The sequence below is a fragment of the Setaria viridis genome, chromosome 9 (genome assembly GCF_005286985.2).
Source record: "Setaria viridis chromosome 9, Setaria_viridis_v4.0, whole genome shotgun sequence".
NCBI lineage: Eukaryota > Viridiplantae > Streptophyta > Magnoliopsida > Poales > Poaceae > Setaria > Setaria viridis.
Genome location: NC_048271.2, coordinates 11384958 through 11525168, shown reverse-complemented (window position 1 = coordinate 11525168; position 140211 = coordinate 11384958). Strand labels below are relative to the sequence as shown.

Here is a 140211-nt window from a genome sequence, read left to right as displayed (position 1 = left end):
AGCTCCTCGCTAGCCCCATACCCCAGTCGACTTGTGTTTCCTTTCCTCCAATGGTTTCCCCTTCACCCCTCCTTTCTCTGCCGCCGCAATCTGGATGATTGGAAAAACGTTTTGTTAGGCATCCCATTAATCGGTTGTTCAAGGTGTGAGATTAGGGGTTAAATTGGAATGCAATAGATGGAAATTGTGAATTGTGATATGCAGCTATATCATGCTTATTATGCCTTCCGTGATTGTTTTTTTCTCAACACACAGGAAGTCTGGAATAGACGTTTTACATTAATGGTCTGTGCGAAACTCATGACTACCAGCATCCTTCAGGAGAATTTGTTGTCATTTTAGGGGGAAAACCCACATCAGTAGCATTAACTGATTGATCGAAAGCTCTCATGGTTAGGTTCCAGCAACCAACAATCTAACATACTAGTGTGTGTTGTATTACTTGAAGTGGCAGAATTACTTAAAGTTTAAACTTTCTCGTTGTTTGTCTATCTTTAAACTAACTAAAAGTGATAGCATTTTGGGAGTCGAAAGCTGCAATCCTTTTTATTGTTATTTTCCATTTCTGTACAGCTTTAGTCCTTATGATACTTTAAATGGATGTTTAATGTTACTATGCACGCAATGTACGTTGATAGTCCTTATTTTTCACATCTGAATGTTCTCTCTTCAAAATATTCAGAACAAACAATACTATGCAGGAAAAAGGTGGCTGAGATTTTTCCAAAGCATGTTCCTATGTTCCTATTGGGACTCATTTTTGTTATATTTTTATTATTTAGCATAAATAAAATGCTAAATGATGTACTCTATGGATCGGATCGCTGGGTGTCATTTGTGTTGCCGCAATTGAAAAAGCTTTATCCTGCATCATTTGTGTTCCTGTGAAATTGACAAGGACGCATGGATTCTCGTGTGAAGCTGCTCACACTTATCATGGTAGCAGACAAGCTTGCATTTTCCTGAAAGCTTGCAAGTAGAGCGGTGTTGTCGTGCCTTTTTATTTTGATTCAAATCGACAATGCAGGCAAAAGTGATTAACTAGATGAGTAGCAGTACATGCGCGCGCGGAGCAAGAAACTAGGCGCGGAGCTTGGGTGGTGGGCGTGCGAGGTTCGGCTCTGCAGCTTGGCTAGCGCGGGGGTGGCCGCGTGCGAGGCACGTCACTGCAACCCGGCTTGTGCGAGGGAAGGGCGCAAGCTAGTGCGGCGTTCGGAACGGCTCGACTGGATGGTATGCAGTTCACATCAAATATGCAAATCCGCTTAGACTGGTCAAAACCATGCCATCGTGGGTAAAACTGGGTAGAAATCCTATTTATGAGGTAAATTAGACCGGTATTAATAGGAGGAGGGAGTGTTAGAGGGTGGGATGGACAAATTGATCGTATCCCATCCAAACTTACTATAAAAATAATCGAACGTGGTCTAATTAGACTTAATAGATTCGTCTCGCCGTTTAGCCTCCACTTATGTAATGGGTTTTGTAAATAGTCTACGTTTAATACTCCTAATTAGTATCTAAACATTCGATGTGTTTTATGCCTTCACGAGCTGATACATCTCTATTTTATTATTCACGAGATGGTGTGGTTATCTACCTTCTCATATATGTTGATGACATTGTGGTAGTAAGCTCAAGTGAGCATGCAACAAAGGCCTTGTTGTGCGATCTTCAAACTGAGTTTGCATTAAAAGATCCAGGGGCTTTGCACTATTTTCTTGGTATTCAGGTTGTGCCCCATAAAGATGGTCTCCATTTATCCCGACAAAGTATGCTTCGGACCTTTTAGTCAAGGCTGGTATGAAGGGATGTAAACCAATGACCACACCTTTACCTATCTCGGTAAACATGTCAATGCAAGATGGTGTACTATTAGGTTCAGAAGAAGCTACGAAATATAGAAGCATAGTGGGAGCCCCACAATATTTGACTTTAACAAGGCCTGATCTTGCATTTGCAGTTAATAAAGCTTGTCAGTTCTTGCACTCGCCAACCACTATTCATTGGGCAGCAGTAAAACGAATATTGAGATATATTAGTGGTACTCTTGATATTGGACTTGTGGTTTCACCGTCACAGTCTTCGACTATTAGTGCCTTTTCGGATGCCGATTGGGCAGGCAATCCAGACGATAGGAGATCCACAGGAGGTTTTGCAGTATTTTATGGAAGTAATCTGATATCATGGAGTGCTCGAAAGCAAGCAACAGTTTCAAGGTCTAGTACTGAAGCTGAATATAAATCATTAGCCAATGCAACTGCAGAAGTGATTTGGGTGCAAACCTTGCTGAAGGAGTTGAATATTCTACAGCCAAGAGCCGCTATACTTTGGTGTGATAATATAGGAGCTACATATTTATCATCTAATCCTATTTTCCATGCTCAAACTAAACATATTGAAGTCGATTATCATTTTGTTCGAGAACGAGTTGCTGACAAGACATTGGATATTCGGCTCATATCATCATCTGACCGGGTAGCAGACGGCTTCACAAAAGTACTGGCCATTCGACAGTTCAGGAAGTTCAGAAGCGATCTAAACTTACAGAGTTTAGATCAAGGGGGAGTGTTAGAACGTGGCTAGAACTACAATTGTATTAGGATAGGACTTATCCTGTAAACGAAATTCCTATGCTGTGATCTATTAGGTCTTGATCTTATAATCGTGTATCACACGGTCTGGTGTATGAGCTGAATATATAATGAAAGGTGCGGCCCTGGAGGGTTAACGCTTCCAAATATTACTTTCAGTGACACATGCTAAAAATAAGCAAAGGAACCAAACGCCCCTAAAACAACAGCCAGCTAGTGCAGGAAATTGTTTGTTTAATTACTTTACCTGCTGCTGCTGCACAGCTGCAGCTCTGCAGGTGGTAAAACTGAGTTATCGTTTAGCACGAACGGACTTCCTCCTCGAGACCCTTTTGCCCTATTTCGGCAGTTGTTTAATCCGAATACCAGCAGAGAGACCATCACCAAGCTTGGGCCTCATTTCGGCAGTTTCGAATTACAGCCCACGTGAAATGGGCTGGCTGGGTTCTGAGGTTGCCGAACAGGCCGGCCCTAACTTGTGTACTCTACTTACCTCTCTTCCTCTCCTCCTCCGTGAACTGGAAACTGGAAATAGTACCAGCCAGTACTGATCAATCATCAATCTAGGAAGAAAACATCTTGGGTGTATAACCACCCTTGACCCGGGCATCCAATCGATACGTCCGTCGTACCTCCTTTTCGTCAACCAGCAGGTACCACCTGAAAGCCTAACTAGCTAGCAAGTTGGAGCCGTAGTGCCTGCCGTATCTAAGTACGTGCTCCTCAATCCACTGAACGCAGAAGATCGTCGAGCATCAGGACAGGACCATTTCATTTCATCGAAACGTCCGTGCCAGGTCGGGGTGCACACGGAAACTTTAGGTTAGATTAGCCGCTCATTCCTAGTCCAGCTCAAGAGACAACGTAGTTATTCACATGTCCTCAACCAAGTTGATGGCGAGCCGAATTATTATAGCTTCCAACCGTCTTGTCAAAGAAAAGATCAAAGGTTGAGGACCACCATTTCTGGGAATGAAACAACCTAAATGCATAGTACTAGCGGAGGTTTCGTATCGATCGAGAAATAAATCTTATGACATGGCAAGATAATTATAAATTAAGAATTACGATGGAACTAGTATATACTATTGTTTCCAAAAGAGTAAAATGTATGAATGGCTATTATACATGTTAGCTCATTTCAATTTACGATGGAACTATATGTCATTGTTTCATTTGCAAAGTCCATTGCGGGTAAACGAACATGTATTTTTAAAAAAACTCAATTAGGTCAACGTTGGATGTCACGTCATCCGAATACATATCACTAGAGAGCCGGCACCGTGTCGAGTCGAGCAATTCTAATGGCTATGATTTACACTTTTCTAGATACGGTGGCCAAATTAAAGCAAACTAACAAGTATAATGATCATTCATGCATTTTACTCTTTTCAAAACTATGAAACATTTTGAAATTGTCATTAGGGGGTTAAAGAGTTCAATTCCATTTGACCATGTACAATCCTGTATATCGCAATTAAATTATGAAACCGTGTTTCCGGTCAAGAAAAAATATGAAACCGTGAAGTGAAATTTGCACCGAAGATTCTTGAAAATAGCCAGCTTTTAACCTACCACCCTTGAACTATAATCCAACTTATATAATTTAGGAGGAAAACAAACAGGCCTAATGCTCGAGCATTCTTCATCCACACGTATAATAATGCGATGCGAGTCCACATATGCCAAAATTAAATGAAACCCAGTTAGTTGCCAGCACGCACGTAATATAAGTACGTACCCGAATTAACGTTGGGTAGCTACTAGCTAGGGTGGCGCGGTGTTGATGAATCTGGTGGCCGGTGGAGGATCGCTTACCAGCCTGCAGCCTGCGCGCGCGTACGGTGCGTGCGTGCGTTCTACAACAACGGCAAAAGGCAGTGCATGCATGCATGATTTCCGTACGTGCTTCACTTTGCAGCGACCAGCAGTTTGTACACGTACAGTCACCTAGTAGCTTGACCACCTGTCCACCTCATCAGCTAGCCTTCACACGCGCGTACGTGTCGACGATGGATCTTTCTGTACCAGTATACTGGCCTAGTCATGTGAGACTGCCCGGAGTCATGCACCCGTGTGGGTGAGGAAGCTCGTGAACCTTTTTTACCCTGATGTTTTTATATATGCACCTCTACATATCTGCCTTTTAATTTCTTTATGCAAAACAAAACAAAAATGGGCGTGCATATACTTTATACTAATAGACACACACACACACACAACAGATAGGCTCGCCTGTGTGTCATTTCCAAACATATCTCTTCTTTTGCTGAATAAAACAAAAGTATGCAGAGATTAAAATATATGTATGAGAAATTGAAAATTGAGCATAAAGCCTCAGAACTAAGCGCTAGGAGTTAAAGGCGCGGGGCCAGACGGAACAGGTCCCTCTCACGGGTGTTTGTATCTTTGCAGCTGTGGATCAGATCATCAGAACATTAGATCATCGCGTGTACATTCTCAGTCATATAGATATATATATATATAGTATCATATTGCCTTGCTGTCACTGTCTGGCTGGCTGTACATATAGCCTGTTTTGGGCACACATGTGACCTATCCCATCCACGTAAGCATCATCATCGTCGTCATCATCATCAAGCAGCGAAGCACAGAGGCACACAGATGCGAAAGATTCTTCGCCAATCGCACAGCTTGTCGTCGGCTCGATCGGCTTGGTCTGCAATCTCACCACTAGGTAAAGCGCCTTCATTACCGCATACAAACCTCCCTTTAGTATTGGTTGGAAACCTCAATAGGTACTAAAGGGGATCACGGGGGACTCCTGGGAAACTAGCGTTAGACCTGGTACTAATGCTTACATTAGCACCGAGTTAAAAACAAACCGGTACTAAGTGTCGGGATGTCTTCCGAGTTTTCCTGTAGTGTCTGATTAATCGATCGATAGCATCATAGCAGGGGCTCTAAATTAATAATCACGCCGTGGCCATCCCTGCCACGTACGGATACCTGCTGGCTTGCGTCTGAAGAATGCGACGGCGCGCGCTGGGCCGGGGGCACCGGACAACCAACCAACGGCCGGCGTCCACGGTTAGACTCCCACGAGACGATCCATCCAAAGCGGCGGCGCTCTCGACGTCTCACCTACCGGTGGCCGATATGGCCGCGCCATGTGCTGTGTTTGTACGCCCGGTCTCGCCTTTTCGGTTCGTTGCTGCACCTGCATGCAGGTGACAAATAATGCATGATAGCGGTAGGCTAATCACGCTTGTGCAAATCGATCTGCAACGAACTCATCACAGGGGCCAGCCAGTGGCTTCGTCGATGCGAGGACGGGCGATTGATCTGCTAGCTTTAGCGTTTCTCCAGCTAGCCGTCGCATCGTCCATATGGCATCATCATCATCATATAATTAGACCAAGGCCATCATTGCGATCGACAGGAAATTGCTTGCAATCATGGCTTTCGCCGAGTCATCCAAGTAGTGCTATGTAAGCCGGTTGGCCGATACTGCTAGCTGCTACTGCTTTGCATTGCCTCTTGATGATGATTACAGCAGAAGGAAGAATATATGTAATCCCTGTGAAGAATGCATGCATGAAATCGGTCGAGATTCCCTTACATACTTTGCAAGTCCACCTGCAGGTTAGTAGCTATAGCAAGGTGGCTGCTGCAATGCCAAAGCCTTCCTAGTATTTGTTTTTTTTATTGGGAGTATCTGTCAGCACTTCATACACTTGAGCTTCATGTGCATCGACTCTCACCGGCATAGGGATGTTTACTTCGTTCTGCTGTAACAATCCCGCCAAGATATTTCAGGCAACGCAATTGACTAGTGTGAGTTTGCACCCAAGCTCAAGCTTTGCTGACAGCTGACCGAATACTACTGATGATACACGCAATGCAAGCTGGGATGCATGCATGCATGGCCCGGAATGTCATGTACTAGAATTGTAGATGTAGCTTGCACGACAAGTGACAAACATGCATGGGGTCATGGGGAAGTCGTACGTCGAGGGCGGCGGCTGCATGCATATGCACCCAGCTGTGGCAGTGGCAGTGGCGTTGCCAGCAATGCAAGCTTGGACGGAGATCGCGTCGTCGGCTCGGTCCGATCCGTCCAAGAGTTCCCGCGAACTCTCGGCCCCCCGCGCGCTCTCGTGCACAGTAGCACAGTACAGGCAGTAGCTCCACGCACATGGATGGAAGAGAAGACGGAGGAAGAAATGTTAGTTGCATGGCTGGACAGGACAGGAGCATCTGGTCGATCAGCTTATTAGCCAGCCGCGACGCCCCCGCCCGAGCATGCAGCCCCACACTTGGTTGGAAGTATTAGCTAGCTGCTCCGGGCTTGGAGCTTTGCGGCGACACATCGCTCAGGCAGTGGCCCGTGATGTGGCCGCCCGGGTTGGATGATCGAACCAAGCTCCAGAACACTTGCCATAATGCACATGCCTCCATCGACCACGGTGTGTCAACTAACAGTACGGCTCTTCCTTGTCTGCAACTTGCTCGCTCCCACAAGTGACCACTGCATGCATGCAAGAGCATGCACACAAACAAGAGTGTGCGAGAGCTAGCTAGCTCCACGGATTTCCTTTCTATCCCTGTCCGTTTCATGACCTGGCTACCTGCCTGCAGCCTGCCCTTCTTCTTCCTTCTCCACGTAGCGGCGGTCACACAACACAACCCCAGTACCCGTACTGCAGTTGCTGCTATAGTTGTCCATTCGGGCCGCCCAGCCCAGTCCAGCACAGGCCCAGCAAGACCCATTATTTTTCGTGCTGGACCTGGCCCGTCACGACTCACGACGGCCACGTTGTGCCGTGCCAGCCCACAGGCCGCACCGGCAGCCAAGCACGGGCCCGCAAGGCCTTTTTGTGCCGGGCCAGCCCGTAAAGCGCGGCTGCTTCGGGCCACCGCGAGGCACGGCGGGCCCTCACGGCCTGCTCCCTGTGTTGTGCCTGTGCGCCGCTACATGCTGCAATTGAGCCGCCGCCGCCTCCTGCACGCCGCCACCGTCGCCCCCCCCTGCGCCGCCGCTCGAGCTTTGCGCCGCCAGCAGCCAGCCATGCGCCGTCGTGGCCAGCTCCTCGCACTACTGCTTTAGCTCCATGTGGCCGAGCCCCCGCACCGCCACCGCCACTGCTGCCCACGGCCGAACCTCCACACCACCGCTCCCGCTCCCCGTCCTGCCGCCGCCGCTCCCCGACCAGCCCCACGCCGCCGCCGCTCCGGGTCTTACCACCTAGATCTCATGGGGGAGCCGGAGACAAGAGCCTAGGTCTCCGGAGGAGACTGGAGCCTAGGGAGGGAGTGGCGACGACAGCTGGCAGGAGGCGACGAGGCCGCAGGGAGGGGGAGGCACCGTGTGGAGTGCGGTGGGGGTAGCGGTGGGGGTAGGGGCGGTGGGGCACCAGATGCGAGAGCCGAGAGGGAGGCGGCGATGGGGGTTTGGGGGACTGAGGGGGAGGGAGGGCTGGAGGGGTTGTGGCCTGTGGGCTGGATGGCTACCGAGCCGTCACCGTGCTGCTGGTAAGTTTCGTGCCGAGCCGTGCCGCCCGTTGGGCTGAGGCGCCAGCCCACGCCCGGCACGAGACATCATGCCGGGCCAGCCCGAGCCCGAAGAGTTACGAGCCGGGCTGGGCTTGGGACGGGGTAAAAAGTTGGGCTGCAGACTGCATGGACATCCATAGTGCCGCCCATGATAGAGGATTTCCAGGACCACACTTTTTGAGAACTCGGGAGCTGCATGCCCCAGTCGTAAGTCGTAACAGTCGATTCTTGCGCGCCGTGCTTCCCCAATAATCGATCGATCATGTCGCTGCAGCGGCTTCCTTTTTTCTCTAGTACTGCCGGGGCCTCTGCTAACTCCAACGACTCGCAAGCGCGACGTCCCCATCACCCGCTTTTCCTCTTTCTTCCTCGTGTGACTGTGTTGCCTGCACGGTACACACCCGTACAAACAAAACCAGCTAACACTAATGAGAGCTAGCATCGCTGGTAAGTCCTCTTTGACGAGCCGGCTTCTTTATACAAAACGGCTTCGGCTCATTTAGTGTTTCACGCGTTGAGCTGTTTTTAGCATTCCTATTTAGTAGGACTCCAACAGGAGAAGTCGAAGCTTTGCCAAAAGGACTATGAATTTCGCTGGACAAGCCGTAGCTAATTCTCATGCCTCTCGATCCTTTGCAGGAGTAGTATATGCTTAGCGTAGCAGTCAGTGAAAAAGCAGAGACTCTATATGCACCCGGCCGGCAAGGGAAAGGAGTCCAGCTCGATCAGGGTCGTGGCCATTAGATGTGTGTTGTGACGAGCAAGCTGGACGTCTTGTCAAAATTTTCTAATAACCCTGATGAGATTCCGTGTGGTGATTGTTGCCTGTTAGATTCTTCTTCCTCCTCCATCATCCTCTTTATCATCATTCTCTCGCTGTCGGATTTGCTATCAGCAGCTACGGGCTATGGCCAGCAGTGGCCACCTCTAGGTCCACAGGTTGGTGGCTCCTTAATTAATTATTGATTTGCGTGTTGCAAGTTGGGGAGATGGATTGAGTGCGTGCCCTAATGGCTCGCCTTTGTGTATTACACTTTATCGTAATCGATCTCACGCTCTCAAGTTATTGGTCGTCCTCAAGCAAATCCAATCGCGTCACGCTGGTACGAGTACGACGCGTGTGATGTTATTGAGGATTTGTAAGCCTTCGGATCGGGGTCGGATGGCCTTTATTTGCACCCGTATAGTACTTAGCATGGGAGGCAACACAAACAGCTGAGTCGTCCGTCGCCGAGATCCGGCCGCCAAATAAAGCCCCAAAGCTTGCCAAGAAAAACAAATCCATGTGACCCATCGACCGACCACCTCTTTCGTCCCCTTCCCTTTCCTAGCTAGTGCACACACTCATCGTCGGCATCATCTTTAAACAAATACTCCTTTGTGAATTGACTCATCTCATTGCTTGCTCACCCCTAAGCAATCGCTTAACCACACAAAACCTTCACCTCTTTCCTCAACCTCCATCCACCTCCTCCTCCTCCTCCTCCTCCTCTCCTAGGCAAAGGCTTTTTCCAGTCCTGCGCGCCCCACCAACCGCTCATCTTTTGCTCACACTCTTCCACTCCCCTTCTTCCTTCTCTCTCAGCTTGCTCACAGCGTATATATGCGCGCGTGTTTGTATATATATATATATATATATATCCACACGCTCTTGTAGCGGCGAAGCTAGCTCCACCGTAACATAAGCCACCAATCCCTCTGCCTACCTGCACACAAGATGGGTAACCCCGTCATGCTGCGGGCGTTGGTCCTGGCGGCGCTCGCGGTGGCCGCCGCCGCCGCCGCCGCCGCGACCGAGAAGCGGAAGACGTACATCGTCCACATGGCCAAGTCGGCGATGCCGGCGGAGTACGCCGATGACCACCGCGAGTGGTACGGCGCCTCGCTGCGCTCCGTGTCCGCGGCCAGCAACATGCTCTACGCCTACGACACCGTCCTGCACGGCTTCTCGGCGCGCCTCACGGCCCAGGAGGCCGCCGACCTGGCGTGCCTGGGCGGCGTCCTCGCCGTCAACCCGGAGGCGCGGTACGAGCTCCACACCACGCGGACGCCCGAGTTCCTGGGCATCGCCGACGGCGGCGCCGACCAGGGCGGCCTCTTCCCGCAGTCCGGCACGGCGGCCGACGTCGTCGTCGGGGTGCTCGACACGGGCGTGTGGCCCGAGAGCCGGAGCTACGACGACGCGGGCCTCGGCGAGGTCCCCTCGTTCTGGAAGGGACGGTGCGTCGAGGGCGCCGGGTTCAACGCCTCCGCCTGCAACCGGAAGCTCGTCGGCGCGCGGTTCTTCAACCGCGGCTACGAGGCCGCCATGGGGCCCATGGACACCGACCGGGAGTCCCGCTCCCCGCGCGACGACGACGGCCACGGCACGCACACGTCCTCCACGGCCGCAGGCGCCGCCGTGCCCGGCGCCAGCCTCTTCGGGTTCGCGTCTGGGACGGCGCGCGGCATGGCGCCCAGGGCGCGCGTCGCGGTTTACAAGGTGTGCTGGCTCGGGGGATGCTTCAGCTCCGACATCCTCGCCGGCATGGACGCCGCCGTCGCCGACGGCTGCGGCGTGCTCTCGCTCTCGCTCGGCGGCGGCGCCGCCGACTACTCGCGCGACAGCGTCGCCATCGGCGCGTTCTCCGCCATGGAGCAGAACGTCCTCGTCTCCTGCTCGGCGGGGAACGCCGGGCCCGGCAGCTCCACGCTCTCCAACGTGGCGCCCTGGATCACCACCGTCGGCGCCGGCACCCTCGACCGCGACTTCCCGGCGTACGTCGCGCTCGGCAACGGCAAGAACTACACGGGAGTCTCCCTCTACTCCGGCAAGGCCCTCCCGAGCACCCCGCTCCCCATCATCTACGCGGCCAACGCCTCCAACTCCACCGCCGGGAACCTCTGCATGCCGGGGACCCTCACGCCGGAGAAGGTGGCCGGGAAGATCGTCGTCTGTGACCGGGGCGTGAGCGCGCGCGTCCAGAAGGGCTTCGTCGTCCGCGACGCCGGCGGCGCCGGCATGGTGCTCTCCAACACGGCCGCCAACGGCCAGGAGCTCGTCGCCGACGCGCACCTCCTCCCCGCCACGGGCGTCGGCGAGAGGGAAGGCGTGGCGATCAAGTCCTACGTGGCATCCGACCCGAGCCCCACGGCGACGATCGTGGTCGCCGGGACGCAGGTGGGCGTGCACCCCTCGCCGGTGGTGGCGGCGTTCTCCTCCCGCGGGCCCAACATGGTGACGCCGGAGATCCTCAAGCCGGACATCATCGCCCCCGGCGTCAACATCCTGGCGGCGTGGACGGGCAAGGCCGGGCCGACGGGACTCGCCGCCGACACCCGCCGCGTGGGCTTCAACATCATCTCCGGCACGTCCATGTCGTGCCCGCACGTCAGCGGCCTGGCGGCGCTGCTCCGGAGCGCGCACCCGGACTGGAGCCCCGCCGCCGTGCGCTCCGCGCTCATGACCACCGCCTACGCCACCTACTCCGGCGGGTCGTCGCCGCTGCTGGACGCGGCGACGGGCGCCACCGCCACGCCGTTCGACTACGGCGCCGGCCACGTGGACCCGTCGCGGGCGGTGGACCCGGGGCTCGTGTACGACCTGGGCACCCGCGACTACGTGGACTTCCTGTGCGCGCTCAAGTACAGCCCCGCCATGATCGCCACCGTGGCGCGGAGCCGTGACTTCTCCTGCGCCGAGAACAGGACCTACTCCGTGGGCGGCCTCAACTACCCGTCCTTCTCCGTGGCCTTCTCCACGGCGAACGGCGAGGGCGGGGAGTCCTCGGCGGCGGCCACCGTGACGCACACGCGCACGCTCACCAACGTCGGCGGCGCCGGCACGTACAAGGTGTCGACGTCGGTGGCCGGCGCCGCCGCCCAAGGCGTCACCGTGGCCGTGGAGCCGACGGAGCTGGCGTTCACGTCGGCGGGTGAGAAGAAGAGCTACACGGTGAGGTTCACGTCGAGGTCGCAGCCGTCGGGCACCTCCGGCTTCGGGCGGCTCGTGTGGTCGGATGGCAAGCACAGCGTGGCAAGCCCGATAGCGTTTACGTGGACCTGATGGGGGCACGGCGGGTTTTTGGCACCTGACGAAACGGTGTGCGTACGTGTATGGCCCAGTGATGGCCCTGCCTCGGTCGGACGAAGGGCTGGAAGTGTAAAATTGGAAGGTTTGGAGGGGGTGAAAGACAGGAAAAAAGGGGGGGAAATTGGAGGGTTTCCTTGTTATTGTGCTACAAATAAGGCCATTAATCTTGGCAAGATTCTAGATAGATTGTGATTTTGGAGTGTGAAATATTGGTGGCGATGGGTGGACGAGGATGCGGGGTGGTGCTCGATTGGAATGGAATTATTTGGAGGGCATGGTCGGACCTGGACCTGATCGCGACGCTGCAAGTGCAAGGGCAGCTTCACAAGGACTGATCTGGACCTCTCCCTCTCTCTCTCGTGGCGTGCATCCCCTGGATCGTGGAAATGGTTGTGTTCCATGATGTTGATTGTTACTAACATCATTATCGACAAAGAATGTGATAACCCAGCACTGCCACTATGAAGTTGGAATGTATACCCTTTTTTTATTTTATGAAACTGGAATGCATACCCTTACCGTCATTACTTTTGTAGGAGGAAACTACGTGTACCGATACCAAACATTCACACGTCAAAGTAGCATAACAGAGGCGTGTATTTGTGGGCACTTTGAGGTTGTAATATAGTGGCGACGTAATATAGGTTTCCAAATGAACAGTTCCACCTTATGTGAATCATAATGGCTTGAGAATAAAAGGGGGAAAATGGAGAAGAGACAGCAGAAACAAAGGCATGGTGCACTAGCAGTGTAGCACTACCAAAAAGGTCTCTGCACTCTGAGCTTGTGTCGTCCATTTCAATGGCCCAATAATCTCCTGAAAAACCATTCACCGCCGTCTCAAAGCTCTAGCTCCTCCCCATCCGGCTTTGAATCTACAAATCAAATTCTTTTGGTTAAGTAATAAGCTAATAATGTTATCAATAAACAAATGCGTGTAAGGTAAAGGGAGGCAGGGGTGGAGCAGGACAGGGAGGGAGGCACGGAACAAAAGATAAGGGGAGGAGAAGAAAGGTGGCGAGTAAAAGCAGGGCCGCCGGCTGGTGAGCAAGAACAAAGGAAGATGGCCGAGCAACTTTCTCAAGCAGGGGCGTCCTCGTGACACCACATCTGCGATTGGATTGGAGCTTAAGGATAAGCAAATGGTAGCAGTACGTACAGAGATTGAAAGAGGAAAAGGGAAGAGATTAAAGAAAGAAAGAAGGGTAGGCTCAGGACAGGGCGAATAAAGCAGCGCGAAATGAAAAATGCTCTTGTGTCTCTCTCACGTTCTTGTGCTCGGCGGCATCGGTATGGGCCCGTGAGTTAGAAAAATATGGATCGGGCTTCTCTTTTCCGTCTTCCTCCAGCTGGCTGGCCTGGCCCAATTGCTGAGACACGCTTTCGCTTTCGCTTTGCCGTTCTACATAGACTGGCAAGCGCCTTTTTTTGTTTTCTTTTGTTTATTTTTACAGCGGTTTGTTTGGTGAGTAGGGGAAGTTGGGAGTTTACCGGCGAACACCTAAAGGAGAGGCTATTGTTTCTCCCTATTCCTTTTTCGTGGAAAGGGAATCAGGACCCGTTTATCATCAGGCGGCAGGCATACTCAAAATTCAGGAAGTACGATGCAGGAGCAACATTATCACCGGAGGAAAATTGACAACCCAGTGGATACCGTGATCTTCTTTGAGAATTGAGAGCAACGAACGTGCCGTGATCCTCATTTGCAGCCAGCACCGGAGCTACATGAAGAGGAAATAGAGAATACCCAAAAAGAAGCGACGAAGCAGATCCATCTGCAGATAGATAGTGGTAGCCAGCAAGATCTCGCCCAAAGAATGCTAGTAGCCTGCTGCCTTTACCAGTGATGTTAGGCTTGGTCACCTGCCTTGTCGATCGGCACCGGATGATGAGCCTGCAAGCACCATCGATGATCCACGTTCGTAATCTGGCTTGGGCGGTGAACACAAAGTAATGCCCTGAAAACCGGCTGGGTGGTGGGCGAGAAGAATCGGGTGCGGCTGGACTCCACAGCAACAACAAAACAGCAAAAGGTTCGCGCAATCCATCCATTCCGGCAGAATTTATTCGCCCGCGATCTGTTCTAGATTTTCGGATCATCATATCATATATTCGGTGCGTGCTGGCAGTTTTTCTCGACTTGTCGCAAGGCTTCTGTAACTTATTACGGAGAAAGGGCGTCTAGTGTTTTGACCATGCCAAGGAAACGGCCCATGAATTCGATACGCAACCCGATTGCAAACAAAGACCGTGTCGGCCGGTCTTATGCCAGCCTATTGGGCCAGCACCAGCCTTTCTTGCCCTTGGTCTTGGTTCTCACGGCCTTGGGCTGTCAGCAAAGGCCAGGTGCACGCGGGCTTCATGTTTGTCGCTTTTGGTACGTGGACATCTTTGGGCTCTCAATTCATCTTCTGCGCGCCTGAGATTTTGATTCCCTCCCGTTTTAAGCCCGTGCATGGACAATTCAAATTTTGGTTTGGTCCGACTAATCTCGATGACAAGTAGGCCCTCAATGACTTTAGCCTTCGATCTGACTCCGACTCCGACTTTCCTGTCAGTGTCGGTCACGTGGGTACGCGTCCATAATCCGAAACGTAAAAACACATCAAAAGCATACGGAAGAGAAGAAGCAAACTGATTACAAAATCCCAACCAGCATCGTTTCCAAGAGGGGAGGAAGAGGGGCGCCAACACCAGGCCATGGAGCGAAGCAGTAGGTGGCGAATTGAGTAACCAAGGTGCAGAAACCTTTAAACCCTAGATCTCGTAGCTGCACCCCCTGGACCCTATCTCCTCTCCATCAACCCAAAAATGGGTTGCCCACATCCTCTGCTCCCCTCTGGTGCCGTAAGCACAGAAAACGGTGGTTCTATACCGGATTCCGGCGAAACTCCAGTGAGAAGTCACGGCGGAGCACCTATGGATTTTTTTTTTGAGGGTCAGCCCTTTTTCTATCTGACCATGTTAGCCCCATCGCCTCCTCCCTCTCTTGTAAGTAGGCTAAATGCTAAGGTAGAGGAGAGAGGAAAGGAGAGAGAGGAGAAGCAGGATGTAAACTTACAACCCGCTTAGACACAAGAACCAAGAAACTTTGTGAGAGAGACAAGTAGGCTTTATATTAATAATGAAGAGCTCACTAGTATATGGATGGGTTGAGAGGTAAGGTGCAAAGATACTTACAACCAGCAGCTGGTGTATTATTAGCCTTGCTCTTAGGACAAAGTACAACAACGAGACAACCCGTATGGAGCCACAGAAGCAAAGAAATCCGACGTGTACGGCTATTTAATGACGAGAGAGGAGGAGGTTTGTCGCCTCATGAGGTGACGGCACGGACTCGTGCTCCGAGAACAAATAGCCAGCGCAGTTGCTGTTGTACGACTTGTTGCCAGCCAACGATGACTCCTCCGGATCAGCTGCGGCGTGCGAGAAATCAATGAGGATGGTAGCAAAATCGATGCCGCGCATACCAAATGTCCTGCCCCACTCACCAGATGTTGCCGGAACACCATGGCTAGCGCCGGCGACGAGCATCGTATGATGTTGCTCTGCTGGCACCAGTTCTCCCCGGAGCACCCCGTGATGGTGGTGCTGCGCGTCCACCGCGCTAAGCTCGCGCCGCGCCCCTCCTTACTGGATCCCACCGAGAGCCATGAGAGAGAATGGGGGAGATGAGAGAAGGGAGGATGTGAGAGACGGGCGAGATGGAGGATGTGAGAGACGAGCGAGAGTCATGGCCTCCCAGGACATGGTGAAGAGATAAGATTTCGAGGGCACTATGATCTTTTCATTTAGTTTTCCATTTTATTTTTCCATTTTATTTGATCTCCTCCAAACTTCATATGTGTCGTATTCGTATAGTATGCAACTCTATATAATTGAAAAGCTTGTTTGATCTTCTTTTGAACACGTGTGCTCAAAGTACTATTTCAGAAATTCGGCACAAGGTTTGTATATAGTATGCACTGCTGGTGGTATATAGTATGCTCTCGTTCAAGCACTAAAATAGCTACAAAGATCAAATGTATACCTGATTACCAACTCTATGAACAGATTAAATAGCTTACAGATAGCTAAACAGACGACTCACTGTACACGCTATCTTTTTAGCTATCTGTACACGCTATCTTTTTAGCTATCTGTATATAAGATGGTATGGTATATCTTTTTAGCTCCGTGTATAACATGGTATGGTGTAGTTCACATACAGCAGCTGTGTACGTGCCCTTAATGCTTACAGGGCCCAGCCAAATACCCCGTTAACTCGCCTCCGATGCAGCAGTGGGCTGGGCCCAACGATATAACAAGCATGCATGCAGGCGTGAGGTGAGAAGAACATGCACTGGATGGCCCATCAATCTTGCTTGAGCCTTTAAGGACTAAGCCCACACGTGCATAAGAAACAACACGGGAACAGAGAGCACCGAGTCTTCGTGCTCCCCTGGCTTCGCCCGCCATGGTCGAGCTACCGAGCTTGAACCAACGGCGCGAGGGAGTAGGGATGGTGGCTAGAGAGCAATGGATTCGGGTCCTCATGCCCTTTCGAATCCGTTCTGCTTGGTTGGAAGGTCAGAGAGGGAGGGTAGACGGTTGATAGCCTGCTGCCATTGGCGGCTCTCGAGCTCGTGATTGGCTCGATACCGGTAAGGGTAAAGAGGGTCGCGGTTTGGGAAAGGTACATGATGGTGTGGAGATGCTTTCCCTTATATTAATCGAATCGGGGTGGTCTGTACTCTGTAGGAGGTGATCGAAGGGTGGTCTGTTCTCCAAAGGGAAGAACCGAGAAACCGGAAATTGGAGAGAGGGAGCTCGAGCGGAGTTTCCGCGAGCTGGTGGTGACGACAATGTACTGGGTCGACCTCAACCGCGGCCTACATGCAACAGGCAAGAGGAAGAAGACAAGGAGAGGGAGGTTTTTGTATTTAGATTTTGAATTTATGTGATTTTTTGGATTCCAATTTTCGGGATGTTATATAGTATGTAAGAGGACGATTAGAGTTGTATATATATCGATAATAATATTGAATATTTTTTTGACCCGTACGCAAATTTGCTAGTGCAAATAAATTTTCAGATCGGTCCGCCGCTTTGGCACTTTCCAAATTTCACTCCATACCCCTTTCGGCCTTTCCCTCGTCTCGAAGCGACCCAAATCCCTAGATCTCCTCACTTGCCGATGCGCGGCGGCCCGCCGCCGGTCGTCGGCCACCGGTCGGGGGCGCTATTCGAACCCCCCCCCCCCCCCCCCCCCCCCCCCCCGGATCAAGGCATCGGGAGAAGATGACCCCGCCACCACCGCGGCGGCCACCTCCACCACGGGCAACAGCCTCGAGATCCGTCTCGCTGCCTGCCTCGCCTCTCCCCCGGCGATGTCCTATGTGCGCATGCGCACCGACGAGCGGCTGGTCCAGGTCCCCAACATCGTGGCGGCCCCGCTGGCATCGTTTCCCTCGGCGACGAGTTCATCGTCGCGGAACTGCAGCTAATTCGTACTCATGAGGGCATCGATAGGGCAGCGCTCGCTCAAGGCCATTCCGTGGACGTCACGGGCCTCCGCAAGCTGGAGCCGCCCTACCTCTTCCGCTACTCATCCGCCAATGACGTGTGCGAGCACAAGCCGCTCGCCATGCCTTACGATGGCGACGCTCTCAAACCCTTCCAGTGGTGCACGGACAAAGTGCTAGGTGCTGGCCGATCGACAATGTACTGGGTCGACCTCCACCGCGGCCTACTGTGTTGCGACGTGGCTGCCGACAGCCCCGAGCTCTGCTTCATCCGTTTGCCGGAGATCGAAATCTGGAAGGACATCGTGGATCAACGACGCACGATCCCGGAGGTAAACCGCACGGTTGGCGTATGCAAGGGCCTCGTCAAGCTTGTTGACGTCAACAATGGCCGCTTTGAAACCCGAAGACAGAAGACCAGGTTCACAGTCACAACCTGGGTTCTCAATAAGATTAAGACGCCGGCGGAGTGGGCCAAGGTTGCTGTGCTGCGGTGAATGATGAGCTCTGGACACTCCCCAACCTCCGGGACTCGCCGCTGCCGCGGTCGGCACCCCTGTGCCCGATGGTGAGCGCCAAGGATGTCCGTCTTTTCCACTTCATACTGCAGGACGATGAGTACTATCGTTGCGAGGACTGGATCATCACGTTCAACATGCATCAGAAGGTGCTGCTGTCTTACGAGTGCCGGTACAATCCTTCAGTTGGTCATGGTGATCTGTCTCAGGTCCCCGCTTATCCCTCATCAGCAAGTAACATCAAGCCATTTTTCGGTGCATAGCGTCAGTCGGACAAGATCCGCCGGAAAGCCAACACTCGTTGCAAGCAAAGGTAGTTCCTCACATATGGTAATAAAATTGATTTACTGCTGATGCACATTTGAGCCAATTTCAGATAGTTTCACCACTACTATTAGCTTGTCCCAGTTTCTCTAATGATTTGCCAAACCAATAATTTCGTCCTGTTTCAGTGATATAGTCTCCTAGGTTTTAGCAAGGTCTGCGAATGCCTCAACATATGCAAGTCTAGATAATTTTCATTTTATTTAACATCTTTTGTGATATCTTTGGTTTAAGTCTTTAAGATGCTTGCTCAATGGGTGAATGTTTGGGTTCCAAGTTGTATTTTAGAAATAGGCCGTGTGTGAATCTTCCATGGTTATAATAGCTGTCTTGATGTATAGTTGCTAAATTAAGCATGCATGGGCCTATTGTGCACACACCACATACCTCTGTTTGTCCACACACTCAACTTTCTTTGAGAACTGCTATTAGGAATTTAGCATTTGCTCAGTTGTCTGTCATACAGCTCATTTTACATTCCATGTGAGCCTCGTGTAGTTTCTGATGCAACATTTTTGTCATAGTATTGGTGATGTCGGATGGCAATCTTTTGTAATCCTAGCATTAGCTGCGACATACATGTGATCCAATATAGGAACTAGAAAGGTTCTGCGTATGAAGATCCAGGTTTGCACCCAAACTGCTTAGTATGTAGCATATGGTTTTTGTGACTAGATAAACCTTATCACCAGAGATTTTAAGATTGCCATGTTGGTATCGATATTTTTAAAAAAATTCGATCCTGTTAGGGAAATATATTGCTAACGATGATTTGAGTGTACAATAGGTGGAGGATATAGCTTAAGCAATGGTTTCCGAAGAAAAAGCAAGTGAGCCTAGCTCAATTGGTTAGGGTGAGAGGTGTGCTTGTGTACTCTAACCACCCAGATTCGAGTCAATTTATCTAACTCCTCCTAGGTTGATTTCGAAGAAAAAAAAAGATGTTGGGCTCTCTCCTCTCCCAAAGGAAAAAAAGAGATGTTGGGCTCTCTGAATAACCAAGTGAGATGTTGGGCTTGTAATTTCCTCACAGGCCCGAGTGAGATTACAAGTGCCTCTTTCATTTCCTTTCCTTCTTCTATGTCACCCTTCTCGAGACCGGTGCAGTAATGGGCCCCCCGTACCTGCCGGTGGCTGGAAAGACGACCTGCAGACTGCAGTAGCCAGCAGATGCCTCTACTGTCAGTGCCAGTCAACGCGTGCAGTCCACTATCAACACCCAACAAAACGATTAACTTGAATAATCCCTTGGTGTCAGGAGCCCCCCAAGCTGCCTCTTCATTAGGTGCCGGCCGGTGCAGAGGGAGGCTCCCCGCTAATTACTCACTCCCGCGGCGCTCGTACGTGAGCCCGTCATTTTGCCGCAGCTGCAGGCTTTACCAGGCCGCTGCAGCTGCAGCTCCGTCAGTTAACTGCTACCTCCGTTTTCAAAAAAAAAAGGCAAGCTTCTAGAAAAATCAAACAATTTCAAATTTGATCAAATTTATAAAAAAAATACTAACATTTACATCTTCAAATAGATTTAGTATGAAAATATATTACATGACTAATCTATTAATATTTATTTTGCACTATAAATGTTAATACTATTTTATATAAATTTATTTAAATTTAAAATTAGTTAATTTCTCGGAAGTGAGAGTTTTTTTTTTTTGCCTGACGGCACGCGGCGACAGCGCTGCCAAACGCACGTACGGCTCGGGAGAACCAACGGCCCCGACTGCAAGAACAGCGTACAGCTCTTGCTGCGCCGGCTGGCCTGCCACTGTCTCTGCTTGGCAGACAAGGCTCCGCGCAAGTCAGCAGCTGCTTCCCTCCCTCCCAATCTCTCACAGTCACTCCTGCGCAGGCTTAGCTTTTGCTCCGTCAAGGAATCACCCTTCTTCCTTCCTCCTTGACTTGAGAACTCCTTGGCTTCGACTCCAATCCTAGGGGCGTGCCAAGATTTCTCTTTTCAGCACCATCATCCATTGCAGGCTTGAGCCTGCACTTGTTCACTTCTTCTTTTCCGGAAACGGAAAAGTACGCTGGTTCTCTTCCCCTGTACAATTGGCGCCAACATGACATGACGGCAAAATTAAACACACGCACCCATGCACCATGATTGTTCGTTAGCTCCGCTTTCTGTTTTTTTAAAAAAAGGATTCAGATTGCAAGTAGCCTGCGTCTGCATTATCAGGTGTCAAGTGTGGTCCAAAGCCTGATCATCAGAATTCAGAAAGCTGCAGGATGCTGCTGGGGCATATATACAATGACATACAGTAGAGTAGGGTCATCAGCAAACGCTGCTTCTGTTCTGTGCAGGCTGACAGTATTTTTCTTCTTATTTTGCTTCCGGCATTTCTGGTACTGTAGGTCCGGTTTGAGGCCGTGCGGGGGCGTACAAGGAACAGCAATGATTTGGTCGATCTACCCTGCTTTCCTGGTCGCAGATAGGAGCATGGCCACTAGGGGCTTCAGGCTTTGCTTTGCTGCATTGCATAGATTTCTTGTGGTCAGGCTTTGCTTTGCTGCATTGCTTTGCTTTGCTTCAGGCTTCAGGCCACTAGGGGCTTAATGGACACCGCCAACCCTTGCTTTCTTGTGGTTAAGGCTCAGGCCGCATTGCATTGCATTGCGTTGTCAGGCAGGCCGGTGGTAGCTGCGGTAGCACTGCATGAGGGTCATGTCGCCTTTGTTCCATCCCTTTCCACACTGAATATCAGGGAACGGTTGGTTCATTGATCTGATCTGATGAGCTCTCGTTCGTGTAGTTTCAGGTCGATTTAGATCCTGTTTGGTTTCTTTAGGACAACCTCCACGCGCCGTGTTGTGCCACCCGGATGACCTCTGCGCGCTGCAAGCTTCCTCCTCCTCACTGGGAACCTCATGGGCGCCGGCGGCGCTGGCCTCTACGCCGCGTCGTCCCCGTCCCCCCCCCCCCCCCCCCCCCCCCCCCGCGCCGTGTGCTGCGCCTGGGACGACGTGTCCTGCGATGTCAGCGGCCGCGTCACGTCCCTACACCTCCCTGCATGTGGCCTCGCGGGGCCCCTCCCGGCGGCCAGGAGTGGTGGCGGACGGGTGGCCAGGGGCGGCAGGGGCCGGTGGCGGGGTAGGTGCCCAGGGAGGGTGGGGGCCGGCGGGGCGGGTGGCGTGGGGTGGAGGAAGGGAGGCAGGGGGATACATCTGTTCAAGGTCTCTTTTAGTCCCTATAAGCAACTCACTGGGGACTAAAAGGCTAAACTTTAAGGACTAAAATTTAACAACTTTTAGTCACTTTGTTTAGCAATTTAGGGATTAATTAGGCTTGCCTAATCTCGAAAGCCTCAAATCGAGCACTGGAATAAGTTCATACGGCCTCTTCTGAACTGCAGCCACATAGCATAGTCAAACATAGTGCCAGCTGAAATTGACCTGGAACACCTTCACAATGCAATGCGATACACTCACTGCTCATGAAAGATAGTAGTCTATTACACGCTGCACGGATGCTCATGAAAGATGGGTGGAAAAACAAGTAGCCCAAGGCGTCGTCTACGGAAAGCTTTCACTCTTGGACAGGAAACACTACTGTCGCGAAGCTTCAGGCACGTCGTACTAAGGCCAGTCCCAACCATCGACCTCACTTCAGCTTGTTTCCATAGCATAAGTATGGTGCCATGAAGGTAAAAAGTTAAGTGGTAAAAGAGTTAAATGAGAAAAGATGTAAAAATATGGAGAAATCGGATCTCATGCAAGATACGGTGTTGATACGATCTCCAACGAAAAATAAGAGAGAGGAGAGAGGATAGAAAATTTATTACGACCCACGTCAAGAAATCATAAGTTGGAGGAGGTATAATTTGTAGAGCTAATATCTTTATGATCTGATAAAATTGATACTAGTACCGTGGGTTGGGCTGACCTTTGATTGGTTTGTGAGTTCCCAAGAACTCCCCCAATAGGTTAGGAAGCAAGCACACAGCGGTGGACCTGAGAGGATTAGAATTTCTCCGGCGTAGACATTGGTCCCTTCTTCCCAGGAAGAACACGCGGCCCTACGAATAAAACTACTCCTCACTCCAAGGAACGGCGTGCGACGCCATTACTGCCAACAAGGGCAAGGTGGCACACCACCATGGCTTTCAACCTGCTCCCTCAGGGAATGGAGCTCACTGCTCACTGCACTGGTAAACAAAGGCAAAAAGATAATATATATACTACATACTGTATTACGGCCAGTCCTGCTACCATCATGGTTGCAAAAGCACAGCTCATGGCAGATTATAGTAAGCTAGGAGATGTACTGCATGTATCCCTGTGCTCATCACAGTGTCACTCTAATGACAGGCAGCACCTGGGGAGGTTGAGGCCGCAATAGAAGCGCCACATGGGGGCCGTGCCATCATAGTTATGGATCATTACTCCCTCCAGCATACTGCAGACCAAAGTAAAACCGGGCAGGCCTGGAGAAAACCACATTGATGGTGCCACACTGTTTGCACTTCAACGCCCCAAAAGCCTGAATCATTTCATTTCCTCCTAAGGACAGTCACAGCCACAGCTAGCTCAATCCATGACACTCAGAATAATAAACATGTTTGGGATTACATGCATCGAACTTCTGTTTAACACTAAATCCTTTCATCTCATGGTAAAATATAGTGAGATGCCAAGGGGGGTTCAGGAACCAAAAAAAAAACTTAGAAACACTGGTAACAACCATCTAACAGGTTCTACTCAGTACAAAAACACAAGTAACAACCATTCAGATGTTCAATTTTTTTTTCTCTCTGAGAGGTTAGCTTGACCTGAATCCATCGCCAAGAGAAGCACACTGAACCACCACCAATCGGATGCAATGACAGCTAAGTCACTGCCGATTGCAGGAAGAGGAAATCCTTCTTCCCCGCTGACGGCAGTGACCAATTAGTATAGCTAAAAGAGAACCAACCACAATGATCCTTCTCATGTGGTCGGGATGGAGAACACAGCTAGGAGGCACTGACAAAAAAAAGCCTGAAGCAGCAAATAGGGCTACCTACTACCATATCTCTGGATGAGATCAGAAAAAGGATACTTCACACAGATCCGCTTCCACCATGTGCAAGACCTTGTGAAAATCTCATGCTTCTTCCTATACACGGGAGGCATTTGGATTTACTAAACTTCCAAATCCTCCCATTTCACTTGTTTCTCCTACACTAGATGCAACAGAGTCAGCAGCTGCACTGTGAGAACCAAGTATGAACAGACTGCAGATCAGTTGTGGTTTTCAAGTATGGTTCCACCTCCCCATGCCACTTTATCTTCTTCTGCCTTCTCAAGCGCAGCAACTTTAGCACGGTGGCCTGGGGGAGGACCGGCCCTGCTCCTCTCTCCATTAGTAAGCTCCATAGTCTCGTCAACAGATCCAGACTTGATATCAGTGGGTGGGATGAAACAGTCCATGGACAGCCCAGGAACGTTGAACGCGACCTCCTCAATGCTCCACACCTCCTCCATCCGAGTCTTGGTGTGGCTCATGGCCACCTCACCAAACCGGAAAAGGGTCACAACCGAGCGCCCAGAATGTGCAATCATTATACCATCCACTGGACGGTAATCCTCCATGAACGAGCTGATGGTAGTCTCCCAGTAGATTGCATCCCCTCCAGTGTTTGACTGAATCCGGGTCAGATGTGAATCCTCGATGTGGACAAGAAGACCAGTCCTCTGGCTGAAGTACCCGAACATGACATGCCTGATCATCTCTGCAAAGCCTTCGCTGCGTGCCTTGAGGGTCTCAGCGTCTGTGCTCAGCTTCAGGATGAAGCAATCCTCCCCATTCACCTTCTTCTCCCCAATGCACCGTGCACCAGCAAACATGCTTGCCGTGATCAGTGGATCCAAGCCCTGGAAAGAACATCATTCAAAAGACTTGAGTAAACCTAAACCAAATTATATGGCTGAATTAGGAGTGACAAGGCAACCGCACACAGGAGTATACCTGAAGGGTACGGCGAAGCTGGCGAACAGGGCCCTTGGCAGCATGGGCACCAAGCCATGGGGTGTGGCGCCACACAAGCTTGCCATTGCACCCTGCGTGCACCTTGCTCCCACCGACAGCCAGCTCGATGTACCACATCTCTGGTGCCATCTGCCACAGCACGAAGCGGCCGGGCTCGCCGCCGCGTCCAGCATTGCGGTTCTTGGTGAGGCGGCCGGCGGTCTCGTGTTCAGTGGCCACCATGCGCACCTTGCCCATGGTGTAGGCGTTGCGCACGGACGCCAGAAGCTTGTGCCCTCCGGAGGCCGCGAGGTACTGTTGCAGGATGTAGTGTGCCGACGAGGTCTCCTGTGGTTGCACAGTCACAGGCAAAAAAAATTACACACTTGTTCGTAACAGTAAAATATCCATGTTTTACAGCACACTGGTAACATCGCTGAATTAAACACGCATCACAGCGGTGAAATTTTTTTTAACACACATCAGTCCTAAAGAGCAGTCAAAGGTCCCAGGACCAGAGGTGTAGTAGACAACAAGAATTACCCTTTACAGCACTGTAATCACAAGCAGGGAATTTTTACAGTCTACAGGACCATGAATCCAAGAATTAATTGCAACTCGGATTCAAACATCCATGAAAAACGTGACTCCGGCATTTCGTCGAGCACACGATCGAAACCAAATCTGGAGCAAACAGCGAAAGAAATACGCGGAGCAGAGTGGCCAGAGAAGCGCTTACGAGGGGAGTGTCCTTGACGCTGAGGTGTGGGAGCGGCTCGGCGGTGCAGACCTGAACGGGCGCGAGCGGCGCGCCCATGACGCCGAGGAGCATCCTGAGGTCGTTGCGCGTCGCGCCGGCGCCGGCGGCCGCCGCGGCCACTGAGGACGGGGCGCGCGCGAGCTGGCCGCGCACCCAGTGCCCCCACCCTTCCTTCCTCCCGCGCGCTCCTCTGCCGCCGCCGCCGCCGCAGCCCTCCCCGTCGCCGGACTCCGGATCGGGCCCCTCCATGAGCGGCGCCAGCATCTCGCCACCACCCCCACCGCCGCCGGCGAACCTGAACGCGGCGGCGAGGTCCGCCGCCTCGGACTTGCGGCGCGCCCGGGCCGGCGACAGCCCGCGCGCCACCTCCTCCCGCAGGGCAGCGAAGAAGCCCTGCCGCCTTTCCATGGACAGGGCGGGGAGGACCTGTTCGCGAATAGCGAGAACTCGCGGGGCGAGTCTGGTGAGAGGATCAGGCTCTGTGGCCGAGGAATGAGAGGGATGGGGGGGACTGGTCGCGAATTTATACGGAGGGGTGGGCTGCGGTGGCGAAAATGGTGGGCAGGCAAAGCTGGACGCCGGTTTGCAGGCACCGAGGCTGCTGTCAAGTGTGACAGCGAGTGGAGATGGTATACGGCCGCAAGTCGGCTGCCGATTCTCCTCACCTCCTTGGGGAGCTGGGGTGTGCTCACCGCTCCCTCGGTGTCACTGCTACCGGCACGGTCGCCAAAACCTCCACGGTGTTGCAACACGATCTATCCTGCTCGGTTTTCGTGTTGATTTGTCTCTTGTGAACGTATTACTAAGTATACGTTATTTTTTCTTTCACAATATGTCAGCTGTGTGACATAATATAAAAGGTACGATACATCTAAAAGAAAAAGAAGAGAAAGAACGATAATGATTGATGTGACATAAAACGACATGCAAGCTGTACTCCCATGTGCACGGATGAGTTTGAATTTTGAATGCTTACAAAAATAATATATACACTATAATAATTATGTGCCACACATACAAATTCTAACCGTTAACATGGTCATTATCCACACACAAATATTTTACTTTATTCGGTACACATAATATTGCAAATTCTATATTATTTTTATTTTTTCACATTCAAGTTAAGTTGCAAGAAGAAAAAAGAAAATAATAAACCATGATTTTTTAATTATACTGGGAACTTATTTTTTTATATTCAATACTTTCCAAAAATAATAAATACTAAAACATGTACCACGGTGGTGCATCTCACATAAAGCCATATAGATCCTAAAAATAATAATATAAAGGATATGTACCACTCATGTATAATCATATATATCCTAAAAATAATAATACATAAGACATGTACCAATGTTGTATATCTCACGATACATTGTACAACTATATAAATCTCAAAAATAAATAAAATATATTTATAACACTTTCATATAGTTTGATGATGAAATTAGAGTTTGATGCAAATGGCAGGTCCCACACATTCATTGTACATGCACTATACAATACCAAATTTGCTATAGTATCCACACATGTAACTTTTCCTACTATACACCTTTAGAATTGCACTAACATAGCTATAGGGCAAACACAGTACACTTCCGAACAGCTATGGTAGGTGGTACCACTACAATTTGCCAATTACAATGTACGAAATGAATCATAATACCAAAATATGATATCAAAATCTCAAAACTTCAAAAATAAAGATCATTAAAGAACACACGTGGAACCACTACAATTTGCCCATTACAATGTACAAAATGAATCATAATACCAAAATATGATATCAAAATCTAAAAACTTCAAAAATAAAGATCATTAAAAAACATCTGCGAACCGCCTTGACCGTTGGTTTCGTGGCGGAGCGCGGCCGCCATGTCCGCTGCCACGGCACGGCCTTAGGTCATCTAGCGCGCGAAGCGGATGGAAATCAACTTTGGAGAGAGGTACAGCCAGGAGAGGGTCAGCATCACGGCAACAACCCTTTTGCGCCGGCCATCGCGTAGGGATATGTGATATGTATGTATGTATGTATGTATTGGGGCGTGGCATTGCGTCGATCAACTTTTTCGTTTCTTTGTGATGGATTGTATAGACATAGATAGGTTTTATTGCGTGGCATGTATTGGCATTTCCTTCGCAACAAGTTCATGACGCGACGCCAGAGCCGTCGTCGCCCGCAAAAGCGAGGTGGAGCTGGTGATGTGGCCTCTCCCAAACACACGAATTGCGATCGAACTTGGCCAGAAGGATACATCCAGGGGGTTTCTTGCGCATGAATGGCACTGAAAACCTCACCCTCGTCGGTAGTGTTTCGTATGAGCTATAGCTAGTGGTGCAGTTGCAGATGATTAGGTAGAAATAAAAGCCACACCGCCATGGCTGTCGTCGTATTATAGGCGCGTGCACGAACTCAGATTATTTTAGGACGGGGAGCACCCTGCCGAGATCTTCTTGGCGGTTCCTTTTATTGATTACTACATGCAGAGATTTGCTATAATATAACTGGCACTATTAATTAGTACATACATATATTTGCTTATTAGAGGGTGTTTAGCAGCACTCCACTACAGAAAAAATAGCTCCACTTCACCAACTCCATCCTTTTGCAGCTCCACTTCACCAACTCCAGAAAAACATGGAGTTAATGTATGTGTTTGACTTTTTGCAGTGCTCCAGCTCCAAAAATATGAGGACTTATTGTAAATAATTCATTTTACTCTTTGTGAATGGACTCGCATGTCAGTCTCTCCTCTTTTCTCCTTTCCTCTTCCTCTCTCTTCTCTTTTCAACTTTGAACAGTGCTACATTATTACCATAAATCATCATGAGAATTGTATTCCTGCTCATCAATCAAACGTAGAACAAGATACAGGATAACAACACCATCGAATTATTATATATTAATTATTATTTCCCAGCTTCTCTCTGGTTCCTGATACATGAACTCGACTACAGATTCGGGAGATCGATCCCGGACGGCGAACCGGATCCATCAGTTGGCGCCGGCACCGAGGAGGGAGTCCACCAGGTGAGGGAAGAGCCGGGTCTGCACGCGGCGGCGGCCTGGCGAGAGCAGCGGCGGAGGCGAGCAGAGCGGCGGCGGCGGCGCGGCCCCGACGAGCCGAACAACAGCAGCGCGTGCGGCGCGGCCCCGGCGAGCTGAGCAGCCGCGGCCTTGGCCCTGACCCCGGCGCGGGGAGCAGATGATCCTTTTGGTTGGTGTACGAAAAATATGAGTATATAGTAATCCTCCCATGTTGCATTCGGCATGATGAGGTACCGTCATGCCATACGTATTAGCAGGGGCGGGCCTGCCTGGGTTTGGTATTAGACCTCGTGCAAACACCAGGTGCTATGGGTTGTTGCTTCTTCCTTTTTCATTCTTGTACTATATTTTTCCTTTTTTTGTTGTTAACAGAATTAAGCTCACACCACTGGGTAGTGGGTAAATAAACTACATCGACGCCCAGCCTCAAAATCTGTTTAATTTGTGGATCCACACAACTTGTGCACTCCAACCTTTATAAAACTATAACTGATACAAAAAGACTAGCTTTTGATCTAGCTCTTGCAAAATACAAACTACCTCTCCCTAAGCTTTTTACAGCGCCTTATACATCGAGCCTTTCAAATTAAAAGCACTAACTGATCCAAACAAACCGGCTTTTACTCTAGCTTTTGCAAGTCGATCAGTTTACACAATCTGGGTGGATCCAAACTTGGCCTCAGAAAAAAGGTTTTGTGCAAAGAATTTATTTGACTCCCCAAACAAAGGCCGCCCCTTTAGTTGTTGCCCTTAAGTACTAGAATCATTTATCATTATTGTTTCTCCTTGATGCCCTCGACATCGTACTCGCTCCCACTCTGGAATCGAACATATCCTTGCTCAGTTGCTCAATGAATGTTCCAAATTAACCAAGTTAATTTTACTCCATCATCGAAGCTAAAAAAAAAGAACTTTGAAAATACACAGGATGGTAGCTTCACTAATAAAAAAGGTAAGTAAAGAAAATAAAATCTCAGCCTTAACCAAATATTTTGGTAACAATATATAGTCAAATAATTTCGTCGATAAAAAACATTTTTGGATACTTTTTACGTGGTGGTCAAAAGTGTTAAGAAAATTTGATTGCTGGTACCGTAAAGATGCCAATCTATTTGTCAACAGAGGGATTCCTATATGCACAAGCCAATCCATATGATTCCAGTACCTATCACACAGGTTTTGATCTCACATGTTGATGACTGACAATGCCACAATGGCCTATATGCTTATGGCTGCCAGAGCGTGGAGGGCGTGTCAAATCATAGTGTTTTAGGATCAGAACCACTACAGTGTGATCCAGGGCATGCATGCATGCATGCATGGAGAACGGCATAATTAACCTAACATGGCGACTCCACCAACAATGTGACTACTGCAAACAACCAAAAGGGCCGGGACAAATCATGGTGATTGGCTATGGCCCTATGCATATATATATATTTAACTAGAATTCCCTGTTCGCAATTAACTAAGCTGCTTATAAGCTAGCGGGGCAACAATACGACATGCAACAGCGTCATTGCATTGCTCCAATTGATGCCTGCAGCAACGACTTGGATCTGGACATGACAACTGACAGGCCACAGAGGGAACGCATTAGTACATATTCTGGCAGCACCTTACTGTATGAATCTCCAATGGATATGGTTTTTGTATATAGCGACGTTTCAATGATTATTAGTCTGTCCATGCATATGGTGGATGATATGAGTAGTAGTAGCTAGGCACTGTATTGATGTTCCTGTTTTATTTTTTTAGCATTTTCTATGTCACCTCACATTAAGTACAGAACACAAATCCTTGACAGACTTGTTTCTTCTGCGTACTTGGATTGAGTTGACTACTAATTTTCTGCCAATTTTGTTCATATATAATACTACCTGTATGCAGTGGCGGACGCAGGAACCAAATGGAGCCTGGGCGAAACTAAAAAAATACGTTCCTATCTCCAGAGGAAGAGGGCTGCAACCACACGGAAGGCTAATTTGAGCATTAGCTGCTCTAGCAGCAATGGCACCGGAGCCTGTGCAGGTGCCCAGCCTCACCCAGCCCTGAGTCCGCCAGTGCCTGTATGGGCTCGAATTAGCTAGCTTCTGAGAAAAAATGTCTGCATATACTCATACCGGATTGCGCCAAACAAAATGCAACCCAACGCGTACGTAAACAGTCGTTTTTGTTCTAAACCAAACCCAACTCCACAATACATTTTTAACATTGATAATGTCCTTAAAATATTAAAATTGGTTAAAGTATACAACTGGTTCTTGCCATATTTTTGGCAAATATCAGAAATGACGCCGAGAACTGTCACTACCGGTCCTACATGAACCAATGATAGTAATAGCTAGTATAAATGTCAGCCCTGTAGAAAAGACACTGATCTAGTAGTAGACTAGTAGCGATATGTGAGAATCATGGTCGGTTCTTCTCGATCAGGTGGGTCATGAGTCATTTCTGTCTGCTCAACCGTTCATTCTTGTGACGAAGCATACTCGAATTAAACAAGTTATCTGTCATTTTCTCAACACATTGGCTCACAGTTTGGCCTCAAAAAATCATTGGCTAGTAGCCACCACTTTACATATATAGTATAATCCAACAAAAGTAGCGACGATTATTCTTTGGAACATGCAGTGCCTGGCATTTTCAGCTAGCCCATCCGATCCCAACTTACGCCTTACTGTCGGGTAAAATTCAGATCCAAGTAGCGACAGCTCTTAGCTAGTCTTGGTCTCTTGGAGCATGCCATGCATGCACAGATCTGGCGCCAGCTCCGGCGGCTCTGCACTGCAGCTAGCATCATTGCATCGATGACCAATCGCTCTCATATATCGGTACAGCAACGTATACACAGCAAGAAGTCGAGCATGTGCAGTGGTACTTGGAGTATACTGTATCGTACGTGTACAGTATATCTACAAGTGAACGGTTGATGATGCTTCTTGATACATACAGTACTTGGTAGTTACTCATCAAGTAAGAAGCAGCATCTCTATCGTGGATCTACAGCATGTTCTCGTACTGATGATGATGAGTGTTTCGGTACCATGCATACTCACGCACGCTCATGCATGTGGACGACGTACTCAGGCGTGAGCTGAGCTGATCGATCTACACATCTACCACACTAACTGACTACAGTGGCGAGGCAACTGGCAACCGCTTGCCCTAGGAGTAGTTTTGTAGCGTAGCTCTGGAAGTGCAGACAGCGATGACCTACGCGCAGAAATGTAGTCGACATGGAGAATCGCAGGTGGCGCATGATGGCTGCTAGCTACATGTCTGAGGATGTGACCACTCTCCATCTCTAGAAGCACAGGGCCGGTCGGCCTCCTGGACCGATTGCCTCCCTTACCTCAGCATGTTACAGTGCATGTGTACATACATGTTCATGCGGCTGCGAGCGTACGCGTGACATTTTGTGAAGCGATACATCATATATACATGTATTACTGAGCACGCATGAGTGAATTAACCAAAAAATAAGCAGGAAAAGAATTGGATGTGCCACTTATTGACAATCTCTATAGTCTATATTTTGTCTATTCCATTGGAAACTTGTAACTTAGGTGAATTTTAGTTTATGCCACTCTTTTGTCATTTTTGGCGTAACACCGTTGGAAATTGCAAGTAGCAACGTAACCATTGGTTAGAGTATGTCGAATCGTGTTGACAGAAATTTCAACTGATATAGACTGGGTGCAGGTTATTTCCATAGCTATGAAGTTTTGTGATGATTTTATTTAATTAAATGAAATAACCTAACTGGAATGATGAAAACAAATAATGGATTTGAGACAGACAATATAATGCATAGACATTAGTGGTAACGAAAACAATTTCGGTGGCAGAATCAAACATACTCCCTCCGTTTTAAATTGTAGGTCGTTTTGGCTTTTCTAGGTTCATATAAAGATATTATTATGCATATAGACATACACTATACTAGAACTAAAAAAGCAAAACAACCTACAATTTGGAATGGAAGGAGTAGTAGTCATATAGAGTACTACTGTCAGTCTGTTAGGGGGCAATTCCATATTCTACTCGTCCAGTCGTTCTCTCACACTTTAATTAAAGTGAGATTGGAGTGTGTAACCAGTTGCCCCCCCTCTGCGCCACCGCATTAGCAAGTTTCCAAAAGATGCCATTGTACGAAGATTACTGTTCCTTGAGTCTAGATCAACTTACTTTCCCTTTCCAAAAAACCTTCAAATCTGTTAGCATCTTCTTTTGAGAAAAGAACAAAACAAATGAGGAAAAACAATTCTGAACAGCGTGCAATAATGCCTGCACAAAAAATTCCTGGTTGTAAGATTCCCGTACTACCACTAGATATGGCCTGGGCATGTGCCGTGGTCTCTCCCGTGATTTGTGCTGCGCCACTTTTGGTTAGCTGAACTCACGTGGCCATCTGCCGTCACTAGCTGAGAGACTAACTGCTTTAGACGGACAGTTAGCCGTGACTAATTTTCCTCTAGTGGCAGTATTAATTAACAAGCATGCCGTACATTTCCCAGATGTTCTGTTGCGTAGATGGCTAGTGCTCAGTGTACGATCCGACCGTATGGTGACCTCGCCATCCGGTGACACGCGTGTTGTCCCTGAAATCTGAACATGGCGTGCCATCCGGTGACCTGGCCGTGGCATGCATATTGCATACTGCTCCTCCAGTCAAGTGCAGTGGGGGAAATGTTCAGAACGAACCAGTATGCAAACAGCTCATTGGCACACCTTTTAGGTACGTCCCAGCTACGATGAAAGCGAGTCTGCATTACTGTCGTAAACCTACGCAGCAACCAGCAAGTTGCTTCATGGTATGGTTGTTACTAGAACGTGGTGTTTATGGTTGTTTTGAGTAGAAATCAAACGATTAAATTGATTAGTTACAAGGCAAAAAGAAAACTGAATTCCTAAATAACGAACAGTTGTGTGCAGGACGATGCATATATAGGTTGAGATAATCTTATTCCGTTGTCTAAAACAAAACAAAAAATGAATACTAGTAAAATTGAATACCCTCAATTGTTGCGCCCAAATCTAGAACAACTTCCATATTTTGGATCAGTGGGAGTATGGAATGAAACTTTACATGGTTGAGTGCCAAGTATATAGTATTAAAGATACGAAGAGAATGTTGGAGCTTTTTGCCATATTTGCCTCACAGCTATCTCTATACTCACTTTGTACGTACTTCATCTGGTGCTGCAACAACTTGATCTTAAAAATCCCCATATTTGGAACTTGGCATGTTACCCATTTCAGCCGCAGCTGCATTTGAAAAGCTTAAACAGGCAGCCAGGGCATATTTTTGGTGAAAGTCACAAAAAAAAACTAAGCAACACCGTACGACGTACATGCAGTGACACTAGCTAATTAGGGAATCCCACTGATCGATGGATCAGAAGTGCTATATCCCACTGATTTCTTTTCCTGTAGAACTTGCCCCCCTTTAGCTGATTATTTGCTTAGATTCCGTACGTGGCAGCTAATAAAATCATGCCTGTGAGCTTTGTCCTCCCTCTAATCGCTCCAGCAAGGACAAATCTTAGTTGGTACTCACCTCGTCGTCATCTTTACTTTTGTTTCATAGATCATGTCGTGCAATTAGCTGCTATAGTCCCATGTCTACAGTTTGAAGTTCCAGCAAATAGCTAGTGATATATCTCGGTGATCTATAGCTGTATGTCTGCAGGAGGTAAGATTCTGGTGTTGAATAGCTAGCCATCTTGCTGGGAGACTTACTTCCATGGTTGAGTCTTTCCATGGTTGAGTCTGTGTGCGTGTATATAAACGTCTACGTCTGTACTATGTTTTGGAAAAAAAAAACTTTACCCAATTCTACTCCATGCAGCTAGCGCGTTGCATGCTCGCACCCACCCGGCCGCCGGTCCTCTTCATTTCGATGGATGTTTCTCCTACCTCTCTCCTCTTTTTTTATTCCCACCCGGTCGGCCGGCATGCATGCAGGCACACTGATGAATTGCTGGTCCAGCGCTAGCCGGCCGGGAACGTCCGATCCGGCGGCTGCCCGGCACGCACGGAAGCGGAATTGAATTCAGTGCGTGCCCCCGGCTAGCTACTGGAGTAGCCATGCTATATATCGTGGATCGGCCGAATAAAAATCGAGCGGTCTGACCACCCGACACGTCCGGAGGAGAATGATTGGACCTGCTTCATGCAACGACAAACTCAAGTGGGGGGAATTGGTTTGCGTAGGCAGGAAGGTCATCAAGAGCTACCTAATTAATAGCGGCAATTTTCTTGGAGTGGAACCTGTCCATTTGAGAATTTCGATTGTCCGATTTTTGACTAATTATTCCTTTTCGGTGGCAGGTTCTTCATCCTAAATTATAGGTCGTTTTGACTTTTCTAAAGCCATTACTTTTGCTATGCGTCTTTGTAGAGATTATGCAGAGACGATATGTAATTTGCAATGGAGGGATTATGTTTTAATTAAGGATTATTGATAGATCGGAAGGACGAGCAACGGGAACGGGGACGGAACTTAGCTTTGCTCAGAGAGGGAGAGCTTTGCTGGCCTTTGCCTCCTTGCAAAACGGAACATGATAGATGCTCCCTAGCTCTCGACGCTAAAGAGTGTCGTCGTTATGAGATGCACGATGCAGTAGCCGACACATTTGTATTTTGATCATCAGGTATTTGTTTTAAAAAAAATTCCTAATGCACTTTTAAATTTCTATTGACCGTCTTCAAAATATCGGTACAATAATAATCCTGCGGAATTGCAGAAACTAGCTAAATTCTCAACTCACGTCGAGACAAACCACACCGACGGCAACGGCCAGCGTGTCGTTGTTCCGGCCGTCCTTTTCCCCGTAAATAACGAGCAAAGGAGAAGGATGGGCCATGTCCTAGACAGTGAGAGAGTTAGGCAGAGAGCCCGGCCGGCTGGGGCTCCATGGACCGATAGGTTTAACTTTTGTGACACGCACATGCATGCACGCTCTCAACAACAGGCGCCGCCCTGGAACGGCACGAGGTAGCTAGCTCAACGACCCAGCTGGGGCATGGACGATGCGTCGTACTCCACGATCATCTCGCCCACCGCCTACGCTGCTCCACGTATCGCGCGCGCTCTCATCTGCGTGCGTGCATGCATGCATGGATCTCGATCGACCTCCATAGCATTTGATGACGCTAGCAGCTTGGGCTTCGATCGGCTCCCATGATTGGCCCACAAGCTTAAGCCTAGTCGTCCCAACGGAGATAGCAACGAACGTGCCCCTATTAATTGCACGTACGCATCCTCTCCATCTCTCTCTCCATCTCTCTGTCTCTCTCTCTCTCTCTCTCTGTGTGTGTGTGTGTGTATGTGTGTGTGTGTTTGTATATATAATAATGTACCTACTATATACTAGGAGTAGAATATCCTCCGATCGGTAGTATTTGTCCATATCGTTATTGCACACCAGCCGCGATGCAATGGTCCAACGTTTCGAGGTGTACTAGGACTACACTACTAGCTAGATACATGCGCGCTTGGTCCGTGATCTGATGATCTCCCCAAGCTAGCTATAGTGTGGTTCACCAGCGACAGGCGCCAGCCACACTTGGACCGATCGAGTACGGCGTCCTCCCAAAGTTTGTCTTTGTGTGTAATACTAATAACACTAGTACACTGCTGGAAACTCGAATTCCCCTGTGGGTTACAAAACCGACAGGGAAATTCAAATTCCCGACAGGAAAAAGCAAAAACGATATGGACAAATACTACCGATCAGAAAATGAGAAAACTAATTTCTAAACAGGCTAAGTGTTATTGGTTATACATGTAGATAAAGGAGTTGCAGCGTCCAATTAAAAGTTACTGAACTCAACTCTTCTTATTGGTGCAACCTCATAGCTGAAACCTCTTCCAATTCATAAACAAGTGACATGATTATTGGTGAATGTCTTGACGGAGATCAACATGCTAATACGAGTACAGGTACACTTGGGCGATTGCTAACTACACAGGCTACATGAAGCTCTGTACGGGTCGAATCACGAAGCTCGTCACACATACAGCCACCTCCTCTTGCTTACCACATGACTTTCCTCAGTTCAGTTCCTGGTTAAGGCGATTCTCAAACATAAGATGCTCTGAAGGACTTTGCATAAGTACTGTGCGTGCTAGCCTCCTTTAACATGATGGTATTTATATTAAACTAATTAGAGGTCCAAAACTTAGCTGACTCCTGCACTTGGACTTCAATATATCGAACGCATTACAGGGACATTGCTGTCTCTGGCCTGACTCCTGAACTTCCCTTCCTTTTATCTCCAACCATAGCACTTGTTAGCAGGCAAATATACATGCATACTTGTTGGTCCCCTACCTTCTTATACAGCATGTGTAAGCGATCTTTGGTTGTTTTGCCTTCTGACTCCTAATTAACATCTAACGGCTATGCTATAGCTATCAATCTGTCAAATTTGACTATCAACAAATATGCTTAAGTGATTCTATCAAATTTATGTGTCATATATGTTTAAGTGAACTAGTTTAAATGTCATATGTATTTATGTCAACTTAACAAGTTCAAGCATCGTGTGTGTAAGTGAATTTTACCAGACATAGATACTTAAACATGTATATGCCATTTTATGTTTAAGTGAAAATAAGTATGCCATATATGCACAACCAATAACACTTAGCCTATTTAGAAATTGGATTGCTCATTTTTCACGCCATGGTTTGGAGTGCAAACACTTAAAATGGAATGTATGCACTCTATAGATTATATATGTCGAGTTTGAGAAATTTTAAACTTTATTTGCTAATTAAAATGGAGAACAAAACATGGTTAAATGAGATGCATTTTTGTGCACTTTAAGAGGTTGGCTAGCCAGCTACTAGGAGAGTCACGCCATGCTCGTCACGGTTGACTTTTTTCTATGCCACTGTGTGTCATGTTGGTCCCGCAATTGCATGTAGTGTGATTCAGAAATTAGTCGTGCCATGAAGGTTGGCGTGGTAAAAAAAAAGCTACTTTTTGGAAATATAGATTGGAAGGGGTTATTATAAAATTTTAGATTAAAAAGGTTAAAATAAAAAAAATCTACGTGGAGTACGTGCCCCAGTTCGTTCTGAGTGTGACAAAGCTGACAAGAAGGCATGCAGTACGTGGTGGACTAGATGTATACCAGAAGGTCGGGAACAATATAATATAATGCTGCCGTTGAGACGCAAAAGCTAGTAGCTAGCCATCGTCAACGATGGAGGCATGGTAGCACATCGCCGAGCGTCAATCCTTACACGCCGCCTAGCTAGCTTTGCTACTACTGTAGGTTGAACAGAGAGGTACATGCTGACTGCTTGCAGTACAGCGTATGTACGTCCAAGAATGGGAGCTGAGAGAGAGGGAGTTCAGAGACGGGCCGCCGGGGAGTATGAGTGCATGACTGCGCGCGTACATGTATGGCCAGCCGTGCACTCGCAGCTAGCAAGTGAGCAATCAGCACAGGCTAACGTGCGTCGTCTACATGTTTTATTTCCACCAGGCCGTGGCCGTCAACGTACCCACACCCCGCAACAACTGAGGCTACCTACCGGCGTTGCTGGATATGATTACTTTTATATACTGAATATTGGTGTGCATGTCTTCAATTTGACCCATGCTACCAGGATAGTGGGTGGTTTCTGTTTACTTTAACAATTTCCTTGTCAATGTGTCGGGGCATAACATAAATTCTTGATAGGAACATTTTAATTTTTAAATAATATTGCATTTCAGTTGATTATTTATAATTAATTAATTTTCTACCAATTTTCTGCACACATGCATTACCTGCTTCATGGGTCCGAATAAGTTAACTTCTGAGAATGGAGGTACTTGAATGATCTGCATACTGTTACCTGGTTGCTCCTGTCGGAATATGTAGTACTTGACTGGATTCCGTGCTCTTAAATTTCTGGACTCGATCGAAATTATTTGCTTTAAATGTCTTCCCTATCTCTGGAAAGTAATCCAATTGCCGCATACTTTTAATAATGTAAAGGTATCGAGGATTGGGCGTGTGAGCGAGGGAGGCAAGTTTAGCTCGACTCACCGCCAGGATTGGCCCGAGCGAACAAATTGGGTACCGTTGGAGCGGGTGTCTTTCTCGTTTGTTCCCAAAATTGATTTTTGGAACTTTATTTTGGACGCTCTTGGAGATGCTCACGGCCAAAGTCACAACACTCATGTCGACTACCATGGATTGCCAATAGTAACACCCACCTCCGAACAAAAAGTCCAATGCATACTAAATTATATATGGTGTTATCCTCAAAGTAGAGTGTCACTTTTTTTTTTTGCAAAATATGTTATTTGTTGTACCAAGGTACAAAACCAAGAGAATAAATTAAAAACATTTCTAAATGTGGATCTAGTTGTACGATTTTTATGCAGTAGACAGGCTGATGGTTAGATTAGATGATGACAAAAAATAAACAAGTTTTTTCAATTTTGCAACTTTAATTCCAACTCTTCACAAACACAAGTCTGTTGCACTGCACCTTTCCTACATCGTTTCTCCTGTTTTTGTCACCCGTAGGTTAAGGGGAAAAAATTCCATGGGGACGGTTCCCAAACTTCTGTCCATGAGGATTCACCATGGATGTGCGACACGTGGCTACTGCTGCCATCCGATGCACCTGCTCGTGAGGCTCGACAGGCTTGGCTTGCATATCTTGGCTCACAGGCTCCAGGCTTCGATATAGCCGAGTGAGGGTCTTGGGAACCCGGCACCGCCGCCGCCATCGCCTACGTCCCCTCATCCACCGTTGCAGCTCGTCTACCGGAGCCCCTAGCATCCGCGGCCGCAGCTCCGCAGACATCCCCACACCCCGCACAGAGATGGGTCCTGACTCTGTCAAGTGCTTGGGTAATCTAACATCCGTCGCAGCTGCAATTGTAACAGCAGCAATTCGGCTGTTGGAAATTTGAAGGATTGTTGAAACCAGGTTGAGTAGAATGAAGGGGAAGCACGAGAGCACAGCGCAGAATAGCAATTAGCATAGCATATGTACGTCCTGGTGGCTTGCAAGGGATCGACGAACTCATACATCACCTCCATCCATTTGGTTCTGAACTTTTTTTAGAACCAGGAAGCCTCTTATCCTCTTCGTCATCTTCAACATGTATCTCACGGCGTTTCCTCGCTACATGGAGACGTCTGTGGAGCTGCGGCGGCGGCGATGGTGTCCAGTGGTTAAGCTGCGGGTGGCGGATGAGGGGAATGGTCGAACGGAGGCGTAGCAGCGGTGCCGGGTTCCCAGGGACTCTTCTGATCAAGCTGCAGGTGGTGGATGAAGGGAACGGCCGAACGGAGGCGCAGCGGCGGCGGCAGGTTGCCAGGGACTCTTCGGCTGTATCGAAGCCTGGAGCCTGTGAGCCGAGGTATGCAAGCCGAGCGATGTGAGGGATATGCCGAGCCTGTCAAGCTTCACAAGCAGGGTCGTCGGATGACAGCAGTAGCCACGCGTCGTCCATCCAGGATGGGTCCTAAGGGACAGAAGTTTGGGACCGTCCCCATGAAAATTTTTTCTAGGTTAAGTCTCAACTACTGGACATTACATTACCAGGGTCACTTTAACACCATACAAACAATTACGGTAAAGAAAAAAAAAGCAGTTACATTTTGGATCGGAAGGAAGTCTGAAATAAAACTACTTATAGTTCAGTTCCATATATATTTACTACTGATGGAGCCATGCATCGACCAAGCGGGACCAATGCCCCCCACCTCCCCGGCTTGTGCAAAAAATTTAGCAGCATCAGGTACTAATTCATCAACTAAGATAATCTACTAACTTTGGTTTTGGTAGAGAACTTAAGATGCTTGGGGATTCTGGCTTATTCCTTAATGTAACAGCCATCTACTTGCATATTATGTAGCTGACTGTCTAATTACTATAGAAAAAAATTGACTCATGTAATGTTGAAAATTTATTGATCTTCAAACTTTAATTTCCCTGTGTGGAACATGCTCTTTGAGATTCTTGTTTCTACCGTGGAAACAAGATTATTAGCACGCACGGTAGACAAAATTAAATTGGTCGAACCCGTGGCTAGGGTGGTAAAGTGCCATCTAATTTAGTCTAGCAAATTTAAGATTGGAATCAATAAGAGCTGGACTATAATAATATATGAGTTTAAACTAAAAATAGATAGGATTGGATTGGATTATCAAAGAGGCGTGAGAATCATCATCCATTGCCACCCCTACCCGTGGCCGGCACCATGTACGGAAGCTTGACGCAAGGCAGGCGTTGCACAGTGACGGCTGACGGGTAGAAGCTAGAGCTGGAGCAGCACATGCGGCGCCCACCCGACCGCCATTTTCACCCGGTGGGCATGCACACCGTTGGCTGTTGTTGCTGGTCCCGCGGATCGAATTGAATTCAGTGCGTGCGTTTGAGCGCCACGGCTACGGGCTACCAAGCTGTGCGATCCTGGTATGCTGTCGTTGTGACCGTACCGGAGACCCCGGGCGGCGTCAACAGCCGTGCAACCCCACACGTCCTCCTGAAATATTACGAGGCATGCAACGACAAACCCAGCTAAACTACTTGTGGGGCACTATCTATGTTTACTATTTCCTCCGTTCCAAAATGTGAGTCGTTTGGCTTTTCTACATATATAAATCATAGGATTACACCTATAAATAACCAAATCTATGTATCTAGAAGAGTTAAAATATTTTTTATTGCACTTCTTTGAATCCTTTCCAAATATATATTAGTATCAGTGAAAGGACAGTTGTACCTAACTGGACGACACGCACACCGAGAAGTTGACATTGCATATTTGCATTGGTCAAACTCAAACCAAAGGTAAAAAAAAGGATCAAGAGCAACATGAGTGTGGTTCTTCCATTGCCTGCCCCGTCCCCTACCCCAAAAAGGAGAAAAAAGGTATATGGGCCATGGTATATGTTGTGATCGAGTGGCCCTGTCGATCGAGTAATAATTTTGGAGCACATGCACGCTACGTACTCCTCCTGAACCGAATGTGGGAGCATGCTGCATGCACGCATTTACAGACGGTGTACAAGCAACGCATGGTTCCATGCGTACTGCAGTCGTCCACATCACCACTATACGGCATGCAAGGATCGATCGCATTCTGATTATTCGTTACGCAGCTTGCTTTTCGGTCCACATGATTGGTCGCAAGGCCCAAGGGAGATTCTACAAAAGCAGAAAGGCATATGCATGCCGTATCAGTTTCTGACACTTTGTGTGCGTCTGTACATGTACACGAAGAATCCCCTATACAAAGTACTCCTAGGGTTTAGTGGTCCTACAGAGCAGTTCTAGCGTAGATGAAAGCCTATGGTTTGTAAGTATAACACAAGATGCTGTACTTCCTATATCTTCAGCCTGTGATGAGAAACAAAACATAGTACTAGATGCTAGGTTTTTTTAAAAGGAAAAAAAAAGGAAGAAGTTCCACATGGTTATAATAAGCAAAGAACCACCTGATTTGGTCGTGAACTGAAGACTAGAAACAAGCAATTGTGTTGGCTATACACACGTTCGAATTCCCGACATGGTAAATCTGCTTTGCATGAGGGTTTTTGGCCGCACGCAGCATTGTGCATGCGCTTCAGTACCGTCCCAAAACGGGATGCAAATTACCCATGCCGACATTGATCGAGCACAAGCGTCCGTGTGCATGCAAACTAAAAGGGGTAACACCGCCGACACCTCGCATCGTGTCAGCGCAGCTTATAACCCATGCCTGGTTACTGCATGCAGACAGATGGGATCGAGCAAGCCATGCCGTCGAAACATGGGAGAAGATAACCAATGCAACTAACCAGCAGAGAGGGACAGAGATGGTATATACGGAGTGGCACAGTACCTGCTTTAACACGCTTACGATTACAAGGTATATAGGAGATCAGAGATCAGAGGGGAGGGGGGCGCGCGTGCGTTCATGCCGTTGGCTCAGAGCCACAGCATGCTCGCTCACATGCCGGCACATCGCCGTGTTTTTTCCAGCACCGGCCGGCCGGCCCAAGCACGCTGCACGCATGACCTGATGACGATCGATTACACACACAGACTACAGCAGCGTGTGCAACAGGAGTTGTAGTTTTTGGAGTGTAGCTCTGTAGGTGCAGACAGCTACATGACCTACGCACGCAAATGTATGGAGTACTGCAGGCGCCACGTCACGGCTACATGGCCCTCCCTTCGCTGCGTCTCTCTACCTAGAACCACGGTCGTTCCGTCTTGCATTGGGGTAATTGCATTGCTAATTCACCATTCCGAAAAGTTCAGATCCTGTAGCATCTCCTTTAATTTGGTTGGGGATATAAAAAGAAAGAAAAAAAAACAACGAAGAAAAGCAGTCTCAACAAAACACCGTACGGACATACGCTGCCTGCGATTAGTTAAATAACAATCTAGTTACAAAACCATTCGTACTAAATGTGGACATGTGCTCTGCTCTCCCCTGATTAGTGTTGGGCCACTTTTGGTCACCCTCCTCCACGTAGCTAAAAAAATGATCGCTTTAGAGGAGAACTGTCAAGGGCTGATCGATCCCTAATTGATTAATCAACTGGTGTGCGAGCTAGCTATCGATCTGTTGCTGCATCCGAGCATGCGTTCGTTGCGGTGCGGTGTGCATGCCACGTCCGATCCAGTTAGCGTGCATGCAGCTCACTATAGGTAGCAGCTGGCTTTTTGCTACAATATTCCCTAGCCTAGCTATTAGCTACTACAGGTGACTAATTAAGTACGACGCGAGAACTAAAGAATTACTCCCGTAAGGACAATTAGTTGGTACTGAACTCGTCCATCATGCATGCCGTACGATCATACCATGTTGCACCACCTACAAAGTTGCAGCAAATAGCTTGATAAACTATGCGTGTATATTCGAAAGTAAGATTCTGGTGTTATCCAATAAGCAACCAGGTGACCAAGTCAAGATGTACGTATGAACAAGCAGCAGTGTGTGTTAGTCTCGGCTGAATTGAAGAAGATGTATACACACTACCTTGACTACATGTCAACGCACACGTTGACTTGCTGTGCCAAAAGCATATGGACGTGTTGTTTTTTTTTTCCCCACCATCATCAAGACATCAAATCAAAATAGTGTACGTATAAATGGAACTTATTAGCTGCACGCGCGTCAAAAAGTTACCAGTTAGGTCGTCTGCATGCAAGCACTTTGTACGTGTCAGCTGGCTAGTTCAGGTCAAGTCAAACACCGGCTAAGCTAGTGCACCCACCCGAGATCGACCACCAAAACCCTTGAATGCAGTGGCTTTTTCACCCGGCATCCACGCCGGATGAATCGCCGGCGCATCGGAGCTTGACCACATGGATGGATGGATGGATAGCAGGATCTGCCTATCTGACGATGGTCCTGCGCGATCCGTCGACCAATGCATGCAGCCCGGGCCGGCATATGCACGGACACGCAGGAATTCAATTCGGTGGATGCAATGCAATTATGAAACGAACGCAACAAGATCCCATGCATGACCCCAGCTAACTACTGTGTGTGCACGGCCGGTGATCAACTGGTCGCCATGATCGCTGTCGAGAGCAGCAGCCTGACGACGACGACGACGAACCCCGCTTTACGGCCGGAGAAAGCTTATTATTACAGACCTATATATGACGGAGACAGAGCCTTAGTTAATGAAAGCGCACCGATCGGTATGTAATGTTTGCTTCCTCTGCAGCGGCCAGGGCCCAGGGTGTCGCCGGTCACCCGGACCCGGCTTCAGAGAGAGCAAAAGGCGTAGGAGCCGCTGCCGCTGATCGGGTCCGTACTCTCAACCTACCTAGAGAGGACATGAAAATATGCGACGATCAAAGGATCAACCTCTGATTCAGAAGTAAACTGCAGAGGACATTGGCGTTCCGTGGAGTTATTAGCACCATCAGCAAAGGGGTTTTCTTCAAGCACAGCAGCATCATTTCCAACAGCTTCCTTTGTGGCTACTGCCTGCCTTGAGACTATAGAGAGATTCAGGCTGCTAGTTCTTCCTGCACGCAGCTCAAAACTCTTCGCCACTCTCATCAGACAAATTTTTAGAAGGGAATGTATCTCGTTACACATTGTTTAGATATAATAAAGAAATTATCTCATTCGCATTTTCTTGATATAATAAAGGAATGTATCTCATTACATTACTGTCAACAGAATATCGGGTCACAGCACAAAACCCATAGACCACGAGCACAACACACATCCAATCTAACAGCCCATACAGGCACCAACTTCCCAAGTGATGCTACAACAGGTCATCGATGAGAACCAAGCCAACACCATTGGACCACAACATTTCATCCTGATTCAAACAGTTCTAATCAGTAAATCACTCGACCGCTCAGGGCTTTGTTGGTTTGACGGGGATTGTTGAGGATTGGAGGGGATTGAGAGGGACTAAATCCCCTACAGGTCATAATCCCCCCTCAATCCCCTTGGGGCCATTAACCTAACAAGCCCTCAAGGAGACAATGCTTTGATTCGCCATGAACCGGTCTCGCTATGACCTGACCCATGAGCTCTCAGCATCCTTACGTAATGCTCAAGGGTGTGAGCGTTCTCGTCTACCTTGTCGTTACATACTGTATCCTCGGCCAACTTCACTGCAGCCCTTTGAGACACTACAAAATTATCTGCGGCCTGCTGCACCTGACGGGCACTTTCCTCTTTCCCCAGTTGTATTAGAACCACGAGCAGGCTCTTCAGCTCATTTTCAGCACTTCCTGTCAGCGCCATCCCCTTGAGATGCTCCACAAGGGCCATCTCCTCCCCGGGACTGCACCCATGAAGAGAGACAATGTCAGTCCACATGCCACACAACAAACAAACCCAAATCAAAACAAAAAAAAATGCAGGTTGCCAACCTTCCAGCTCGTATCTTGCCACCTTTTTTTTGCCGCCTTGCCCCTCGTGACTTACTGGCATTGCTGGATATCACTGAAGCAGTCGACTCCTTGGTTGACCTGTCCAAACAGAATTCAGAGTACCACACTGATAGGTAACTAGAGACAGATAGAATTCGATCTCAGGATTCTTTGTGAAACAAGACAAACTATGTAGCGAGGAAGGATAACAAACGGAGATAACACGGGTTCTGCAATCTTACCTTGTGGTATATGCGCTCATTTCACTGAAGCTGGTGCTCACTTCTGAAATGCTGTCATCTTCAACATCCATAAACCGGTCTTCTGACTGGAGTTTGGCAGCAAGGGACAATCTCCTCTGACGCACAGCCAAATAACGTGCTACATATTTACCAACCTTCAACAGTCCTTCCTGGTACTCGGATATCAGTGATACAGCACATTCTGAAGCTGCATCTCTAACAGTTCCAACCAGATCATGCCTGGTAAGCATGTATGCAACTCTAAGAGCCTCCTCCCATTCCCTTGCCATGATATAATAATTTACACCTCTCTCGGCATCTGAACAATACTCTAGTGCTACTCTAGCAGCATCTCCTGGCTTGCCAAGAGCTTGGAACTCATCACATAACTCGTGCGCAAGCTGAGTAATTTCTTCCTTTTCTAACTCCAAAAGACCTGCAACGGTAAACACACCTTTCCAGTCCCCACAAGCACGGTAAGCTTTCAGTGATTTCTGATATGATGAACAGCACTGGTAAGTCAATGCAGCATCTCCAAAGCATTTCTCTTCAGAAAGATGGTCGCCCCATGCCTCAAGAATTTCATTCCTTTTATCCGGTTCATTAAATAACTGGAGGGCCAGTGGGAACAGCTGAGGATTAGAATTAAGGAGTTTCATGCAATCCTCGTGATACTCGTTACCAGCAGAAACAACATTTCTGAGAGCACTCTCATATCTTCCAAGCCTTAAATCAATCGTGTATCTCATGATAGCAGGAGGAAGGCATTCAAGACTCTTGAGAAAAGGAAGGAACTCTTTTGGATCTTTTTGAGAATTTAAAGCAACAATTGCAGCAAGATTCAGATCATACAGCCCCAAAGCAGCACCAAAAACAGCTTCAGTGTCCGTTAACCAAAGCAAGTGCTTCAGAGACTCTTCAGCAGAAGGGTAAAGCTTTCTCTTGGCATCATCAAGGCCACGAAGTTCCAGTTCTCGAATTACTTTTATTCTGTTCAGTGCTTCCTCCAATAATGGAGGTTCACTACGGGCTAAAGTGGTCAATACACAAAGTTCTCTTGATGAGCTCTCCTCTATTTGTTCTTCAAGGGCTTTTCGAACTGCCATCAGGACAGAAGTGACTTTGTTGCCTAAGAAACCAGGTGTGCACTCAATATCAACCATTGGGACCGCACACTGATCAGGAAAAGATATATAGGCTTCATACAATTTGCTGCTGACATTGTCGTTCTTCATTGAGCAAACAAATTCAGTTATGTGGCTAAGGTTATTAACTTGTTTGACAAAGTCTGCTGCTAACTTTATAAAAACATCACAACCACAATAGTCAACAATGATATTGAAATCTATCCGATGCCGCCTCACCATATCCATTGCATCTTTGAAACGCCTCTGAGCCAGTGCCTGAACAATTGAAACGAGAACCAACTTTCTAGGGTAGGTACACTCTAAGTTACCACGTATTGTTTGCATTATGACCGCTGCTTCATCACCATGGAGAACACCAACCAACTTTGCCCCCTTTTCCCACACAGTGATGTGTTCTTTGCTTTGCTTTCCTCGAGGATGACTACTGGCATGGCTGTCAATTGTCACCTTGTTGTCTTTAAGAAAGATCTTATTGACATCCACAATGTACAAAAGATCTTGCTTAGTAGTCACAAGCAAGTGGCTCATGACCCGCTCAGTGGTTCCATAAGCACTAGAGTAGAATGTGAAGCTGCTGCAGTTGTCACTCAGTAACCTTTTGCCCATATAAAGCTTGCTGTTATCATCGAGTCCAAAGAGAAAGGGTTGAGCTATACCATTTTCATGGCACAGAACTGCAGTCATCCAAGGACATGATGCTGGAAAACCATGGTCCGAATCAACCTCACTGATTTGTGCTGGTACGCACATTTTCGACAGATTTAAACTTGAACAGTACTCAACAATCCTTCCTCCGCTAATTTGAATGAAGGCTGAACCTTTTTTTGCTGGATTTGGAGAGATTCCAATGACTGAACTCTGCAATGGCACTTTCTTTGATACTCTAGCTTGCCAACCAGATGAACTCACTGAACCTGGCACAAAATCCTCTGAACATACAAGTCCAATCTCATTGATGGAAAATAGTGAATCATGTTTGTCTACCAGGTTACTAGCTTCAATGGACCCAATAGGTGTTGAACAGTAGTGTTCACTATAGCAACAGATACCAAGCAAGGTGTGTGTATCTATCCAAGCTAGGTGCATACAGTTGTCCAAAGTGAAGTCAGAAGAGCAAGGGTCAACACTTATCCTGCTGCCTTCAAATTCTTCCCAAGTATCTGGTGCTGGAAGCTCCACAGCACACAAATTGCCATTTGAGAGATAAGCAGCCAATTGGGTCTTTGAGTTACTGGACACAAAAGAAACCTCATTCACTGCACAAGGAAATGCAAGCTGGAAGAGAGACATGGGAGGTGGCATGAGGCCCAAATGAAGAGGAGTAACAAGAATATGGGAACCATCAATAACAAGTGCAACTGAAGTCTCGCTGACTGCGGTAGTCCAAGCAAACCTGTGAATAACAACCTGGCCACCCAGTGTCCAGCAAATCAGATGCATTGGTTTCGTTGGATCCCAAAAGAACTTCACCCTCTCTTCCTTGGTGTACCGCAGTTCATGTTTCAAGTACCAGTGATTGTTCCTGCAGGACCATATTTTAATAACATCATGCTGTCCAGAAGAAACTAGAGCAGCTAGGATCTCGGAATTGCAGTTCCACTTTAAAGCGTGAATGGCAACCTCTGCTGGCTCATCAATAGAAAAGTGGCTCCTCTCTAAGCCATTCTTCTCATAGAATACAATGAGAGGGCATTTTCCCTCTGTCCTCCGGTCATGGATTGTGGCAACCTTGGCTCCACTAGGCATCCAATCTAAAGATGTTCCCATAAAAGTTTTGGCATCTGAAGATGAATGAACCTTTCCTGATTCACGTTCCCATATAGTAAGCTTTGTGGGGCCATAAGCGCCATCAGGGGCCCCAAGTGTAGCAAAATACTTCCCATCCCCCCGCCAAGAAATTGAGCTTCGGATCTGACAACCAGTACTGTCTATGTCGCCTAAGGTAGCATCCTAAGAAGAAGCATGTTTAGAACGGGGAACAAAAATAGAGCACACGTATCTTTGGTAAGATTTTAATATAGAAAACATACCTGAGGATCAAGAGAAGTCTCAAACAGCACTTCCCAATCCTGTGTGATGACAAGCAGTTGCCCAAGTCCAGTGGTTACAGAAAGGAGGGCCCCATCGGGGCTAGAGGCAATGGTGTTGACACCACCTTCCAATCTTCCAACAACTTGGGTTGTTTTTTCCTCCACATTGTACAAAAGCAGGCAACCAGCCGATGAACCAAGGAGTAGAGACTCCCTCTCCATGAGATAATCCATGGCAACAATGCAATCTCCAGGCTCAAGAACAACCTCCTCCACGTCGGAGTGTTGAGTAGCAATTTTACTCCATGGCAGTGGTTCCTGCAGCAGTTAGACGAAAGCAGGACAGTCAGCACAACATGGAAAACTGCAAAGATGAGGTCGTCATCATAGTGACCTTTTACCTAGACTGGAAACAAAATCATTGGCTATACAGCAACATTTGTAGAAACAGTAAATCAGCGATCAATAAGTGTTGTTTGCTTGCTTTCTAGCGTACATAAAAGAAGGGATACTAGCAGTATAGTCTGTATGCGGTGAATGAGTAAAAAAAATTGTCTCGAGTCCTCGAGATGCGGCAGCTACTGCAATCAAATGGGGTGGGATGGAATTGGAGACCTGTCCCTGTGTGGAGGAGGCGGGGAGTTGGACGGTGTAGATGAAGTTGGCGGAGGAGGCAAAGAAGGCGCGGCGGCGCTCGGCGTCGACCGCCGAGGCGAGGAGGGTCTCGCCGTCGAGCTGGAGCGGGAGCTGCTGCGGGAGCCTCGTCACGAGGCGCAGGTTCCTCATCTCGCCGCCGTCTCCGACGCCGAGGGGTTTAGGGTTTTAGTGGCTCGAGGAGTTTTTCTTTCGCTTTGCCCTCAATCTCTCCCTCTGGATCGCTCGATTTTTCGGGCTCCTCGATGACGGCAAGGGCGCCGAGGGAGCCGCTGCCGTGAGCGGGAGAGAGGCGGCGGCGGCGGCGGCCGGGGGCGGGTGGGAGTGTCGGAGTGCGGACGGCGTGAGAAGGCTAACTGGGCCACTGGGGTTTCAGGATTGCGGAATTTGGTTGGGGGAGCTATTGGGCTATTGGGCATAGAGAGTTCTGGACTAAAAATTCAATGTTCATGGGCCGGAGCCCAAGTGCTTGATATATATCTTTGGGTGGGCTTGCTGGCCTTTCCCGTCCACCTAGCCCAACAGAGGTCCTCGCTGGAATTACATGGAATTCCACAGGGCCGGTCTAGCTAGGGCGGACGCCAAGGTAGGTGATTACTGTGACCACTAGGGCCCACGAGAGTTAGGAGAGACCGCAAAAAATTATGGAGATAGAAAAGGTAGAAACTCAAACAAAAACAAGCAGCAAACTTCCTGTAAAGTTTACGAAAAGCTGGAAGCTCGGAAAAGTTAAGTTTATATAGAAAGTTGGAAAACTCAGTTTTACGAGTTTTTCGTAACTTTCTGAGCTCAGAAAGCTAAACACATCTTCTAAAAATTAGAGCTCAGAAAGCTAAACACATCTTCTAAAAATTATGGTTGGCTTTTCAAAAAAAAAATAGCCACAGCTTTTTTAGAAAAGCTCAAAAGATGCAGCTCAAACAAATATACCCTAAATCCTAATAGGATACAAACATGCCCTAAATCCTAATAGCCTGTGTGATCCATTAATGCTATTTCTTCATTTTATCTATATAGAGTATAAATGTTGCCATACATCTTTCATTTGTCCCTGTAGTTCCTCCAGTAATGGAGGTACAAATCTTGCTTATTTCTTGACACGCGGCGTCCGGCGTGCTTCTCCGCTTCGTTCGGTCGCGCCACCGCGGGAGAAGCGGGAATAAACGGGCACATAGTTGAATTTCTTGGATCGTGGATGCAGAGATAACATCAACGAGTTGAATTCAGCAGGCTTTTTCTTTTAAAATTGTTCTCTGTATACTAATGGAATTGGCATACACGGATGTAAAATTGTTCCAATTAATACATTTTACGGCAATGAAGTAGATACTGCATGCATGTGTATAATTAAAAAAACAAATAGCTTTCCCTTGATTCTGACGCATTTTGCAATCGGAAAACCGAATAAAAAGTGTATATGATTGTGTGTAAATAAAGGACATTAGTGTTTTCCTTGCCCGAAGGAGATGTTAAGGCCGGGAGAAGGGGACGGGGAGGTCACACTCACACACACATGCACGGTCAGTCTGCTGCCTGCTGGAGTGCTGTTCTCCTCCCTGGGATTCGGCCAGTTCTTGCCCGGGCAAGCAGATCTAGCGCACTTCGAGGGGGGATGCAAGCAAGAGGCGCGCGTGATAACTCGACGACAAGCTCACGGGCAGAAGTCGGTGTCACGGGCGCGTGGCACGTAACAACACTGCTTGCCTGCTGCTACTGTACGTGTCATCGATCAGTCTGTCGAGAGTCATTAGTAGTACAAGTAGCACATTACACGATTAATTCCTTCGATCATGCACACTAGGTACAACGCTAGCTACGAGTGCAGGCACGCACGAGAGCTAATATCATCACACGGCTGGTGGATCCAGATGACACTTGTGCACGCACATGCATGGTCCTATTTTCATTATGCCAACTGCTACTGATGACGATTCAGAACCTTAGGTTCAGCTTGCCACTACTACTGGTAGATTTCAACATACACGACTAGCAGATTACATATCACGCGGACGATATACATAAACACGTACGTACTACATACATACGTAGCAGGGATGGCAGGTCCGTCCGTCTCGTCGCCATCTTTCATGGCTGGCTGGCGGATTGCAGCTAGCAGCTTGCGTCCCGGTGCGGTCGCTCGCTTCAGGGGCACTTGGGCCTCTTCCTGGGCCCGGCGGTGAGCATGTTGCGGTAGCAGGGGCACTCGTTGACGCCGCCGCGCGCCCCCGTGGGCACGCAGTTGCACTCCTCGCAGCAGAGGCCGCAGGTCCTCATGCACGCGCCCCGCGCGCGCGCGCTCGCGCGGCCGCACCGCACGCCGCACTTGCTCGAGCAGAACCCCGAGGCGGCGCCGGCGGTCTGGAGCCACGGCGCGGCCGCCACGAGCACCAGCAGCAGCAGGAGGAGGAGGGCCGCGGCGGCCTGCTGGAGCGGGGGCTTCTTGGCCATCTATCGCGCTAGCTGCTGGCCTGGCCGACACCTGACGGAGCGGTGTTCTTGCGGTTGCGGCTGCGATGTGAGCTTCGGGTGAGTGAGTGAGAGAGGGGCAGAGGGCCGAGCATGCTTGCTTGGCTCGGTCGGGTTCGGGCTCCTTTGTACTGGCAGTGGGAGGCACCGGCCGAGAAGCCTCTGGAGAGCGGGCGACGTGTCGCGCGATCACGCCCCTGCACCGTACCCGATTGTCCCTGTACTATACAGGCCAGGACGACATCGCTGCAAATATTAATGCCCGCCGAGAAAGGACACGGCCGGCGTGGGCCGGGGCGCCGGGGAATGCAGCAGCAGCGAGCGGTGTTCGGTGCTAGGGGATGCGGGATGCCACTGCGCCCGCACGTTACCCGGGGGCCCTCCCGGGCGTGCTCATCCGCGGACCCGTGAACGTGATGCCTCCGGCCGCGGGCGCGCCCTCCGTCCCCGGTCCCCGCGCACCACGGCCGGGATTGGTGCGCGTGGGCGGTCACGCCTGCCCCCCGCGGCGCACGGCGCGTGTCCAACGGGCCATGCCCATGCCCATGCCGATGCAGATATGCCGGCGGCCAGGGCACCGTACCGGGCTCCCCCGTGAACTTCATGATAGACTTTACAGAGGTTGCCACTGTGCCGCCGGCGGTGCAGGGAGTGGGACTTGGGAACGTAGTAGGGTCCGGTTGCGACATGAGTGCTATACTGCACTCTACAACATGCCCGCCTCGTACATCGTACCATACCAATCCCTGCGCCCGCCCCCCACCACCCCGCGCTGTCTGTGGGCGGCAGCGACAATAGACACAAGCACCGGGCAAGTGAAAATTGACCGGGTTCTCTCATTTTACTTGCAAATCCATTCGTATGCTAGCACCTGCAAACAAGTGGATTGCATCGAGTTTTGAAGTGCATATGACACAACGTTCCTCGATTCGTGTCCTTGGATGTGTAAGTGTGTAACCAAGAGCCGACTAGATTTCTCTCACATTGCTACCTCGCCAAGACCGTGTGTATAATCACATCCAAATCAAAGTAAGCGTACATGGAAGTCTCTCAACTCTTTACACCAACGTGCTGCACGTCAAAAAAAAAGGCTACATACAAGCTACAACAATCGAGCAGAAGGAATGCAAACTGCACACTGTAGATACAAGATAAAAAACAATGAGGGTGGAAGGAAGCGTCCGCAGCTTAGCCGAAGGGCGAGGGCACAGCAGGTCCCGGCCCACCGGCGAGGGCGTCGGATCTCTTGATGCTCCCCATGCCACAGATGACACACCCCGGCGCCGAGAGCGCCGAGAACTTGGCGCCGCAGAGGTCGCACACGTCGTGCCCGATGGTCGAGAGCCGGCTGAGGGTCACGGAGCAGAACTGCGAGGGGTCCTCGAACGGGTCGATGGACTTGTTCGTCAGCCCTCTCTGGACGCACATGTCGATCAGGCTCTTGAGCTCGTCCTGCTTCGTGGGGGGCGCCTTGGAGTAGAGGAGGTCCAGCATCTGCTTGGCGTAGGCGTAGTTCTGGACCTCCATGTTCCGCTTGATGGCGGTCCTGATGCAGTTGATCCGGTGCTTGGCTTGGATGGGTAGGGAAGCGAGGTGCCGAGATAGCCTGGCCATTTCCTCCTTAGCACTGAGAGTACCAGCGCCTTGAACCCTTTGCAGGCGAGCAATTTCCTGCATTGAAATCAAAACTGAGCTAGGGCAACTGCAATCTTATACTGAGCATAACTTAGGAGGCACATCCTATTATGTCTTCATGCCATCTCAGAAATTAAATTACCTGTAGCAGAGCAACTGCAATCTTATACTGAGCACAAATGGTGGCCTGCGCTTTGATATCAGCTTCACGTGACTGGTCCTTTGCGAGGGCCAAGAATGCTTCATCCAAACAAGATAGTGCATCGGTAAGCTGATTCTGCTCAAGGTGAGCAAGAGCCATCTTGTAGCATTCTGCTGCAGGAGCACCACGCGGTACCTGTAACCATGGATGAGGGTGTCAAGGAAATGATCCCGATCCATCAGATTTGTTTTCAGGAAAAACATAGTACCTGGCCAGGGCGCACGGCAGTAGGTGCTGGCGGACGAGCAGCTTGCTTTGCCGCTCCAGGACCCTCCACCAGAGTGCTGAGATCAATTGGCTGTGATGGAGTGGGAATGCCAGGTTGAAAGCCCTGTGGCTGTGAAGGAAGTGTCTGGGGTTGTGAAGGAAGTGGTTGGCTCTGTGGAGGAACACCACCGTCGGGCAGGCCAATGTTGTCCATAGGAATGCCTGGTTGCTGAGGAAACTGGGACTGCTGCGGTGGTGCTTGTGGCGGCACCCCACCATCTGGAAGGCCAACGTTAGCCATCATGTTTTGATTAGGTACTGGTGGGCCTTGATACATTCCAGGAGCAGGTTGAGCCATTCGAGACAGGACTATTCCAGGAGGGGGTAGTCGAGCCGCAAGTTGATGCGATGGAATAGTGTTCTGGAAGAAGTCCTCAGGGATAGGTCCAGCTGTCACTCCCATGCCTGCAATAACAGGACCTGTGGCACCAGAGGGTGCTTGTGGTTGAACTAAAGTATTTGTTCCAAACAAATCAATTGCAGTATTTGGCATTGCTGGAGAAACAGCAGCTGCTGGACCTCCTGGCTGCGTAGGAGCCTGATTGAATTCTTGTGGTGTCCCTGATAATGATCTTGTCCTACTCAGTGGAGGACCCAAGCCTAGCTGTTTGGTTGCTTCTTTCAATTTGTTAACATCAACAGCAGATGCAGCCGGTTTATCACGTATCCTTATATGTATCTTTTTAGTCTTCGAGGTAGACTCATCTTCATCACTACTCGCACCATCAACAACACCATACAAAGTCTTCTTAAACTCCTCAGCAGCTTTTGCCTGTTCATCAGAAGATGCAATTTGGACACCCAGCTGCCTGGCCAGAGTATCACCAACCGAATCACCACCAGCAATTGCCTTATTTTTCTCAGCTGATTCGGAAGACACTGGCTGTGCATTCTCACTACTAGCTGCTGCTATAGCTTTAACCAAACTCTTTTCACTTACTTCCACTACATTGCCCCGGCCCTTCATCACACCCAAGTACACACCAATATGATCTGCAACAACGGATGGGATACCTGCATCAGTTGTCTTCATGTAGGGCATGACTTCTCCTGCAAGCTCCCACTGAGGTATAGTCTTGATGTTAGTAGGTGTTTTGATCTCCCAGTTTCCACCGGCCCATTCAGGACCTTTAGGAACCATACTTTCAGCGGCAAAATTGGCAAATACGCCCTGCGTCCATCCAGTTGAACGAACTCTTAATATTCTCTCAAGGTATCGCCTCAACTCAGAATCTGTAGCAGATTCCTCTAACTTCTGCGCAAGGCGCCGCAATGCACTGGGGTTCAGATGACATATAAATAGATCCAGCATGCTCTCATGATCTGCAATAACTTCAAACGTTTCTTTTGCACTGTCGAACTGACCATACCTGAAAATATGTATTGAATGTTACACTATAATTCTTATCAGAGCCTATCTCTTTTCAGGATCAACATAGAAGAAAAATTCAAAGCAACAAAAACAAGACAGGCAACTTGTACCAAGCAATAAAGAGTCGGATGATATCAAAGAAAAAAAAAGGAAATCATTTAGTCATGGTCCACAAAGTAACAACAAAGCCTTTTAGGTCCAAACAAGTTCGTCTAGGCTAGAGGTGAAACCCAACAAGAGCCAACAAAGAGGAAAACATTATATAGAAAATGTAAAAAAGGCATTAATGTAACACCCTAGTCCCAAATATGGCTCAGTCCTAATGCATTTGGCACTTGGGTTTATATGTTGGTGATCTCACTTTCAACTAGCAAGGTGGGACTATTCTTCCACATATGCTATGGCCCTCACATGGGCCACTTGTGGGCTCAAATTCATCCTTGGACCGGGATGTCACAATTAATAATAGCAAAAAATATTATATTGAATAAACATAAAATACAGAAAAGATTGCTTTGGTAAAAAAATTCTATAGGATTTTGCTAATTCTTCTGACAACCAGATAATTTGCTAGATGAGCATCTAGCCCATCACAGAACATTTTACAAAATCAACTAGCATGGATTATGGATTCAGTCTGGTGCAGGGCAACATGGGAATATCATAAAATACATTTAGGAAAGGTTCTGAAAGTTTGATGTGCATCTTTAGTACCTCTAATCCACTTTGATAAGATTAACTACCTTTAAAATGCTTCATATTTGGTTGATTAAGAAAATGGTATAATGGACAATAGTTGTGAATATTTACAGTTTAGCCATACAATTGGAGACTATCCTAATTAAGATCAGGTAGAGATGCCAGCAGAACATACTTTATACATGCGTATCCCAACTCTCGGAAGCGCTGGAACAGATGGGAAGTGGGAGGGCATTGAGGATAATCTCTGGAACGCAAGAACTCATCTTTCAAAATTGACAGAGCAGTAGAGAACCGAAGAGCTTTAATTGCATAATTGCAGCGCATAATCTAAAACGGTGAGGGAAGAAATGTTAGCACAAGTGAAAGAAAATGCTGACAATATGAGCACAGATTAAGCTCACTTGGGTAAACTGAGGTCCTGCTTGAGATAATGATACAGCAAGGTCTCCACAAACAGGAGGTCCTTTAGCTAGTATGTCCAATGACCTTGCAGTAATGCGTAAACTATCGAACCTGCAAGAATTTAACCCAACAAATACAATGTAATCAGAACATGGTGATCCAACCAACAAAATCTATGAGAAAGATTACGCTAACTAGAACAGCAACATATATCAATAACAAACACATAGCACTACCTCTGTGCTAAAATTAAATAAGAAGAGTAATTAACAAGCATACTAAAAAGTGGACAATGGAATCCAGAAAAAAAAATACCTTGAGGTTATTTGGTACAGCACTTCTGAAAGATCAAGTTTTTGCTCAAAATGTTGCTGCATGGTAGCAAATCCAATGAGAAGAGGTTCAAGAAGCCCAACTAAACAGCTCCTTATTTCCACTCCCTTTTTCTGTCTTGGATTTATATCTGTTGGATTTACAAGCAGCAGCCGGTCGTTCAATGCACCAATTAATACTGCAAATATAAAGGGCATATGGTTTAGTTCAGCTTCAGCACAAACTGAGGAAGAAGAAAAAAGCAACATATCGGTAGCATGCTAACAGAACTGGAAGCATCACAAAAGAATCTAGATTGATCACATTTTTAAAAAAAATAACTGTAATACTGTATGCTATGGATCTTACCTGAACGAGGAAAGCTAGTGGAGAGGATTGATCGGACTTTGTTGTCCCACCCAAGCATACTTATAGCAGTTGCACTTGAGAAGATAAGTGCTGGTCCAACCCACAACATTGATCGATAGTACAAAGTGGTTAAGTGCTCAACAAAGTAAAGTGGCAATTTACAACGGATAATAAATAGGCTAGGTTGCTAGCAGAGTTTTGTATAACAAGATAAGAAGGAAGAGTAGGGGGAGGTAGATGCAAGACTCAGATAAAAAAGGATATTGATGGGAGACCCCGATCAAATTTTGTTGAGCTGCTTGATAGTATGTCAAGATCTGCAGAAGCAATTAGTACCCTCTGAGTTGTCAATATTCCTACTACAGGACCTCTAAGAGTTGTTTGCCAATGGACCTGCATAGTGGACAAAATTGGTTACAGTCAATTGTAGATAAGTAACTAGTTGTACATACGGTGTTGGTGGTGGAACTAGATTTGTGGTTACTCCTTGTACATGAATTTTAAAAGCCCGAATACTTTCTACATCATTTTAAAAAAAACTCAAATACCAGCGCTGTTTAAATTTCAAATCTTTCATTCATGAAAATAGTGCATACCATGTGCATCTAATTCAATGACAACTGCCTGCATGCAGTAAGGTTTAATGTAGTATCTACAGCCCATGGCTGGACTTTGTAAATGAATGGTTCAGTGCATGCGTCATGCAGCGGCTGGACTTAAGAAATTACTTCATCTAAAAAACTGTAGTGTCTCATGCTAAAAGCACAGTTCTAAGTGTAAGAATGTGTCCTTTTTTTTGTGTATACTTAGTTATTTGCAACTCAACCGAAACTCCCAAAGAAAGCATCAACAGCACACAAATGCAAGTGTGAACTAAAATACAAATTTAACATCTGAAACATTAAGAAATTGGCTGCATCATAAAATCTAGTTAGTTCCTATCTGCATAATAGCAATCAAACTAAACTCTAAGGACTAAACACCTTAAAAATATTTTTTGGGAAAGTGGATACAAAATTTTTGAACCTGATCAAGCATATCATCAACAACTTAATATTCAAAGCTAGCAAGGATAAAACACCTGAAGAACAGTCTCATTTGGTTTCAACTTGATAAACTTCTTCCCATCAGTTTTTGTTGTGATGGATAGCCCATTGTCTGTAGACAGCCTGTATCCCTGTAGGAGCTTTGCGAGTCCGATATGCTTTCCCGAAATCACATACAACAATGTTGATTCTACAGGACAAAACAATGCGTTGGGTCACCTACTCGCCAGAGTTCCATTCAGATAAAATTTTCAAACAAGGAAACCCTAGCATCCTTTATTTTTGTTCTTTGATGAAAAATGAGGGAATCAGGAATTGGAAGAAGGATGAGAGGAAAGCAATCCACTCAACTTACCTAGAGGAGAAGAAAATATGCGATCAACCTCTGATTCAAAAGTAAAATGCAGAGGACCTTGGCGTTCCGTTGAGTTAGCAGCATTATCAGCAAAAGTGTTTTCTTCAAGCACAGCAGCATTATTTTCAAGAGCTTCCTTTGTGGCTACTGCCTTGAGACTAAAGAGATTCAGGCTAGTTTTATCTTCCTCCAGAATAGCATATTGATTATCATCTGGGCCCAAAAAGGCAGCATCACGACCTAATAACGAGCCAAATGATGCAGCTGTCAGCAAGCCAGGTAGAAATTACTAAAACATAGGTAAGTAAAATACATGTGAGGAAGAGAGATACCTTTTATCGAACTTCCTTTGCTGTTTACTGTCTGTAGATCAGTCTGCTCCCAGTAAAGAACAACTTCATGCGCCACTCCACTTGGACCACTTAATTCAAACACAACAAGAAAAAGATGCTGCTTCGGACTGTAAGATATATTCTTGGGATGGCATTCCATATTTGAGGGAATCTGAGAATGGATTACATTAGAGAACAAATAAAAGGAAAACAAGCAAGAAAATATTGGTCTAATAGACGGTACATACCGTTGAGTAAAGCTTCTTATAGAGATTGTCGGTCCCAGATGATAGGTTATGGGCCATCAAGTTAAATCCATCCAAATAGAAAGCCCTAACTGGATATTGAACAACACGGTTTTCCTTATTGAAGAAATTCAGCTCCAGATGATATGGCTGGACTTGCAAAAATAATGAACTGTTTAGAGAGTGAAAGGGAGCATATAAGTGAAAAGATAAAATTACTGTGACAATTACCTGACAAACAGGAACATCTCGCAAAAGGTTGCTAGAATCTGAAATTGTAACGAGAGGTAGGCGAGAGATTGGACCACTTTTAGCATGCCCTTCCATGAAATGCTGCACAAATCATGTAGAAGAAATTAGAAATGGTCTACAAACACAATTATTGACTGAGCTGGTAGAATCAACCAATGGATAAGGACTCAACATGTAGGAAAATGGAAGGCTGAAATGGAACAAAGATGCTCAAAGCCTGAGTTAAAATGTGGGAACACTGCATATGGCAAAGATTCTTTGGGAGGCCTCATTGCCAAACACTCCTAATTCATTTGTTTTCTATACAGAAAAAGAATGTCTTACATCATATTCTGTAACCTAGATGGGTTCAATAAATGTTGTAACAGTTCAGGTTGAGCCACTATATAAAAGAAAAGTGTAAAAAATTACTTTTCTAGCACTGCTAACAGAAGAGAAATGTCACATACACTGTGAAGGAATGCCTTTCTTGCAACATCTGAAATGGTTAGCTGGCTCTGGCTGACAATAAGAAAACAAGTGAAATCAAGCCAGCGATCAATATGACATGAAATCAATAAAGAATATATTTACATAGTGAAACACCATAAAAATCAAATTCATACAAATGGAAAGTTTCTATGATTTATGTAGGAAATACTTAATTTTACCCCTTCAAATGCTGCTCTTGCAGCTGTGCCTGAAGTTGATGCTCTGCTAATATTCCTGATGATCCCAATGCTAAAAGTTTCTCCTTCAAAACAGCAGCTGTAGCACCAGAGAAAATCATAATGTACTTAGGGCATGTATGAACTGCTCAATATATCTAATTATTACAAACATAAAACCATTATGCAGCAGCAAGTCAGCCAAGGAATAAAATAAAATCAGATTAGTGTGCATAAGCAGCCTGATATTTTGCCGTATTTTGTCCTGTATCAACCAAGGTTCCCATTTCCACAAGCCTCATTAAAATAAACATGAGAATAACTACAGGAAAAAGAAGGTTACCAGTTGATCCCCTAGCTCCCTGAAGAAGAGCAAAAAGTTGTCTCCTCCCTTCCCTTGTGTATGCAGCCTTGTTCTTTGCAGCTTCTGTCCCGGACATATCCTGCAAATCAAAGATGTCAAGTGTCCCTGAAACTCTCAGCATTAAGTGCCAGAATTATATGGATTCATAGTTGGTGTGGCCTAACCGCAAAAATTACAGCAGCCAAATTGAACTTGGGATGTACTGCCAAATTTTTTATTCGGGGTAGTGGGTACACTGCTTCTCCTCCTTGAAGAGTTAGTATCTTTGTGATATCCATTGTTTCAATAGCTGCACCATTAACAAAAAAAATGGTTGTGGAAAATTATTCTCAAGCAAAATACATAAGAAACAAACCATGTAAATGTAAAGAATGAAAGGCAGCTTGAGAGGAAAAGAAAGGATTTCTCAATTTTCTCAAAAGATGAGAAGAACAAAAACTAACCTGCACGCTCGAAGAAATGAGTTTCCATAGGTTGTCTGTTAGGGTTTATTATAACTCGTGTCTTCCATACTTGAAGTGATCCATCCTTTGCAATAGTAACAAGCAACCGCAGAGTAGGAAGCCAGGATACAGATGTGATGGGCTGGGAACCAGCCTGTGTACTAAGTAAAAGTGAAAAGTAAAAAATCAGTTAAAAAATAGACAGAAAGGTGGCTATGACAGAACAAAGAGGAATCATAGGATTTGAAATCATCAAAAATAGAGAAACCAACAACAAAAAGGTGCATGCAGATGATTGACCGGGACAAAAATGCATCATTAAAATTTTTCCATATCCATTTGATGCCAAGGAACTGCAAGCATTATATCAGAACTTTTAAATCATAATTCATGTCTGAAGATGCATTAAATCAGATGTGGATGCAAGTTTTATCCTTATAGGGGCAAGTGATCTCAGATAAGTTTAAACAAGTCCTAGTGTGTGCTCTAAGGAATTGTAGGAAAAATTTTCTAGTTTCACTTGTGCTTTCAGCAACTCAATGTCTGACTTCACAAATAATGAAAATTCCCTTAGCACTGAGATCAAAGTAGCAACGTGTATTGGAAAGGGGAGGAACAATGGGCAAATACAACTCTGTTTTTCCACTCTCAATTACTTACATGCCAATCATACTTGGCCTCTCAGTTGATACATCCCATGCCAGGAGAGTACCACCTCTATCACCAACAAATATCCACTCCAGGGTCGGATGAAACCCGAACGCACCAGCTCCCATTAGCTTAATTGTACTGTCAACAGCAACTGAAAAATTGTGCAAATTAAGAAGCTGGTACATGGATAATTGTATTAAAATGCATTAATATATAGTACAACAACCCATCTTACGTTGTAAGGTGTAGTGTACAGCATATGTCTGGATGTTGTAGGCACGTATCAAGCCTTCAGCATAAGCTACATACTAAAATTGTAAGCTTGTATGTCAGATATGGGAAAAGGCAATGCACAACAATATAGAATATTGCTGTGTAATTAAGAACAAGAAGCAAACAAAGATATGGTTGCCTACCAATACAGGGAGGCGGGGATGGCAAGCCAGGTTAACAATAGGTTTTTTAAGATCAGTCTTTATTTTGGTTGGCGGTCTCCCTCCTTCAACAGTCCCTACAACTAGAAGAAACCAAAAGGTTAAAACATGGAGGTGAAACGTTTAAAAACAAAACCAAATGGAGGGCCATTATAAGCCTCCTAAGCAAACAAAAAAGACCTGCAAAGCTAAGAGAATAACCTGTTACACTCATTCTTTTGTGAAAACCGAAGAAGACAATAGGCTCAAGGGGAGTCAATGCAAGATGAACTTCCGTATCTATTGAGACATGATCTGATTTTTTCTCAGGCGAGTGCAGCACAAGTGTCTGCTCCGTGGCAAAATCACAGGATCTGATTGTAGCATCCTGCAGAGCAAGAGATATAGGAGAGGGTCAATGGTTGCACAAGTTATTAATTAAAAAAATACAAAACTCACAACCAATAGACCACGTTAAAGCATGCTAAAGAGTTATTTATTCACTGCATGGCAGATGACTAGATAAAAAGGGCTCAAGAATATGCCTATAGCCTACTAACAACAATGAAGGAACATCACTTTTCTGACTTTCTGTGCGCAGTATCATAAGCGTTTGCCTTATTTTGGAGTTAGTGACAAAAAGGTGATTCACAGTTGTACCAATAAATTAAATTACTTTTTCAGGAAAAAAGAAGAAGAAAGAAAGTGAAGTATTGAGGCAGACCTCAAGAATAGCAATAACAACATGACTAGTGGTAGGGCTATATGCCATACGAACAACACGGGTGCCAAGGTCAATTGAAGCTATCTTGCTTCCCGTCAGAGCATCAAATTCTGCAAGCAAATAGGAAAATTAAGACAACTCAGAAGATCTGTGTGCAGCAACTAAAGCACTCTATTGAGTTCCTCAACAAACTTCAGCAGTAATTATGCATTAACAGTACTTAGCACAGCACTCTTTGATAAGAATAACCGGTCTGGTTATCACAAAGCAACAACCACATGATTTCCCCAACAAAAGAGTAAAAAGATGAAATGAACCAACACACTAACGGTTGTAGCACCCAAATTTTCATGGTTGTCAAGACCAACTTGTTCTGATGATACCATGTTTTTGAGCATCCTAAGCAAAGAATTTGCCAGTTATTCACATATAAGCGTCATGGCTACATGGTACAGCAACTGAATTATAAAACCTAGTGAAATGTGAGTCTAAACAGCATGCTGTTAAATGGTACTTCATACCAACCCCCAGGTGTTTTAACTGCCAAAATCATCACTTAAGCACATATCAAGCTATGAAACTGACCTATAAACTAATCAAACTGTTACTGCAGGTTCATGGTACTCCTTTTGACAGGGGAACATTACTCAGAGCAACGCAGTAGTCTTAAAATGGGATCCAACGGAGTTGATCATAAGCTCCCTCCAATTCTATAGTTGAGTCGCTAGAGATCCGAGTCCCTTATACCAACTCCCCCTATTTCCACCAGCCGAGCGAACCCGATTGCAGACTTGCAGTGTACACCCACCTCAGATCAGAATCGGAAACTGCGGCACGCGCATCCATTGGAGCTCCACCCAAGCACCTAAGACGAGGCTACAGCGGCCGAGGGTGGTTAAAGCGGCGCAATAGAGGACTTACCAACTACGTGGGTGCCGATGGCGACGGCGACGATGGCCTGGGAGGCGCGGAAGGCGGCGGCGTGCGGCTGCATCGGGCGGGCCGAGGCGCCGCGGCGTCCGCCGGAGTGGCGCAGGTCCAGGTGCTGCACCGTTGTCCACTCCATCGGAGCGCCGGATCTGGTCTGCTCCGGCATCAGGGGCTTGTGTGGCTGCCACCCTGAGCCGAATTTGCCTGGCCGGGGTCCTCCTCCCTGCCCCCCACCCCTGAGTCTGACCGCCCGCCGCCTTGCTGCCGGCCTTCAGCAGCTCGATCCTGCTGCGGAGCAAGCTGCTCCGCTAGCGATCTGTGTTTTGGAGGAGCACAAGGATTTGGGGGGTCGATGGGATCTGGGTGTGGAAGAAAGACTGCACCGACTGGAAAATGGTCTGGAAACATACAAAGTTCTATTTGAGCCGTCGGATCTGGTTCCAGTGGCTTGGATCATGTCCTATCAGCACGTTTCGCAAAAGCGCCTTGCAGTCAGATATCAAGCTGGAAACATTTCTATCCTTCTCAAAGACAAAGGCCATTTCTATCGTGTCAAAAAAAAAATTGCATGGGGCAGGTCACCATTGTATAGATGCGGGATTCAAGTTTCCACGAATTTTAAATTTTCACATATTTTCTAACTGAATGACAAGCCTTCAACTATCCAGCATATGGTATGGTAAAAATAACACGAGGTACAATGGATATAATCATCTATCATCCTATCACCCTTGAATTGGACGAGTCGGGTCACCCTCTATGGATGCCTTACATCTTCCCTTTTGATGCAAATCAAGGGTTCAAAAGTCAATCACTCTTTTTTTTTACTATGATGCCATCAAAATATGTCGTTAATTTTTAGTTCCTCACTTTTGAAGAAGTTAAGCAAGCTCATATGAAAGGCCCCGTATCCACTATGCCTTCTTTTCGAATAATGTAAATTAGTTTCCTCTTACTAAAGAACTATGAAGACCTTCTACAGAATTCTCACTAAGAGACAATGACAAACAAATTGACATGCATAATCTCAACCATAACTATATCGGAGTATTAGAAGTTAGGGGATATTTGGTTTGAGAAATTTGGTTGTCCATGTTCTCACTCATTTTTTTTATAGAAATGGAATGGATTGATCATCACCATATCATTCCTTAGAGGCTAACAATTAGTATAAACATAACAATGGAATCGCCTCACCGAAATTTATGGAATAGACTCGTGATGGACCACCTTCATCTATGATGAGGTGATTCCTCAAACCAAACATCCTATTAGTCTTTTTATTGACAAATGATTATGCGGTTGGGTCGTGGCATCTAAATCACCGTTAGTGTTGCTGAATGCTGATGCTTTAGGGAGAGACATTCAAGAGCTATTTTACCCTTAAAATATAAGCTTTGGCTATGGCATTTGTTGATACACATGTGTTCTACTGAAATGAACCGGCACCCTTGAAAAAAAAGCTGTGGCACGCCATATGTGTGTAAGCAACCAAATAGTAGCCTTAGTTGTTTTGGCGGCACCAAAGGTAGGGCGCGGTGATTGATAGCGGGAAACCAAGCATACTTTAGCACCTAAAAAGCATTAACCCGCTTTTAGGTTCACGAGAGCATTGAGACGTCTAGAATGAATTAATCTTTCGTCATTTGAAGTATGCGAAATTTGAACATAGCTCTGGTATAACTAAAGAGAGTTGCTAGTTGCTACTCCCTCCGTTCCAAATTGTAGATCGTTTTGACTTTTCTAGATTCATAGATATTATTATACAACTATTATATCTAGATGCACAATAATATTTATGAATTAAAAAAGTTAAAATGATCTATAATTTGAAACGGACTACAATTTGGAACGGAGGAAGTACTCTAATTACATGACAACATTGATCTCGTACACTCGAATGTATTACACGAACGTGCATCATCACCTTACCTCTAATATCTAGTGTCTTGTTTAACTCCTGTGTCTCCCTCACCCTATCTGCCATCCACGTACCATGAAACAAGAAATTGCTGGGACATATACAATGACAATCATGACGGTTATTCATCTCCATTGTCTGCTTCCATTTGCAGCCAGAGTTCAATGTATAGACGAAGACTATACAACATTCGTAGTAGGCAGAGCTCTCGTCAATGATTGAATCTTCTCCTTCCTATGTACACCATGCACTCCAATAGCTCATTTTCTTAATGTCAGGAAGCCATCATGGAGCAAAATGATTTATCCTGTCCTTTGTCACGCTAAGGTGTTCTTGTGTACCCCTGTCGCAAAATGGTTAGAGAATTCCGTGCCTCGGAAAATGAGATACAATATGAACATAGCATAAGCAACCACGGCCACACAGAGAGCTGAACTAGACAACAGTCCTTCCGCTGCTGAAGAGAAGAAATCCAACAACATGTAGCTATTTATTATGATTGGAACGGATGCAGCTGTCCAAGAAGCAATCTACATCAATATGCCAATGTTAGTTTATAGTGCTACATGAATATAATGATTTGGCAAAACTAAAATAACTAAGAGATAAAAGTACTCATGATTTGTGGATAAGTTCTAAAGCAGACTCCCTAAAGAAAGAGAGCACCTCCCCCTGTTCCAAAATGTAAGGTGTTTTAGATTAGTGCTAGCTCAACTTCAAGTTTTACCCAATTTATAGAGGAACGTAGCAACATTTACAAAACCAAACAACCATACTGTAAATATTTAATGGTGGATTTAATGAAACTAACTTGTTGTACATGTTACATTTTTCTATAAACTTGGTCAAACTTGAAGAAGTTTGACTTAGGACAAAACCAAAACACCTTATATTTTGGAATGGAGGGAGTACATTTGAAGATAAATAGTGAAACGTTCAATGCATGATGTGGTAGAACCTAAATGATGGCAAAGTGAAGTGAAAAGTCTAACGTTAACACCTCAGTCTTTAGTTTAGCAGACAATTTGCCATGAAATTAAGATCCCATGGAAACCGCTAGAATCAGGACGCCCGTTAAAAAAATGAAGCTTTGTTAAGCTTTGTGAACAAAGCTCCAGCAGTTCAGATAGCTTAGTTCAGCGAAGCTTAGAGCCTTAGATTGCCAACTTTACATTCACAAACTTGATAAATCTCTACACTTACATTGAAAAAGCAAAGGTAAATGTGTAATACACCATGGGGATCATTACTTGTTACTTACTTTTGTTCTTGGACCTATCTTGAAAACTCCCATGACTTCCTCCTTAGAAACCAAAGTTACCAGTGGGATTAGTGAGAATGGGATCTGGATTGATTGGAGCACATTGAGCCATTCATTGAGAACATCTAATGCAGTGTCAGATGTGTTGAAGTATAGAGCAACAATTATAGTTGGCACGATTGCAAAGCTTCTAGTGATTAATGCCCGGATCCATTTTTTCAACCGCCAATTCAGAAACCCACCCATTATAAACTGTCCAGCATAAGTTCCTGTTATGGTACTACTTGTGCCAGCAGCTAATAGCCCAACACCCCAAATATAGAGGACAGGGAAAAAATCACCCGCAAACTTCTCATGTAAATATTTTCCAGCATTCTCAAGACCAATACTATCTGCTTCTTTGGTACCATAAAACCCTTTTGCAAAAACTATCATGACAAATAAATTTATCATGAAGGGCACTACCAATGCCATGGTGGATTCAATGGAATAGTACCTCAACGCTTCACGGACTTCATATTCCTTTTCTGGATCAATTTTTCTTGATTGCACAAGAGCAGAATGGAGGAACACATTATGGGGTGTGATAACACTTCCAACAAGACCAACAGCTTGTTTTATTGTTCTTGAGTTCAGTTTTGGAACCAGAATACCTGTAGCATATAAATTACACAGTAATTGGCTGGAGAACACAATATCAGAAAGTTCATAGGTGAAACACATGATCAAAGGTTAAGCAGACAACAGAACAGCATTGGCCATATAGTAGAGGCACTTGATGCACAGATGCCCACCAAGATTCAGACCTTATTTGGGCCCTGTAACCATCTTCTAATTGGAATCTCCTTTGGCATGTTTTGAGAAAGAAGACAAGAAACAATAGATACTCACCAACGATTAGGTCTTTCCCTCTGGGCTTGGTTTCTACAAACATCCATGCAAAGGAGCAGGCCATTGTTGTAATTAAAACTGCAAACAAAGCTTCCAATTTTCTCACCCCATAGTTCTCTAGGGAAAGAAAAATAAAGCTGAGGGAAAACAACATTTCGGTCAGTGGGATACAACCTTCCTGTTATTCAAACAATAAGAACAATAAAATGCAGTGCTCACAAACCATGACATTGATGAGTAATTTACAAGTTCAAATCAAATAAACTAACATGAACTTGCATTTAATGTTATTCTTATGCTACTCTATAATCGTCAAGTAGTTGGAGATCGATATATTAGAAATGTGCACCATAGGTCCACAAGTCCATACTAGGTTAGGGTTCTTGTTTATATGGTTGAATGTAAAAGAAATTCTAGATACAATTCACTACCGAATTCATGTAAACAGAAATTGATAGATAATATCATGTATTTGTTCTGCATCTGAAGTTTTTACACAAATGTAAATAAAATAATTGAACATGGTGGTAAGGCTTCTTGATCCATTTTTGTAGGCCATGAGTATGAGCAACAAATCTTTAACATTCTACCAGCTGACTAGATAGCAAAGTGATGAAGGTACTCACCACATTTGATGTATTCAACGGGAAATACTGGGTTCTAATCACACCTACATTGTTCAACAAAGACGCAAATGCTGCAAATCTAGTATGAATTGGAGAATTATCTGCTACCCTCCCTAAGAATCTTTAATGCACTTTTCACACCAGATTGACATTATCTTGTTATAAATTAGCAATAAGCCAGTGACTAAACTGGATATTGGATACTCCAATTTACGGAAACAGCTTGAGATCTAGCACCAAAATCACCAGATACATCACCGTTTGTGCGAAATGCCTACCATAACCGAAGAAGAGGGTAGCAAAGAAGCTTACCAATCCAATGCGGTGATGACAACGCCGGCCCAAATCGGCAACCAGCCGTGGCTGAGGATCTTGATGGCGATGGCGCTCCCGATGACCTCCTGGATGTCGGCGCTGACCAGGGCGACCTCGGCCATGAGCCAGAGCGCGCGGCGCGCCCAGTCCGGGTACTCGTCGCGGCAGAGCTCGGCGAGGTGCCTCCCCGTGGCGACCCCGAGGCGCGCGGCGAGCAGCTGCACGAGCAGCCCCATTGCCGTGGACCACAGGAGCAGCCAGAGCAGCGAGCCGCCGGCCGTGGCGCCGGCCTGGAGGTCGCCCTCGATGTTCCCGGGGTCCACGAACGCGATGCTCATCAGGTACCCGGGCCCCGTGAAGAGCCACAGCTTGCGCCACGAGAAGGGCGGCGCGCGGCCCCCCGAGGCGTAGAAGAGGCGCTCCTCGTCGTCGGGGTCGCCGGAGACGGAGACGACGACCTTCTCGGCCGGCTCGTACGCGCGCTCTTCGAAGCCCTCCTCATCGTCGGAGATGGCGGAGGCGAACGACGAGGGACGGAGGAGGGCGCGCCCCTCGGCGCCGGAGGCGGGCGGCGAGCTGCTCTCGGCGTGCTCTCCGGCGCCGGCGTCGTTGTCGGCGGCCATCTCGTCGGAGTTTGCCGGATGCGCAAACGCCGGTGCGCCCGCGTGGCTCGTGGCGCAAAACCAAGTGCCGAGGCGCCGAGCCGATCTCCGTTGCCGCGTGTTTTGGGGCTCCTATATTTAGAGACTGGATGCAAACAGCTCGTAAAATGATCCTAAAATGTTCAAATCTATATTTATATCTATACCAACATGGTAGTTTCTTCCAACCATCGTGATTATTTTGCAAAAAAGTCTCTCAACTTTTTCGTAATGAACTCGCAGTACTGAAAGTTAAATTATCGTAGTTCGTTGATGATTTGCAAAAAAGTCCCTCAGTCTCTCAACTTTTTCGTAATGAACTCGCAGTACTGAAAGTTAAATTATCGTAGTTCGTTGATGATTTGCAAAAAAGTCCCTCAGTTTTTCGTAATGGCCGCTTCGAAAATGGCCGCTGAGCGCGAGAGCGGGGATGGAGCAGCAGTCAAGCGCCTGGTGGAGCAACGCGACTGGCGCGGGCATGGCTGGTGCCGAGCCCGAGAGGTGATCGTGGCGCAGCTACGCCACGCACGTGTGGGATGGGTGTGCTGCAGCTTCCAACGAGGGCAGACTAGCGGCTTTTTCGGCGATGGCGCTGGGACTCCCCACAGTGGCGGTACGTCGCATCGCTATCACCCTTTGCTGGAACCTGAAACTAATCCCGGCGGGGAGGCGTCACAGGCATAGCTTAGTGGTGGAGGAGCTCCCCCATGACGTGCAGCAGATCTCGCATGGTCATAGTGATGTATGCCACCACCCACCAGTGTGGATTCACTCGCATGCCCAGCAATAGTCCTCAACCAGAGGCAGTGCTAGCTGATGTTGTCTTCGTCAGCAACACTTACCGCCACCTGCCATAAGAGCTGTCGCTTCAGGCTCAGCATAAAGCTCCACTGCCCACTACTACATCACCAGGAGGGCAATCCACAACTGGGAACCATATATGTGGGATGACGAGGAAAAATCCACTAGCGCACGTCGCTGTTGATCTGCACGAGTACTTTTTAAGTTGCAAGAATTAATGATAAGAAGGATCTTCTTGCTCCAATTATTTTGTAACATGATTGAGGAGCTTATCGTGGGTCACTCGGATACTGTGGCACTTCTTGGGGTACACTTCATGGTCACTCAGGTGCAATGCCTTCTCTTCTACAATTTGTGTTCGTCTTAGTACAACGCCCTCTCTCATATGCCTAACAATAATTATGATTTTTTGTTATGAAGCATTTTAGCCCAACTGATGGACGATCAAATCTTAAATATGATTTGCCCTTATATTTTGAATTTTTCAGCCACAAAGATAGTAGGTCGATTGCTATATCTTTACTATTTGGAACCGAAAATTAATTTGTAGGTAGAACATTTAGTCATCATTGACTATATTACGAGTATTACGAGGAGCAAATTGCAGAAGGATACTTGATTGCTCATGTTTCTTGGAGCAACTAGGTCATGATGTCAGGGGTGTATATACTCAGGCATGAATTGTTGAGCATATTATAATTAAGGACTGAGCATTTATTTTAGTCTTGTAGTTTTTTTTTCTTTTTATAGGCTGAAAGTTTCGTGGACAACGTTTTATGTTAATAATAACTTGCATATTCATAAAAACTAAAACCTAAGACAGGAGTTGCATTAGTACTGAATCTTACCAAAAGTTTTAATGCATGATTGAACCAGATGTAGGACACATTACATATGTATAAAATTTGAGATTCCACCGTTCAAATAGGCCATGTGGAATTCAATGGAGTTGTCCGCTTATTATTATCAAAGATGTATACAAATATTATGAAACATTCTAAACCAAATTAGGAAGTAAAGCAAGCGAACTAGGAGCTAGCGGATGACAACTTAGGAGCAAGTAAGAAACCGTAGCAACGCACGGGCATTTATGCTAGTTAGTATAATAATTTGATCAATTGGTGCATCCACAGTTCGAATGTTATAATGAGCGGCATATTTACTAATGCCCGATCAGAGTACATTCAAGTCAAAATAAACTATTAAGCATTATTTTTATCATTGATATTCGCATGATAATATCAATATATTTAGCTAAGACTAAAACCTTCCGTGTTTAGAAAATTAATGTTATATCTTCATATTAATTAATTTTATATAGTAATTTAATTTTGATAAAAATATTTAATTTCATATACAGTATATTTGATTATATACATTGTTGAGGTAAAAAAACCAACATGTTAATACATACTAAAATAACCTTTTAGAAGCTTAGCATAAATACTTTTAAAGCCTCATGTACTTGTTTAGAAAAGAAAAATGAGCTAAAATAAGAGAAACAAACATGATTTTATACAGAGTTGAAAGCCTCATGTACTTGTTTAGAAAAGAAAAATGAGCTAAAATAAGAGAAACAAACATGATTTTATACAGAGTTGAATACATGAGCAGAAGTACAGATGTTAAATACACGAGCAGAAGTGCGGAGAAAACCTAAGTTCACAAAGTCTCTTTTATGGACTTTAGTCTTTCGATAATGCCAATAAAGTAAATCTAAAATTTGATTCATTTTAACTAGTGAACAAATAACTTATATACATAATTGAGAAGAAACAACATCAATAACTCTTGTTAAAAAATTAAGAATTATTGTCTGAAAGAAAATTTACATGTCCATCCTTGCTTAATATATTGTGGTTCTAATGTTTTGGACTATAGGTGCACCAATTTATAAAGTTATTACACTAATTTTATCATTTCACAAGTTGTTGGACCAATCTGCACCCACCTGTAAAATTATTGTACTAGATTGAGCATTTTGCCACCTAACTAGTTGTTGTATGATGGGTGCAATTCACTCTTTAGAGCGTGGATGAGTGGTTTCTGCATGTGTCTGCTACCCGCTACGACTACGTGAAGAACGCTAAGAATGAGAGGACGCCAGCTTAGAAACGCTGTGGACTTGATGTAGATCGGCACCGAAACAAATGGGATGTTGAGATTAATATAAGGAAATGCAAGTCTGTAATTTTTTTACTGGCAGAGGAAACCAGTCTCCTTCCTTCTAAGCTATGGGAATGTTTGCTTTATATTAGAATCCTTAAAAGGTGATGGTAGATTGTGGATTTGAAATAATCCTTGATTTAAATAACAATGATTGTGGATTTGAAACAATCCTTGATTTAAATAACAATGTTTGCTTTCTTGAATGCTGGCTGCAGAGGCTGTTTGGCTTCCTAGATTATGGACAGATCACAGATGAAACACCCATATTTTCTGAGGGTGCAACCGTGCAAAATAAGATAAGATGGGTGATAGGATGAATAACAATAGCGCTTGATATCTATCTGTCCTTAATATTAAAGAGATGATGTTTCTTCCCACCGTCGTGGTTATTTTTCAAAAAGGCCTCTCAAGTTTTTGGTAATCAACTCGCAGTCCAAAATCTGAATAGAAGGGGGCTTGGGTGGAAAAAGGAGGGAACGGAGGGGGTTAACGGGAAAAAGCTTTTCTCCTTTTTTCCCAACAGAGAGGCGGATGAGGAAGATTGGGCGTGGACGGCCGGCAGCGTCGGTGGTGCGGCGGCGTCCTGGGCTCAGCCGCGGCCGTGGAGAAGGGGAGGAGGCAGAGTGTGAAGGGCAGCCCGACCGCGGGTGCAGACTGCGGAGACGAGGTCGAGTGAGCTCCGGCGGCCCACGGTGGACGGGACGGCCGCGCTGCGCCGCTGCCCCGGAGGCCATTGTCTCCGGCCTGGCTCTCCTTGCGGGGTCGCCATACGTGCAACAGTGCTGCACTCCTCTGTGCGGTGCTCCTCGTGCTTTGCGATAAGCCGATTACCTCAGTCTGCGTCGCCGCCGCTTGGATGGGTGTCGTGCGACAGGCGGAAGGTGTAGGAGAAAGCACGCGGCATTGCTTCTGTAGCCGAACAGAGGAATTGTGGAGGAGGAGCAGATAACTTGATGAGCATGCGCGCGGCAGTGGTGAAGCAACACAGCTATGGTGTGCGAGCAAAAGGTTTGATGCGAGCAAAAAGCTATTCTGATTTTAGGCAAAACGTGTTTCCATTAAACGTGGCTATCCTCAATTGCAAAGGAAATATTTGGTTGGCCTCCTGCTGGATAAGCGTGCATATGGTTCAATGATCATGGCATATATCAGGGCTGACATGCTGGACAAAGCAGAAGAGTTAATCAAAGAAATGGAGGATCAGCAGATCTTCGCAGGAAAGGAGGTCTACAGGGCGCTGCTGAGAGCCTTTTCATACAAAGGCGATTCAGATGGGGCACATCGGATTTTCGATGCCATACAGTTTGCAAGGATAGTGCCTGCCACGAAACTGGTGAATGCTTACTGTCTGTCCAATAGAATGGCAGAAGCTGTTTGTGTGATTCGAAATATGAGAAGTGCAGGAGTGACACCTTGCGACAAATGCATTGCCTTGGTACTAGGTGCTTATGAGAAGGTGGATATGCTAGAAACAGCACTGGGATTTTTGACCGAGCTCGAAGAAAACGGGATTGCAATTGGCCAAGAGCCCTCTCAGTTGCTTGCTGTGTGGTTCCGAAGGCTTGGGGTAGTTCATGAAGTCGAACAGGTTCTGAAGGAGATCTCAGAAGACATGAAGACCAAGCAAACAATTGCATTGTTGGTGGAACAGAGGGTATATAGCACAATTCCCGATTCATATGTTTGCTTGTTTGCATTGTTGGTGAAGCAAACAAGCAAACATATGAATCGGGAATAAGAAGATAATTATTTTAGAGAGGGTAACGACCCGTAGTAATGCACGGGCAATTCTACTAGTTTCTTTTAAAATTTCGCTGGCATGTGGCATCTTCATGTTCCCGTGCACACACTTTCCGAACGTACGGGCAATTCTACTAGTTTCTTTTAAAATTTCGCTGGCATGTGGCATCTTCATGTTCCCGTGCACACACTTTCCGAACGTACGAGTGTGTGCCATGCGCGCGACATTTTTTTTTGAAAGCATGCGCGCGACATTTTTAATTTTTTTTTAGTGGGGCGCGACTTTTTTTTTTTGGAGGGGGGCCGCGACATTTTTAATCGATGGAGGACCGAGAACGGAGTGCTAATTTGACGGCTGGGCTCAAGAAATGGTCATGAAGTACACGGCCTCAGCCGTCGCCGCCCGGGCCCGCAGAACCTCCTCCTCTACCGTCGCCGCCCGGCCCGCAGAACCTCCTGGGCCGCACTGGTTGGGCCCGAACATACACAGCAGGCCTTTAGAGCACCCGTCCAGTCCACCAAGAGCGGCGGGCGACAGGTCGACAGCGGAGCCGCTCACGTGGACGAGCAGCAGAGGTGTCAGTCATCCACGCAATTCCACCCGCCTCCACGTCCACGTAACCGGGGGCCAGCCGCGGCCGTCCACGAGTTCCCCCCGCCTGCCCCCACCCGCCAGCGACCCACCGCCCCCCGCAAGTATGCACGGCTCCGGCTCGCCTACCACGCAGAAGCGGACGCGGGCAGACGCAGCTAGAGCCAAGAGAGAGAGAGACCGAGACAGCCAGCGGGGCAGCTGAAAAAGCCTATCTCCTATCGCCACCGGGGTCCGAGGGGGGAAGCGAGGGAGGAGGGAGGAATCGCCCACCACGCCCGCAGAGGCAGGGTCGGGGTCGGGGGGAATAAGCGAGAGGGGGGGAAGGGGAAGCGACCGGCGGCGGCCCACATGCCGATCGCCTACAGCCTCCGCGCGCCGCCCTCCGCCGCGCAGCAGCGCCTCAGGCTGCTGCCCCCTCCGCCGCCGCCGTTCGCGGCGGCGGCGCCGACGGGGGCCGGGGCCGCCCGGCGGAGGAGGGCGGTCGGGGTGGCGGCCGCCTCCGCGTCGCCCTTCGACGAGCTCCACGCGCGGGGGAGGCCCGTACATGGACCCTCCAAGGTGAGCCAACAACCACCGTCGTCTCGCCTACCTCACCTGCCTCGGGCGCATCGCCCGAAAGGCCAGCCTCTTCCCCCCCCCCCCCCCCCCCCCCCCCCCCCAAATTGAATAGTAGTGTCCTGTAGTCGGTAGGTAGTATTGGATGCTACTACGTGATTAGTCTCCGGTGGTTTCCTTGGCGGGTGATTTGAGGTTTGGATACCGGGAAGGTGCTGTCCGTAATCATTTCTTGTTTGTAATTTGACTTAAGAGCGAGGAATAAGATCTAGCTTCCAGGAAACTGTTGATCTTATGATGACCAGCTCCTGCAGTAGCCTCAGCTTCGGCTATTTATTGATTTATTGCCTGTATGTAAACAAGATTGGATCGTTGCTCTGCTGGAACATTTCGTGTATCAATACAAGATGCTTTGCTTCGAAGCGGTGAATTGTTAGCTGCAATCACTGAATCGTTGACAGAAAAGAGGACTCAATGCTTGCACTATTCTAGTTATGATTTTTAAGGCAAGTTGTTGTTTTTAGCGATGGAGTTTTAGTTGCAACTCTAGGCCAGGTAAATCATTAGCAATCATGGTCAATTAAACAAATGATAGCTTGATGCTACCCCGCCTGGATCATGAGGCTGATGGGATTTCTTTTGGGGGGTTACAAGATCCATCCCCCCCCCCCCCCCCCCCCCCCCCGCCCTGTTTTTGAGTTCACGTTATGAACTTGTGATTTAGGAAGAATGATTGTCTAATTCAACAACCTGCTCTTAAAGGGGGGTACATAGCATTTCAAATAGAAACAAACTGTGTTATAAGTCCCATGTGACATGAGGAACCATGATGCTTAAGGTTTGAGTGTTCTACCATTATACATTTGTAGGTCCAAACATTATATATTGCTGCCTATCATCATCTTTATATCATTGCTGAGCTAAGATATTCTTAACATTGCAATTCTGTTTTTGTAGTCCGTATTGACTGAGTTAATGTTTGTATTGAAAAGCTATGACCTTATAATTTGATATAAAGATGAATTCTTGGAAACATTGTGAATATTGACATGGATCCTTCTCAACATTTACGGCTTACTATCTTGCTGTAGGATGTTCGCTTCTGTATATATATACTCCCTCCGCTTGAATTTACAAGGTGTTTTTTGTTTCATTAGGAAAGGCTTTGACCAACAATTACTCCACTGATACATAATTTTGTGACATGAACTTGATATTATAATTCTTTTATCATATAAATGACATATTAATGGAGTAAGCGTTTGTCAAACTTTCCTAACGGATTCTACGCCAAGGAATTTTTACCAGTTAGCTGCCACTTGTCTTGTACGCATTAATTGCATGTAATACATGTGACTCTATTATTTTGAACATTGGCTTATGAACACTTGCTGGGGGTGAGGTTAATACACATGTTTAAATATTATAGTTTATAAAGTGCCTATAAACTTGCTTGATTTGACTACTGTTTATTCATGATATTCATGATGTTTATTTTCATCCATTAAAAGTCACTTGGACATTGTTTTGGTCGTGCTGTAAAGTTGGCTCATGATGTATTTTGTTATCCTGTAGAAATCCATGCTCTGGAACTTGATCCAGGATATAGAGCCCTTGGACCTAAGTGTCATTCAGAAAGATGTTGCTCCTGAAACAGTAGATGCAATGAAGAGGACCATATCTGGCATGTTGGGCCTGCTTCCATCTGATCAGTTCCGTGTCGTTGTAGAAGCCCTTTGGAATCCCTTCTTCAAGTTATTGGTATCTTCAATTATGACGGGGTATGATTTCTAGCTCAGATTATTTTATCACGGTGGTTATGAAAAGTATTTTCTGAGACTTAGTTGCATCAATTAGGCATGTGATTTGCTTTTGCTTTTCCTGAACTTAGAATTCAGAGTCAACATCTATTACCTTTCAACGTGTGCGGTCTTAAATGACATGTGAAACTGATGACAACTCTTGCAATCTTGTATTTATTAGTTCAGAAGAATAGCATGTTGACCTAGAAAAATGACCAACTTTGTTGTATACTTCTCTGACATGTTATGTCCCAGAAAGAGGCCAATCGGCATCAGATTATTAAAAAATGATAACCTTCTAGTGAGGTTTAATAGTTTCCTTGGTAGTGACATTTCATCTACCTATACCTCTTCGTGGTAGTTTGTGGTTCCTTCTTGGCTTCTTTTGGGTCTAGTAGAGAGTTGACCATGTTCTGAGCATCCTGCTTGTGTGGCTTCCTTTTCTCATAAGAGCATGTTCTGGTATGGTCGAATATGTTGAATTGGCTAGTTTTCCAGCTTAATAGACACATCTCAAAGCTAACAAGGCTGGATAGCTCCTGAATTACTTTCTATGTCCTAAAATACAAGCATATGTTGAATTACTCCTGAATTAAGTTTGACCAAATTTATGTAAGAGTATCAACATCTACCACATCAAAGAAGTACACTATGAAAATGTTTTTCGTAATGGATAAAATAATACTAATTTGATATCGTAAATGTTGTTATTCTTTTCTATAAGCTTAGTCAAACTGAAGACGGTTTGACTTAGGACAAAACTAGAAATGCTTAAATTTTAGGAAGGAGGGAGTAACTGTTAATTTCTTCATTTTTCAGACACAAAACGTAAAAATGTAAATTTAGCTCCCTCCCTCTACTTGCTCAATGCTTTTTTTAAAAAATAAAAAAAATGCTCTTATAAACTTTGTTTGAGGTCCTGACCTAATTAGTTAATACCACAAACCTATCTGCCATGTGATAACTCTTAATATATTGTTTTCTGTAATAGCTACAGCTATGTAATCTATCAATGGAATAACTGACGAAATACAGTTCACATGTATGCCAAAGTAAAACTCTGATATTTACTTTGTTTCTGCCTCAGGTATACTCTACGTAATGCTGAATACAGGCTTTCTTTTGAAAGAAACCTTGAACTGTCTGAAGAAGATGCAGAATGTCCAAAAACTGATATCACAGAAGACAATCATCATAACATCAATTTGGGTAAACCTGTCACTATTTTTAGATTATCAGAAGAGGACATGCCCCAGGACCCTGGAAAAAGTGATGAAGAATCATCATATGAGAATATGGTAGAAGAGCTTGGTGACTTAACACCTCAAGCAGAAGAATACATTATTCAGATGCAATCTCGTTTGGATGCCATGAAAAAGGTAATATAGTCTGTTGCTTGATTAAGTTTCAAACCATTTTATCTACTAGTCTGTTTGATTATGTGGTATTATATCAATTGCAGCCATGCCTTCCATGTAAATATGCAATTTTCAGTTTAGTTCACAGATAGGAATGTTGCATATACCATAGGAACTTGGGAATACTGCAATGTCAGCAGTAACTTGGGGGTATGCTCATTATGCACAGGCTAGCATTGGTACTTCTGTAATTAACTTGAGCTCACCCACTATATGTTTGTAGTTTTTACTGCTATATGAACTTGTGGATGTTAGCTCAATGCATACCAGATTTATTGAACATATTGATAGGTTATTGAGAATGTCTTGCATGTCATATATTGAGTTAGGTTTTCTGTGCCATTATTTGTTTGTCACTAATTCATTTTGCAAATATGTTGAGTTTATTGATTGTATCTAGGTAATTCATGGCCTGGTCCCAGCAAAATACACAATGTAGATTATTCTTTCTCAATTATGAGATGATATAGTACATTTTTTTAATTATCCACACATATAGAGAAGCCAAGCTCGAAGGTTTAGTGCAATCAGGTATAAGCTTGAACTGAGCTTAAGCAAGCCTAAGTTATTGTTCAAGCTTGGTGAGCTCAAGGTCGGCTCTGTCAAAGCTTGAGCTCAAAGCATGCCACATCTTGAACAATTGGAACACCATATATGACAACAATAGTCCAAGCTGCACTCAAGTAAGAGGGTGTTTGGATCCATGGACTAATTTTTAGTTCGGGTCACATCGGATGTTTGGATACCAATTAGAAGGACTAAATGTGAACTAATTATAAAACTAATTGCATAAACGAGGGCTAATTCGCGAGACGAGTCTATTAAGCCTAATTAATCCATAATTAGCACATGTTTACTGTAGCATCACATGGACTAATTAGGCTTAATAGATTCGTCTCGTGAATTAGCCCTCATTTATGCAATTAGTTTTATCATTAGACTATATTTAATACTCCTAATTAGTGTGCAAACATCTGATGTGATAGGGACTAAAGTTTAGTCCGGGGTATCCAAACACCCCCTAAGTTCAGCATGCAAACTGGACAAATACCCGAGGCACCTGTTTCGATCCTCTGTGAACTGGACAATTCAGTGGATCAGAAAAAAAGTATAAATCAATTGTATCCCTATTACCATTTTGTGTAATTGGTCCTGTAGAATATGATTTGATCATTTTGCATATTACAGTGCTGTGTTGTATCTTACATCAAACTTGAACGCTTATTGATTTTATTGACATTGCAGGAGTTACATGACCTCAGGAGAAAGAATTCTGCCCTACAGATGCAACAGTTCGTTGGAGAGGAAAAAAATGACTTGCTGGACTATTTGAGATCACTAACACCAGAGAAGGTATGTTCCCAATTGAATCTCACAATTAATGCAAATGGTCAATATTTCGTTACATTTCATCTGCCTAAGATTTTTTTAGTGATAAAATGTTCTTAATAATCCCAAGTGTAAAACAAGAACTAGAAAGCTATCTCCTGCTCAGTTGCCTAACCTAGCTGCTTTGAACAGGTTGCTGAACTATCAGAGTCTACGTGTCCCGGCGTGCAAGAAGCAATTCATTCTGTGGTTCACGGTTTACTTGCTACTCTTTCCCCCAAGATACACTCAAAGGCCCCTCCGCCACTAGAGAACACTTCTGGGGGTGCCCTAAACTTAGGGGGTGAGGATGATGACTGTGCGGAGCTTGTTGAGAATGCTTCACTCCCGTTTCAGCCTCTAATATCTGTACCCCGTGATTATCTTGCACGTCTGCTCTTCTGGTAATTCAAAGCAGATTAATTGGCAATCGTTTGCTTGGTGTTGTTTATTCCTATACCATATAGCTACTGACCACCTGTTTTCTGAACTGTTCAGGTGCATGCTGCTGGGTCACTACATCCGGGGTCTGGAGTACCGGTTAGAGCTGGCGCAGCTTCTTCGAATATCCAGTGATGTAGGTTCTTTCGCTAATGGTGATGATCATGTTGTTTGAGAATGCCACGTTCACTGACATTCCCCACCGCCGCCGGAGAGAATGGCAATCCCTGGCTGATAAATGGTGGAGCTGGTGGTTACACTGCGTTCCCTGTCCTAAGGAGGGCCCCTAATACAGGGAGCACTGCTGAGCTATATAGTTCTTGTTGTAGTTCTTGTAAATTCAGAAAACAGCCACTCGGGGTGTAAAGCTAGTGTTATATATGGACGCGAACTGCTCTCTTTTTCTTCTTTTGATGTTGTGCCGTATAAAAAGGAATTCGGTTGTTCGTTGCTGTTAATCCTGTGGTAGCGTGGTAGGCATCCTTGTATTGTAGTTGTATGTATTTGTTGGCTATGATTGTTGTCCATTTAGTGCCCTTGTTTGTGTCTCATCTTTATTCTAATAAAGATGAACTTTTCATATTTGGATGTCACAAGTTCATACCTTCGTTGGACTTATGTCCAGATTACTATGGTACCTATGTCACAAGGAGAAGTGCTACCTGGATCAAGAAATCGGTTCCAAGTACTATTGACGGGCAGAATAAAATTTGCTGTCAGGGTCACAAGTATACACAGCTAATTAGCCTATGCCCAACACGCCAGTCGCCAGGTTGGCCAATAACCCCATCCAGGTCATATCAGTTGGTGGCTTGGCACTGGCAGAGGCTCACGGCCACAGTTGTTAGTCACCTGTAAAATAGAAGTAGCAAATTCCTGATCTGGCAAAAGGTCCAGGCACCTGCTCAAGCCCGCGTTGGTTTGGAAGCAGCAGGCAGCAGCCGTCAGGGACCTTGTCCACTGCCCGTCACGCCACGATGCAGAGGTGCCACAATTTTTTCGAATAATTTTTTGTGGCTGCTACTTGGTCGGTGAATTGCTTTGGGCACGCCACACGGGATACAGGCCATTGCCACGTTGTCATGGTTACGGGCAGCCTCATGGTAGTAGCGAGCTACAAACAGTTGGTGAATAGGGTCGTCCTCAGTTGCTAGGAAGTCGCTGAAAGCCTGCTGCTGCTGCACAGAGGTTGGGTGCTGATGGAACTGCAGCTGGTTGCCGTATCCACCGGCCTGGTGATCTTCAGCAAAGGGGTGCCCCGGCGCCGGCAGGTATCCACTCTCCTGGGGGGTAAGCAAAGGGCTCCTGGTGCCCGTCGATGAAGACGGGGTCGTCGTACATGGCTTCCAGAGGGAAGTGGTCTCCGGCGTTGCGGCCCAGGAACGGCGCCGACATGGACGACGACGGTGGCACTGGGTTATCACCCGACGCCGGCGCTTGAGATGAGGCGGCAGCAAAATTGGAGCCTGGAAATGGCACCTTGACCTCATTATTGATCTCCTGGCCGCTCCCAGCTGCGTGGACAGGGCTGGTGGGGACAGCCGGAGTGCCCTTCCCTTCTTCTTCCTCCTTGAGGCCGCGGATGTAATCCGCGACGATGCTGGGGCGGGTCTCCTTGCTCTTGTTCTTGCGCTTCGTCTCCAAGCTGCGTTCGGCCGCGTATTGGTTCTTGATGGAGTTCTCAGGCCGGCCAGGGATGTGCCTGGCAATCTTGACCCACTTTTTGCCGAACTTCTTGTGGTACTTCACCAGCATCAACTCCTCATCTTCTGTCCAGGCCATATTCTGCAGGACACAGGGGCACAAGGCTTGTTTCAGGACATAACTATGAAATGAAATCAGTGCATTGTATATGAAATCAAAACATGGAGCAAGTACCTCCTCGTGCAAAACAAAGTACTGTGGGATCAAAACATTAATTAAAGAAAATACTTCACACATACATTTCCATGTGTTTAATAATTATTATCTCAACACATTTGCGTATCAGGGATTCAGGGTAGTGCAGTTACTATAGAGTTGTTGCTGTTGGCTTACGGATGAATTGGTGATAATCTCTACATTAGAGTGCCTCTTAAAATATCTCTGTATGAGTAGTCTCTTAGGATACCTCTATGCGACTACACAAGTCCTTAAGGCCTGGCGTGTTAGTTAAGACTTAAGAGACGACCTACACTCTACCTCCTTCACGTACGTAGGATTTCCATGATGCGGCAAGCCTTAGAGACACAAATTTATATTAGGAAAAAAATCTTTTATAAAATCGTATCTCTGAAAAAATCTTATATAAAATGTTATATAAGATGAAACAACCAAACTAAAAAAAATAAATATATTCAATTAATTAACAAATGCTAATGATACTGATTTTTTTTCAGATGAAAGGTTTACTCGGTGTGAATGTGACTTTGACACAGCACACGCACGCACGCGCACACACCCACACGCACGCACGCGCACACACCCACACACACGCGCGCGCACAGACATACACACCCCAAATACCGCCTAAAATTCAAATGGCACCATCATTTTTCCACATGCATCAGAAACATCTTTTCTTGTAGAAAAAAAACACTATATATATCCTAAACTGACATTGGTAGCAAAATAAAGCCTAGAAAAATGGAATAAGACAAAAGCATGTCAAGATAAATAAATAGCACATATTTATTGTTTAGTTGCATATAATGGCTGACTGATTTCACAAGACAAAAGGTAAAACGACACAGAAATGTTTTCTGCAAATGATCGGCGTCACTACACAACGTACTACCAATTGAAATAAAGTATTGCTAGCAAGGTTAAAAACACTAGAAAAAAAACTTTTTGTCCCTCTATTACAAATAAATTGTTGTAGAAAAAGATTGAGAAAGAATGTTTACTCATGAAAGGACATTTGAAAATTCGTGATCAAGGATGTCTAATCATGTCTATGAATGCTTAAGGGGGTGTTTGGATCCCTGGTCTAAACTTTAGCCCCTATCACAACGAATATTTAGATACTAATTAGGAGTATTAAACATAGACTATTTACAAAAATCATTGCACAGATGGAGGCTAAACGGCGAGATGAATCTATTAAGCCTAATTAGTCCATGATTTGACAATGTGCTGCTACAGTAACCATTTGCTAATGGTGGATTAATTAGGCTTAATAGATTTGTCTCGCCGTTTAGCCTCCACTGTGTAATTACTCATATTTAGTCTTCCTAATTAGCCTCCGAATATTCGATGTGACACGGACTAAACTTTAGCTCCAGGATCCAAACACCCCCTAAATAGTTACATTGAAAACCTACAGGTAAGAGTAATTGATGGGAAAAACATGTAGACCTAGAAAGTAATAAATCAGTCCTAGAGGACCAAGCAACAAGACAAAAAAAATACCTTAATTTCTGGGTCTAGATGGTTGATCCATCTCTCTCGGCATTGCTTCCCAGTTCTGTCGGGAAATTCCCTGGCAATATCTGACCAAGCTCTTTTACCATGCCGCTCCATAAGTTCTTGTAGCATTCTGCAAATGAAATGTGGCACTACATGATATGGCAATGTGCAACTCATACTGATGTGCATTTAACATGAATCCATGAAATAGTGCATTGACATGTGTTAATGTCTACAACATAACTTGAACAACCATAATGATGGCATGGAAATTAATGGTGAACAACTACAACAAACATGAAACTATATTATGGACTTACGTATCCTCTTCAGGAGTCCACTGCCCTCTTGTAGCATTGTTTCCAGTAGGGCTACTTCCATCATATGCCTTGCCCACCACTTTCTTCAAGGCCAAGGAATCTATCATTTGACCATGATCTTCAGTGATAGGAGTGTCCTGGATGGGATCACCTCCATGTCCTTTATTAAAGCCTGAAGCACCTTTCAAAGGGATCTTGTAATCATCCACCCCAAAGTTGATAGCTTGATCAATGGTTACATCTTGCTGACCAAGGGCATGTTGCTCATCCTGCAAAAAAGCACCGAAAGGGTAACTCTCGAGTTGCGACAATGACTCAACCTTATTCCAAATCCATGACACCATGCTCACCCTCTCAAACATCTCGTAGAACATGGAACTCTTCTCACCGATGCGGATTGCCATGGTTTCGCAGAAGACAAAATGCAGAGGAGAGCTTAGGAAGAATGAGGGGTAAAGAAGTGACAACCTTCATGGTTGGCTATTGCGGATGTTATATAGGCGGACTCAAGCAATCCAACTCAAGGTTTGGAGGATATGATTCACCGCAACGTATCTGTAATGATATCAATCCTGGTCATAGCACAAGGGCAAAGTTAAGCACTAATTTATTACACGAAATTTGATTCCTAATTAAGATACTGACTATCTGTCATAAAAAATATACCGTCTGCAAAATCTATATCGTCCTATTGGATGGGTGCGTACCTTCTGCAAAATAGCGTACCCTCTAGTTTGGTAACATTTAAAATCCTGTCTGGAATGGCCGAGTTATCTCTAGCTAAGCTCCACCACTGATCATGAGCTCGTTGCCGCTCTTAGATTGAAATCATTGTGACAGAACCGCCAAATTAAAACTCTAATTAAGTGTAATGGCCATCATTTGAACACATCCGGCTCGTTAACTTAATGGTTTAATTTGACAACCTGCATTCCCCAGTATGCCGATCGAAACAAACACCAGTAGTCTCACGCGAAGGTGAGCGCAGATAGTACAAACATGATAGCTTTTACACAAATATAAGAGATACAACACAAGATGATACAAAAGTATAAAAAAGAGTTCAAATACATGAATATTACATAGATTTTAAAGGTACAACGAAATTACATTTTAAAACACAAATATCGACCAACTAACTCTAGAGCGATAACGGCGACGATGAGACACCACATCAAGCCCACCGATATGGCATCAAAGAAAATGGCACCTCCTAAAATAGGGTCAAAAAAATAACCCTGAGTATACTGATACTCAGCAAGACTTACCCAATTATGGTATATACATAGCCGACTCCTAGCATGCAAGACTTTTGGCTCTAGGGTTTGTTTTGCCAAAAGCGACTAAGAGTGAATCCTTACTTTCAATATTTTAGCTAAGTTTAAACGTGAGAGCAGCTATTTTCTAAGTTTGGAGGACTACAACACATCAGTGTGGAAGAATAATTAATTGTACAAGCCACAGAAATCATCATCATCATATTCCACTTCTTTACTACGATGAGACAGAGAGATCAAGGGTCTCTTATCCGAGAGGTGCGACGAATCGATTCGATTTAATTCTTACAAGGAAAACTTAATCACATGACACACGCACGCCTCGTCGAGCCGCACGTGGCAACCGTTCTCTTAGAGAGCGCTGAATACTTGACCTGCCCTGCTACACTCAAGTACTAGTCCCCACTGAATACATGAGTTTCTAACTAGCACCCGATGGAGAAGACGGTATCAGCTCATACCTACCAGCACGCACGGTATGTAGGTTTACCGGTTTCGACTACCTCCTATTCCCAGCATGTGATTACTACTGTTCAAAACTTGATCAACTACGCTACAACGAACGGGCCTTAATCGACACAGGCGGAGGTACACCTTCAATCCATATGTCATATCCTTAACCAATCTCAATTCTCATCTCCGCCTAGTCTCTCATTTTACCATGCGAACCATTTGTCCATGGTACAATATAAGTATCCAGTGATCCTGTATCTCGCGAGTGACAAGAAATCACCTAACTTCTACCGAACTTATTAAGCATGGCAGAGCTAACGGCCTATACATACTAGTATAATCATCGGAACCTATGGATCATGCATCTATGGTTTCAACCAACTTCTAGAAACGTAAATGCACAAATACATAAATAAGAACATCGTATAGTTTTGAAACCGAGCGGTAGAGTTAGTGACAAGTAGGCCTTGGGCCCTTCAGACCTTGGGCCAGGTTTTTTGGATTCTCATGCTAGGCTTCACGTCTCCTTCATATCCACGAGCTCGCATGCATCGGAATCTACATGCATGCAAGTATTTTAAATGTGATAATGCATACCAAACTCCAATGTAAGGCACCATGAGCAGTTGTCTCACAGAATTGTGTTGAAATTTCTAAAATTTCCATCTCAAACAGTATTACTGATTTTGTGTGGTTCATTATTTATACAGTAAAAAAGATGCATCACAAAGACTATACATGAACCTGTAACTAAAATGCTCAGAAATGCCTGAAATTTGGGAGGATATCTAGTGCAAGAAGTCAGGAACCCAACAACAGCATATCTACAGCTTAATAAGGCATAAGTGTTTTAGTGCAGGCCTGTCCAGAAAAGAAAGAAACAATAGCAATGATCTATATGTTGAAAATGAACACAAACTGATTACCAAAGAAATTCCTGAGATAACATGGTTGGCATTATTTTTAATTGACAGAACATGTATAAATACAATATCAGGATTTGGTTTCACAATTAGCTAAGCATATACTAAGTTAGATATGCCTATGAGTCCTGTAGGAAATATCAACCACATCTCCATGACCAAGCATATTTCTAACGTAAGGGAACAAGTTTAGGGAAACAGCAGGACTAGCCTCATGTCACTGGGAGGTATGACTATTTGACTAAGGATTTCAATCATGCATGTAGACTAACAAAAGTGATTTCATAGTTTTTTTTTACTTATACAATTATTTTAGCGTGATTAATTGGGTATAAGGCCAATCTCACATTTGGTCATGAACAAAAATCCTAACATGCTGGTTAGAAATTTTAAGTGGGACAGCATGGCATAGTAGAGCTACATAACAAGTTTCAGAGCTACTGAAAATCTAGCATGATTTCTCCCAGGTAAGACATATTTGAAGAATATTTTAGGATTCAAGTTTGTGCCTATCCAATTGCATATTGTTCCCTACAGAGAAAACATTTCAGACATCATACACTTCTCATTAATGACGGAACATGAAGACTGTCAGTACATCTGCAATATCTTTTCCCAGTAATATGCAACACCTCATGATTATAGAAAATGGTTTCTATGGCATCAGATGGTGGATGTATATAACCAGCAGTTTTAGACATACACAATGCACAAGGTAGCAATTTGGGATATCAGGTTCAGATGCATTCTTTATGAAAAATACAAGTTCAGTGCATCAACGTTTCTCGATTAAATCTGACTATTAAAACTAATAGCTTTGAAAGTGCATGTAATTTTTGGCTGACCCAATATTAGGCAGGTAGACCATCACAAGTGGTCATCATTTTTGGAGCTGCCATTATTTTTCTAGGAATTCCACAAGATCAGGAATGCACACATACTAACAAGCATCAGCTAATTAACTAGCTTGTACTGTTCATCTGTTCCTCTTCCTCATAGCACGCGCGTTGCAGAAAAGGAAAAGGAAAAGACTAGAGCAACTTGCCGTCAGCAAGTTGGCTGCAACAAAGAATCGGGAATGCTCAGTTGCTCACCCAGCAGCAGGTTGACTGCATCACGCGGCTCTGGGTCATCGGCGTCGTTGGTGTATTTCGTCGAGCGGCTTCGGGCAGTGCGGCTTGGGGGAAGCTGCCTTGCAGCTCCATGTGCTAGTTCTGGTGCTTGGGATTTGGGGGAAAAGAAGTCGACGTGCAGCAGATTAGTAAGGGGAGAATAGCTGGAGAGGCTCTTTTCTTTGTTGATTTGAAAATGGTGGGAGGAGCTTGGAGGATTTTGGTCGGCGGAGGTGCTTGGTGGCTGACGACAATGGCAGCCGGGAATCCGCCCGATTCCGGCGAGTTAGCGCACGGCCTACGCTTTGGGTGGCTCTGGGTGGTAGCTGGGAAGGTGGAGGAGGTGTGCGTGGTGGCGATTTGGAATTGCTGGGGTGGATGCAGAGTATTTGGCCGGCGGGTGACTGCGGTTCGGCTCGGCTCTGTTTTTGCTTGTCCCGTCCGGAGGAAGAAGAAGCAAGAGGGGGATGCGGAGACCGGCTGGCTTGGAGAGGAGATGAGGCCGAGGAAGTCGCCGGCCCTGCTCCCACGGACAGTGAGCGAGGACGGTCGAACAGTGGCGGGAGGACGACGAGCAGTGGCGCGAGGACGACGCGAACCGCGGCGGCCAGCGGACTGACGCCAGTCGTCGGCATGGGCGAAGCGTGGGCGCGGCATGGGCAGTCGCACGGCGAGGTGAGGAGACGGCGCGTGGGGAGGCCACGGCACGGGCGACGGCTTGACTTCGGCGCGGCCACCGGCGAACTGCGGCCGACGCGCGTTCGTTAGCAGGCAGCAGCAGTTTAGGCAGGAAGAACAAGGGTTTGACTCGATTTTGACCAGGTTTTGGAACAATCAGGGCTATTTTGAAAGGACGTGGCTGATTAGTCTAGGTATATACATATACCCTGCGGGTTTTTTTTTGAACTTTTCAAATCCCTGGAAGAGAGATTTGCTGCCCTCTCCCCCCTTGTCGCCGTTTGGAAGCTCTGACGAGGGGCATGCAGCACAGGAGGAGAATATATATATCCAACAAGTGACGATACGTACTTTGATGATGACATAATGGTAAATCGACCAAACTTCAGTCCTCACAAATGGTATAGTATCATAATACATCCAGCTCATGCAAAAGATAAAGAGTTGCAGATTTCTTGGCATGTTTAGTCACAAAACTACACTCTTTAGCTTAACCGTTGATGCAATACAACCTTCCCAATCATTCTCTTTTGCCTCTTGGTTCTCCTCAACACTCATAAATTCTGTCAAATAGCTAATAAAATAAAAATTGAGATCAGTGTTGAGGAGATGCAACCAGGTGCAAAGTAAGTTACACATATTTCTTATTCAACGCTCCATCAGTTTTTGCAAAAATATGTGGAGCTATCAAAGCTACAAAACTAGGCGGTACAAACAGTTCCATACTTCTTGAATAGCATAAGTACCACAACAGAAGGTGAAGCAATGCATGCTTTGAGTCTACAGATTAGAAGGAGTAGCAAAACTAGAACAAAAGGTTGGTCATGGATGGCTAGGCTGATATTACAAAGCAGATAGCAGATTACCAAAGAAAGGGAAAAAAACATGTGAATCATTTCTAATCTATGCAGAATTGTTCGGTATGGTAGTGTAGCCATGGTAGTGTAGAACAGAGAAAAGTGCAACAGTTCACCAAAGTATTCAAGCAAAGCACGAACAAGTCATTAGAATAGGGCTAACTTACCTTGTTGAAATATAAACGGTGGCTAACAACCGGAAACAAAAGCCATTTTGGAGAAAAGAAAATATCAATTATTTGCATACACACAAAATATGTATTGGAATTCAAGCACACAAAAGAATTATGTCTAAGTTCAGACTCAAAAGTCATGAAATGTCATGGCTGCTGTTGGAACTATAGTTCCTTTCATTCTTCAAAAGTTCTGTTTTGTTTCTTCCAAATGAAAGTTTTCTCCCGCCAAAAGAAAAGAGAGTTTTCTCAAGGACTAAAGTATACTTTCTCAGATGTGCTTGCAGTATGCTATGAACTGATAAAAGAGAAAGCAATACTCTCTCAGAGAGGATAAAAAGATGCATACCAATTGTTATGAGCCATCTATGTTCAAAGTTAACATTTGATTCAATAACTAAGAGAAAACTTGTTTGGCAATATAGTGATTAGTGAGAATGAGTGTAAATAAAACCACAAGCCAACAGCACAAAGATAGCTACTATAATTACAAGCAAGTTTACAACAGTGTACTCACAAGTCGTTGCTTATCTAGCAACATAGTTGCTGTGTCAGATCTAGTATACTAATATGCAAAAAAAGAATTCAACATTATACACTCCAGTTGTTTGGATTTTTTATGTAATCAGTAGAACATCCAGTTCAGTTGGAGGTTTGTTCAAATTACTTGAGCATCAGTTGGAGGTCTGTTCAAATTACTTGAGCATCTGGATCTACCTATAATTAACTACCTATGCTTAATTAGTAGAATAGTGTGTTCTGGATGTACTGTATTCCAGAGAATAATTTAACCAACATGTGGCAATAGGTTAAGAGGACTGACATGAGCATCCAAATTAAAAGATTGATGCTTGGAGACAAGTAAACATGGTTTATACATACTGCAAGATTACACATAATTCAAAAACAGGTGGCAATAGATTATACGCTTGCAAACAGTGGGTAGAGCAGCCACATAATTAAAAAAATCCAATAACAAGTATATGAAGCAAACAAGGACATGATTTATACATACTACAAGATTATACAATTTTTGACAATAGCTTTAAAAAATGAATAGCCACATGCAACATTCATAGGCTGATCTAAATATCTTCAAATTACCTAAGCAGATAAAAAAATGTTGACTTCAAGTCTGAGCTAAAGTGACAAACCATTAAAGCACTTGGATAAACTGATTATTGAACCATTAAAGCACTCGCATGTGAAATGGATGGAATCTGCCTGCGGCACAGGTGAAAAAATGGAGATGTACTGAAAATCTGAACTTCTGCTAAAATAATTGCACATTCAAGCTATTATAATACTTTAGTTTGCAGTAATAGAATTGGTGGCACAGATATATGGAAAAATGGAATGTACTGAAAGTCTGAACTTCTGCTAAAATGATTTTGCACATTCAAACTAGTAATACTTTGCATCAGTTTGGATACATTGAAATGCGCTCTCGAACAGAAGTAAGCTTCATATTCAAGTAAACCTCTACATGCATGTCAAACAAATAAGACCCTGCAAACTCAAAGAAACATCACAACAGATGTGCATTCCCATCTGCGAATGCAAGTGGTCTCTACATCAGGGAGGTGCAGCACAACTAGAATTCAAATCAAAGATCTGGCATAAGAATGGAGATGCTAACTTCAAGAAGTCGCATCGTAGGCACGACGAGTACAAATCCTAGGAAAACCCTAGGCAACAATTGAGGAGGAAGCAGAGAGAACTCACATCATGGATGCGGAGGCGGCGTCCGAGCTAGAGATCTCGTAGGTCGAGATGTCCACGGTGGCCATGACAAGACGGTCGGAGACAGAGCGACGTGGCCGGGATGGAGGCACGGCGCTACCAGGTCGGAGGATGCACGGAGCGGTCAGGGCAGAGATGGAGCGCACGACCAGGATGAAGATGGAGCGCACGGTCGGGACGGTGATGGAGCGGCGCGGCCTAGACGGAGGTGGTTGGGACGACGGAGGTGGAGCGGTGCGACCAGCATAGAGCGGCACGGAGGCGGAGCAGAAGGGAGCCGCTCGGGGAAGAGACGTCCGAACTCAAGAGGTGGGAAATAGTTGCCTCGAGGAAAACACGTGGATAGGGTTCTCGTACCCCGAGCGTGGACTTCCAAAGGGCGTGTGGATTTAGCCCGCGCCCAGTTTTCCGCGTGGGCTTTCAGCCCAGGGAAAAGGCCGGGTTTCCCGCGGGATTTGGGGTTCCCAAATTAGGCTTCAAGCAAAGTTTTCACAAAACAAGCTTATACTCATGTTAAACTAGATATGAAGGACTACCAAATTTGTATTGGTCCAAAGATGAGTGTTTAGACAAAATAAACTTTAACAACACTCGAACAAGGCTAAAATGAAATACATCCACACTTAAGATTTCCACCATACACATGTTTAAACATAGGATTTGAATTTGTTTGAGCATTTAAACCTGTTTATGAGTCAAAATGATTTATCTGACATAAAGAACTATATTTGAGCACAATTTCATATTTAGATGTTTTATTAACATTTAGTTGCCAAAAAGAACATAAACCTCCATAATTTGTATTTTAAAAAGATAAACTACATCACATGTGTAAAAAAATATTAGCAAAAATGTTTAAATGCAATTATGCATGCATAAATACTGTTAATGACTATGTTCAATGCTTAATGAGTGTTATTAACACCCGGGGTGTTACAATCATCCTTTACCTTGGACCCTCCCGACATGAACCGTAATCCTATTGTCAAGATTCTAGCTCTATGTACCTCTTGTGATAAACCCAAAATGATAGGCCAATACTTTAGCTATCACATACAATGCTTGTCTTAGATAGGATATATCACATCCAGCAATAGAATAATAATTTAAAAGTTCTTTGTTACATCAAGAATATTGCAGAGTACATCCTGACATAAGTGATACAAAATCCAAAGGACTGAGTAACATGAAGAAGACTTCTACATAGTGGAGGCTAGGGCATCTCCATCCCCATAGGCATTCGAGCGTAGCATCATTGCTTCAAAAGGTGCACCCGTAGTTTTGGTTGAAGTCGTAATCCGGCTCTGAGCTTGAAAACTCAAGATCTACCCCTAAGAAATGGGCATGATTTCACACCCTAATATGCAAAGCCAAGGAGTATCAATATACCAGTATGCAAGTATTTTAAGGATCCATGGCTTCTAATGCAGCATCGGTAGCAGTAGCTATCCGATAAATCTTCATCCCAGAACCAACCTCGCACACGTCAGGCCGTCTCTGATAGAACTGGAGTCAAGCATGAAGTCAACATCCACCTCAGCTCTCTCTAGGAAATGAGGAAAGATCCCTCCGTTATCTCAATGGCAAATGCCAGACCTTACCTAAAAATTTGGAGAGAAGAAGAGTAATCCATGCCAATCGGGTGTAGCTAGTACCTTAGCACCACAACACCAAGATCGAGGATATATCTATACATAGAGTTTTAACTCCGTAGAGTGTGTACACATTTTCTCATACCAAGTGATGCACCAGGTGTAACTAGTACTTTAGCATCACAACACTGATGAAAAACCTGATTGTGATTGGCACCATCTCACTTTTCCAGGCTTGGAGATGTACGGTCACAACTGTACAACCCTCAACTGTGCGACTGTGAATCCTCCCTCGTGGACAGTGGGGGGCAGTAGGCATCCGCCATAGGTAAAATAGTAGGGTTCCAGGAAGTACCCAAGCGCCTCTCCCCTACTGACAAGTCCTCCTACTCCATCATGCAAAGTGTGTTGAAGTCCACTCATCATCCCACCACAACTCATGCGGAGAACACATCAAGGATTCCATGACTTGTCTAACACATGCAAAGTGTGTCGTGAGTATAGTATATAAGAGCGCAAAGCAGGAATAATGTAATAAAAATAGGGGAAGGGGCTCAAAACAATATGAGGGTGATGCAATATGGTAGCCATGTAGTCAAAATAAGGCTTAGCTTGACTAGTTGCAATGACTAATATGGTTCAATTATGGATCGAGTTGGACATGAACTTGGTTCATTTTTCTCTTCCTGCTCAACTTCATAGACGAGGTTGTTGGCATCCTCCGGGTTCTCCAAATAACGGAGCATTACAAGCAAATAAACTCTAAATGAGAACAATAGATGATCCAAATAACTCCAAACTTGTCATTATCAAGTAGAGCTTGATTTTAGAAAGATAATGAAACTGATTTCGTATTTTCTAAGTTAAAATGATTTAGTTATGAATTTTCAAAGATTAGATCTAATTTAAATTATTTCCTTGTGTTTCTTTCTCTCTTTTCTTTGCGAAACATGTTTCTTTGTTGTTGTGCTACTCTTTGCTATTTTGTAGTTGTCTTTTCTTCAACGAGTGAGGACGGGTTGCACCATGACTTTGTTGTTGTGCTCCAGCAAATCCCCTTTACTTTTCTATTTTCTTAATAATTATTGGACAAACCAATAATCCACCCTAAGAGCAACTCCAAAAAAATCTATATCCTACCCCTAATACCTTGTTTAGGGAGAAAAAAAAAGAAAAAAAGAACTCCAACAGCTTCCTCAAAACTTCCCCAAACTATTCGTGACGCCAAAACAGAGCCCGTCACCGCGCATATTTGCGCGATGTCCTTCCTTCCCCAATTGCCCCCTTCCCACGCACGAGAGAGGCTTCCCGCGAGATTTGGCGCGCACGCGTGGCAGGAAGCTCTGTGGCGGCGGCTGGGTGAGCGGCGGTGGCGGTGGGACGAGGGGCCCGTTTTTGCGTTTTCCGATGGTGTGGTGGACGGTGCACGAGGACAAGTCGAGGAGAAAGCTGGGAGGGTTGGCTAGGTGGAGGCGTGGTGGATTTGGTGAAGGTGGCCGGACAGTGGCAAATTGGGTCGGCAGACGGAGTTTGGTGGCTTGGGGGTGGCGGACGGAAAACTTTCAATTCCCGGCCGGGTGGAGGCGCGGCGGACGTCGAGGAGTAGCTGAGGGGGTAGCTGATGATGTGGCGAGGGTGTGGGTGCGGTGACTCGGTAGGAGGAGGGCGGAGCACGGTGGATGGTGCTGGCAAGTGGAGCTCGGTTGGTCTAGCAATGGAGGGGAGGGAGTATGAAGGAGGTAGAAAAAGGGTTGGTCTAGCTAGTGGCGTGGAGCAGAGTGGGGCGAGGCGCAGTGCTGCAGGCGATGCGAACGCTGGTTGGCGCGTGCAGGGCGAGGCCGTACGCCGGCGGCGATGTGGCGCGTGCACTCTGGCTCCGTTCGGCCCCGACCAATAGCTCAAGTCATTCATCCAAATTTCGGTTCTTCTTCGGCTGGAGGAAGAAGAAGAAAGAATGACATGGGGAGAGAGCAGGGCTAGGCCCAATTACGATGATGTGGCATGTTTGGAAATATTGGGAGCTAGTTATTAGCGATCTGTTGTGGGTTGATATGTTTTTGGGGAAAAGCTTTTTAGAAGAGCCCTAATACATAGTTTTGAGGAAGAACTTTTTGGGAAATTCTCGAAGTTGCTCTCACCCTAAATAAAGGAGTTGTGACTCTCCCAATACGGGAAGATTATTGGGGAAGTGTAAAAAGTAACCCTCCCAATAATCACGGAAGAAATATTAGGACATAGGGAAAGATTTATTAAAAAATTGCCGGAGACGTTGTTAATCTATATTTTACTTACGCTCAGTTCGGGAAAACAAAATCGAAACAGCAACACACACTAAATTCCAAATTGTCCTAAAACTCTTTTACTACCAGGCAGCAGCAGTCAAAAAACGAGCGAGACGGAAAAAAGGGGAGACTTAATCTAAAAAGGAAAGAAAACGGGGAAAAAACCGGGTGCCAGGTCAACCACGAGGCGCCGGGCCGCCGGCAGCGTGACGCTCACGCCCGAATCCCAAAACCGAAATGGAGCATAGCGCCTGCGCCACGCACGCAGGAGCCGCTCGAATCAAATCAAAACGAGAGCTCCTCCCCGCGTCACCCCTCTGACAGCCCCCCAAATCTCCCGCGCTCTCTGTGGCGCGAGTCGGCGTCCCGCCGCGCCGCGGGGCCTCGTCTCCTCCCCCCGAAACGCTCCCAATTTTTTAAAATAATTCCCAAAATCTTCCCTCCCTCCGCCGAAACGCGAACGAATTTCCAAGCCGCGGCGGCGATCGAAAGGCACCCGAGGCCTTCCCTCCAACCGGAGCGCTCGCAAATCCTTCGAATCCAAAATAATGGCGGCCTCATCTCCCTCCCATTCCCCGCGCCCCGCCCCGCTACTTAACCGCATCCTGCCCTGGTCGCTCAATCCCTCCTCCGCCTCCTCCGCTCCGGCGCCTAGCTACCACTCCTACCACCGCCGCCGCGCTCGGAGCCGGAGGAGCAACCCCCTCCCCTCCACACCCCCCCTCCGCCCCCCGCCGCCGCCGATGGCCGACAAGGAGAACTCCGCCTGCGCCGCCGCCCCGCCGCGCCTCACCCGCGCCCAGGCCAAGCGCGCCGCCGCCGTCACCGCCGTCGCCGTCGCCGCCAAGCGCAAGCGTGTGGCCCTCACCGAGCTGCCCACGCTCCCCAACGCCGCGCACGACGACGACGACGACCGCGCCAAGCCCGCCAGGAAGCAGCGCCTCCTCCCCGCCGCCGAGCCCAAGCCCAAGCCCAGGGCCGCGCCCAAGCCGGCGCCCCCCTCCGCCGCCGATGCCGCCGCCGCCGCGGATGGCGAGGAGGGGGACCCGCAGCTCTGCGCGCCCTACGCCTCCGACATCTACTCCTACCTCCGCTCCATGGAGGCGCAGGCCAGGCGCCGCCCCGCGCAGGACTACATCGCCGCCGTGCAGGTCGACGTCACGGCCAACATGCGCTCCATCCTCGTTGACTGGCTCGTCGAGGTCGCCGAGGAGTACAAGCTCGTCTCCGACACGCTCTACCTCACCGTCTCATACATCGACCGCTTCCTCTCCGACAAGGCGCTCAACAGGCAGAGGCTGCAGCTCCTCGGTGTCTCCGCCATGCTCATCGCCTCGTAAGCACCCGATCCATCGATTACCTATCGCATTTCTGTCTCGATTTATCGATTATCGCTAGAATTGAGTTCCAATTCTGATGCATTGGGTCGAATCGATTGCAGCAAGTATGAGGAGATCAGCCCGCCGAATGTGGAGGACTTCTGTTACATCACTGACAACACCTACACCAAGCAGGAGGTGTGTGTTTACAACCTTGTATGCTTTGAGTGCGACTTGCGTCCGGATCTTGCTAGTGATTGATTCTGAATCAGTAATTGGTCTGTGCTACTTCTTGGTGCTTGGGATCTGTAGGTTGTTAAGATGGAGAGTGATATACTGAATGTCCTCAAGTTTGAGATGGGCACTCCTACCACCAAGACGTTCCTGAGGTAGATCACTAACCAAATCAATCTGATGAGGTATTATCGGCATTCCTGTGTTGCTAAATGTCTTGTCCTCTGTTTCCTTGTCTGTTAACAGGATGTTCATCAGATCTGCCCAAGAAGACAGCAAGAAGGTAATACCACAGTAACACCTTTCAGATCTGTTACATTTGAACCTTGAATTCTACTTCCATTCAAAGTGCCTGCTACCTGTGTACATCATAGTCTGATCCATTATGTTGTGATGTATAATGCAGAATCCTAGCCTCTCGTTGGAGTTCCTGGGGAGCTACCTTGCTGAGCTGAGCTTGTTGGACTATGGCTTGCTTCGCTTCTTGCCATCACTTGTTGCGGCCTCGGTGGTGTTTGTTGCAAGGCTGACCCTTGATCCACACACCCATCCCTGGGTATGATATAGATCTGCTCGATTCCAATTGTTGCTCTGGCTCATATGCTATGAAATGCCGACTCATTTTGTTATGTATATATGGCTGCAGAGCAAGAAGATGCAAGCACTGACAGGATACAATCCATCTGAGTTGAAGGACTGTGTTACTGCCATACATGAGCTGCAGCTCAACCGGAAATGTTCATCTATGATGGCGATCCGGGACAAATACAAGCAACACAGGGTAAGCATGAACTTTTGGCAGCCACATGATTTTCATGTCAGATCGTTTGCATAATTCTAGTGTCCTAACTTCGCAATAAATCTTTTGAACAGTTCAAGGGTGTATCAGCATTGCTACCTCCTGTTGAGATCCCTCCATCATACTTCAAGAAACTCAAGGACTAGGTGTTCCTGCATAATCTAGTAACGCCAAGCACACTTTGAGCTTTCCTCCACCAAGACGCGCAATGATGAGGTCGAGAAGTGACTTGTCAGTCCAGTTGGGGGACTGAGAGGTTCTTGGATGCTGCGTCTTGGCTCGAGTAGGAGCGTTTGGAGTTAATTTAGTTGAAGTTGAAGCTCAGTAGGAGGCTAGCCATGTCAAATCTTGTACCTGTGTATTATAACAATACATTACAATCAAATGCCTTAATTGTTGAGGGGCACAATTCCAAAATTTTCATTTATTGGTCCTTGCGCCGTTTTCTCCTTGATTATTTTTTCCCACACAGTTCTACAAGTCCAGAACACAAAATCTAGTGGGCAGTTTTGCATCTTAGGGTACCTTATGTGTGTATTTATATTTTTAGAAGTTGGTAAAACAGCATACTGAAAGTGAGACACTCTTCACACAGAAATTGAATCTTCAGTAGACTGGGAAGTTGGAACAGTTGTGAATGATCATTACTAATACAATGTGACCTTTACAGTTGATTGGAAAATTGGCCACATGTGAATGATCATTACTTCGAACACAATACACCTACAGTTCATTCTTGGAAAACTGGAAATTCTAAATGTCTGAATTCTTATCGTCTTGAAATGTTATTGTCATTCATGATAACTTTTGCAGTTTCAACTTGTTAGTACTCGGTACTTCAGTAGTGTACTTTGCTAAACTGATGGATGGAGTAGAGCACTCAGCAAAGCACTGAATCTGAAAATTCTTGAATTGTGCGTATGTGGTTCTGGAGAAGGAGCAGATGGGCAATTAGCTACACTAGTACACTGTAATGATATAATAAGCATGTATCCTCATTAGCCTGATTGTGGCAACCTTCACCATGTTGCTTCAAGTAGATACTAACATATCATTGACCTCAGTTGAAACATATTGCATGTTTAGAAGTGGTTAATAAAACTTTTCGACAAAACTAACAATTGGTGTATTCCAGTGGTTTCATGGCAAGTAATTCCACTTCTTTCTGCCATTCGTGTATTGGCACTGTATATCAAACAGAAATACAGCAAATCCAATTAACTGAACAGTGAAGTTCATGTTTAGTTATTTGTATAGTTAGCCCTGACCGTACTCATCTCTGAATTCTACTAATACTCTAACCAAGGGTAGCTGGTGTAAATGTTGTTCCTTCAAAAACCTGAAGTGACATTTCTTTGCAAATAAACAAACTTTCTGAATGTTAGTGATTTCACTTTGGATGGAGCAGTGTTGAAATTCTTCATGCTGGTAGATATTCCTTATACTGCGAAAGTTTATACCATGGCAATTTTTCTGTGCCAACTGGCACTACAACTTATCACTTGACCTAATAGGCTACAAAGTTACAGTAAGACAAAATCTTCAGAATGGTATCTGGATTCACTCTGTAAAAAATATTACAACTTTCATCCAGCTGCTTGAATTTGTTCATCTTTGGACAAAAATCCAAGGGGTTGTTTTACAGCCTGAGAGCCTGGACAGCATCTCATGAAGGCGACATTTGCCTATATAATCCAATTTCAGGGCTCCTTTAGCTGTTTCAGAGCCAAGCAATTTTGGAAAACCGAAACAGAGAATAAATGCAGTTTTTTTTTTACCTTGCTATTGTGCAACACAAACTGAACACTGCAGACTATCTTGCAAGAAAAAATCGACCACATAACAGCCTATGTTCCCTGTGTAATCAAGCACACGAATAACTTCATCTCAGCCTACAGTATGTTTTCCGAGAGGTATGGGACTATGGGAGCATGTAGCAAATTGATCACATTGATCTGAATTCAGAAGTAGGCTCCAGGGACAGGGAGACCATGCTTCAGTTGAGGCCTGGTGGGAGGAGATAATGGCGCCCATTGCAAACCCTGATGTGAAGGTTTCTGCCTCTATCTTTATCTATACATGCAGAGTATTTGAAAGGAAAGAAACTGACATATTTTTCAAAAAAAAAAAGAAAAGAAAGAAGAAGCAGGCAGCCACTGAAGATATGCTATGTGGCCAAGGATGATGTTGCAGACAAGCTAGTTGGTTATGTGTAGTTTCTCAGCTGCTCTGTTTTTGATGTTGTTCGCTCTTTTCTTCTGAAATCATTTTTTTGACTGATCAGCTAAGGTACTTGTTCATCACCGTCAAGTGCTACTCACTGTCCATTTTTTTTTTGAAAACAATACAGTGATGAAAAATTGGTCATTTCCCATCTAAATTCATTCATTTACTTTTCTAACACTTCTCCCTCGCCGTGTTGGCTGTTGTAATTCTTATCAAGTGCATTCCTGTTTCCATGTACCTATAACCTACTTGAGTACAAACTTGATCCATATTCCACAGAACAATTTGTTTAACTGCCCTACCCAATGCAGAATGTTGTAGCAGCTCAAGCATGTCCCATAGCGCTGCAATTCTTCAAGTCTTCGATCTCCCAAGTCTCACAGTACACAGTGATTTCCAAAAGGAGATTTCTAGGAAACAATCAAGAACTCCCTCTAGTCGTAAGTGACGTCTTGTGTCATAATAATGTTTCCAGCTTTCCCTGTGCCTATGTCTCATTTCTCTAGTACAATGTGCTCTGGACATTTCAGTTATACACTAAAATTCTATTAAAAACTTCAAAAAATTTACCAAGTCCCCTAGTCACGCAGGGCGAGCCATGAGTTACTTCTAGTATCAACATCTGATCATGCTTTGGATTTGACTTCATCATTCAGATATTAAAATATCTATAATATTTTTAAAGAAATAGAGCACAGGTTGTCTTCAGCTACAGAAACAGAAGGGAAAATTCTTGAAATAGATAATTGACATTCTCTCATGTTGGAAATGATGCATCAGGTTCTTCATCATTAATAAAAAGATTTCTGAACATTGCATAGTCTTTTGCAATGTTCGGAGATGCTAAATTCTTTTGGTATAGTACTAGCTAATAATAGTGAACTAGGTTGCTTTTCTGCTGACCTTTCTCTATCTTATCTTTGTGCTGAGTAGAATGGCACAATGGCACCTGCAACTACCACTTGCCGAATAGGAGGGAAACATCTGACTAACGCATTTTCCATGTCAGACATGGCTGGACAGATTCAGAATTCAAAGGCAATACTTTTTTAAGCAAACTTTATTCCTGCCAACAAGTTCTTGATACTGATCGACTTGTAAGTTGTTTTTTCCTATTTGGTTCCCCTTTTTCATACCTTTTTCTTCTTTCGCTGAACATTGTGGACTTGGATCGTGAGGGAAGTACAATATTTACACTAAAATGTTAGACTCGGACAATAAAATAAAATTCCTCCAAATTTCTTTTCTTCTTAGTAGTATACTAATATTTTGCTCCCGTGCCTTTTTGTCGAAAGCTCTGTCTTGTACGTCAAAAGAGCATGATGATGCATATACACACCATTAGGCAGTTCGAAACGCACTCTTCATCCTGCGATCCGATCTTACGACACAGAATCTGGCTCATGATAATCCTAGATTTTAACTCATAAAAAAATGTCTCAGCATGCACTCAAAATGGATTTCACATCTGATGAAAAGAACAGCCAAATCTTGAGAAAATTTCCCCCTGCATGCCTCAGCGATGGTATCTGAAGATGCAGACTTAACCGATCATTTCTTGAATGATTCGTTATTCAGAAACTAGAACATCATGATGAGGAATTAAACACTTCATAATTAATTATATACTGGTCAAATTAATTGAAAATCAAAGTACAGGTCGCTAGAAAACTCTACATCCATCCACTAGGATCTTTCACAGCCTGAGGTCCAAGTCTATCTTCTTACTCTGCTCCGATGGCTGCTGCTCCGAGCTCGGCGGCTCAGGCTGCGTTCTCATCCGGAAGCTCCCCGGCCACGTCGAGCTGACCGGCTCCTCGAAGAGGAGCTGCGTCCACGGGGTCGCCGCGGCCGTGGCGGCGCTGTCGCCGTCGTGGAACCTGGGCGCCGTGCCCGCGGCGGTGGCGGCCGCCCGCGCCGCGGCGAGCTCCTGGCTGGCCTTGTGGATGGCCGAGCTCGCCGGGCTGACGCGCAGGGCGGCGTGCACGAACGCGGCGTGCGCCTCGAGCGGCAGGCCGGCCATGACCATCCTCTGCGCGTGGAGGTGGTGGTAGGCCGTCGCCGAGGACGAGGAGCGCTTGGCCGCGCTGCGCTCCCGCTTGTGCGCGTTCTGGTGCCCGCCCAGCGCCTGCGAGCTGAAGAACTTGCGCATGCAGAAGTTGCAGGAGAACACCTTGTGCGGCGCGGCGCCGGCGCCGGCGGCGCCCGCAGCCGGAGAAGGAGGAGAAGCAGGCTTGGCCGGCTCGCCGTCCGAGGACGAGGAGTCGCCGTCCGTGGCCGGCGCCGATAGATCATCTTGCGAGGCTTTCACGGCCAGCGTGAGGTCCAGCCACGCCATGGCGCCGTCGACCCTACTTATCTGCTCGCCGCCGGCCATGGGCAGCCGCTCCGTGCTCTGCTCGTTCACCGACGCCTCATCGGCCATTTGCTCCATGCTCCAATCTTGCATGGAAACTGAAACTAGCTAGCTGCTAGTGTTTCTTGGCTCTCGACGCTGCTTCTGCTTGCAGGTGATCAGCTACCAGCTACTACCACGCCTGGTTTCAGGTTCGCAGTTTGCTTTATAGAGAGTGAGAGGGCCCGAGGCACGGGGACAAGCTAATAACGTAAGGATTGTAGAGAGGGAATAATTCTTTTGGGTAATGGAGGCTTGTGGAGGGTCTCTGCGAGGAATCAGGAGGTAGAGAGAGAAAGAGAACCTTTGGTTTGTCTCTCTCTCTCTGCACTCCACTTATTAGTGGATATCTCCTCCGAATCACACTCTCTTTCTCTGTCTAGCTTCCTTTACCCGCTTATCTCTTCTTCCTCGATCTCCTTTGCTTTCCCATCTGGATCTGGCCCATGTCCCTGGAGCAGCGCCTTCTCACATCACCGTCTCCGATCCTATGCCCTCGTCCATCCTCATCCGGTTCTGTACCCAGGTTCATTCCACACCTGTAGCAGGTAACCCATGTAGAGCTTGCCTCCATCTGTGACTGTACCTACTCTTTTTCTGAAAGATCATAGTACCATACCTGGTAGGACAAATTAACTTTCAACGGCAACGTCAACCGTTGCTCTCCAGTTGAAACCGACGTGTCGTTTTACCAGTGGCGCAGGGTGCGGTGAAAGTGATTTCTCTGACAAAAACATGCGTGAACACACATACACCTGGTTCTTCTGGAATTTTGCTGTCCAAACTCCAGTTAAACTCATGGTTGGGTTCATGTCACAGTCAGAAAGCCATGCATGAAGCTAACCCACTCTGTCCTTCACATTGATGGCACCCTGATCAAGTTACATGCTCACACATCCTGCAAACCTTTGTCTGAAGATTAGCATTTACGCCGAAACACGGTGACCGGGACGCGCCGCGTGACGTTGACTGCACCCTGTTTTCTCTGATAAGTTCCATTAGCACCCATGATTTTTCTCTTTTCTTTTTATGTATGTGTTCAGTAGCAGTAGACACTAGTTAGTGCGCGCTGGAAAGATTTCCCCGCATCGGGTCCTGTCGTTTTTCTGTACCAGCACTAGAGCTGACTGATATGAACACTAACAGTTCAGAGTTTAGACTAAATCACTATGACTTGTTCATGAACCTTGTCTCATGCATGCATTTTGTGTTTTTTGCTATCCTCTTAGAGTTGGCAAGTGTCAGCGATGGAAATGTGGAATTGTACAATGATGCCCCCACAGGATTTTTCCTTTTGGTGGTGGGAGACTGTTGCTGTCACAACCCACAAGTGCACTGGTATAGAGAGGAGGACCAGCTGTACTTTTTTTTTTCCGGTGGTCTTCTGTTTGCAGCTGGGAGCCCGAACCCCGAGCAGATGAGTTCTTGCGAAAGCTAGTGCGTTGTGATGTTAGCATTGGATCCTGACTCCTGAGTCAACTTGATCAGGCAGGCTTGGGGATAGAAAAGGAGAGGCACCTGGCTTCCTTCCACATACTTAGCCATATCTGCAGGGGGCAGCTCCAACATGCGTCGCTTTCGGCGAGATATGCAGATCTACATGCATTTCTAGAGCACAATCGGCCAGGGACCCAGTAGAGTGGCATCTAGTTCTTCAGTTCCACAATCACCAACCTTGTATGTTTCTGTTTCTTCTTTTTTCAAGAAAAAAAATGCTATTAATTTCCCGGCTTGAATAGGAAGGAACGTATAGCTCGGTTTCGCCACCTGTTGCAAGTGCTTTCTGTCATCATGTTATTTAGGTATGGAGTAGTTCTCAAATCATGAGCTCTACTCAATCTGTGGTCCAGCTCAGCTGTTGTATTTGACCTGTGCTCTCAAACTTTGAGAGGGGTCCAATAATCTCAACATGATCATAGTGGGAGATCCTGCTTGTGCAGCTATTCCTTTCGTAATGGAGACGGCAATACATCGGCAAGTTTTCAACGTGATTAGACAGCTATAAGCCATGAAACAATGTTAGAAATGGCCAATCAAGAACACCCACAGTTCGGTTGGCCTGTTGCTGCAACTTACAAGTCATCAACTGATGTCACTTCAGTCCTGTACTTGCAGCGAGCTGAGGTCAAGTACAGTTAATGCTTTGACCTTATCCCCTCCGCGTCAAGCTGAATGCGACAGTAAGAAATCCTATTCGCACTGTAATTCCTTTCTTGAGACCGATTTAGAGAGATGATGATAACTTGCCGAAAAGATTTTCTAACCTGCTGCTAATTATTTGAGAAATCAGACGTCTGCCATGTGATAAATGAGCAGGACTCTTCCTAATTCGCACCACAAGTGAGTGAGATTAGTTCAACTTGTCCAAAAGGCAGCCACACTTTTCTATTGGTATGAGTTCCTGGTGATGGTGGCAACCCTTGTCTGCCACTTTGCATGCTTCTAGTAACAGAGCAATGGCCCATGGAAACCACGAGAGGGCAAAATGCTTTTCAAGCAACAACATCCCTGGCATCTGCAGGAACTGATGTTATGTTCACTCAGGCATAGGGTGCTAAAGCCTCTGAAAGTCTTTTATATATCAGGTGCACGTAGACACATGTTTACATGTTGATTCCTTGGACCATGTCTGGCCACAATGGCAGCCATGGGGGCTGTATGCTGCGTCCAGAAGCCAAAAGAGAAGGGATGACAATGACATGTAGTTTGCAATGAGAAGAATTAGGGGGGTTTCAGATGGACGGTCTCATGAAGTGCAAGAATATTGGGAACTTGATGACACGCTTTACTGAAAATCAAACTTGTGTGCCCGGATTGGGCACGTCTCTCTTCTTGTTTGTCCTTTCATGAATGTTCACCAATCGCATTGCGACAAAGATGGGTCCTCAAGGATCTGCATCTGCCGACGAGCATTGGACAAGAACTTTCAGCAGCAGCAGCAGTAGTGGTAGTTACCTTGTGACTTTGTTAAAGCATCTGACAAGTGACAGGGCTTGATCCTGACTAAACGCACATGGTGAAAAATCAGGTGCTTGATTTGTGGACTGGAGTTGTGCATGGTGTATGAGATTCGTCTCGTCGATTGTTATCGATAACTTGATTATCCCCGGAAGTGAGTTTGCTGAGAGCCTGGGACTGCTTGGCATCTTCTGAACTTTTTATCCTGTTTTTGCTTTAACAAACACGTTATCTTACCTTTATGTCAGATGTCTTAAGGTTCGTGAACTTAAGGTTTGCTACACTTGTCAGATGGAGAAAGCAGTGAAGAAGTTTACGTTGATCCATGGAGCATGGCTGTTCTTGCAGAGAGTTTTTGTTTGCTGTAAATAAAATTCACCTCAGAAAGTTATATTTATATTTATATGATCAGGAATAGTAAAGTGAAGTTCAGGAATTGAATGAATCTATCAGTTCAATTATTGCTCTAGATTGCATCGAACAACTTCGATAGCATAAAGAATGTTCTCTAGTCGATCACGCGTGAATTTAGAAAAGAGCTCCAGAGCCTACGAAAGTGTGCCATGCAAGTGAAACTGAAACATTCTGATGCGCTGCACTGTCAGAAGGAGACAGATTTTATTTTCTTCGACGAACCGAAGGAGACAACTAAAAAGAAAGGAGAGAATCGTCGAGAAAAAAGCATAAAAATGCAAAAGCATACCAATCTACTTTCTATCGGCATTAAAAGTACAGAAATGTGACATCAACTCTCAAGGACATGCGCTACAGAAACTAGAGCAACTGCTGTTGCATTTCTATAACCAAAGGCCTACGCTACTTTCTTCTGAAGTTGTGCAGGATCTACTTCTATCCCATAGGTACCTCATGAATGGACGAGAAGCGTTGGACGAGTAAACAGCCATAAACGCTGATGCTATTCAACATCTACAGGAACTAGGGGAAGCTTGCACATCAATCACAGGACTGCACATGACCCTTCTGATATGGTGGATGCTAGTAAAAGTTCTCCAATAGAGAAGGCCTCCATCGATGTCGGTATCTTTCACCCCCAGTACTGCAATGTAAAAGGATGGTTTCATATCCAAATCCAATTGTTACCACGTGTGCAGAGAGTGCAGTGGAATAGAGAAGCAGGGCTCTGCACTAAGCTGCTGGTTTAGAGGGGAAGAGGGCAGTAACAAAGTGAAACGTGTTTTGGACTGCATTACTGAGGCGCCACCTCCCCTAGAAAAAGGATTTCGATGCTATTATATTATATTCTCGAGGATTGCAACCTACAGAACAAACACCATGCAATATCTGAATAAAATTGTCACTATTTTGTCACCACGCATTACACAGTTTTGAGGCTTTTATCTGTTTACTGCGAAAATGGGGCATCAGAGTATCATGTACTTAACTGATGAATGTATTGAAGAGGGATGCCGACTGTTGCGCCCATCGATCCCGTACGACTTCCTTTAATTACAAGCCAGATTACTACACATAACAGAGCCAAAACAAAACTATAAGCGAATTAAGCAGGGAAAAAACAGCTGCACATTCCTTAGCATAACCCTGAACTTTTTTAGTTAGTTGACAGCAGTTCATTGCCCACATAAGTTACACTTATCATTTCTCGCATTGCATAATGAAACAATATTTAACAGATTATGTATTTTCTCACTGTTACCCATTGTAGCAAAAATGAATACACAATAGATTATCCTACTATCTGTCAAAATATAACCTAATATGTTTATATTTACTATAAAAGAGAAAGAAACTAATGATTTACAGAACCAGTGCACTACCACATTATCAGAAAGTCATCTGAGACTAACCATGTACTGATGTACAAGAAATTGCTGGTAAAGAAATGCATCCTGTTAAATGAAATCTCCTCCACAAAAAATGCACCACCAAAACCATTTATGCCAACTGATCAGTCAGTACCAAAATTTTTGCATTCTCCTTTCACATGCTGACTCACATGAACAAGAACAAAGTCATCCATCCAAAGTATACAAGTTGTAAAACTACCTGTACCAAAATGCTTGCTAGATATCCATTCATATACTGCCAAACAAATGAATAACGACTCAGAAACTCAAAGACGTCAGTCATAAATCGCTACTGATAATATTCTAAGCATCCTGTCAAATCTCCTTTCACACACTGAATGAGTAACGGATGTGAAAGTCTAACTTCAGAGTCTTCACTTCCTTGTCTAGCTATGAAGGCTTTCATTTTCTGAGTCTAGGTTTCTTCCCTATCCATGAAATCTGCCAAGGCTGGCCTGTGGTAGTCTCAGCAGAACCAGTCTTTTGTGCAGTCTCAGCAGAACTGATGTTTCGTTCTTTGGAGTCCGTCCCTTGTGCCTTTGCATGCTTTGTCTGAGTTCTACGTATTGTAGCAGTCTCACCAGGATTTCTGTTCTGCTCAGCCTTCGTTTTCCGTGTAGGCTTCCTCCTATACATTGCGCTAGCCTCAGCAGAACCGGTCTTCTGCCCAATCTCAGCAGAACTGATGTTCTGTTCTGTGGAGTCTTTCCCTTGTGCCTTCAAATGCTTCATTGGCTGAGTTCCACCTATTGCAGCAGTTTCATCAGGATTGGTGTTCTGCACAGCCTCTGTTTTCCGCGTAGGTTTCTTCCTATACATTGTGGTAGTCTCAGCAGAACACTGCGCTTTGTCAGTCTCACCAGAATTGATCTTCTGCTCTTTGTCATTCTTGACAGAATTCCACTGCGAACTGCTGGTAACTTTCTTTCTCAGCTCGTCTAAATCATTGGTCATTAGGTCCAGAGTATCAAAAAAGTGGTGCTCGTCATCGCTACCAATCTCAGACTACAGACACAAATAGAAGAAAACATGTTATGGAGTTGCCAACAGATAATGCAGGAATCATCATGCAAACTAGTAACATTAGCTTACATTTGCTTCCAACTCGATGTACTCAAGACCTTTATGCACGATCCTGATCAAGGTACCTTGTGGAATCATTCCCTGGATGTTGCCTCTTTCAATATCCGCCTCATAGAAGAAATTGAATGCAGTATGCACAAATCCTGCAATTTCATATGGAACAAGTACATCATTAGGTTACATCTTACAAATAATTTACATGCTTCAAAAAAAAAAACTAGACAGCATAGCCAAAAAAGAAGACGAAGAGGACAACGATACCAGAACCCAAACAGCTAAAGACAAGCTTACTGCAACTTTTTATACAATGACAAATAATGCAAATGTCTTTCATGTTTCACATTGAGCAAGCTAACACTAAACAATCAGCTTGATTCTAGTGAAATTATTAGAGGCGCTGAACTATTTGGGGGGAGAAAACCTGACACCTCATAAAGTGTCTAAGAAACAATTAAGCAATGCAGAAATAATTACGCAACCCACTCAATGAAGGTTAGTAGTACAAATGATGCCACTGTTTTATTACCACATTAGATACTGTTCTTTTCCTTGATTCTAGCTCTCCAGGAATCCAAGTTTTCTGAGCTATTTGCTGAATTCGTAATGACACATCATTGACCAAATTATGGATCAAAAGAATAATGCCAAAACATCAGGTTGGGAAATCCAATATTAAAAATTATTAGGTAAGAAAATGCAACGGCATGAAAGATGGAATCCTCCAACCAAGAGCGAAATGTCACCATTTATTAAACTATCCTCCCAAGTTCGTATGTACAGTTCAAATTGGCCATTTTTCTCTTCATATCAACAGATCAACATAGTCACACAACACTTTATTTTTCAACCGAACTTATAAAGAATTGGTTTGTGGTCAGTTGTATAAAACATCATGAATCAGCTAAGTAAATAGCCCAAATAACTTGTTAAATTGGTCCAAAGTCACCAAAGCAACAAACATTCCTATAATCACTTAGAACAGAAGTTATTGGTGATTTATTTTGTATTAACAAACCAAGCATAGTAAATTTTTTCGCAACTTTCTGGATGTTTCACAAAACAACATGCTACTTGTGGCACGCCTTAAAAGAAAGAAGAAGCCATACAAGGATGTACTACTGTTCCCTTAGAACCAAAGAATAAATGTTTCTTAAAGGAAGCACCGTCATAGTTTTATTAAACTAGCGGTACTGTCGTGGTTCTGATTTGTAAGCTATTCGATGAACCCGACAAGACAATAAAATGACCCAAGCTTAGAATGAACGCAAATTTTTTGTGATAATGGCACTGGCTGATCAACATAAGTGAATATTCCAAAAAAATATGTTCCCCTGCCTCCCTTCACACATTGATTTATTTCTTTTTGTTCTCTACACATAAAATTCTTCAAATTTTTCACTCAACTAAGCAAACTAACACTAGTTTCAGCCATTATATAGGTCTCTAACAACACAATGACCAATATTACCCTAGAAAGAACTAACAAACAAGTAATGCTAATATCCGACCAAGATGTGAGAGGATTGGGCTCCAGTTTGTCAAACCTGAATCCTGGAGGTATCTGTACACTGCAGCGTTAAGCTCAGTTCCTGTGAGGGCCTCAGACCCTTTTCTCTGCATCGAAGACGACACTGAAGGAACCAACCCTTTCTTGAAGTCTAGAAAGGCAGTTACAATTACAAAGTCAGTCATCGAAGATTTGGTAACTAGAATGCTAATAGGATGGCATCTTGACAAAACATTAAGGCAACAAAAGAAATTCTTGCCAATGCTCGTAAAAGCATACAAAATTTTAAACAATCAATCAGCTGTCTTTGCTGGAAATTCCATGAAACCAGAAGCATCACAGGTGCTCAAATTTGCATTAACCAATCTTAACAGAAGTTTAGCATTGCCAAAATTTGTTAATGGAAACATTTGACAGTATTTGACCAAGAATTGGCCATACTAATTAAGCCAAACACAAATAAGGACAGAACTTTCCAAAAAAAAAGTCCGATACAAGCAGGTAGCAGGTGAACGTTATGAACAATACGAAGGCAATGTTGCAAAACAAGAATCAACAGTGAGGAGAGTTTCACCCAATTAATTACTTATACATGTCATAACTTCCATCTAGCCTAAGCCAACCAAAAGTGGAAGTGGCGTTTATGTTTCAGAGTTCAGCCTTTACACGAATTCTGAAGCTCTGAATCCTAAAAAAAGTGAGGAGTTGACCAAAAAAGCTAAAGAGATTAATTAGGGGACACAATTCAGTAATAACCCAATCAAGGACATGATTAACCCAATTCAGCAATCGATTTTGCTCATGTACTAACAAACCACGAGACCTCCATCAGTAACGTTCAAACCGACCACTGATAACCAAGAAAGGACGCCCAAACGAACAATTCATAACCCTAGCCAAGATTTCATCCAACCGCATAACGCTGATCAAGAACATATGCCTCGTCATGATGAACCCCAACGCAAGGCGCAAGGAAAAAAAGAAAAGGCTCGCCGATCCAAGAAACATCCAAATAGCGCGCAATGCCGACACGGGAGGAGCGGGGCTTGAGGCCAAACCTGAGAAGTACGCCCTGGAAGTAGGGGGTGCACGGCGGCGGAGGTCGTTGGGCGCGACGCACGCGAGCGCCCGCCGCTGCTCCGGCCGGCGGTGCGGAGATCGTCCGAGGGCGTGAGCAACCTCGTGCGGCCCCGGCGGGGCGGCGGGGGCACGAAGCCTGCCCTTCTCTTGGATAGGTAGCGGCGTGGGAGCTTGGGTTCGTCCGTTCTTGTCTTGCCGACGACGAGGCGGTGCGGGGGGTTTGTCCGTTGGGATTCTCGGCCGGGAGACCGGAGACGGGTCTTGAAAAGAAGATTCGGAGACGAGACGAGAACGCAGCAAAATTTTATAGGCACTGGGCAGCGGGCCACATAGGTTGGTTGTGGGCCAGGGAATGCAGGGAACTGTCTCTTTCCGGGACTCTCGGGCCATGCCGGCATCTACCAGTCCGTGAAGAATACTAACCTCTGTTTCCAAATACTGGTCACTTTTTAGCACCTTATTTGTTTCAAAATATTTAGCACTTCACGTTTCCCAAGAAACACTTTCCTATTTTACCTTATACAAATATTAAATGAATGTTCTAGAAGCACTTAAAAGTATTTTACCTTATACATTGAGTATATCATGACACCTGATGATTTTGAACAGGTGATCCGTGAGTTGACATCCAGGTGTTCATCAGAGAGTTGAGGCAGCATCATATATGTAGTTTCATTTGTAGGTTCAGTTTAATTAGAATATTGTAACCGGCATCTCCGATCCGATGCTTGGGGGTGGTGATTGCTCATGATACTTTTCTTGCCATGCTGTAGAAAGAATGACCGCGCGGAGAGATCAGCAGAGAAGCTTTGCCCACATTGCAAGAAACACAAGTAGCTATAATATTCTCATAAACAACTTATGTGAACATTGCAGAGAGCAATCCTTACACCAGCGAAACAGCACATCATTTCACTTGCTACTAAACAACAAACACGGCCAGAAATTGCAAAGAAAGATTAACTGTACCAAAATTAAAACAACCATATTATGCTGAATGTTAAAGAAAAAGGGAAAAAGGAAGACAAAGCTGCAGGAATGGAGCACAAGAACTAAGAAGTATGAAATCCAAGGGCACACATGCATAAACACAATCGAAGAAGGTCATGTCTGCCGTGCATGCAGATAGATCAGAGTCCGAGGCCAAGGAGCAGCCTCCCCGCGAGTCGAATGCCGCCGTCGAGCAGGCCCCGGCCATGGAAAAGCATCGTGCCGGCGAGGTCGTCGGAGCCCGGCTCGGGCCCGGGCGCCAGCGCCGGGGACCTGGTCATGTCCATGTAGTCGGCCACCGGAGGCATCGCCGCCGTGACAAGCAGCAGGCGGCGCGCGTCGGCGGCGGTTGCCAGGCAGCCGGCGAGGAGCACCGCGAGGACGCAGGCCGCGGCGAGGCTCCTCGACGACGCGGCGGCCATGGCTCTTCGCTTGCCTAGATGCTCGTGGCTGCGCAAATGGTGTGTGTCGCTGAATGTGACGAGGCGTGGAAGCCTTGTCCCGTATCTATTCGTTTATATAGTCGAGCCCGTTTGGCGGAGCGAGAGCGAGACGTGTCGGTGCGGACACGCGTCAATAATGTGCGCATCAGTTGGTGTAGGAGTACGTACGTGTGTGTGCCATCACGTTTGGTTGACCCATCGATACGTGCACCGCACTAGCTCACTGCTGGTAGGTTCGGTCGTCATGTCTTTCGTGTGTACAGGTTACACGCCGCGGGTTGTTACGTTGATTCTTTTCCGGTCAGCCAGGATGCAAACATTTTGGCGCCTCCCAGCACTTTATTTTAATTCCGCAAATGTGTGCCAAGATTCATACTCAAGGTCAAGGATGCTGGCTACAGTACTAAGAAAACTTCATGCATTTTAATTAGATCATGTACTAACTACTCCTAATTAAATAAACCTTCGTTAGTTCGTTCACATCCCATTTTTTACAGTCCGATTGTACTAAAGTAATGAACCAGTGGCAGGTTGTACTGTTGAGTAGCACAAACGAACAGGCCCATAATCCACTCATATCTCGCTAAGATTGTACTCACATTGTCGCTCCTATCCAACTCCGTTTAGAGCGCAAGTTTGCAATCTCAGTCTGCTGCACATAAGTTTCTTTCCCCAAAATGCGCTGAATCTTTCATTGGTTGCTGGAAGGACGCGCGTTATCGTTCACATGCATGCTACACAAACATCCTACTCCTTTCTTAAGGCGCAAATATTATTGGATTCATATTTCAAATTTAATAGCCTGCAAAAATTAATATCATTGGATTCATATTTCAATATAAGGTTTTTTTTTTGAAAAGGCTCGGAGAGAGTATCATCAAATTCACATGCAGAAAATAGTGCCAGCCCGAGTTAAAGATTTTCGAAGGCTCTCCGAGTCACATAAAACAAAATGTATTCTTATTGTTCAAAATTGGACGAACCAACATCACACATTCAAGAATGGAAGGGAATTACACATAACGATGGTCATCATGAAAGAAAAACACGCGTGTGCACATAATCAACCGGCAAAAGACGCCACAACGAAGATCAACCGACGGCGAGGACGCAACGCAGTAGCGTGACAACAACGGCCAGGAAGCTCAGCACTGGATCCGCCGGCCGCTCGAGTTGTATGTAGGTCGATCGATATATCCCGATCAGAGTCCGAGGCCAAGAAGCAGCCTCCCCGCGAGGCGAAGGCCACCGTCGAGGAGCTCACGACCTCCCTCGAGAAGCAACCGGCCGCTGGCGTAGTCGGCGCCCGGCGTAGGAGCCGGTGCCATCCCCGGGGACGCGGGCGGCATCGCCGTGGCGAGCAGACGGCGCGCGTCGGCGCCTGGCAGGGCGGCGGCTAGGCAAGCGGCGAAGAGCAGGGCGAGGAGGCAGGTGGCGGCGGCGAGGCTCCTCGACGTCGACGAGGCGGTGCCGGCAGCCATGTTTCCTTCCTGGCCCCTGCGTGTGCTTGGGCCTGAGCCTTTGTTTTCTGCCTGCGTCCTGTGAGGCTGCGAGTGCAAAAACTGTGGCTGATTGAATGTTGTTCAGTTTTCAGAAGAGCCCCTTTCTGATCCGTATATATAGCTAGGCGCGAGACCTGAATCGCACGCGTCTGGTTGGTGGCGATGCATGTCGGTGTGGTTGGACATGTACGCGTTCTGGTCGTCGCCAACCGCTTAGGTTGGTGCCAGACCTTGTGCTAGCTGCTCTTGATGACCAGGGTTGTTCGATTGACCACGCACTACGTGCAGCGCACTCCATCACCAGGCCAATCTAACCTGTCAATCGTGTACAATGATGTGCAACACCACTAAGTTTCAAGTCGAGGGTGTTTTTGCAAGACGCTTGCAAAACACTCTCGCACAGTTTTATTTACATTTCGACCATGCAATTAACTGAGAAATGAACCGAGAGTAGTGTGCGAGCCCATTCACATCGTCCACTAGGACGCAGCTCGGAGGAAGGACGAGAGGATGCCCCCCGAGCTAGCCGCCCGCTCCCCGCCGCCGCCGCCGCCGCATCGCCCCCAACGCCGGCCACCGCCTCCCCATGCTCGCGGCTCCTCCCCCACATGTCCCGCTCGTCATCCTCCCCCATCACCCACAGCCAGCTCACACCCCCTCACCTGGGAGAGCTTCTTCAGCTTTTCCTCCCACCGGCGAACCGCAACCGAATCCCGCCCAGCTCGCCGGATCTGCAGCTACTGACGCCGGATCCGGTGGCCTCTGCTGCGGATCTACCTGCGACGCCCCCCCTCTGCCCGCCCCCGCAAATCAAGGACGGAGTTATGCCGACGTCGTCCGCCTGGGCGCCCTCTCTGCCTCCTGTGGGGCGCCCCCTCCCAACCCGACGGACGGTGGCATCCCCCAAGCACCATGTACGAAGCCATTACTCCAATGCCACCGCTCATCCGCGTCGCATTTACGGCACGGAGGAGCCAAGACCACGCCACAGAGACACCTATCAGCGCCTCCCATCCCCTCCGCCCGTCCTCTCGCCGAACGAGGGGTGGACTACAGCTACGAAGCGCAGGCGCCGCCCCGCTCTCCGCACGCCGCCCGACGTAGTTCGACGCGATAGGGGACATGACCGGCCGAGCGGCGGACATTCAAGGCGCGCATCTACCATAGCTCTGCTCTCCTTCCAGCGCGTTACTGCGGGGCGATGCTTCAACTGTCTGGCCCAAGATCACCGGGCGGCCGAGTGCAGAGACTCGGTTCGCTGCTTTAGGTGTCGCCGCTCGGGACACCGGGAGAAGCTCTGCCGCGAGCCGCGTCTTCCACCTCGACGACAATACCACCAAGCGCAACCGCCTGCAGCCGCCGCTCCCCGCCCACAATCCCCCCCCCCCCCCCCGCCGCAAGCCGCCAGCTCCTGCTCCAAATCCCTCCTCGCGACATCCCAAATCCCCTCCAACTCCTCTGCCGCCGCCACCACCACCGCCACCTGCGTCGTCACCTCGCCCAATGGCCATCGGCGACCCCAACACCCGACCAGATGAGGAAACCATCATCGTGCCTAACTCCTTCGACCTGGAGCGCGACGCCAGGGAGTGGGAAGGCACGGCTCTAGTCCCCTGGGCCATTCACATGCCGCGCGGGGCTGGAGCCAGGGACATTGAAGATCTGCTCCGGGAACAGCTGCGGCTCCAGCAGGGCGACGTCATCGTTGCCGTTCACCAGCCAGAGCCATTCCTCATCCGTTTCACCACCGCTGAACAGTGCGCCGCAACTCGCAGCCATGGGCGCTTCCGGGGGCACGGCATCGACATCTGCCTCAGGCCATGGCGCAGCCTAAGCCATGCGCTCGGACTGCGCATCTTTTACCGAGTAAGACTCTACCTCGACGGCATCCCCATCCACGCTTGCACGCCAGACATCGTCGAGAGGATCATCAGCACGCACTGCGCCCTCCAGTACATCAACATGACCTTGTCCAGCAGACCGACACCAGGCACGTCGATCTTTGGGTTGGACGGCAAATCCAAGTGCAATCCCCAAGCGGGTCTGGTTGCTGTTCACCCACCGCTCGGCGGACAAGTCCTCCGCGGTGACCATCACAACGTCGCTGCCGGACCGTTGGCAGCAGGGCGTCCGCTATGAGGTCTTCCTGCACCTAGGCGTTCTGGAAGACTACACGGCGGCGGCTCGCGACCTCGACGGCGCCATCAACAATCCATCCGCCTTCACCCCCACGCTTCGGGGCTACGCGTGGCGCTACGGCCTCCCAGATGGTGCCCCCTCCGACGCACGCTCAAAGTTCCCCGCCAGGCTGCCACACCCGCCGCGGGACACGGAGCCGCGGGCCGACGACGACCGTGATCGTCGCCGTGGCACCTGGGACCACGGGCGCGACGATCAGGGCAAGAGCTCCGGCCGCAACGATGTCTCCCGCCGCGACTCCCGCAACGACATCTCCCACAACGGCCATGACAGCAGGAGGGGCGACAACAGCTCCTGCCGCGACTCCTTCCACTGGCCGCGTAGGCCGGAGGATGACGACAACGACGACACCGACTACGACCATCCGGGAAGGGGGCGCGACCGAAGCAACAAGCCCCACGACAGCCGTGGGCGGGATGTTGTGCGCCGCGACCGCACGAGATCCCCGCGATGGTGGGATGCTGAGTTCAGGGGGGGACAGCGCCGGGTTGCTGAAGCCCCACCCCTTGCCGCCCCTTCGCCGACCAAAGTGCCAAACAAGTCAAGCTTCGCTGCCTTCGCTCCTGCACTACCGCGCTTCGACGACCTCAGAGCCATGGTGCGTGCGCAGGTCGAGGCTCTCTTCAACGCTCAAGCCATGGCGATCCATCACACCTTCCAGGCTATGGCCAGCTCTCAGGTGCGTTCAACCGATTTGCTAAGCCCGGCTTCCCCTGTGCAGCCTATGTCTAGTAAGGACCTCGTAGCTTGCGGCGTCGACGAGTTTTTCTCCAGGTCATGCTCACTGGTGGACAGCCTTGACACCCCGCCGCGCCCGGCGGGGAATCAAGCCTGGTCCGACCCCCCGTTGCACCTGGTGCCTCTGCAACGGGTCTTTGACAGGCTCGGTTCGGCGCTTCAGGGGCGACCCTCGACGCGGGAGGTCGAACTTGCCCTGAACCAGATGCAGCTGCTCGGCGACACTACACCAACGGCCATTGACAGGCCCCGCGCCGCCGTGACAGCATCTCCGACGGCCGCCACACTTGCTCCAAGTGGGAAGCTGGACAGGGTGCTGGCTTCACCGGTGAGGACGGCCTCGTGGGCCGACTCCCTAGCCTCACGGGCCGACCCCCTGGGGCCTGCTTCAGACTCGGGCGCACGGGGCGCTCGCATTGGACCACCGGTGAGGATGGCCTCATGGACCGACTCCCTAGCCTCACGGGCCGACCCCCTGGGGCCTGCTCAAGACTGGTCCCCTAGCGGTGTACGCGCTGGGCCGATGCTCTCCCCTGGGCCGGCCGGTGCGCACGCTAGGCCAACTCTTCCCCCTGGGCCGGATGCTGCCGTGGGGAGTCCACGGGCCGGCCTCGCACCGGTGCACTCGACTGGGCCATAAGTTGAAGCCCTGGGCCACAGCACCGAGCACAGATCACACATTCCTGTTTCCTCAACATATGACATGCAGGTACCTACAGTTGGCGCCATGGGGGCCCAGGCTGCCAACCACGCCACTGTTGAGGACACCCACGACGCGGCGGAGGGTGGGTCCGTCGACGACCTCTTCGCTGCTCCGGCCCCGCCGATACTACAACAGCCCCCGCTACGTCGCCAACGCACGCGCCGAAGCTTCGACATGTCCGCAGTCCGCAGGAGCGCCAGACTGGCCCTGAAGCCGTCGGTTCCCGCTCTGCAGCGCGCCCAACGCAATTTGTGGCGCAAGCTAGGTGTCTCGGATGATGAGCTACGTCCAGTTGAGGACATCTTGCAGGAGTACATCAACTCTCACCAGTGGCCGCTCCCAGATCATGTCATTGCAGCGATGACGGCCCTGTTCGACCTGGATGATGAAGGAGCAGAACAGGTCAATGAAGCCCTTATTCATCATGCGGGACAGACGGTCCAGGACATCCAGAACGAGCTCGCCATACGTCAAGCATGAGTCGTCAGGGATCTACCTGTTGTTGGAGAACTGTCATCTCCATGTACCCGTACTTCCTACCGTACTATTTTACTTTTAACCCTCCGAACCCTGCTGGCTGTGACCTTCGGGCTAGGAGCTGCACTAGGCTTCACGACTCGACCTTCTGGTTTTATTGTGCGCGACTTCGCCCTACTGGCTTCGACCTTCGGGCAATGCATCTGCACGGACATCGACCTTCCAACGCTTTTGTCGCCAACACCTATTCCGCCAAGATTCGTCATCTTAGGTGCGCCGACGTACTCACATACACCCCGGCCTGGCCTACCTCCGCACACAAGCACTACGAACAGTACGCTTCCGTCTCCTGCGTGGTAAATCCCCCAAATGCACACAACTAACTTCGACACCATCAGTTGGAATGTCCGTGGCCTCAATGCTCCCGCGAGATGCATGATTGTTCATGAAACAATAAAAGACACACCGTGCCAGATTGCGTGTCTTCAGGAAACCAAGCTAAGCCAGATCGACGCAACTCTTGCTGCCTTCTTAGGTGGCTACCGCCTATCCAACTTCGCTTACAAACCGGCGCAGGGCACTAAGGGAGGAATACTAATCCTTTGGGATGCCAATTTCGTCGATCTTACTGACATCCAAATTGGGAGCTACTCACTTACGGCAACAGTATTGGCAAAAAATTGCGACACCGATTTCCGCCTAACGACAGTCTACGGCCCTTCCAGGACGAATCTAAAATCGGCATTCATGCAACATATGCGAAACATGAAGCCTGACAACGATACCAAATGGCTCATTCTTGGCGATTTCAACCTCATATACAAGGCACGAGACAAAAACAACAGACGATTGAACCTCAACCTAATGCGCCGCTTCCGTAACACCCTAGCTTTCTGTGGTCTTAAGGAAATTCACCTGCAAAACCGCAAATATACGTGGAGCAATGAAAGACGCCAGCCTACGCTTTCACGCCTGGACCGCTTCTTCTGCAATGAAGCCTGGGACATCGCTTTCGATGACCACACTCTACACGCCTTATCCTCCTCCCACTCCGACCACTGCCCTCTGTTGCTAGCACGACTATCCGGTCCACGGAAGCCACGACCGTTTAAATTTGAGAACTTTTGGACAAAACTGCCCCATTTTCAGGACATTGTACAGCGAACATGGTGTCTTCCAACGCACCATACCGAGCCGTTTCACCGCCTAGGTCACAAATTGCACTTAACGGCAAGGGCACTCCGGAAATGGAGTAACTCCATCATTTCAGACGCTAAACTAAAGCTGCAGATGGCACAAGTGGTGATTCTTCACCTCGATTCGGCGCAAGACTTTAGGCCCCTTTCGGAGGCTGAATTTGCCCTACGAGCTAAACTCAAAAAACGTGTCCTAGGGTGGGTAGTACTGGAGTGTGCTAGGAGACGACAGTCATCGCGCGTAAAAAACCTCCGTGAGGGCGATGCCAACACACGCTACTTCCATCTTAAGGCCAACGCGCGACGAAGAAAAAATTTCATCCAAAGGCTGAGATCTGATTCTGGCTGGGCACTCACGCATCAAGACAAACAAGACGTCATTCAAGACCACTTCAGCAGATTTATGGCGACACCACAACAACGCACACGAGATCTACGATGGGAAAATCTACATCACTCCCAGGAAGACCTTTCGGACCTCGACCGGCCGTTTGACGAAATGGAGATCTTACATGCCATCAAACAACTACCGCATGATCGGGCACCCGGCCCTGACGGCTTCACAGGACTCTTCTTCAAGACATGCTGGAACATCATCAAAGGAGACATAATGTCGGCGATCAATGCTTTCTACAACATCCGCTGCAACGACCTTAACCTACTAAATAAGGCTAACATCGTCCTTGTCCCCAAAAAAGAGGGTGCAGAAGCCATTCTAGATTTTCGACCAATCAGCCTTATCCACGCTTTTGCAAAAATTATCACTAAAGTTCTGGCGCTCCGACTCAGGCCTCATATGAACGCCATCATCTCACCCTGCCAGAGCGCATTCATCAAGGGCCGTAGCATCCACGACAACTTCCTATATGTCAGAAACATTGCCCGACTATTCTACCAAAAAGCAACACCGGCCCTATTCATGAAACTCGACATCTCAAAAGCTTTCTATTCAGTACGCTGGGACTACCTTCTTGATCTACTGCAACATAAAGGCTTCCCTGCTCGCTGGAACCAATGGATCACGGCCCTCCTTGCCACCTCAACGTCAAAAGTACTCTGAACGGTACGCCTTTACCACCGATTCACCACGGCCGAGGTCTCCGGCAGGGCGACCCGCTTTCACCCCTCCTCTTTGTTCTAGCTATCGACCCCCTACAACATATTATTACTCAAGCCACCCAGAGGGGTCTTCTCACCAAACTAGGAGGACGAGCAGCACGGTTCACAACATCCCTGTACGCTGATGATGCGGCGATTTTCATTAAGCCCACACGTAGAGACATATCCAACTTGACAAACATCCTGCAACAATTCGGGGAAGCCACGGGACTACGCACGAACCTGCACAAGACACAGATTGCACCCATCAGTTGTAATACCATCGACCTGGACCAATTACTTAACGATCTACCGGCGACAAGAACAAACTTCCCAATACGCTACCTTGGCCTCCCCTTAACGACAAGGCGCCTAAGGAAAATCGACTTCCAACCACTCATTGATAAAGTGGCAGGTAAGCTATCAGCATGGACGGGACGTCATCTAACACAGGCAGGAAGAATAACCCTCACAAAGTCGGTCCTCTCAGCACAACCAGTATATTTCTTTACAGCTCTCAAACCAAGGAAAGAGGTACTCCAGGACATAGACAAAATCCGTAAAAAATTCTTATGGGCGGGGGACCAACAACTATCTGGAGGTAAATGCAAAGTAAACTGGACGAAAACCTGCCTTCTAAAACAACACGGGGGTCTGGGCATCCCGGACCTAGAGAAATTCGCGCGAGCCCTCCGGCTCAGGTGGCTCTGGCATGAGTGGGTGTCACCGGAAAAACCCTGGAACAACACGGGAACCCCATGCGACGAAACTGACAGGCAACTGCTTGCGGCATGCACGTCTATCAGTCTGGGTGACGGCAAAAAAACTAGCTTCTGGTCATCTGGATGGCTACAGGGTCAGCGCCCTAAGGACATCGCCCCACTCCTTTACACCATTTCGCGCAGAAAGAATAGGAGCGTCCATGATGCCCTCAGTCAAAATAACTGGTTACGCGACCTCGCGATTGACAATAACGTCACCGTTTCTCACCTAGCGTCGATCGCCCGCTTATGGCAAATGGTCAATGCTACGGACCTCAGATCAGGGGAGGAAGACACTATCACCTGGAAGCTGACAAACTCAGGAATGTATACAACGGCCTCGGCATATAAAGCACAATTCCTGGGCTGCACCGAAACACCATACATATCCTCCATCTGGAAATCATGGGCGCCACCAAAGTGTAAATTCTTCGCGTGGCTAATTACACAGAACCGAGTTTGGTCAGCTGATCGTTTGGCCAAGCGCGGCTGGCCCCACAACGCCACGTGCGCTCTGTGCCGATCCACTATGGAGACTGGACACCACCTATTAGCTGAGTGCAGATACACACGGAGGATCTGGGACCAAACGGCGACATGGCTAGCGCAGCCTAACCTCCAACCAAATGCATGGCGACCTTCATCCAACGCTCTGGAGTGGTGGACCTCTATCACCACAACACCGGACTCGCCACGTAAGGCTCTAAGAAGCCTCACCCTCTTAATCATGTGGGAAGTCTGGAAGGAACGGAACGCACGTATTTTCAACAGACACGAGACATCTCCGACGACTCTGATGGTGAAAATCAAAGATGAGGCCTCAGCTTGGCTCTTGGCGGGGGTCAAAGATTTAGCGTTACTTCTATCACGCGAGTAGTTCCCTTATGGCCCCACCTTTTTTCCTTTTCTTCCCCGGTTTTTCGGGGTTTCTCCTGTATTTTCCTACTCTATCAATGAAATAGGCACCTCCTCATGCCCGTTCGTTCAAAAAACCGAGAGTAGTTGAGGGTTTAAAACTGGGGTTTTTTTTACAAGTCAAACAAAGAATGCTCAAATACATGGCATAGTATAGTACATGTATCAATTAGATGTACATGGTCCTAGCTCTCGGAGTGGACTTGCTCACTAGCTAGGTCAAGCAAGAATCCAGAAACGAAGGAACAGGAACATTTTTTGCTCGCTACTGTACTTTCTTGGTTAAGTGAATTATATAAGCATATGTGATTGACATCAGAGGTGGGAAGCGAGTAAGTTTCTCTAAAGCTCCAGCATTGATACTTTAGCTCACGATTTACAGCTTTACTCAAAACTGGTAACCAAGATGAGTTACAGACAGAAACACCGGACAACTAAGTGGTGCAGGTCAGGGAACCTGAAAAAAAATTTGGTATTGCTGTGTGCAATGCTACCAAGAAGATATGTTGAGTCATTAAGCTCCAAGTGTTCTATTTCTTCTAAGCATTTCTACACTTATAAATGACACAGAAACTAACAGTCTGCTTCACCAGCGTCCTACACGTAAATGTAAAAGGCTCCAACAAACACAAACATCATTCACCAGTTCTGAATTAGGCAACAGATAATGTAGAATCTTCCACAGCAGCTAGAGAAATCCTCCATGGTAGTTTGAGATTGGCCACCTGCCATAATTATAAAGTAAAATAAGAATATGAAAAAAATGTTCAACATAAAACTAGGGGAGGGATAATTACGAGTAGAAATTCTTCTCCACGGTCTCCTCCACAGGAAGATGTATTGAATGTGCAGTGCCATCCTCAGCCTTTATAACAGTCAACTCCACCATCTTTCCAATATTTTCCACCAATATTTCGAACAACTAGTCAAACCAAAATTGAAACAAAGCATATATGAGTGCAGCCTCACAGCAAACATGAGTGCCAATGCCACAAAAAACAATTAGTTTCATGACAAAAGTTATGGAAGTACCTGTAAACTTGTAGCAACACGTCTTCCATTGCACTGAATAATTAGATCCCTATGACGTAGTCCAAAGCAGCTCGCAGTGCCTTGTAGGAGACAGGCATCCAGTTAGCAAGACTTCAGAAAAATGGTAGAATTATATAAATGAACATCACCTATTTTGTTCGCACATAAGTCTGGCTGGCCAAAATGTACATCACTTATATTATTTATACATATGTCATTTCGGTTATTACTCCCTCTGATTCCAAACGTAGGTCATTTTGGACATAGATGCCGTCTCCAGTATGATACTTTGACTCAATCTTTTTTTGTGAAAGTACTTACCATGAAGAATCTAACAACATCAACCATGTGCTATCAATATATTGATGGACCAAGTTAAGAAGTTTGAGCAACTAGATCGGAGGGAGTATTTAATATTGAAACAAACTGCATTTCCATATTCAACGAGCAGATTAAACAATCATGAACATGAGTTGTACATTTAACAAGCAAGTCAAAGCAAATAATGAACATGGGACATACCAGCTCAACAACAAGATCATCCAACCCTTCATGCAAAGTCGTGGGAACTTTCATCCAAGGTGAAGACTGGGCATTATGCAAATTCACACCGAAAGCCATTATACTTGGACGGCAATACCTCCTATAAAAGAAGCTCGTGAATAAAATACGCAAAGAAAGAGGATCTAATGTCACCAAATTCTACCAAGCTACAAACTAACTGTCAAAAGTTACAAGAGCAGCCTTGTGACAATTTGTCATTAACTTGCACAAAGCATGTGCATCAGTAAACTATAAAACTTAAGAGTTTGCATAATCTCATTCTCCTGCCTTTTGTTTCTTTTGCAAGGTTTTTCTGTTATCCTAAAAGAAAATGATACTGAACCATATATAGTTAATAAGTTTTGTTTGCAGTCTTGTTCAAGTCCTCATTTTCTAACCATATATACTACTAAAAAATCACGAAACTCCGCAGTTTGTTATCCCATATTTAGGTTAGTGGCCTCAGTTAGGTATCATGGTCCAAACACATAATGTGGCGGACTTGCGGTAATGTGTACAGTCTTGTGCAGCGTGATGCGCTATGGTATCTTTTTCCTGTTCAACTTATTGGCTACAACAGGACTAACCGGTTCCTTCTACCTTTACACTAATAGCTAGCAAAAAAATCAAGGACATGTTGTAAAGGTGCATTCTTGCTTAATGTTGCCCGTTGTAGTTAAGATTAGAGTGCATATGTACATGAGCGCACAATGTTGCCCGTTGTAGAGGGGGGCCAAAAACAGGGGAAATATTTGAGCGGCCAATCCCCCCACGCCACCCAAGACGGAGCAAGGTTCAATTTTTTTTTAATTAAAGAAACCGGAAGATTTGGCACATTTTAACACAGTGCAGGAATCAGGAACACGCAAAAGAGGACCCATGAAGCTACCGTCGATGGAGGCGACGGCGACGACTGCCTGGGACACTCCGGCCGCAACCCTCCTAGCCTCTTCGTCGATTGGCAGGTTTGCCTCCCGGGGTATCGCCACATAACTGTCCTCTGATTACATAATTTTAGTTTCAGTGCCACGAAGCAGGTAAAACAGGACGACATTTGGAACATGAAGGCTAGGTTCCGGACCGCACCTGGGTTACACGAGCAGTGTGGGAGTGAGAGTCTTGCGGGCAGGTTCCAAGGATGCTTGGTCGGGGCGATGGGGTCGATATCCCTCCGCTTCGCTGGCGGCTCGCGGAGCACCGGATCCCGCCATGACTCCGCCATGGCGCGTACTTCCTCCCTGCTGACTGCTGATGAGGGAAGACAGAGAGATGAGCCGTAGCCCAATCATGGAGAGTTTGGGCCTTGGGGGCAGTACAGCCCAAACCCATGGTTCACAAAATGCCCATGGGCCATATCAGACAATTAAGTCCCGGGGCCCGAGCGGCGCCACGGCCCACGGAAGACATGGATGCCGCGCGGATCGCCCACAGCACGCGGCCGAGGCCCAGGCGGAGAGGCTGGACCCGGCAGCAGGCTTCCGGCGCCGTTTGTCCACGACGCCGACAGCTGCTGCTCCAGCACTGCCGCCGCCGGCGGCGGCGGCGCTCGGACATTGGCCATGGCCGGATCTCGGCGCTGGTGACTAGATGCTTTTTCGTTCCGGTGCTTGCGCGCGCCTCACGAGGATACGGCGCCGTGGAGGCGGCGACGCCGGAAGGAAGGATGGATGTGCGGGATGGGGATGCTGTGGTTGTACTTGTACCTGGGCTAGGAGAAATGACTCGTATCCCGCGGCGTGCGCGTCGCGGGCTCGTTGCGTCGCGGGCACCGATTCCGGCGGGGACGCCCTGGCCGGGTGCCCGGGTGGGGTGGCCATGGCGTCGAGAGGCTGCTCCGGTGGTGGCTGGCGGAGCCTTTCCGTGCCGTAGCCCTCAGCTATGGCTGTGAGTGGCGGGAATACCGCAGGCCGCAGCAGAGCTGACGGGGAGTTCCCGCCGGATGCCCGGCAGAGGGGACAGCACAGCCTCGCCGGCCGCCGTGTTGGCCGTCCGCCCGCCGTCCCGGCGTATTTGCACGTGACCCCTTGGATTAGTCGCGATCCAAATATTTACAAAATACCCCCTAATATTTAAACCCCTGATTTGGATCGCGATCAATGATCACGATCCAAATATTTTCAATGCACCCCTTGTTATTTTGTAGAATTGAGCCCCTCCCGCTCTCGACCGTCCGCCACCGCACTTCACTGCCGGCGGCCGCCACCGCGCTTCCGCCCTCCGCGGCGCCCTCCCCCCGGTAGAGCATGCAGTGTCAGTTTCAATGTTTGGGCAGGAGAAGCGGCGAGTTGGCGGCGGGCTGTCACCGGGGCCGTGGACGAGCGATTCGGCCGTCGGGGGAGCACCGGAGGCGGCGGATGGAGCGTCGTCGTGGCTGCTGCTTCCCTGATTCCCCCACCGCGTTGCGAGTTGCGACGGTCTTCGTGTCCACCGGAGTGGAGGCCACAACTAGAGGTGGACGTGGGGTGCCCGCGGTGGATCAGGAAAGCGTTGGGACGCCAATGGTTGCTCTGGCTTGGTTGTTGCCACCTGCAGATTAACCTGTAATAGTCAGCATGCTGCACTACTCGTGGTAACAGGATGTCATCCAATCCAAGTACCCAGTTCAGTTTCGGATTCAGACTAGTGCGTTCGGTGTAGCAGAGAATTCAGAGTTGTGAGCACAGACGGTAAGGATCTTGTCCGAAGAGTCCATCTCTGATGTCTGATCGACGATCCTCACATGTTGCCCGCGGATATAGTCAGAGGTTTCTCTCACGCTCATGCTTGAATAATGCTAACAGAATTCAGTGTAGTATGTTCATAACTAGGTACTAACGTAGATGCTGTACATGCTGATGTGTAGGAGAGGGAAGGGTGCACTCATGTAGTTTCATTTGGTCGCTGCGGTAATTAACAATGGCGTCTAAAGATGGGCATGGTTCAACCATGGAGCGAACCGTAATCGATCCATTTGATACCCAGAGGAGCACCGGTTGCTCCATTTCAAACCTCGGTGCTCCAATGGATGCCTCAGGTCAACCCATGTGTTTATGCTTTGTTGCTTACTGCTCCCTCCGTTTCAAATTGTAGGTTGTTTTAATTTTTCTAAGTTCATAGATATTATTATGTATCTAGATATACACTGTATGTAGATGCGTAATAATATATATGCACTTGAAAAAGTTAAAACGACCTACAATTTAGAACGGAGAAAGTAATAATTTATGCTTACTACTTTGCTTGCGGGCTGCTCGGCAGCTAGGAGCAGCATCCGCTGATCCACAGCCACCCTCCGCTGGCTGTATGCTGCTCCAACTACAACGATGGCGTCAAGTTTGTTGTCGCGGGTCCGACGCTGACGTTCGCCGCCTCGCCGGCGACAAGGATCACGACGTGCATACATTCGAGCGGCTCGTTTCAGAGGTCAACATGCATGACTTGCTGCCGGTGCCACCTATGGCCGAGCAAGCCCTGCGCCGGGAACAAGCTCAGTAAGATGGACATGGCCATTGACCAGCGCTTGACCTGTTGGCAAACAAGCTTGGCCGCCGATTTCATTGCAGCACGGCAGCTGCGCCCCACTCGGGTACCTCAGCCGCTCCGGCAACGTGATCCAGGGAGCGCTTGATTCTGACAGACAACCCAACGCCAAGTGAGGTTCAAGCGAATTTCTAAAACTGGTTGGAAAAGGCAGCAATTGGAGGCGTCTCGAGATTAATGACAGCAACATCAATACACTGGGTTATCTGAATGCACACAAGTGTAAAAATTGTTCACCAGTGCAATTGGCCTTGGGGCCGGGATGTAGGAAATGTAAATGCAAGAGCGAGGAGATGGAAGCGCTCGAGAAGCCGGCGAAGTGCAGCCGGGAGATGCCGATGCCCGGTGGAGCGTGACGGCGAGGACAGCGAAGTGTACGGAGAGGTGTCTCGATGGGCGGCGCCGACGGAGGAAACGCGACTAGCTGAGAACGGGGCGGCAGCTCAGCCTCGATAGATGCCGACCCAGAGTGGCTTTGTGGGTCGGAGGAGGAGCCCATTAGGGTCGTTTCTGCAGTTCGGTTCGACGAACCTGGGGATCGATCCGCACTGTTACTTGTAATCGTGTACGTATAGGTGTCTTAGGCTAGAGTCAAATAAGCCGACCTGTGTTGAGGCTGAGCGAGTCCGTTGGAGCTTAGCGCATGGATGCATGCAGAGCGTGTCTTCAGGAGCTGCGCAGCGTGGACGCTGGACGTGGGATGGCATGGCCAAAAGGAGTGGCACGCCGCGCTTGTAGGGCAGCACACTGCCACGATCAGTGAGTTTGTTAGATGTTTTTTTTGCCTTTATATTCAAGTAAGCAATACAGAAAACGCGGCTGGCTACACCAGCACAAAATCTTCTTGCGTTCGTGTGTTCGTGAGTGCCACCGTGTGATCGCCGACGACAAGAGCTCGTCGGGATTTTCAACAATTGGTATCAGAGCTGAGGGAGGAGCCGGAATCGATCGTGGCTAGGTACCGCTGTTGGTATAATGATCCGGCGATACGCTACGCGCTCATGGTAGGCGACGAGAAGAAGACCCCTCCCAGCTCTCCTAGGAAGCCTGCCGGTGGAAAGGGCGACGAAGCTGGTGGTGGTGGCAAGGAGGAGGTGGTGCGCGTCGTTCGGGAGATCGGCGGCACGACGAACTGGCCCATGCTCACCAAGACTAATTACACGTAGTGGTCTTTGGTGATGAAAGTCAAGATGCAAGCCCGCAACCTGTGGGAAGCAATTAAGCCTGGCGGCGTCTCGCTGCAGGAGGACCATATGGCGCTCGACGCCATAACGAGCGCCGTGCCTCTGGAGATGGTGGCGTCGTTGGTGGTGAAGGCGACGGCGCTGGAGGCGTGGAATGCCGTGAAGACCCAGTGCATCGACAGCGAATCGGTGCGGAAGATGAATGCGCAGCGCCTCCGCCGGGAGTTTGAGATGATCCACTTCAATGATGGTGAGGGCATCGACGATTTCACGTTGCGGCTACAGAACCTCGTGGCCGCACTGGAGACGGTCGGGGAGATGATCGAGACTCAGAAGGTCATGGAGAAGCTCCTGCAAGTCGTCCCTAAGCACTTGTCGCAGGTCGCCGTCGCCATTGAGGTCACGACGGATCTAGCCACGCTGTCGCTGGAGGAGTGGACGGCTACGCGCGGCAGAGGATCGGGCAGCCGAGGACGACGCTCCACCGCCACCACGCGCTGACGGGAAGCTCTACCTCATAGAGGAGGAGTGGATCGCGCGCTCCAAGGAGTGACGGAGAGGTGACAGCTCTCTGCAGGTTCCAAGTTCGGCAATCACCGGAGCCGGCCACGGCGCAACCCATCGAGCGGGGGATCAAGCTCTGGGTCGGGCCGCAAGGTCAACGACGACCAGTGCTGAAGATGCGGGAAGACGGGGCATTGGGCCCGCGAGTACCCCTCGAAGCCCAAGAGCGGTGCGGCACACGCTGCATAGGCCAAAGAGGAGGAGCCCACTCTGCTGATGGCAAGGGTGGACTTGATCTAGGTTCGATCCCCTCCGGCTGCGGCTGCAGTCAACGCGCCGCTGTCGACGATTCGACCGCTGGGGGCGGGCATGCTGCTTCAGCTGGTGGAGGCTCGAGTCTTTGCCCAGCTCGACGACGACGACCCCTCTAATGACACCCTCTGATACCTCGACACGGGCGCGACCAATCACATGACTAGGTCGCGCATCGTCTTCTCCGAGCTCGACAGCAGCGTCATCGACACCATGAGCTTCGGGGATGGCTCAGTGGTCAAGATCGAGGGCTGCGGGACAATGCTGTTCACCTGCAAGACCGGCGAACACAAGCAGCTGACCGGTGTCTCCTTTGTCCCTCACCTCGACACCAACCTGATCAGCGTCGGACAGCTCGACGAGGATGGCTATGACATCCACAGCGACAACAGGGTGATGCGGATCCGCAATGAGCAGAGGCACTTTCTGAAACATCCCCATATAAGTGGAGACTAAATGTGATACAAATATCAGTCCCAAGAGGCTGATAACATATTTATTCAACAGATGGTTTATGAACCGTACAACTCCCAAGGGAGTGGGCGTGAAAGCCACACCGAAATGATAAGTAAATGAACAACAGCAGTGAGCCAAGCTACTATCAAGAGACAGCACTCGGGACTACACGACAGCGGAAGCATTCTGCAAAGACCAACACCACAGGCAGCGTTGGGTGCGGAAGCGACCTCCTACTCAAAAACCTCGGCGGCGAAGTTCGGGTCTTCCTCTAAAGCAACAAAATAAGGGTGAGTACAAAAGTACTCAACAAGTCCAACCCCATCCACGGAGGGGAATACAATCAAGAATATGCACAGGATATATCAAGGGTAAGGCTAGGGTTTATTTGCAATAAAGCTAGATTTTAACACATGCAAGGGTTCATTTTCAAAAGGATTTTCGCAAAGCATTTCTTTAGCAAACGAATCAATAAGTGGGGTTGATCCTACACGAAGGATCCAAGTTTTAATGGTACTGGAATCCTCATCCGCAGTAGCTCATGGCACAACTGCCGGACACTTCCAAAATCCAACGCACACCATGAAAATCATCCATCTCCCAACACTAGTCATGTGTCCAAGCCGTAACTCGTCTAATGCCATGGGCACAGCTACCCGGATAGGTTTTAACTCTGCAGAGGTGTACACTTTACCCACAAGTAGGGTACTGCAGCACGATCACCTTAGTGCTGGTATGTCACGAGCGTTTTCAGTCACATACGCTCGAGGGCTGCTTGGTGGGGGGACGGTGGCGCAGGTATTCGAAGATCGAACAATGGCACCGGCGGGCTAACGTTTGGAAGTTGGAAAGGCAAATGGCAAGGGTAAAATGGAAGAGATAACTTCCTCCGTTATTTATCACAATAGCGCGGTAACAACGGCGCAAAATAAAAGGATCCTCAAATTTTGGGACACCTGATTAGCAGTTACCTTTATCTCAGGAAGAGATAAGATCTCTTTTCGGAGATGGTCACATTGCCCAAAGGTTGACCCTTATACCCACCAAACTAGTCGGCTAAAAGGCTCGGGGGTTTTGTGCCACGTGTCCATTGACAATAAAATTTTTTCTCCTGGTTTTAAGGGGAAAGTGATGCGAATTACAGATTGACCCTCAGCCTAATTCTTCAATTCAACCTAAGGCTCGGGGTCTACTCCATATGGAGTGCAACTTTCGTCGCACTTCCACGTAAATTCAAGATTGAATGATATGAGACTGAGTTAAATGAGGCTTGAGTACATTCTAGCCGCATGACAGTTTTTGGGTACCTTTGAAGATTCAACCAGATGAAGTACTCGAAGAGCACCAAAACTAGTCGGTGAAGTCTGCAAAAGTACTTGAAACTGCTGCATTTGACTAAAAAGTACTCGGGGGCTTGTCGTACATACTTTTATGGGCCTACCAGAAGGTTTGGATAGTCTTAAATATAGGGCTGGACATCGAGATGTATCTGACATGGAGACAATGGTGCAAGACGGCGTAGTCTATATGGAAAGATATGAACTAGTCGAAGATTAGAAAAGTACTCATTGTAATAAGAATAGAACTCATCTAGTTGTATCCGACTAGTATTCTTGTAACCAACCGACCTGTAACTCTGCCCCCCGCAATATAATGTGAGGTAGGGACCCCTCCAAAGCAATTCAATCCAACCAACACATAGGACCTAGGGTGTTATGCAATCTAGCGGCCCGAACTTGTCTAAATCGTGTGTCTGTATTTACCTTCGAGTTTCTAATCTCGACGAGCCTCACTAACCAAAATACTACCTCGGGCACCCTTTGATAGGTTGCCGGGTTTAAACATCGACACCAAGGGACTAGCGGAACCACGTGCAGGTGACCAAAATGGAAAATAAATGTACGTCGGAGATCTATGGTCAGGAACCCTCGTGGCGCGCTAATTAGCATTTTCCAGGAATATTTATATTCTGAAAAAGAAGAAGAACAAGGTGATGTGAACAGAGCTTGCTCCTTGCATTGAGCGTATCCGCTTTTTAGTTGTTATTAGTTGTCTTTTTTGTTGAGGGCAGCTTGTTGTTCTATCGTCTCATAAAGCTTGCGGCAAATCTCTTGCCGTCCTTTCAAAAGGAAAAAAAAAGCTTGCTCTGATTTTTAAATTTATCACCACAAACCAGTGGAACAGCACGCGCATCAGGGTTGAGCACATGCTACTGGCTATGTAGGACATTTCTCTTTTTCAATATAGCAGCAGCTCTCCTGTTGGCTCGTTTAAAAAAAAATGAACCACAACAATGAACAACAACAACAAACACCATGACAGCAATGGTGCCAACAACCGCAGCAGCCGCAAAGGAAGAAAGTATTCGAGGACACAGTTGACTAGTAAGTAGTAGCCCAGTAGGTAAGGAAACGAACTACACTTTCTAGCAATCAGGGCTTTTGCTGCGCACACGCCGATCCCCGAATGCCAGAAACATCGTGCCCATTGCTCGACGGATTCCGAAGACGGGACGCCCTCGTTTGCAGCTGCCTTTGCACGTCGTTCAGCAGGCTCCGAAGAGCGGGCACGCGTGTTCGCAGCTGTCCCTGCCCATCGATGACTGGAAGATCCTGAAGAGCGCCCACAACTGACTGCATCTGGTTCGTCAGTCCGATGATCCGGCAGACCACATCGATCGGAAGTTCCTCAAGAGGACTGCCCGCGATCGACTTCGCAACCGTTTCCAGCTCGCTCACCACTTGGTTCAGCGGGCTCTGAAGATCGCGCCGTGTTCGCGGCTGGCCCTGCCCAGTGATCTGAAGATCGCCGGGAACAGCTCGCGGCTGCTGGATATCAAGGTCGAGCAGGTCAGCCACAGTCTTCGTCACGCCGTATTTTCTAAGCACCGACTCCACTATGGCTACGAGACTGCTCAGCTGGCTCTGCAGACGCCGGTCGCCACCTTCTTCCGTGGAGACAGGAATATCCTGCAGGCGACGAGCATCGGCAACGGGAACGGCGGCGGCCATGGCCATGCACCAGCCGGTGACGACCAGCGCGAGGAGGACGGTGGTGGAGGCCGTCGTCCGGCTTGACGCGACAAACTTCATTGGGTCTCCTGAGCCTAGCTAATCGAAGCTATCCCCTTCATTCCTTCGTTCCACTCTATCACTGTATGGCCTATGGATGTTGCAACGAGTACCTCTCGATTTATTGGCCAACTAGCTAGCTCTGGAACAGTGGAATTGTAGCCCCGATCAGGGACCAATCGACAATGCTCTCCAAGTGCTCGAACTACCGGTTTTTGCGAGTCTGTTCGGGAGCAAGCAAGAATATAGAAGTACAAGTTAGGAGCTGTGACAGGCTAACAGCTGACAAGAAAAAAAAAAGGATGACAAGAATCTATAAGTACAAGTTAGGAGCTGTGACGAGAACTAACAGATGAGAGCAGTGAAGGTGTCATCCATGGATGATGATGGCTCATAATGCCATAATGGTAAAAAAAAAGGATGACACACAGATAAGAGTGGCCGAGCTGGGTGGGTGGTGGAGGCCAAGAAAAAACTGTGGGTAAGAGATGTGGTGGTTTGGTTTGTGATGCTCACTAGCTTCTTAGTTAAAATAATGTTTAGAAGTCAAGGAATATTGTGGTCAAGTAATTAAGATGGTTTATACTTATGTAGTCTTAATAAGGAAAAAACTAAGACGACCTCCAAAAATCCATTTTGTACTGGGCATGCATATCTCGCTGGGATTACTGTATCAGTATGTGGATTCTTATTTCTTATAGAATTCACTCTACATGACCAACACAGCTAGTATGGGGTGTTTGGGAAACACCTCCTAAACTTTAGGACACGTCACATCGGATGTTTGGATACTAATTAGAAGTATTAAATATAGTTTAATTACAAAACTAATTGCACAGATGGAGTCTAATTCGCGAGACGAATCTATTAAGTCTAATTAGTCCATGATTTGACAATGTGGTGCTACAGTAACCAGTTGCTAATGATGGATTAATTAGGCTTAATAGATTCGTCTCGCGAATTAGTATAGAGGTTCTGCAGTTAGTTTTATAATTAGCTCATGTTTAGTCCTCCTAATTAGCGTCCGAACATCCGATGTGACACTCCTAAAGTTTAGTACCTCGTATCCAAACACCCCCATAGTGTCCCTACCTAGCATTAATTCTTGGAAACAATAAACTAAATATAAGTTTGATTCTGGGATAGTTTAACGTGCGGACCATGGCTCATGTTGGATGCCCCGAGTGGTTCCACGCGTTTGTGCCAGCTGATCATGCTTGATGGACATGACATAATACACGCGAACGAAGCAAGTGACGGGTATGATTCATGATTGTCCAAGTATATAGTACTCACACACAACGTAGCACTCTATTATTCATTCTTCGTATCATCCTAACTAATGATAGTTTCATTCCGATATCTCCAAATAATCGGTAGTTAATTTTGCTCGTCCAACCTGCTGGTATTCTTTGATACCTCTCGCATCCCATGCGCTTCTAGCAGCTAATAACTAATTAATGTGATTGAAAATTTCAAACAAATTAGTAGTGATTAGAAATATCTATGTTGTTTCTAATAACTAATTAATGTGATTGAAAATCACGCTGCCTATTTAATTTTCTAAATCTGAATAAATCTACGTGCATTGGAATCAGAGAAATAACATCAATTAATCATTTGATTGGTTTTACGTGTTTCTCCGTATATTTTTCTTTCCTGGCGTGAGTGTTGCACTGTCCTGGTCCTGTATTGCCTTACTAGGCCGGGCTACTGAGCCAGCCAGGGTGCTTGGTTCCCTTATCCGAGCACTTTGGAGCTTGTGCAGGTACGATTTGGCTTGCTTCCGGGGAGAGCCAAATCGGCTCGCCTGCCCCGGCAAGTTTCTCGTTGCTCACGCCGACGAGGCGACGCAAAGCGAGGTGAGCCACGTGCTGAACCAAGCGCGTCCTTAATTTCAAAAGAGCGATAAATCTAAGACGGACCAAATCTTCAACTTGTGCCCTATGCACGACTATCTATATCCTGGGAAAAAAGAAGGACAATGGGATGTCAACAGAACTTGCTCTGATCTGTAAATTAAATTATCACCCACAATCCAATTGAACAGCAAGAGCTTATTATTACATCAGAGTTGAGCTCATGGCACTAGCTCAAATCAAGCAGCGAACGTATATCAAATCAACGACAACAAATGGAACAGCAAATTAACACGACGACAACAGCAAGAGCAGTGGCAAAGGAAGGAAGAACTTGAGGACACGGTTGACTATGGAAGGAAACGAACGACACTGCCGTCCCCAGATCTCTAACTCGTAGCATCAGGGTTTCTGCTCTTCACCTGCCGGCCGATCAGGATGGCAAGGCAGCAACCAATTCACCAACCGTCGCAAGAACGCCCTGCCCTTTGCTCAGAAGCTTCTCGAGGCCGGGCGCGCATGGGTTCACCAGGCCCACGGCGTTCTCCAGGTTCCCAAGAGCGGCGATCAGAGCTACCGGCTGCACAGGAAGGCCAGCCGTGGTTGACTTGAGCTGGCTCGTCAGGTCGCTGATCGCGGCCTTCAAACTGGCCTGAAGACCCCCGAAACAGCCGCCAACTGGTTGCGGGTTCTGAAACTGCTTCGAAAGTGCAGCTAGCTTCGTCGCGAGCTGGTTCAGCAGGTCCTCAACAACAGTCACTGCTGACTGCTGGCCCAACAACTGCAGGTTCAGAAGACCCTGCACATCGGTTTGCAGCTGGCTCTGCGCTCGGGCGAAACTCGTCGCAACTCGTTGCAGCTGGGCTAGCAGTTCGATCGCAAAAGGAACTGTTTGAAACTGGCTCTGCAGTTGGTCGCTAAGCTTCTGGAGACCAGACGTAAGTGCGTGCAGCTGCTGGCTCGTCAGGCCGCCGCTGGTAGCAAGCTGCTGCAGACGGCGACCATTGGCGACAGGAACGGCGGAGGCCATGGCCAGGCACCCGCCGGTGACAATCAGCGCGAGGAGGGTGGCGGAGACCGCCAGCCGGTTGGACGCCACAGCCGCCATTGGGTCTCCTAAACCTAGCTGATAAAGCTACAATCTTCCTTCCACTCTATATCACTGTATGGATGTAGGAACCAAGCTCTCTTCTAAGTGCTCGAGCTGCCGGTTTGTGCGAGTCTGTTTGAGAGCAAGCAAGAATTTATACAAGTTAGGAGCTGCGATAGCTGTCAAGTCTCTCTACCACTTAGCACTTTGGTGTGTTTGGTTGCATGCACCATTTGATGTATGTATGGATGATCCTGGATGGTAGTGTTCAACCAATTTGTTTATACCATATGGTTCACTTCTACTATTATAATCTATACCTAATATTAAAGCGCGGTTCTTTCTTCCCACCATCGTGGTTATTTTGCAAAAAAGTCCCTCAACTTTTTTTAATCAACCAGCTATCCTTGAAATATGTCTTGACGATTTTGCAAAAAGGTTCCCAAAGTTTACTGCAATTGACTCGAGGTCCAGCCTTTGCTATGTTCTTTTATGGTGTAACCCGCGGGAGGCAACCCTTCGCCTCACCAACTTGCGATTGTCGCCGTCCGATCAATGCTTTACGTCCCAAAAATGAGGATTCTGCAGAAAACGCCTCCATCGTGCGGCTGGCGGGTGATGCTCTAACGGGTGGCCCCTTGCACCTTCACCTCGCGAAATCACAATGACAGTTGTCTAATTGTTTCCCTTGCGTTACCAAAGTGGAAACACCTCCGAAAATAGCATCTTCCTTCATTGCGCATCGATCATTCCCCGTATAGATCGCCTCGACATTCCAATCTATAGTGGTCGATCCGTCGTCATCTTCCTGCTTGCCCCTCGCATGTCATTATTGTGACCTGCTTGTCGGTCCCTCGGCTGTTCACACCCGCACCGGTGCCAGTGGCGATGAGGATGTCCTCCAGGATCGCCTCATCCGCTGCATGCATGCCTATTCCCTTCTTGAGGTTGGCCCTACAGATGCTAGATGCGGACACCGACATTGCTGTCTTGAGGAGCTTCGCCAGGAAGGTCATCGGCACAGGGTTCCTCTTCGACTGCGTCGGGAGCAAGCCCACAATGCACTACGCCAAAAAAGTTTTTTGCTAGCGGTCAAAACGTGTTTGCATTGGCGGTTTGAGCGCCCGCTAGTAGATTAAGTCAATAGAAATGGTGATCTATGCTAACGGGTGCCCAACCACCAACACAAATACATCTTGCACTGGCGGGTGCTTGTATCACCCGCCAACACTGCTTTTCCACGGTAACAAAAAAAAAGCGCCACCAACGGCCGCAACCGCCGGCAGCAGCGTCGTAGGCGCATGGCAGAAAAACAAATGCTACTCGACTGCAGCTGGCCGCGCCGCCCGTCCCTCCACTGCCAAGAGCAGCTGACAGCTCCGCTGACCGCAACGCCTAACGCCATAGCCCCTCGCCACCATTCCTCCATGAGAGCTGGATGCACCATTTTTAGCCGCTTCTCTGCACCGGGTGGGCAATCACACTGCTGTAGTCGTCGTGAGCCCACTCTGCATCTGAGAAAAAAATAGCAGAGGAAACTTGATTTAAAATAAATAAAACAAGCAAATCAATCCTCCGCCAACAAATCTCAAGCACATCATGCGATAGGAGGCAACTGAAAAGTGAAAACATACATCATACTTGGAGATCTCCACTGGCCCTACCGAAAGCCAGCCTCACTCCATCCATGTATGTCGGCCCCCGCTGGACGCCGGATCTTGCGTCGCTCGCCCTCGAGCCAGCCGCCGCGTCGGGCCCCGCCGATCGCCGGCCTCACGTCGCACGCGCACGTCACGCCATGCCGGCTGCTGGTCCTTGCGCCGCCCGCCCGCAAGCCGACTGTCCGGCCTAAGAGAGAGAGAGAGAGAGAGAGAGAGAGAGAGAGAGAGAGAGAGAGCACCCGAGGTCACCATGCCCACTGTTGCCGCTGCACTGCCTCACCGGCCCCAACGCCCGCGTGTCCGCCGTCCGGCCGCCGCACCTGTCGGTGCCTGCAGGCTGACCGCGTCTGGCCTCGTGCCACTCGCCGCTGTGCTGCCCACTGGCCCTGCGGCTCCTGGAGAGATAAGGGAAAAAGAGGTGTGAGGCTGGGAGAGCAGCAGTGAAAGATGAGAGAGAGAGAGAGAGGAGAGTAGATAAGGCAGAGGCACGGGCGCGCCCACCATTTGTGCTAGCGGGTGACCTAACGCACCCGCCAGCATAGATGCATCCCATCTGCGTTGGCAGGCGCTTGCCAGCACAGAGCCATCTATGCTAGAGGGCACTAGCCCGGCGGCCCCGGTCACCTTTGTGCTGGCGGGTGCCAATCCCGCCCGCCAGCACGCTAATTTTGACGTGTCAGCACAAATCGTTTCTGGCATAGTGATGGCCTCGATGACAGCCCACTGCTTCCTAGCGGTGTCGGCGTCCGCTCCGTCGCTACCGTACTTGGCACCACCGCCATGCACGTCTCTCGCCATGAGCCAGTGCAGCAAGTTTTGCGCGTCGTTGATGAGGATCTAGGTCACCACCTCCTGTTTGTTGGCCTTGGGCCTTGGAACATGTGCAGTAGAGACTTTATGTTCTTTGCAGTTTGTGTGGCTGGTGCTCTCATGTGCAAATGCAAGGAGAAGGTCAGGAGGAGGAAACAAATCAGGAGTTCTAGACAGAAGGGGGGAAGAGGTGAGGAAAGTCAGATCTAATCTATCTATCTATATCTATACTATAAAGTCTCAGAGAATTAATGTCAATTCTCACCCAGAGTTTTATTCCCGTACCCCTCCTCACGCTCACCACGCACTACTACTGCTCACCCTAGCGGGCAGCTACTCCCTCGAGCTGCACGCCCTACCCGCCACGTGGACCTAAGGGGTGAAGGAGAGAGGAGGAAGGGGAAAGGAAACAAGGAGCCAAGTGCCTCCTTGCAGTCAACCAAGTAGAGTCATGTGCCAGCGAGGGCATGACGCCAGGGAGGGGGGCCGCAGCGGCAGTCGGCAGGCAATGCAAACAGGGGTGGAGGCCGGGACCTCACACCCCCCTCTCAATGACATCCATCCCCTTCAGATCCGGAACTAAGATCTCCACATCTAGCAATTGGGGGCTCAATTTTGCACTTGATTGGAACGATTTGGAGTGGTTTATAGAAGGGAGGTGGATGGAAATGAGAAGAAGAGGAGAACGCCCTCCTGCTCATGGCGGTCGGAGGCGCTGTGGCCTAGCACTCGAAGCGGGAATGAGGCTAGGCACAGGAGGACAAGTGCTTGTCTGGGCGATAGTGAGGACGGCAAGATACGCAGTGCCTGGGCGATGGTGAGGATGGGGTAAGATGCGGGTGGCGCTGATGGACGAAGAGGCAATGACTGGCTGGATGACGATGAGTATGGGGGAAATCGAATGAATGGATAGAGCGGAGGTTAAGCGATGAATTTTTTATTTCCATGTGTGGGTCCCACGTAATAAACAGATGGCATCAAACCATCCACAAATGTCTTCTACTACTTATATTTGCAAAGAGAGGACTACTAGGGATAACGCACCAACATATTGTGAAGCGAAGCCAACATATTAGGAACATGCGAATAATAACGTGAGAGCAAGTAAAGACCCGTAGCAACGCACGGGCATTTATGCTAGTAATGTATTAAGTGGGGTAGCTTCGTTCTGGATGGGTTGGTACAATTCACCGAACCAAACAAAAGGATTATTATTATTTTGAACCATTTCATACATAAACCTAATGATACAAGCAACTAAATACACCCTATCTCTCTAACAGGCTAAGGCTTGAACTGGGAACTAGGATGTTTTACAATGACGTTTAGGAATCTTATGACGTGCGAGCAAATTTTGACTTTTGAGCATGGTGTTGAGTACTGATGGACAGTTCAGAAACTGAAACAGCAATAAGCATGGCTCGTAATGCCGTAGTGGTAAAAATGGATGACACACAAATAAGAGTGTGTTCCAGCTTGGTGTGTGGTGGAACATGGAGGCCAGGCAATGAAGACGCGGGAAACAGAGGTGGTTGGTTGTGGTGCTCACTATCTTGTTTCGAAGTCAAGAACTATTATGGTCAACTGCCAAAAACCATTTTCTACTGGAGATGCGCATCGTAACCAACGCAGCTAGCATAATACCCCTATCTAATTATGTATAATGCACAGGACAATCAACAAACAGCTAGCACTAATTCGATCTTCCAAATAATAAACTAACTGTTGTTTTGATTCTGGGATCCATGAACGTTTCTGCCAGCTCGATCGTCCTTATGTGGTTTTTGGATGCGAGTTGGAGTGGGAAAGGGAAATTTTGTTAGCTTACCAGCTGTGGGTTTTGGATTGGGAAGTGAACATCTTTTCCCGTTCCCTTGTTTGATAACAACAGTATGAGTTAGGATGGATTAGGGAAATAAAAGGACAATTGACTAAAATACCCATAGTACGTGTGAAAGCTCTCTTTACTTGTAAAGGACAACTAGGTAAATTTTTACAATCTATAACCTATTTCCCCATCATGACCCACCCTACTTAGTGGGATAGGAAAGGTGGGATATGAACTCATCGTATCCCTATCCCAAATCATGATCTTTTCCCATACCCATAACCTAAACATGGGAAAAAACATAATCCACTCATCATCTCCTTTTCCCACCTCTCCTACCCAGTTGCCAAACACCAACATAATATAGATAAGCTCAATCCTTGTTCACCACTTTAGGTGGCATCCGGTAATAGTCAGAGCCACTGGAGTTTGAGCGGGATGACACCTACCATCGGCAGAGCCAAAGCAAACTAATATTTAGGGATTATTATTGCTAGTCCAGATATGACAATTGACAACCAATGGTTGAACTGCTGAGTAGATGAACGTCTTTCTCTTACTCACGTCCTCATCGTTCGGCATGCTCCAAATAATATCAACAAAATAGCTATTTTCATCCCTCAACTTTTTTTCACAGCTCAGATTCGTCTGTCAACTATCAAATAGGCCAATTTAGTCCTCAAACTTTTCATTTTTTATCTAATCCCCCTGTAGGATGTGGCACGCCTACGTGGCATGCCAAGTCATCCATAGTGCAAGTAAGGTTCTTTGGCATGCTACAAATTGAACACCGAAATCAATTAAAGTGCTATACTGTGGGCCCCGAATTCACTAGCATAGTAAAAATGAGTGCTTGATATGATCTTGTGTCTATGAAAGTACGAATAAAAGTTTGCGGTTTTGTTTGTTTGTTCATTCTCTTTGGCCATTGAACCATATTTTTTAAGGTAATCAACACCTGGGAAGAAATCAGAGATGAAAGGGTCAATTTACGTCTATTGACTTACTTTGCAGCATTCATCCATCGCTGACTAGACATGCCACGTGGCATGCCACATAGGAGAAGGGATGAAATTGACACCAAATAAAAAAGTTTGAGGACTAGATTGACCAATTTGATAGTTGAGGGATGAGTTTGAGTCTGAAATAAAAGTTGAGGGATCAAATTCACAGAATCTTGGTGACTTG

The 140211-nt window shown here is 47.1% G+C and overlaps 13 protein-coding genes and 1 long non-coding RNA gene across 16 annotated transcripts; 5 read left to right on the top strand and 9 right to left on the bottom strand.

The window, feature by feature from the left end:
• Positions 1-9329: 9329 nt before the first annotated feature.
• LOC117839224 (subtilisin-like protease SBT1.7) lies at positions 9330-12707 on the top strand. Its single transcript, XM_034719501.2, has one exon. The coding sequence runs from the start codon at positions 9829-9831 to the stop codon at positions 12154-12156; it is 2328 nt and encodes a 775-aa protein (XP_034575392.1). The 5' UTR covers positions 9330-9828; the 3' UTR covers positions 12157-12707.
• A 10369-nt stretch (positions 12708-23076) lies between these two features.
• On the bottom strand, positions 23077-25737 carry LOC117840685 (uncharacterized). Its single transcript, XM_034721205.2, has 3 exons — positions 25216-25737; positions 24477-24824; positions 23077-24382 (listed from the first exon to the last, which is right to left on the bottom strand). Exons 1-3 carry the CDS (start codon positions 25642-25644, stop codon positions 23750-23752), a joined length of 1410 nt encoding a protein of 469 aa, XP_034577096.1. The 5' UTR covers positions 25645-25737; the 3' UTR covers positions 23077-23749.
• Positions 25738-44377: 18640 nt separating this feature from the next.
• On the bottom strand, positions 44378-49592 carry LOC117837800 (elongator complex protein 1). The gene is made up of 5 exons (XM_034717570.2): positions 49197-49592; positions 48582-48899; positions 45404-48501; positions 45162-45260; positions 44378-45073 (listed from the first exon to the last, which is right to left on the bottom strand). Exons 1-5 carry the CDS (start codon positions 49365-49367, stop codon positions 44758-44760), a joined length of 4002 nt encoding a protein of 1333 aa, XP_034573461.1. The 5' UTR covers positions 49368-49592; the 3' UTR covers positions 44378-44757.
• Positions 49593-50982: 1390 nt separating this feature from the next.
• LOC117836945 (peamaclein) lies at positions 50983-52537 on the bottom strand. The gene has a single exon (XM_034716475.2). It carries the CDS (start codon positions 51681-51683, stop codon positions 51378-51380), a length of 306 nt encoding a protein of 101 aa, XP_034572366.1. The 5' UTR covers positions 51684-52537; the 3' UTR covers positions 50983-51377.
• Positions 52538-52689: 152 nt separating this feature from the next.
• LOC117837056 (uncharacterized) lies at positions 52690-63737 on the bottom strand. 2 transcript variants are annotated; one of them, XM_034716618.2, is made up of 24 exons: positions 63356-63737; positions 62435-62544; positions 61933-62098; positions 61714-61808; positions 61533-61605; positions 61307-61448; positions 60647-60807; positions 60368-60492; positions 60183-60282; positions 59843-59939; positions 59642-59693; positions 59172-59273; positions 58944-59090; positions 58696-58867; positions 58364-58603; positions 58044-58198; positions 57227-57355; positions 56963-57080; positions 56597-56792; positions 56281-56392; positions 56052-56206; positions 53747-55175; positions 53479-53673; positions 52690-53372 (listed from the first exon to the last, which is right to left on the bottom strand). In XM_034716618.2, exons 1-24 carry the CDS (start codon positions 63528-63530, stop codon positions 52890-52892), a joined length of 4929 nt encoding a protein of 1642 aa, XP_034572509.1. In that variant the 5' UTR covers positions 63531-63737; the 3' UTR covers positions 52690-52889. The 2 variants fall into 2 exon arrangements, with proteins under 2 accessions (XP_034572509.1, XP_034572508.1); XM_034716617.2 differs by having other exon boundaries at positions 61714-61814; positions 63356-63736.
• Positions 63738-65016: 1279 nt separating this feature from the next.
• Positions 65017-69085, bottom strand: LOC117836341 (metal transporter Nramp6). The gene is made up of 4 exons (XM_034715742.2): positions 68376-69085; positions 67438-67574; positions 66547-67199; positions 65017-65815 (listed from the first exon to the last, which is right to left on the bottom strand). The coding sequence occupies exons 1-4, from the start codon at positions 68999-69001 to the stop codon at positions 65603-65605; spliced, it is 1629 nt and encodes a 542-aa protein (XP_034571633.1). The 5' UTR covers positions 69002-69085; the 3' UTR covers positions 65017-65602.
• Positions 69086-69605: 520 nt separating this feature from the next.
• Positions 69606-73879, top strand: LOC117835267 (pentatricopeptide repeat-containing protein At3g15590, mitochondrial). The gene is made up of 2 exons (XM_034714634.2): positions 69606-69761; positions 73032-73879. The coding sequence occupies exons 1-2, from the start codon at positions 69606-69608 to the stop codon at positions 73725-73727; spliced, it is 852 nt and encodes a 283-aa protein (XP_034570525.1). The 3' UTR covers positions 73728-73879.
• A 757-nt stretch (positions 73880-74636) lies between these two features.
• On the top strand, positions 74637-80488 carry LOC117838410 (uncharacterized). The gene is made up of 6 exons (XM_034718428.2): positions 74637-74882; positions 76455-76660; positions 77769-78060; positions 79345-79452; positions 79621-79871; positions 79966-80488. Exons 1-6 carry the CDS (start codon positions 74673-74675, stop codon positions 80081-80083), a joined length of 1185 nt encoding a protein of 394 aa, XP_034574319.1. The 5' UTR covers positions 74637-74672; the 3' UTR covers positions 80084-80488.
• Positions 74950-75322, top strand: LOC140221277 (uncharacterized). The gene is made up of 2 exons (XR_011897021.1): positions 74950-75091; positions 75243-75322. It is a non-coding gene; the product is annotated as an uncharacterized lncRNA (long non-coding RNA).
• Positions 80489-80559: 71 nt separating the features above from the next.
• Positions 80560-88392, bottom strand: LOC117838411 (uncharacterized). 2 transcript variants are annotated; one of them, XM_072290682.1, is made up of 5 exons: positions 87363-88392; positions 85828-85903; positions 83616-84828; positions 83299-83425; positions 80560-81693 (listed from the first exon to the last, which is right to left on the bottom strand). In XM_072290682.1, the coding sequence occupies exons 3-5, from the start codon at positions 84017-84019 to the stop codon at positions 81151-81153; spliced, it is 1074 nt and encodes a 357-aa protein (XP_072146783.1). In that variant the 5' UTR covers positions 84020-84828; positions 85828-85903; positions 87363-88392; the 3' UTR covers positions 80560-81150. The 2 variants fall into 2 exon arrangements, with proteins under 2 accessions (XP_072146783.1, XP_072146782.1); XM_072290681.1 differs by lacking the exon at positions 85828-85903 and having other exon boundaries at positions 87363-88386.
• Positions 88393-95448: 7056 nt separating this feature from the next.
• Positions 95449-97484, top strand: LOC117836245 (cyclin-A3-1). Its single transcript, XM_034715634.2, has 7 exons — positions 95449-96041; positions 96147-96222; positions 96337-96413; positions 96505-96541; positions 96665-96814; positions 96905-97039; positions 97132-97484. The coding sequence occupies exons 1-7, from the start codon at positions 95449-95451 to the stop codon at positions 97201-97203; spliced, it is 1140 nt and encodes a 379-aa protein (XP_034571525.1). The 3' UTR covers positions 97204-97484.
• Positions 97485-100718: 3234 nt separating this feature from the next.
• On the bottom strand, positions 100719-102201 carry LOC117835477 (uncharacterized). The gene has a single exon (XM_034714818.2). It carries the CDS (start codon positions 101730-101732, stop codon positions 100980-100982), a length of 753 nt encoding a protein of 250 aa, XP_034570709.1. The 5' UTR covers positions 101733-102201; the 3' UTR covers positions 100719-100979.
• Positions 102202-106356: 4155 nt separating this feature from the next.
• Positions 106357-109199, bottom strand: LOC117835476 (uncharacterized). The gene is made up of 3 exons (XM_034714817.2): positions 109090-109199; positions 107555-107688; positions 106357-107467 (listed from the first exon to the last, which is right to left on the bottom strand). Exons 1-3 carry the CDS (start codon positions 109163-109165, stop codon positions 106865-106867), a joined length of 813 nt encoding a protein of 270 aa, XP_034570708.2. The 5' UTR covers positions 109166-109199; the 3' UTR covers positions 106357-106864.
• A 12312-nt stretch (positions 109200-121511) lies between these two features.
• LOC117835266 (uncharacterized) lies at positions 121512-124131 on the bottom strand. Its single transcript, XM_072290413.1, has 8 exons — positions 123816-124131; positions 123550-123729; positions 123330-123343; positions 122705-122888; positions 122351-122360; positions 122187-122256; positions 121952-122076; positions 121512-121879 (listed from the first exon to the last, which is right to left on the bottom strand). Exons 1-8 carry the CDS (start codon positions 123949-123951, stop codon positions 121843-121845), a joined length of 756 nt encoding a protein of 251 aa, XP_072146514.1. The 5' UTR covers positions 123952-124131; the 3' UTR covers positions 121512-121842.
• Positions 124132-140211: the final 16080 nt, after the last annotated feature.

Coding starts and splice junctions, on each gene's coding strand:
- LOC117839224 (XM_034719501.2), top strand. CDS start 9,829: ATGGGTAACCCCGTCATGCTGCGGGCGTTGGTCCTGGCGGCGCTCGCG.
- LOC117840685 (XM_034721205.2), bottom strand. CDS start 25,644: ATGGAAAGGCGGCAGGGCTTCTTCGCTGCCCTGCGGGAGGAGGTGGCG. Junction 24,825..25,215: donor GCGTCAAGGACACTCCCCTC/GTAAGCGCTTCT, acceptor GTGCAACCACAG/GAGACCTCGTCGGCACACTA. Junction 24,383..24,476: donor AGCTTCGCCGTACCCTTCAG/GTATACTCCTGT, acceptor TGTTCTTTCCAG/GGCTTGGATCCACTGATCAC.
- LOC117837800 (XM_034717570.2), bottom strand. CDS start 49,367: ATGAGGAACCTGCGCCTCGTGACGAGGCTCCCGCAGCAGCTCCCGCTC. Junction 48,502..48,581: donor AGACTTCTCTTGATCCTCAG/GTATGTTTTCTA, acceptor GCTTCTTCTTAG/GATGCTACCTTAGGCGACAT. Junction 45,261..45,403: donor ATGAGCGCATATACCACAAG/GTAAGATTGCAG, acceptor CTGTTTGGACAG/GTCAACCAAGGAGTCGACTG.
- LOC117836945 (XM_034716475.2), bottom strand. CDS start 51,683: ATGGCCAAGAAGCCCCCGCTCCAGCAGGCCGCCGCGGCCCTCCTCCTC.
- LOC117837056 (XM_034716617.2), bottom strand. CDS start 63,530: ATGCCGGAGCAGACCAGATCCGGCGCTCCGATGGAGTGGACAACGGTG. Junction 59,091..59,171: donor GAGATGTTCCTGTTTGTCAG/GTAATTGTCACA, acceptor TTGCAAGTCCAG/CCATATCATCTGGAGCTGAA. Junction 56,207..56,280: donor CAGGACCTCAGTTTACCCAA/GTGAGCTTAATC, acceptor TCACCGTTTTAG/ATTATGCGCTGCAATTATGC.
- LOC117836341 (XM_034715742.2), bottom strand. CDS start 69,001: ATGGCCGCCGACAACGACGCCGGCGCCGGAGAGCACGCCGAGAGCAGC. Junction 67,575..68,375: donor GTCATCACCGCATTGGATTG/GTAAGCTTCTTT, acceptor GTTTTCCCTCAG/CTTTATTTTTCTTTCCCTAG. Junction 65,816..66,546: donor AGATAGGTCCAAGAACAAAA/GTAAGTAACAAG, acceptor ATATTGATGTAG/ATTGCTTCTTGGACAGCTGC.
- LOC117835267 (XM_034714634.2), top strand. CDS start 69,606: ATGGCGCTGGGACTCCCCACAGTGGCGGTACGTCGCATCGCTATCACC. Junction 69,762..73,031: donor TCTCGCATGGTCATAGTGAT/GTATGCCACCAC, acceptor TTCTGATTTTAG/GCAAAACGTGTTTCCATTAA.
- LOC117838410 (XM_034718428.2), top strand. CDS start 74,673: ATGCCGATCGCCTACAGCCTCCGCGCGCCGCCCTCCGCCGCGCAGCAG. Junction 79,453..79,620: donor GATCACTAACACCAGAGAAG/GTATGTTCCCAA, acceptor TGCTTTGAACAG/GTTGCTGAACTATCAGAGTC. Junction 79,872..79,965: donor CTTGCACGTCTGCTCTTCTG/GTAATTCAAAGC, acceptor TGAACTGTTCAG/GTGCATGCTGCTGGGTCACT.
- LOC117838411 (XM_072290682.1), bottom strand. CDS start 84,019: ATGGCAATCCGCATCGGTGAGAAGAGTTCCATGTTCTACGAGATGTTT. Junction 83,426..83,615: donor TGGACTCCTGAAGAGGATAC/GTAAGTCCATAA, acceptor TTTCATTTGCAG/AATGCTACAAGAACTTATGG. Junction 81,694..83,298: donor ATCTAGACCCAGAAATTAAG/GTATTTTTTTTG, acceptor TGTGTCCTGCAG/AATATGGCCTGGACAGAAGA.
- LOC117836245 (XM_034715634.2), top strand. CDS start 95,449: ATGGCCGACAAGGAGAACTCCGCCTGCGCCGCCGCCCCGCCGCGCCTC. Junction 96,042..96,146: donor TCCGCCATGCTCATCGCCTC/GTAAGCACCCGA, acceptor AATCGATTGCAG/CAAGTATGAGGAGATCAGCC. Junction 97,040..97,131: donor ACAAATACAAGCAACACAGG/GTAAGCATGAAC, acceptor TCTTTTGAACAG/TTCAAGGGTGTATCAGCATT.
- LOC117835477 (XM_034714818.2), bottom strand. CDS start 101,732: ATGCAAGATTGGAGCATGGAGCAAATGGCCGATGAGGCGTCGGTGAAC.
- LOC117835476 (XM_034714817.2), bottom strand. CDS start 109,165: ATGCAGAGAAAAGGGTCTGAGGCCCTCACAGGAACTGAGCTTAACGCT. Junction 107,689..109,089: donor CAGATACCTCCAGGATTCAG/GTTTGACAAACT, acceptor ATGAAATTGCAG/GATTTGTGCATACTGCATTC. Junction 107,468..107,554: donor ACATCGAGTTGGAAGCAAAT/GTAAGCTAATGT, acceptor TTGTGTCTGTAG/TCTGAGATTGGTAGCGATGA.
- LOC117835266 (XM_072290413.1), bottom strand. CDS start 123,951: ATGGCGGAGTCATGGCGGGATCCGGTGCTCCGCGAGCCGCCAGCGAAG. Junction 123,730..123,815: donor ACACTGCTCGTGTAACCCAG/GTGCGGTCCGGA, acceptor TTATGTAATCAG/AGGACAGTTATGTGGCGATA. Junction 121,880..121,951: donor GTGGAGAAGAATTTCTACTC/GTAATTATCCCT, acceptor TAATTATGGCAG/GTGGCCAATCTCAAACTACC.